This window comes from Somniosus microcephalus, chromosome 13 (assembly GCF_052327205.1).
Source record: "Somniosus microcephalus isolate GS21.2 chromosome 13, FLI_Smic_1.0, whole genome shotgun sequence".
NCBI lineage: Eukaryota > Metazoa > Chordata > Chondrichthyes > Squaliformes > Somniosidae > Somniosus > Somniosus microcephalus.
Genome location: NC_140999.1, coordinates 3761881 through 3893836, shown reverse-complemented (window position 1 = coordinate 3893836; position 131956 = coordinate 3761881). Strand labels below are relative to the sequence as shown.

General features: G+C 52.1%; 3 protein-coding genes across 6 annotated transcripts in view; all 3 read left to right on the top strand.

Moving 5' to 3' along the window:
* The window catches only part of LOC147107984 (SURP and G-patch domain-containing protein 2-like), a 40577-nt gene extending 17680 nt beyond the window's left edge, over positions 1 to 22897 (top strand). Inside the window, exons 5-10 of the mRNA XM_086004359.1 lie at positions 11111 to 11234; positions 13421 to 13641; positions 15083 to 15141; positions 16545 to 16681; positions 18869 to 19004; positions 21155 to 22897. Coding sequence (XP_085860485.1) covers positions 11111 to 11234; positions 13421 to 13641; positions 15083 to 15141; positions 16545 to 16681; positions 18869 to 19004 — 677 coding nt within the window. The 3' untranslated portion in view covers positions 21155 to 22897. The remainder of the gene's footprint in view (positions 1 to 11110; positions 11235 to 13420; positions 13642 to 15082; positions 15142 to 16544; positions 16682 to 18868; positions 19005 to 21154) is intronic.
* A 5032-nt stretch (positions 22898 to 27929) lies between these two features.
* Positions 27930 to 51146, top strand: LOC147107983 (survival motor neuron protein-like). 2 transcript variants are annotated; one of them, XM_086006013.1, is made up of 6 exons: positions 27930 to 28016; positions 34060 to 34203; positions 34804 to 34911; positions 39559 to 39765; positions 43645 to 43743; positions 50912 to 51146. In XM_086006013.1, the coding sequence occupies exons 1-6, from the start codon at positions 27981 to 27983 to the stop codon at positions 50993 to 50995; spliced, it is 678 nt and encodes a 225-aa protein (XP_085862139.1). In that variant the 5' UTR covers positions 27930 to 27980; the 3' UTR covers positions 50996 to 51146. The 2 variants fall into 2 exon arrangements, with proteins under 2 accessions (XP_085862139.1, XP_085862140.1); XM_086006014.1 differs by lacking the exon at positions 34804 to 34911.
* A 13295-nt stretch (positions 51147 to 64441) lies between these two features.
* On the top strand, positions 64442 to 107676 carry map1sa (microtubule-associated protein 1Sa). Of its 3 annotated transcripts, XM_086004358.1 has the most exons (8): positions 64442 to 64589; positions 67279 to 67380; positions 92992 to 93074; positions 94232 to 94372; positions 97067 to 99134; positions 100653 to 100850; positions 102125 to 102333; positions 104037 to 107676. In XM_086004358.1, the coding sequence occupies exons 1-8, from the start codon at positions 64475 to 64477 to the stop codon at positions 104190 to 104192; spliced, it is 3072 nt and encodes a 1023-aa protein (XP_085860484.1). In that variant the 5' UTR covers positions 64442 to 64474; the 3' UTR covers positions 104193 to 107676. The 3 variants fall into 3 exon arrangements, with proteins under 3 accessions (XP_085860484.1, XP_085860482.1, XP_085860483.1); XM_086004356.1 differs by having other exon boundaries at positions 97067 to 100850; XM_086004357.1 differs by lacking the exons at positions 64442 to 64589; positions 67279 to 67380; positions 92992 to 93074 and having other exon boundaries at positions 94369 to 94453; positions 97067 to 100850.
* The last annotated feature ends 24280 nt before the right edge of the window (positions 107677 to 131956 follow it).

Genomic DNA, 131956 nt, shown 5'->3' with positions numbered 1-131956 from the left:
AGCGCTAACCTACGCAGCGCAGTCTACCTCCGAGGACAGACAGAAGGACAGACAGATAGACAGACAGACAGAAAGAACGATCCGTTTATATATATATATATATATAGAAGAAGATTATATATAGATAGATAGACTAGCTGGGGGTGCCCGGCGGTGCCGAGGCTTTTTTGAGGGCATGTTGTTGGAAGAGAGCGAGTGCGACTGGGGGGAAGAGAGAGTGCGACTGGGGGGAAGAGAGAGCGACTGGGGGGAAGAGAGAGCGCGACTTGGGGGAAGAGAGAGAGCGACTGGGGGGAAGAGAGAGAGCGACTGGGGGGAAGAGAGAGAGCGACTGGGGGAAGAGAGAGCGACTGGGGGAAGAGAGAGCGAGAGACTGGGGGGAAGAGAGAGAGCGAGAGACTGGGGGGAAGAGAGAGAGCGAGAGACTGGGGGGAAGAGAGAGAGCGAGAGACTGGGGGGGAAGAGAGAGAGCGAGAGACTGGGGGGGAAGAGAGAGAGCGAGAGACTGGGGGGGAAGAGAGAGAGCGAGAGACTGGGGGGGAAGAGAGAGAGCGAGAGACGGGGGGGAAGAGAGAGAGCGAGAGACTGGGGGGGAAGAGAGAGAGCGAGAGACTGGGGGGGAAGAGAGAGAGCGAGAGACTGGGGGGGATGAGAGAGAGCGAGAGACTGGGGGGGAAGAGAGAGAGCGAGAGACTGGGGGGGAAGAGAGAGCGAGAGACTGGGGGGGAAGAGAGAGAGCGAGAGACTGGGGGGAAGAGAGAGAGCGAGAGACTGGGGGGGAAGAGAGAGAGCGAGAGACTGGGGGGGAAGAGAGAGAGCGAGAGACTGGGGGGGAAGAGAGAGAGCGAGAGACTGGGGGGGAAGAGAGAGAGCGAGAGACTGGGGGGGAAGAGAGAGAGCGAGAGACTGGGGGAAGAGAGAGAGCGAGAGACTGGGGGGGAAGAGAGAGAGCGAGAGACTGGGGGGGAAGAGAGAGCGAGAGACTGGGGGGGAAGAGAGAGAGCGAGAGACTGGGGGGGAAGAGAGAGAGCGAGAGACTGGGGGGGAAGAGAGAGAGCGAGAGACTGGGGGGGAAGAGAGAGAGCGAGAGACTGGGGGGGGAAGAGAGAGAGCGAGAGACTGGGGGGGAAGAGAGAGAGCGAGAGACTGGGGGGGAAGAGAGAGAGCGAGAGACTGGGGGGAAGAGAGAGAGCGAGAGACTGGGGGGGAAGAGAGAGAGCGAGAGACTGGGGGGGAAGAGAGAGAGCGAGAGACTGGGGGGGAAGAGAGAGAGCGAGAGACTGGGGGGGAAGAGAGAGAGCGAGAGACTGGGGGGGAAGAGAGAGAGCGAGAGACTGGGGGGGAAGAGAGAGAGCGAGAGACTGGGGGGGAAGAGAGAGAGCGAGAGACTGGGGGGGAAGAGAGAGAGCGAGAGACTGGGGGGGAAGAGAGAGAGCGAGAGACTGGGGGGGAAGAGAGAGAGCGAGAGACTGGGGGGGAAGAGAGAGAGCGAGAGACTGGGGGGGAAGAGAGAGAGCGAGAGACTGGGGGGGAAGAGAGAGAGCGAGAGACTGGGGGGGAAGAGAGAGAGCGAGAGACTGGGGGGGTAGAGAGAGAGCGAGAGACTGGGGGGGAAGAGAGAGAGCGAGAGACTGGGGGGGAAGAGAGAGAGCGAGAGACTGGGGGGGAAGAGAGAGAGCGAGAGACTGGGGGGGAAGAGAGAGAGCGAGAGACTGGGGGGGAAGAGAGAGAGCGAGAGACTGGGGGGGAAGAGAGAGAGCGAGAGACTGGGGGGGAAGAGAGAGAGCGAGAGACTGGGGGGGAAGAGAGAGAGCGAGAGACTGGGGGGGAAGAGAGAGAGCGAGAGACTGGGGGGGAAGAGAGAGAGCGAGAGACTGGGGGGGGAAGAGAGAGAGCGAGAGACTGGGGGGGAAGAGAGAGAGCGAGAGACTGGGGGGGAAGAGAGAGAGCGAGAGACTGGGGGGGAAGAGAGAGAGCGAGAGACTGGGGGGGAAGAGAGAGAGCGAGAGACTGGGGGGGAAGAGAGAGAGCGAGAGACTGGGGGGGAAGAGAGAGCGAGAGACTGGGGGGGAAGAGAGAGAGCGAGAGACTGGGGGGGAAGAGAGAGAGCGAGAGACTGGGGGGGAAGAGAGAGAGCAACTGAAGGGGAAGGGGGAGGAGGGGGGGAAGGGGGAGGGCGGGGGGGTAGGGGAGGGGGGAGGGAGGGGGAAGGAGAGAGAGGGGGAAGGAGAGAGAGGGACTGAGGGGGGAGAGAGAGAGACGGGGGAGAGAGAGAGCGTAGAGAGACTGGGGGGAGAGAGAGAGAATGGGGAGAGAGAGAGAGCGACTGAGGGGGAGAGAGAGAGAGAGACACGGGGGGAGAGAGACACTGGGGGGGGAGAGAGAGAGAGAGAGACCGGGGGGGTGGGGGAGAGAGAGAGAGAGATGGGGAGAGAGAGAGCGACTTGGGGGGAGAGGGAGAGAGGAGAGGGAGAGAGTGGGGGTGAGAGAGACTGGGGGGGAGAGAGAGAGACGGGGGGGAGAGACTGGGGGGAGAGAGAGAGAGAGAGACTGGGGGGAGAGAGAGACTGGGGGAGAGAGAGAGACTAGAGACTGGAGAGAGAGAGACTGGGGGAGAGAGACAGAGAGACTGGGGGAGAGAGACGGGGAAGGGGAGAGAGACGGAGAAAGGGAGAGAGAGACTGGGGAGAGAGAGATAGAGAGACTGGGAGACAGGGAGAGAGAGATAGAGAGACGGGGAGCGAGAGAGAGATTGGGGGGAGAGAGAGACTGGGAGAGAGAGACTGGAGGAGGGAGAGTCTGGACTGGGGGAGAGAAAGAGACTCCTCTCCCTCTTCTCTCCCTCCCTCCCTCCTTTCCGGTACCAGAACGGAGTCAGTCTGACATCGGGAGGCCGGGTGCCTATCGCTCAGAAGCGAGCCTGGGGTTGCTCATCCTGAACGCGGCGGGCCTTTGGAACCAGTTGGCCGGGCGGCAGACGAACGCCTTTCGCTGCGGTGGGGGGGAGAGAGACGCCGCCACTCACCTGCTCTCTTCCCCCGGATTTTTGGGCTGCGCGGGGGAGAGAGAGACACTGGGGGCGGGGGGGAGTGAGACGCCGAGGGCCTTCAGCAGGTTCGACAGGTTCCGGGAGAGAGAGACGCCGCCCGCCGCTCAGCTGCTCGCTTCCCTCTTCCCCCGGGCTTTCGGGCTGCGCGGGGAAGAGAGAGAGAGAGACTGGGGGGGGGGGCGGAGAGTGAGACGCCGAGGGCCTTCAGCAGGCTCGACAGGTTCCGGGCGCGCTGGGAATCTGCTGAACTCGAGGCCCAGGCTTCCCGCGCTGCTAGGCCGCGGCTCCGCGCATCCACTACAATAAAGAGAGATTCCTAAATATCAAAGTTCAGGTTTTTAAGCACCCCATAGCTAAGAAGACAACTGCACAAAAGAACTTCTAACGGGGTACACACAGAAAGTGGGAAAAATAAACACACAGAAAGTGGGGGGGGAAAATCGTTAGGAATCAAGATGGCGGACACTCACCTCAGTTGAGAATGATTAGGCCCGCCCACACACGCGCCAATTGGTCAACCGTCAGGTCACTGAACTGTAGGATTGGTCAATCATCACGTCACTCAACTGTAGGATGGCCCGCCCGCGCACACAATGAACCCGCCCCCACTCGATGCAAATGAGCGGATAATGAGAGGAATTTTGAACGTTTTTTGGATACCGTCGGCACAATTTCTGTCCGACAGTCGGCACAATTTTTGTCCAAGCAAAAAGTAAATACGCCTACAAGAGTCCCCTAATGATCTTTCTTTTGATATAACATATGTGTAGGTACGCTCTATAACTTTTGATTGTATAGCCGGACAGAGAGACAGACAGACATATATAGATAATAATAATGGACTCTAGCATTTTCCCCACTACCGATGTCAGACTTACCGGTCTATAATTCCCCGTTTTCTCTCTACCACCTTTTTTAAATAGTGGGGTTACATTAGCTACCCTCCAATCCATGGGAACTGTTCCAGAGTCTATAGAATTTTGGAAGATGACCAGCAATGCATCTACTATTTCTAGGGCCACTTCCTTAAGTACCCTGGGATGTAGATTATCAGGCCCTGGGGATTTATCGGCCTTCAATTTCCCTACAAATACTGATTTCATTCAATTCCTCCCTCTCATTAGACCCTATGTTCCCCGACATCTCTGGGAGGTTATTTGTGTCCTCCTTTGTGAAGACAGAACCAAAGTGTGTATTTAATTTGTCTTTCCTTTTCGCTAGTTTACTTCTATTTTCCCTTTCTTTATCAATTTCTTGGTCCTCCTTTACTGAATTCTAAAATTCTCCCAATCCTCAGGCTTACTCTTTTTGCCAGCATTATAAGCCTCTTCCTTTGATCTAATACTATCTTTAACTTCTCTTGTTACCCACGGTTGGACCACTTTTCCTGTGGGGTTTTGTGCCTTAAAGGAATGTAAATTTGTTGTAAATTATGTATTGTGCCTCAAGTTAACCAGCAAGGTTCAGTTGCAAGCACTGTCTTTTAAGTGTATGTTTAAGGGCAATAGCATGTGCTATATGCTTAATAAATCTATGATATCTATATTTAAGAATCTTGTTGTTTTGAGGAGTAAATTATAAATAAGAACTCCCTCCTCTAAACTGTCATGACAAAATTCCAGGCTGTAAGATTTTATTTTCCCAGTTGTCTGCAGGCTGTTGGCTCATCCTGGGGTATGGTTCCTCAAAAACTAGATGACCTCCGTGACCTTGCCATGTGGCCAGTCTTTGTGTGTGTGTGTGTGTGTGTGTAAAATTCGGATGGCCAGGTGGTGAAGGATAGAGTACTGGAGCCTAGTCTTTAGTTGCTTACAAACTTTTATTTACAGAGAGACACATTACATACTGTGCACCCCAAGATAAGCTTGCACCCACTTCCTGTGCCTGCTCCGATATGCTGGGACCAGTGTCCTGGCGAATTGAATAACTAGGGCTGGAGATAGGGCTTTAAACTAAATAGTGGGGGGGAGGGTTCAGGTGAGGGGAAACTTAAAAAGTTAGAGAAAGGACAAGGCAATAGTGCAGGGTAGCGATAGGGGTAATGATCACCAGAGTGTGACGGGAAGGGACAGAGCGTACAAGCATAAGAGTGCACCAGCAAATAGGGTCAGAGTAAGGGAAAATGGTAAAAAGACAAAATTAAAGGCTCTTTATCTGAATGCACGCAGCATTCGTAACAAGATAGATGAATTGACGGCACAAATAGAAATAAAGGGTTTGATCTGATAACCATTACAGAGACGTGGCTGCAAGGTGACCAAGGCTGGGAACTGAATATTCAGGGGTATTTGACATTTCGGAAGGATAGACAGAAAGGAAAAGGAGGTGGGGTAGCTCTGTTAATAAAGGATGAGATCAGTACAGTAGTGAGAAATGATCTTGGCTCGGAAGATCAAGATGTCGAATCAGTTTGGGTGGAGATAGGAAATAATAAGGGAAAGAAGTCACTGGTGGGAGTAGTCTATAGGCCTAACCGTAGCTACCCTATGGGACAGAGTATAAATCAAGAAATAATGGGGGCTTGTAAGAAAGGTACTGCAATAATTGTGGGTGGTTTTAATCTTCATATAGATTGGACAGATCAATTAGTAAAAATAGCCTTGAGGATGAGTTCATAGAGTATTCAGGACAGTTTTGTGGAACCAACCAGGGAACAGGCTATTTTAGTTCTGGTAATGTTTAATGAGACAGGATTAATTAATGATCTCATAGTAAATGATCCTCTAGGGCAGAGTGATCATAACTTGATAGAATTTCACATTCCATTTGAGGGTGAGAAACTTGGGTCTGAAACTAGTGTCTTAAACTTAAATAAAGGCAATTACAAGGGTATGAAGACAGAGTTAGCTAAAGTGGACTGGGAAAATAGATTAAAAGGTAAGATGGTAGATAAGCAGTGGCAGATTTTTAAGGAGATATTTCATAACTCTCAACAAAGATATATTCCAGTGAGAAAGAAAGACTCTACGAGAAGGATGAACCATCCGTGGCTAACTAAGGAAGTTAGGATGATATCAAATTGAAAGAAAAGGCATACAATGTTGCGAAGATTAGTGGTAGGCCAGAAGATTGGGAAATTTTTAGAAACTTGCAAAGGATGACTAAAAAATAATAAAGAGGGAGAAGATAGATTGAGAGTAAACTAGCAAGAAATATAAAAACAGACAGTAAGAGCTTCTACAAGTATATAAAAAGGAAGAGAGTAGCTAAATTAAATGTTGGTCCCTTAGAGGATGAGACTGAGGAATTAAATAATGGGAAACAAGGAAATGGCAGTGACTTTGAACAAATATTTTGTATCTGTCTTCATGGTAGAAGACACTAAAAACATCCCAATAATAGTGGAAAATCAAGGGGCAAAAGGGAGGGAGGAACTTAAAACAATCACTAAACTAGAGAAAAAGTACTAGGCAAACTAATGGAACTAAAGACTGACAAGTCCCCTGGACCTGATGGCCTGCATCCTAGCGTCTTAAAATAAGTGGCTGCAGAGATATTGAATACATTGGTTGTAATCTTCCAAAATTCCCTAGACTCTGAAAAGATCCCAGCGGATTGGAAAACCGCAAATATAACACCCATATTCAAGAAAGGAGACAGACAGAAAGCAGGAAACTAAAGGCCAGTTAGCCTAACATCTGTCATTGGGAAATCATTATTAAGGAAGTAGTAGCAGGACATTTAGAAAATCGTAATACAATCAAGCAGAGTCAACAGGGTTTTATGAAAGGGAAATCGTGTTTGACAAATTTATTAGTGTTCTTTGAGGATGTAACGAGCAGAGTGGATAAGGGAAACCAGTACATGTTGTGTATTTGGATTTCCAAAAGGCATTCGATAAGATGCCACATAAAAGGTTGCTGCACAAGATAAGAGCTCATGGTGTTGGGGGTAATATATTAGCATGGTCGGAGGATTGGCTAACTAACAGAAAACAGAGAGTCGGGATAAATGGGTCATTTTCAGGTTGGCAAACTGTAACGAGTGGGGTGCCGCAGGGATCAGTGCTGGGGCCTCAACTATTTACAATCTATATTAATGACTTGGATGAAGGGACCGAGTGCACTGGAGCCAAATTTGCTGCTGATACAAAGATAGGTGGGAAAGCAAGTTGTGAGGAGGACACAAAGGGCTGGATTTTGTCAATGGGGACGTGATGGAGGCGGGACTCCCACTTTTTGGGTTGTAGTCCCACCTCCATCGATTTGTGGCCAACCCACGTGATTTTCCCTTGATTGACCTTGTTGGGCTCAGCAGGCCAATTAGGGGACACCCGGTTACAGGTGACGTCAGGGATTGACATTTCATCTGTCAAGAGCTTTGACAGATGAAACATCAGCGTTTGACAGCTCTGTGAAGCTGTCAAACACTGACAATCTGACTTCTAACTTGAGTCCTGCTCCACAGACTCAGTTAGAAATCTCTCCAGAACAGAAAGCAGAGGCTGCAACTTTTGACAGCTCGAGGCCATTCTGCTTTCTGTGCCGGTGAGATGAGGGACTCCCGAGACCTGAAGGAAGGAAGCCTGCATTAGTAAGTAAAGGTAAGTAAAACTTATTTAAACACTTTACACACACCAAACACACTTACCTCTGCACTCATGCACCCATCGCTCACCTGAACACCGGACATTTCGAACCCTCCAAGCCCTTCAGCCCGACGGTCCGCCTCGCTAACTTGGCGTGGTTTGGAGCCGATGGGAAGCCCACACTTCAGGGCTAAAAATAGGGATTAGGCCAAAAACTGCCTGTTAACTACCTGTTAACGGGCAGTTAATTGGCACTAATCCCCTACCCGCCTCGGGGAGGCGGCTCCCAGCACAGGTCGGGTACCCGTCTCCTGGGAAACGGGCATGGAGGCAGGTTGGGGGTGGGAAGGGTTTATACCCCCCGATTCTGCAATTTTAACACCCCACACGCCTCCATTCCTGCCTCCATGGCCCTGGGAAATTCGTGCCCAAAGAGTCGGCAAAGGGATATAGAGAGGCTCAGTGAGTGGGCAAGAATTTGGCAGATGGAGTATAATGTGGGAAATTGTGAGGTTATCCACTTTGGTAGGAAGAATAGAAAAGCAAAATATTATTTAAATAGAGAGAGACAACAGAATGCTGCGGTACAGAGGGACCTGGGGGTCCTCGTACATGAAACACAAAAAGTTAGCATGCAGGTACAGCAAGTAATTAGGAAGGCAAATTGAATGTTGGCCTTTATTGCAAGGGGGATGGAGTATAAAAGTAGGGAAATATTGCTACAGCTGTACAGGGCGTTGGTGAGACCACACCTGGAGCACTGGGTACAGTTTTGGTCTCCTTATTTACGGAGGGATCCCTTCTTAGGCAGTCCCTCGGAACCGAGGATGACTTGCTTCCACATTAAAAATTAGTTCGCAAGTGACTGATGAGTCCAGTGCGGGACCTACAGTCTCTGTCACAGGTGGGGTAGACGGTGGTTGAAGGGGCGGGTGGGGTGCTTGGGTTGACGTGCGCTCCTTGCGCTGCCTGCGCTTGGTTTCCGCTTGCTTCTGGCGAAGAGATTCAAGGTGTTTGGCGCCTTCCCGGATGCTTCTCCTCCACTTTGTGCGGTCTTGGGCCAGGGATTCCCAGGTGTCGGTGGGGGTGTTACACTTTTTCAAGGAGGCTTTGAGGGTGTCCTTGAAGCGATTGCTCTGCCCACCTGGGCTCTCTTGCCGTGTCGGAGCTCCGAGTAGAGTGCTTGTTTTGGGAGTCTCGTATCGGGCATGCGGACAATGTGACTCGTCCATCGGAGCTGATCGAGCGTGATCAAAGCTTCAATGCTGGGAATGTTGGCCTGAGCAAGAACACTGACGTTAGTGCGCCTATCCTGCCAATGGATTTGCAGGATCTTGCGGTGGCAGCATTGGTGGTACCTCTCCAGTGCTTTGAGGTGCCTGCTGTACATGGTTCATGTCTCTGAGGCATACAGCAGGGCAGGTATCACTGCTGCTCTGTAGACCATGAGCTTAGTGCCGGGTTTGAGGTCCTGGTCTTCAAACACTCTCTTCCTCAGGCGACCGAAGGCTTCACTGGCACAATGAAGGCGGTGTTGGACTTTGTCGTCGACGTCTGCCCTTGTTGACAATAGGCTCCTGAGGTATGGAAAGTGGTCCACGTTGTCCAAGGCCTTGTCGTGGATTTTGATAATCAGGGGGCAGTACTGTGTGGCGGGGTCAGGTTGGTAGAGGACCTTTGTCTTAAGGATGTTTAGTGTAAGGCCCATGCTCTCGTACGCTTCGGTGAAGGTGTTGACGATAGTTTGGAGTTTGACCTCCGAGTGAGCGCAGACGCAAGCGTCGTCTGCATACTGTAATTCGACGACAGAGGATGGGACGATCTGGACTGGAGGCGACGGAGGTTGAACAGTTTCTCGTTTGTTCTGTAAATTAGCTTGCATTGCATATACTTGCATTGGAGGCAGTTCAGACAATGTTCACGAGGTTGATTCCTAGGATGAAGGAGTTGTCTTATGAGGAAAGGTTGAGCAGGTTGGGCCTATACTCATTGGAGTTTAGAAGAATGAGAGGTGATCTTATTGAAACATACATGAACGAATAAAAAAATATAAGATTCTGAGGGGGCTTGACAGGGTAGATGCTGAGAGGATGTTTCCCCTCGTGGGGGGACCTACAACTAGGGGCACAGTTTCAGAATAAGGGTTTGCCCATTTAAAACTCAGATGAGGAGGAATTTCTTCTCTCGGAGGGTCGTGAATCTTTGGAATTCTCTACCCCAGAGAGCTGTGGAGGCTGAGCCATTGAATATATTCAAGGCGGAGATAGACAGATATTTGAACTACAGGGGAGTCGAGGGTTATGGGGAGCGGGCAGGAAAGTGGAGTTGAGGCCAAGATCAGATCAGCCATGAGGGGCCTACTCCTGCTCCTATTTCTTATGTTCTTGTGTTCATATATATAATACCCACCAACTGAATACAATTAACACCCAATTGGTATCCACCACTTGAATACAATTAACAGAGTCTACTCTTTTTGATTGGATGGTTAAACAAATAGACTTTAACTAAAATAACTTAATTTAATTTAAGTTTTATTTAAAGATTTCGTTGGCTGGGGTGATGATGCACTCCAGTCCCCGCGGCGCCCACCGGTCGCGGAAGGGCTCAAGCGTGCCGGCGGACACCGCGTGCTCCATCTCCAGGGCCACCCGGGCGCGAACGTGGCCGCGGAAGAGAGGCAGGCAATCAGGTTGAACGACCCCCTCGACCGCCCGCTGCCTGGACCAGTTAATGGATTAACAGAGTGTAAGCCCAGGCAGTGAGTGCCAGCAGAGTGCTCAGTGGAATGGGGTTTCACAGCCAGGACTGATGCTCTTTCGCTGCCCGCTGTCCTCATGTGCACAGTTTCCAGTAAGGGTCACTGGATAATGATCAGGAGGTGGGAACCCAGGCTTCAGTCAGTGCTTTCAAAGGGAATCATAGACTTTGCAACACAGGAGGAGACAATTTGGCCCACAGTAAACTGAATTTATGGGGAGAAGGAACTACAATTCGAGGCTACCCATCCCCCCAAAATACACCAAAAAAAGGCAATTAGTGTGGATAAATACCAATAAAATGTTTGTACCCTTGATGGGGATTCCCATCAGATGCTAAACTAAATTATTGTCAATTCATTGATTTGTAGTAATTTTCCCTGACGTTGGAGGGTGGGGTAACACTGCCTGATAACACCCTGCGCTCTGTCACGGGGTGCAGCATGATTTTAAGAGAGTGTTGGAGCCTGAATGTTCAGTGTTATAGCACTGATGAGAGGCAGGCCCAGCCTCACTCCCAGTCCCCGCAGGCCAGCAGCGCAGAGAGAGCACAAGAAGGGGGGGGTGCAGGTCGTTCCCAAATCACTATTGTGTGCTTGCATGTTTCTGACTCGGGGTAAAGTCAGCCAAGGCCTGGCAGCCGCTTGGCCCTCCGTGGTGCGAGGGGACCATGGGGATTTGAGTGAAGACGTGTCGTGAAAATCAACATGTCAGTTGCTGCTGTCCCCGGGCAATTTGTGTTTACTGGAACTTACTAACTTGCCTTTCTTGCAGATGAATCTGGCAGTGACGCCAAAACGAGAACCACTGCAGAGAAACTGGCCAAGTTTGTGGCTGAATGTGGCCCAGAGCTGGAAGAGATCGCTATTGAAAACAATCGGGATAATCCAACCTTCTGGTAAGAGTACAGAGACTGGCTGCTTGCTGACACATTAGGGATGTAAGAATGTGGGGCAGGGTCCATTCCTGCCGGTAAGGGGTACCCTTATGCTGTCTAAACCAAGGGAGTGTTAGGTCAGTTGATCCCAAAGAAAATGAACCCGCCCTCTCCAATGTTCCCCCTAATTTTTATTTTAGATGCGCGGCCCCTTTAACTGGGTGCACAACCCGTTCAAAGTTTTGTACATGCGCAGTTTCTTTGCTGTAGAAGCCGGTGAGTGACCTGCACGGGACTTCCAGACCACGGCCATGCAACTTAGCAGGAACGTTGCCCTTCTCCCATGGCTCAGTTGAAATATCCAAACCCTGGTGTGGTACTGAACAAAACAGACCAGAAAGGCCCAGGTTTGATTGCCCTGTTTCCGCTCGAGTTAGCTGATCTCGGCTGGGTACGACAATTGCACTCCAGGCCCCAGGCTAAGGGGGGGGGGGGGAGGAGAGTATCAGCCAGCATTCCCACACCTGATTACCTATCCCTGTTGGAAAGTGCGTGTATGTGGACATCAGATGAGAACAGGAGCAGGCTCCACTGCAATGTTCCCTCTAATTATTTTTTGGGTGTGTGACCCCTTTAAGGGGATGCGCGGCCCATTCAAACTTCGGTGCGTGCGTGGTTTTTCCATTGAGAATCCGGCAAGCGGCCTGCGTGGGAGCTCCAGGCAGCCGTGTGGCTAAACGGGAACATTGCTCCACTGTGATGCCTGCCAGTACTCACGCGTGCCAATTGGACAAGGAGGGTTCCTGGTTCCTGTGGAAATATAACCCAGCAAATGTCGGGAGAGGAAATGTTTGCTGGGTTGGATTACAGGTTCTAGTTCCCCTCTAGCACATGAGGTGTGTCGGTATACTGGCTGAAGGGGGGTTGATCATGGTAGTGCAGTCTGTTTTTATGGCCCTGGCTCCTCTGTTTTGTGCATCTTCCTTCTCCCTGTCTTGTTTTCTTGCAGATATTGGTGAGTCTATCCCAAATCACCAGCTTCTCTGTCTCAGCATCTGTACCACTTCTTGCATCCACTTGTTCATGTGCCTTGGAATAAACATCGGTCTGCTGATTTCCAACCGGTAACAGGAGGGTCACTGACCCACTGACCCACTCCCCACCCACGATCTGTAGCTTAGAGAGCGTGACTATGACATTAGATCCTGATCTATAATGTTGCAGCTTGTGAATGCGGCACTCGATCGCTGGCTCGGGTTCAGTGTTTTGCCGGCACATGTAGATCTTCATTGTGGGGGGGAGCGGGGCAGTGCATTTTGTGTGCTGTTGCCATTCAGCAGTTGCAACTATGGGCCAATTAACTCTTCACCAATGTTCCCTTTAAGCTGCGCAGCCCCGTCGCACTCCGCTCCCGCGCAGCTGGCTCATCGGCTCTTAAATAGGAAAAACCGCACATGCGCGATATATTGCGGTTTTAATGTAACTCCCCGGAACGGGTTGGGAGAGGCAGCCTGTCCCTCTGTAAAAAAGAAAGACTTGCATTTATATAGCACCTTTCACAACCTCGGGACTTTCCAACGCGCTTTACAGCCAACAAAGTACTCTTGAAGTGTAGTCATTGGTGTAATGTAGGAAACCCGGCAGCCAATTTACATACAGCAAGCTCCCACACTCAGCAATGAGATACATGACCAGATAATCTGGTTTTCGGTGTTGGTCAAGGGAGTGCTACGCTGTCGGAGGAACCGTCTTTCAGAGATGAGATGTTAAACCGTGGGATCCTCTGCCCGCTCGTGGATGGTAAAGATCCCACAGCCACTATTTTGAAGAAGAGCAGGGGAGTTCTCCCCGGTGTCCAGGGGCCAATATTTATCCCTCAACCAACATCACTAAAACAAATGATCTGGTCATTATCACATTGCTGTTTGTGGGAGCTTGCTGTGCATAAATTGGCTGCCATGTTTCTGGCATTACAACAGTGACTATACTCCAAAATACTCCATTGGCTGTAAAGCACTTTGGGACATCCTAAGGTCATGATAAGCACTGTATAAATTGCTTTTCATGTTGCTGTCCTCCAGTAATAGGCATGTGAGTGCACAATGGCTACGGCTTTTCGCCATACTCCTGCTCGGAAGCAGTCATGCTGATTTGTTTTTGGGAGGAGAGGTGATCACAGTGGTTCCCTTTTTTTTGCGTCTCTGCAGGTTTCTCTACGACGAGAACAGTTCCTACTACAAATACTACAAGGAGAAGGTGAAGGAGTACAGCGGGGTGCTGGCGAAACCCAATCCTCCCACAGATCCCGCACCGGCGGCAGCACCCTTGAGGCGTTCCATTCTGCGCCCCAGAAAGCGGAAGGGACTGACATTGAAAGTGGGCATGCTGCCACCCAAGAAAATCCGCCCAAAGTCAGCTCCATCACCAGGTAAGCAGTAACGAAGGGAGGTCAAATTGTTCACATTTCACCAGAGGTGTATGGATCAGAGGGGTTGCTCAATGCAGTGGTAAACCCCCCCCCCCCTCCATTATCTTCCCTAATAGAGGGACCCCATCCTCAGATATTAGAAAATTACAGAAATCAAGACTTAGCGTGACACGGTGTTTCTTAATTTCTGATTGGTCTATTTAAATTTTTCATCAGTTCTCAGCTAAGACCCACAGCTTTTCATTTTTAAAATGAAATATTCGGGGAAAATTGCTGACAGAATGTCCCCTGCTGGCGTCCCGCACTCAAAAAGTCTTGAGTGCCGCACTAAAATGTCAGCCTAAGTTATGCACACAAGTCCTGGAGTGAGGTTTGAACCCACAACCTTCTGGCCCAGAAGTAATAATGCTACGCAAACCAAGTTTGACGCACCTAAAGTTAATCCAAATGTGGCCAGGGATTGATTGAAGACCCCTCACACGCTTATTTACCGAGTAAGGGTGGCACTTCAATGTGGTTGTTACCCATTCGGGTCTGTCATAGATACCTTTACGAGTTCAGCGGCAGCAGGCGCTCCTGTAGTCTGAGCATCTTTCTTTCACGGGAGTTGACTCACGCTGCCCTATATCTGCTGGTACGATAGCGGGACTCCGAGCTTTGACAACAAAACCTGTGTGTGACCTGGACCACATCTCATGTCCTTCGCACATCTGTTTCTTCAATCTCTCCAAAGACAACCAAGTTCACACTAGATGAGACGAGGCTTGATTTGAATCATTAAGCGGCTTCATTGCACAGTTTGGTGAATGTATAGAGCAACAGATATGATCAGATTTGCTTAAGATTCACAGAATGGTATAAAAGTAATGAATGTGTGACGCTGCCCCACTTCAGGTTGCAACTTAGAGTTTAGCCTCTCTGCATTCACTCCTACATTCAAGGGCCGAACCTATTCTCTCTGCAGCCTTTTGCTGTCTCGCCCCCTGTGCAGTGTCTTGTTTCGAATGTGTCTCTCTGTGCCCCAAAAGCCTGTCCTCCTCTTACTCCCTCTCATAGACAAACAGAGGTTAAAGGATTTTCCAACACATGGGTGAGAGATGTTTTCTAACAACCCAGATAAGCTTATAAATTGTGATTGTGGAGTCTCCATGAAAAACAATTTCTGATTAGTATATTAATCGCCTTTCATCTCCCGTCTAATCTGCATCCCTTTCACGGGAGCTGCCCTGAGAAAATAATACCTTTTAAAGCGAGCCTTAACTTAAAAGCACTTTTTAAAATAACTCATATCTACATCCTTTCAGTGGAAAAATGATCCAAAAAATAAAATAATAATCCAGAAAGGTGACTTGTCATTCAGGCGGTGTTGCTGACGTTGTCCTGTTGGTTGTTGCTAAAGTCACAAGCGTAAGTCATTAATAAGTCTGTGCTGTCATTTCAGTCCGAGAGCTGAAGAGAATCGGCTACGACAAGCCAGTGTATAAACCAAAGAAAAAAACGGTAAGGTTACGAGCCATCGTGTACGGCCCAGCACTCGGGCCATCTCTACCAGTACTTCTCCTTCTAATCCTCAGTCCTGTTGCCAACCAGATATTCATCCTGCTATTTTTTAAGATGTCAATTGATGTATTAATAATTGCTTTCGCTGGGAGCCTATTCCATGCATCCACAACTCCATGCTGCAGCGGATATTTAAGTGCTGGCTTGTTAAGTGCAGTCAAATAGTTAAAAAAAAAATGTTTATACATTTTCTCCGGTCCTCTTCCAAAGACCCAAACGTGTCAGCCACGGCTCAGTGGGCAGCACTCTCTCACCTCCAAGTCAGAAGGCCGTGGGTTCCAGCCCCACTCCAGAGACTTGAGCCCCAGAATCCAGGCCGACACTCAATGCGGTACTGATAGAGGTGCCATCTATCGTATGAAACATTGAACCGAGGCCCCATCTGCTCTCTCAGGTGAACGTAAAAGATCCCACGGCCACTATTCGAAGAAAAGAGCGGGGGGGGGGGCGTTCTCCCCGGTGCCCTGGCCAATATTTATCCCTCAACCAACATCATTTAAACTGGTCATTGATCCGATTGCTATTTGTGGGAGCTGCCTCGGAGTCAGAAGGTCGTGGGTTCCAGCCCCACTCCAGAGACTTGAGCACATGATCCAAGCACTGAGGGAGTGCTACACTGTCGGAGGTACCGTCTTTCGGATGGACGTAAAAGACCTGATGGCACTAATCAAACAAGAGCAGGGGAGTTCTCCCCGGTGTCCTGGGGCCAATATTTATCCCTCAATCAACATCACTAAAAACAGATGATCTGGTCATTATCACATTGCTGTTTGTGGGAGCTTGCTGTGCGCAAATTGGCTGCCGCGTTTCCCACATTACAACAGTGACTACACTTCAAAAGTACTTCATTGGCTGTAAAGCGCTTTGAGCTGTCCTGAGGATGTGAAAAGTGTTATATAAATGCAAGCCTTTCGTGCTTTCAAAAGTACTGGGTCTTGCGGGTGCAATTCCCCAGGCATCAGGCACCCTCCAATAGTTCACCCGAGTGACCATTCTTCACACCTGATCCTTGGCTGCAGATCGTTCGACTCCAAAGGGGACGGAATCCGAGCCGGGCCTGATCCTGTCCTCGCCCGTGAACCTCCATTGGATGGTGGTCAGGGACACCTAGGCCGGTTTGACTCTAGGCCAGGGTCGCTGAGAGAACTTGTCCCACTCTACTCTACAAAGACCAGCTAACTCAGCACCGAGACCGAACCAGGAACCTTGTGGCCTGCAAGGCTCAGATCCACGCCAGATGGTGCCTTTAAACCACTGCGTCATTGAGGGACTCTGACACTGATTAAATTGATCCGCCATTGGGGATGTAAAAAGTTTATTCTGAGCAAATGCTTTTCTTTCAGAAAAATGAGGATATAAATTACACTAAAAACAAGCTGGCAGTGGACAACCTTGGCTACCAGATGCTGCAGAAGATGGGCTGGAAGGATGGAGAGGGGCTGGGCTCGGGAAAACAGGGCATCACAAACCCCATCAACAGGTATGAAACAGGACAGAGAGGGGCTCGGCTGGATTTTTAAAAATTCATTCGCGGGATGTGGGCATCGCTGGCAAAGCCAGCATTTATTGCCTATTCCTAATTGCCCTTGAGAAGGTGGTGGTGAGGCGCCGCCTTGAACCGCTGCAGTCCGTGTGGTGAAGGTTTTCCTAGCAATTTTGATACAACCGAGTGGCTTGCTAGGCCATTTCAGAGGGCAGTTAAGAGTCAACCACATTGCTGTGGGTCTGGAGTCACATATAGGCCAGACCGGGTAAAGGCGGCAGATTTCCTTCCCTAAAGGACATTAGTGAACCAGTTGGGTTTATATGACAATCCGATAGTTTCATGGTCACCATTACTGATACCAGCTTTTTAGTCCAGATTTCTTTACTTAACTGAATGTAAATTCCACATTGGATTTGAATTCAGGTCTCCGGATCATTAGTCCAGGACTCTGGATTACATAACCACTATGCTACCATTCCCGGTAAATTGAACACTACCATTTCACATTTGGGTCCTGATTTCAAACCCAGCCGAAACTCCTGGGGTGAAAGTTTGTCTCTCGGCTGGCCACAGGGGTTCCAGCACAAACGTCACTCCCATGAATGAGAGCAGAGAGCTTGTTGTCAATCAGTTGCCTGCACTCGTATCCCTCACTGTGAAATCGGAAACTAGTACCTTCCACTTCAGTGAGATTTCAGTAATGCACAACGGTGGACATATTTCATCCACTGGAGCTGTGAAACCACCCACAGTTTGAACTGTATAACACTGGGGTACAGTACTGGTGGGTACAGGTCTGTCGCTGTATAACACTGGGGTACAGTACTGGTGGGTACAGGTCTGTCGCTGTATAACACTGGGGTACAGTACTGGTGGGTACAGGTCTGTCGCTGTATAACACTGGGGTACAGTACTGGTGGGTACAGGTCTGTCGCTGTAGAACACTGGGGTACAGTCCTGGTGGGTACAGGTCTGTCACTGTAGAACACTGGGGTACAGTACTGGTGGGTACAGGTCTGTCGCTGTAGAACACTGGGGTACAGTCCTGGTGGGTACAGGTCTGTCACTGTAGAACACTGGGGTACAGTACTGGTGGGTACAGGTCTGTCGCTGTATAACACTGGGGTACAGTACTGGTGGGTACAGGTCTGTCGCTGCATAACACGGGTACAGTACTGGTGGGTACAGGTCTGTCACTAACACTGGGGTACAGTACTGGTGGGTACAGGTCTGTCACTGTAGAACATGGGTACAGTACTGGTGGGTACAGGTCTGCTGCTGTATAACACTGGGGTACAGCACTGGTGGGTACAGGTCTGCCACTAGAACACGGGTACAGTACTGGTGGGTACAGGTCTGTCACTGTATAACACAGGTACAGTACTGGTGGGTGCAGGTCTGTCGCTGCATAACACGGGTACTGTACTGGTGGGTACAGGTCTGCCACTAACGGGTACAGTACTGGTGGGTACAGGTCTGTCACTAACACTGGGGCACAGTACTGGTGGGTACAGGTCTGTCACTGTATAACACTGGGGTACAGTACTGGTGGGTACAGGTCTGTCGCTGTATAACACTGGGGTACAGTACTGGTGGGTACAGGTCTGTCCCTGTATAACATTGGGGTACAGTACTGGTGGGTACAGGTCTGTCGCTGTATAACACTGGGGTACAGTACTGGTGGGTACAGGTCTGTCACTGTATAACATTGGGGTACAGTACTGGTGGGTACAGGTCTGTCGCTGTATAACACTGGGGTACAGTACTGGTGGGTACAAGTCTGTCGCTGTATAACACTGGGGTACAGTACTGGTGGGTACAGGTCTGTCGCTGTATAACACTGGGGTACAGTACTGGTGGGTACAGGTCTGTCGCTGTATAACACTGGGGTACAGTACTGGTGGGTACAAGTCTGTCGCTGTATAACACTGGGGTACAGTACTGGTGGGTACAGGTCTGTCACTGTATAACACTGGGGTACAGTACTGGTGGGTACAAGTCTGTCGCTGTATAACACTGGGGTACAGTACTGGTGGGTACAGGTCTGTCGCTGTATAACACTGGGGTACAGTACTGGTGGGTACAAGTCTGTCGCTGTATAACACTGGGGTACAGTACGAATATACTAATAAGCCATGTAACAGCACTGTAAATCTTAGAGTAACCCTCTCTCCTCCATAGGGGTGTGACATCGTTGGACAGGTCTGGGCTAGGAGTCGGCTCTGCTGCCGAGACGGACGAGGGGGATAATGAGTTTGCAACTTTCCGTAAGCGGATGATGGTGGCGTTCCGGAGCAAGCTGCTCGCTAAGTCCTAGGTACGTACGCCACACACCCGTGGAGCTGCCCTGCTGCAAACTGTTTTAAAGATGCGAAACAACCGAAGATTGTTAGCAGGAGCTGAGATGTTAAGAGTGACTTGTATAGCTCATCACAGTCCTCGGAAAAGTCCCAAATGTGTTTCCCGTGCATTCATTTACATAAAACTTACAGCACAGAGTCAGGCCATTTGGCCCAACTGGTCCGTGCCGGTGTTTATGCTCCACACGAGCCTCCTCCCACCCCTCTTCATCTCACCCCATCAGCATATCCTTCTATTCCTTTCTCCCTCGTGTGTTTATCTAACGTCAACTTAAATGCATCTCTGCTATTCGCCTCAACCAGTCCCTGTGGTAGCGAATTCCACATTCTCACCACTCTCTGGGTAAAGAAGTTTCACCTGAATTCCCGATTGGATTTATTAGTGACGATCTTATATTATTGGTGGAGTAGAGTGAAGAAGTTGGCCTAACCTTAGTGTCTGTCCCTTGGACTGAGGAGGGAGCAGGTGGTTGTTCCCAGTGGAACTGTACCCCAGTGAGAGTCAGCACCTTCAGGAGAGGAGGGGACCCGTACCCCAGTGAGAGTCAGCACCTTCAGGAGAGGAGGGGACCCGTACCCCAGTGAGGGTCAGCACCTTCAGGAGAGGAGGGGACTCGTACCCCAGTGAGAATCGGCACCTTCAGGGGAGGAGGGGACCCGTACCCCAGTGAGAGTCAGCACCTTCAGGAGAGGAGGGGACCCATACCCCAGCGAGAGTCAGCACCTTCAGGAGAGGAGGGGACCCGTACCCCAGTGAGAGTCAGCACCTTCAGGAGAGGAGGGGACCCGTACCCCAGTGAGAGTCAGCACCTTCAGGAGAGGAGGGGACCCGTACCCCAGTGAGGGTCAGCACCTTCAGGAGAGGAGGGGACTCGTACCCCAGTGAGAATCGGCACCTTCAGGGGAGGAGGGGACCCGTACCCCAGTGAGAGTCAGCACCTTCAGGAGAGGAGGGGACCCATACCCCAGCGAGAGTCAGCACCTTCAGGAGAGGAGGGGACCCGTACCCCAGTGAGAGTCAGCACCTTCAGGAGAGGAGGGGACCCGTACCCCAGTGAGGGTCAGCACCTTCAGGAGAGGAGGGGACTCGTACCCCAGTGAGAATCGGCCCCTTCAGGGGAGGAGGGGACCCGTACCCCAGTGAGAGTCAGCACCTTCAGGAGAGGAGGGGACCCATACCCCAGCGAGAGTCAGCACCTTCAGGAGAGGAGGGGACCCGTACCCCAGTGAGAGTCAGCACCTTCAGGAGAGGAGGGGACCCGTACCCCAGTGAGAGTCAGCACCTTCAGGAGAGGAGGGGACCTGTACCCCAGTGAGAGTCAGCACCTTCAGGAGAGATGGGGACCCGTACCCCAGTGAGAGTCAGCACCTTCAGGAGAGGAGGGGACCTGTACCCCAGTGAGAGTCCGCACCTTCAGGAGAGGAGGGGACCCGTACCCCAGTGAGAGTCAGCACCTTCAGGAGAGATGGGGACCCGTACCCCAGTGAGAGTCAGCACCTTCAGGAGAGGAGGGCACTCGTACCCCAGTGAGAATCGGCACCTTCAGGGGAGGAGGGGACCCGTACCCCAGTGAGAGTCCGCACCTTCAGGAGAGGAGGGGGCCCGTACCCCAGTGAGAGTCAGCACCTTCAGGAGAGGAGGGGGCCCGTACCCTAGTGAGAGTCAGCACCTTCAGGAGAGGAGGGGACCCGTACCCCAGTGAGAGTCAGCACCTTCAGGAGAGGAGGGGACCCGTACCCCAGTGAGAGTCAGCACCTTCAGGAGAGATGGGGACCCGTACCCCAGTGAGAGTCAGCACCTTCAGGAGAGGAGGGCACTCGTACCCCAGTGAGAGTCAGCACCTTCAGGAGAGGAGGGCACTCGTACCCCAGTGAGAATCGGCACCTTCAGGGGAGGAGGGGACCCGTACCCCAGTGAGAGTCCGCACCTTCAGGAGAGGAGGGGGCCCGTACCCCAGTGAGAGTCAGCACCTTCAGGAGAGGAGGGGGCCCGTACCCCAGTGAGAGTCAGCACCTTCAGGAGAAATGGGGAACAAACTGAGCGGTGGGGGTGGGGGTTTATAAGTTCCCAGGAAGTAATCCCATCTGATTATTCTTTTTGTTTCAGGTTAATGTTGGGCTAGTGATGCTGGGAGTTGCCGGAAAGTGGAGGATGGTCTTCATGACGCAGGCTGAGAAAGTTTGAGGCCACAGGAAGTGAAGTGACCTGAGAATGCAGAATATTTATCATAGAAACTATCCAGAAAAGGAATGTGCTGGAGCCCATTACACCTGGTGACTAGCTGTTCCTAGTAACCTGGTAACTCATTGTACCTGGTAACCTGGTAACTCGCTGTACCTAGTAACCTGGTAACTCGCTGTACCTGGTAACCCAACCATATAACAACAAAATCCAGTGCTCCAGTTGGATAATTTGGAAAATCCAATCATTCGACTGGAGCCAAATGTTGGTGTATCCGGTTGGATAGCCCAGGTGTATACACTTGGTCCCTTTGATGTCAGAGGATGAACTGTTATAGGAAATCTATAATGCACTTGCTTCATTTTCTTATATTTTTTTTAAACGTGTCTTAACATATTCTCCAATTTAGATGTCATTGTTTCCCATAGTGGACTGATTAGACTGTCCCTGTTCCCATTACCCAGTGTTAGTTTTCTCTCTTTCTTTCTCTCTCTCTACTACCCATTTTGAGGTAATATCTTGATGTTCACTGGTCTTAGGTAAGTATCTGACTCGGCCGCCAGAAAGTTCACCGTTACGTCTTCGGCAAGTTGCAGGTGGAGAGCTGGTGTCTGCCCAAACGTACGGTTGGTAGCGCAACAGGCTTTCAGACTGCCAGTGGACACTCTCTCTGCACAGTGACGTTCAGTATAGTAACAGCCAACCATCGCCACACCAAGTATTCATCTCGGGACAGTCGTGATCACTCATTTTGTTTGTGGGAAGTCTCACACCATCACAAGCAAAAAAAAAAAACAAAACGAAGCATGTGGAAGAGACAATTATTCAGTTACTCCATCAGCCAGGGCGAGCTGTGTAAGGTGGAGGGTCTGACCAGAGGATGGCACTGCTTGTCGGTATTGACACTGCTGGGGGAAGTTGTGTAGTGAAATCATAAACACATTTATAAAACGTGCGTTTACAGCCTCACCGCCAATGGCAGTCATTCCCTTCACCATTCCAACTCAAAGGAGTCTGGCTTCCCCAAGAGTGCGCTGACCTTCAAATCGCACTGGCCCTGTCGCCATAACACGTGCCCCAATCTCTCAGCCACCAAAATGGGCATTGGCACAGGAGGGTGCATTCAAGCACAAGTGTGTGGGGGGCGGGGGGTGGGTGAGGAGGAGGGGGTTCTCGTAAGCCACGGATGGGGCCGTCCTGTCTGGTCTCGGTCCAGGTGCGAGCGGACAAGGGATGGCAGCATTAGACTGAATATGCATTAAGAGCCTGGTAGGGAGGCGCATGTCCGTAATGAAAACCTCTTTTCGAGCTGCGAGTTGTAAAGAGTATTGTAGTGAAAGTGCTTGTTCTGATTCCTGTGTTCTGTGCCGTTCTCTTTACTTACCTATCGTGTTTGCCATGTTATTTATATCAGTAGTCAAGCATTGTGAGACTTTGCTGAATTATTTAGTGTTGCTTCACTTAACTCGGTTACCGTGCGTGCAGCGCGTGCAGCACACGCAGTGGTGATGTCGCTCGCCACTGGCCTCACCTACCCTGCAGTTGTACCTGAAAGTTGTCAGCTTTAGTAGTGAGCAAGTTAAAGAGAGTGACAGTTTCTTACAGATGTGAAATTTATAATCTGGATATACTGTACTGAAAATAAAAATAAAGCAAATGTGTGCAAAACTTGTCTCGCTCATTGTCGTACTCACACATCCCTCGATTCATTGTGCAGCCATTACGTGCACAGCACGATCCCACAAACAGCAATGAGATGAGTGAGTGGTTAGTCTATTTTTAGTGTTTTTGGGGAGAATGTTGAGCTGGTCAGCGTCTGGGAGTACTCCCTGCTCCTCTTCCAATAGTGAGGTTTGTAGTCTATCTGAACCGCTGTAACATGCAGATGGCCTCAGTTTAACATTCCATGTGAGGGACAGCCCCTCTGACAGTGCAGCATTCCCTCAGTACTGCTCCTCCGACAGTGCGGCGCTCCCTCAGTACTGCCCCTCCGACAGTGCGGCGCTCCCTCAGTACTGCCCCTCCGACAGTGCGGTGCTCCCTCAGTACTGCCCCTCTGACAGTGCAGCGCTCCCTCAGTACTGCCCCTCCGAGAGCGCGGCGCTCCCTCAGTACTGCCCCTCCAACAGTGCGGCGATCCCTCAGTACTGCCCCTCCGACAGTGCGGCGATCCCTCAGTACTGCCCCTCCAACAGTGCAGCGCTCCCTCAGTACTGCCCCTCCGACCCGCAGCACTTCAGTAAAGTATTGGGAGTGTCAGCCTGGATTATGTTGCTCGTGTCTCTGGAGTGGGACTTGAAACCACAACCAGGGAGGGAGCTATAGTTGAAGAATTGGGGCCGGGAAACGTGTTTAAGTCCACATTTGGCCTCTGGAAGAAAACATTTCAGCGACGAATCTAATGGCTGCTAGAGGCCCACAGTGAGGCTCAGGGGCGGAGCCTCAGCTGCTCGTGGATTTTCAGCCTTTTGCAGCCATTCCAGGCACTCTCCCAGCACCATTTTCTCTTTTTCTTTCTTGTCTTTCAGTGCTTGTCTTTTTCTTTTCCCTCTACCTCCATACCTATACCTCCCCTCCTCTCTCCTGCTCTCCCTCTCTCTTTCCCTCTCCCTTCCTCCCTCTCCTTACCTCTCTTACTCTCCCTCCTTCCCTCTCTCTCCCTCCTTCCCTCCCTCTCCTCCCCAGTGGTCTCCCCCCCATGCTTTCTGGGGCTTTTTCTTTCCTGGTTTTATGCTTTAATTTTTTTAGAAACATTTTATTGTTTTGAACACGACAGCCTCGCGGCAAGCTTTTATGAAGAGGAGAGCACTGACGTCAAGCAGCTTATCGAAGTGTCGGCTTCACCCTTCCGCCGCCTCCTCCCGACAGAGCAGAGAGCTAATGCTTCCCAGCTGCAGAAAGTTGGCCGCCCTCAAGGTGACTGGAGAAGTCATGAACCCCCTAACCCCACTGCCTGTGACTCTGCCCACCACTTTCTGATTCAGAGGCAAGAGTGCTTCCACCAAGCTGCGCCTTAATAACAGCACTTGTATTTATATAGCGCCTTTGACTTATAAAACGTCCCAAGGCGCTTCACAGAAGCGTTATCAGACAAAAATTGACACTGAGCCAGAGAAGGAGCTATTAGGACAGTTGACCAAAAGTTTGAAGAGAGGCAGAGAGGTTTAGGGAGAGAATTCCAGAGCTTAGGGTCTGGACGGCTGAAGGCCCAGCCGCCAATGGTGGAGTGGGGATAAGTCAGCTTGCCAACCCTCCAGGATTGCCCTGGAGTCTCCAGGAATTAAAGATTCATCTCCAGGACATTGGCTGCAAGCAAAACCCAGGAGAAAAATCATAGGGGCGTTAATAAAAAAAAGGGAGTGTTTATTTTTTAATTTTCTTTGAACACTTTTGTTTCTTGGTTATAAATACAGAGTGAATATTAACCGGGATTGACAACCTAAGATACTAGAGCTGGGTAACAAGACTGTTTGACTGGCCGGGGAGTGGGGGGGGGGATCACGCGATGAAACCTCCAAGATTACGTCCAACAGAGTTAGCAACTCCAGGAATACACAAGACGGCAGAATTGGAACGCACGAATATTGGGTGAGGGAACAGACGATTGGCAGTGAAACGCCCCCCAGCAAAAGTTGGCACCTTCAGGGGAGGGGGTTAATAACTGGCAAGAAATTACAAATGCAATGCAACCCAGTCAGGAATAATGCTGGAAATACTCAGCAGGTCAGGCAGCATCTGTGGAGAGAAACAGAGTTAACGTTTCAGGTTGGTGACCTGACGTCAGAACTGCAAAGAGTTAGAGATGTTGATAATTCTGCTATTCCCATTTACACCTCTAGACCCATTTTTTGTTTCTTTACTGGTCCCATTACCACCCTCTTTTGCCTCGCACCACCATCCCTTTTGTCATTTAATCTCTCCTGCCTTCCACCCTATCCCAGGTGATGACACATGGGAACACCACCACCTCCAAGTTCCTCTCCCAAGTTACACACCATCCCGACTTGGAAGTATATCGCCGATCCTTCATCGTCGCTGGGCCAAAATCCTGGAACTCCCTCCCTAACAGCACTGTGGGAGCACCTTCACCACACGAACTGCAGCGGTTCAAGGCGGTGGCTCACCAACACCTTCTCAAGGGCAACTAGGGATGGGCAATAAATTCTGGCCTTGCCAGCGACGCCCACATCCCATGAATGAATAAAAACATCCTATGAATGAATTTAAAAAAATAACAGGTTTTACACAAATAGAGAGGCAGGGAAAGGGGGGAGGTGGGGACAGAACAAAAGGGAAGGTCTGTGATTGGGTGGAAGGCAGGGGCGATTAAATGACAAAAGGGATGATGGTGCGAGGCAAAAGGAGATGGTAATGGGGTGAGTAAAGAGGTGTAAATGGGAATGGCAGAACCATCAATCTGTGTGTAGAGCCAGATGATGTAGGCGGGGTTTTAAATGAATTTTTTGCATTTGTGTTCACTATGGAGAAAGATGATGTAGACATAGAAATCGGGCAAGGGGACTGTGACATACTTGAACATATTAGCATCGGGAGGGAGGAGGTACTAGCGGTTTTAGCAGGCCAAAAAGTGGATAAATCCCCAGGCCCGGACGAGATGTATCCCAGGCTGCTGTGTGAGGCAAAGGAGGAGATTGCAGGGGCTCTGACACAAATTTTCAGAACCTCTCTGGCCACAGGGGATGTACCAGAGGACTGGAGAACAGCTAACGTAGTACCATTATTCAAGAAGGGTAGCAGGGATAAACCAGGGAATTACAGGCCAGTGAGCCTAACATCTGTGGTAGGGAAATTATTGGAAAAAATTCTGAGGGACAAAATTAGTCTCCACTTGGAGAGGCAAGGATTAATCGGGGATAGTCAGCATAGCTTTGTCAAGGGTAAATCATGTCTGACAAATCTGATTGAATTTTTCGAGGGGGTGACTAGGTGTGTGGATGAGGGAAATGCTGTGGATGTGGTTTACATGGACTTCAGTAAAGCTTTTGACAAAGTCCCGCATAGGAGACTGGTCAAGAAGGTAAGAGCCCATGGGATCCAGGGTGCCGTGGCGCGTTGGATCCTAAACTGGCTGAGTGGCAGGAGGCAGAGGGTGATGGTCGAAGGTTGCTTTTGTGACTGGAAGCCTGTGTCTAGTGGGGTACCTCAGGGATCGGTGCTGGGTCCCTTGCTGTTTGTGATCTACATAAATGATTTGGATGAGAATGTAAAAGGTATGATCAGTAAGTTCGCAGATGACACTAAAATTGGTGGGGTGGTCAATTGTGAGGAGGAAAGCCTCAGGCTACAGGAAGATATAAACGAGTTGGTCAGATGGGCGGAAAAGTGGCAAATGGAATTTAACCCTGAAAAGTGCGAGGTGATGCATTTTGGACGGACAAATAAGGCAAGGGAGTACACAATGAATGGTAGGACCCTAGGAAGTACAGAGGGTCAGAGGGACCTTGGTGTGCATGTACATAGATATCTGAAGGCAGCGGAACAGGTAGATAAGGTGGTTAAAAAGGCATATGGGATACTTGCCTTCATTAGCCGAGGCATAGAATATAAGAGCAGGGAGGTTATGATGGAGCTGTACAAAACGCTGGTGAGGCCACAGCTGGAGTACTGTGTGCAGTTCTGGTCGCCTCACTATAGGAAGGGTGTGATTGCTTTAGAGAGGGTGCAGAGAAGATTCACCAGGATGTTACCTGGGATGGAGTGCCTCAGCTATGAAGAAAGACTAAACAGGCTGGGGTTGTTTTCATTGGAGCAAAGAAGGCTGAGGGGGGACCTGATTGAGGTGTACAAAATGATGAGGGGCATAGATAGGGTAGATAAAGAGGAACTTTTCCCCTTAGTAGGGGGGTCAATAACAAGGGGGCATAGATTCAAGGTAAGGGGCAGGAGATTTGGAGGGGATTTGAGGAGGAACTTTTTCACCCAGAGGGTGGTTGGAATCTGGAACTCTCTGGCTGAAAAGGTGGTAGAGGCAGGAACCCTCACAACATTCAAGAAGCATTTGGATGAGCACTTGAAATGCCATTGCATACAAGGCTATGGACCAAATGCTGGAAAATGGGATTAGACTGGACAGGGATTGATGGATGGCGCAGACACGATGGGCCGAAGGGCCTCTTTCTGTGCTGTAAAACTCTATGACTCTATAACAGCTGCCATCCGAAAAATAGGGGCAGAGGTTATGGTCTGAAATTGTTGAACGCGATGTTGAGTCCGGAAGGCTGCAAAGTGCCTAATCGAAAGATGAGGTGCTGTTCCTCGAACTTAGGTTGAGCTTCATTGGAACAGTGTAAGAGGCCGAGGTCAGGGAGGGAGTGGAGCGGGGAATTAAAGTGACAGGCGAGGTCATTTGCAGTAAGCAGCCACTCAGCATTAACTTTTTTTTCCCCCACATTGGAAATAAATATTTTTAGAACTGAAATTGCAAGCCAGAAAAAAAAAATAGGGGTTAATATAAAAATTGCAATGGGGGCGAAGTTGTAACGTACTCCAATCAACCGCTGGGAGGACTCCTGGATTCTCCCCCTCACTCCTCATCTTGTATCCGCCAGCTGGTTGTCAGCGCCGCGGGGCGTTCTGGGAGTTGTAGTCGGCGCGCCGGGTTTGCGCGCAAAGAGCGCGGGACCCGGAACTACATGTCCCAGCAGGCAGCGCGGCGGCGGACCACGTGATCGCCCCCAGGCTCAGCGCGGCGCGCGGTCCAAGAGGCAGCGTGTTGGAGCCGCGCTGGGCAATGGCAGAGTGCTGGGCGCAGATAGTTTTGCAGCAGGTACCCAGGCAGTAGGCAGCAGCGAGGGACTGCAATCCCTGGGAGGTGCAATAAGAGCGAGCTTGCATTTCTGTAGCACCTTTCACATCCTCAGGACGTCCCACAGCGCCTTGCAGCCTGATGTCCTATTTCAAGGGAGTTTCACTGTTGGAACATAGGCAGCAGCCACACTCTGCACACAGCAAGATCCCACAAACAGCAATGGGATCAGTGACCAGTTTTAGTGAGGGATAAATATTGGCCAGGACACTGGGGAGAACATCCATGCTCTTACCAGTAGTGGCCGTGGGATCTTTTACGTCCAACTGAGAGGACAGACGTGGCCTCGGTTTAACGTCTCATCCGAAAGACGGTACCTCCAACACTGCAGCACTCCCTCAGTACTGCCCCTCCGATAGTGCAATGCCCCCTCAGTACTGCCCCTCCAACAGTGCAGTGCTCCCTCAGTACTGCCCCTCCGACAGTGCGGCGCTCCCTCAGTACTGACGCTCCGACAGTGCGGCGCTCCCTCAGTACTGCCCCTCTGACAGTGCGGCGCTCCCTCAGTACTGCCCCTCTGACAGTGCAGCGCTCCCTCAGTACTGACGCTCCGACAGTGCAGCGCTCCCTCAGTACTGCCCCTCTGACAGTGCAGCGCTCCCTCAGTACTGCCCCTCCGACAGTGCGGCACTCCCTCAGTACTGCCCCTCCGACAGTGCAGCGCTCCCTCAGTACTGCCCCTCCGACAGTGCGGCGTTCCCTCAGTACTGCCCCTCCGACAGTGCAGCGCTCCCTCAGTACTGCCCCTCCGACAGTGCAGTGCTCCCTCAGTACTGCCCCTCTGACGGTGCGGCGCTCCCTCAGTACTGCCCCTCTGACGGTGCAGCGCTCCCTCAGTACTGCCCCTCCGACAGTGCGGCGCTCCCTCAGTACTGCCCCTCCGACAGTGCGGCGCTCCCTCAGTACTGCCCCTCCGACAGTGCGGCGTTCCCTCAGTACTGCCTCTCCAACAGTGCAGCGCTCCCTCAGTACTGACGCTCCGACAGTGCAGCGCTCCCTCAGTACTGCCCCTCTGACGGTGCGGCGCTCCCTCAGTACTGCCCCTCTGACGGTGCAGCGCTCCCTCAGTACTGCCCCTCTGACGGTGCGGCGCTCCCTCAGTACTGCCCCTCTGACGGTGCAGCGCTCCCTCAGTACTGCCCCTCCGACAGTGCGGCGCTCCCTCAGTACTGCCCCTCCGACAGTGCGGCGCTCCCTCAGTACTGCCCCTCCGACAGTGCAACACTCCCTCAGTACTGCACTGGGAGTGTCGGCCTGGATTTTTGCGCTCAAGTCTCTGGAGTGGGACTTGAACCCATGACTTTCTGACTCAGAGGCAAGAGTGCTGCCCACTGAGCCCCGGCTGACACAAACTGAGAATCATGGAATGATTGCAGAGGTTTTTTTTAATTATTCTCGAGATGTGGGCACTGCTGGCATTTATTGCCCATCCCTAGTTGCCCTGAGAATTCTGCAGTGGGCCACTGCAGTCCATGTGGTGAAGATGCTCCCACAGTGCTGTCAGGTAGAGAGTTTCAGCGCATTCAAACTGGCTGGAGACTGGCATCTGTGATGGTGGGGACCTCGGGAGGAGGAGGAAGGATCATCCGCTTGGCACTTCTGGCTGGAGATGGTTGCGAACACTTCAGCCTTGTCTTTTGCAATCACATGCTGCGCTCAGCTGTCATTGAGGGTGGGGATGTTCATGGAGCCTCCTCCTCCCGTTAGTTGTTTAATTGTCCACCACCATTCACGACTGGATGTGGCAGGACTGCAGAGCTTTGATCTGATCCATTGGTTATGGGATGGCTTAGCTATGTCTATAGCATGCATGTAGTCCTGTGTTGCAGCTTCACCAAAGTATTCTGGGCAAACTATATTTTTTGAAGGTCAAGTAAAGAGAATTCTGTGCTATTAAGATTGTAAGTAAGAACGTCAACGAATCATAGAATCATAGAAATTTATGGCACAGAAGGAGGTCATTCTGTGCCGGCTGAAAAAGGGCTCTCCAGCCTAATCCCACTGTCCAGCTCTTGGTCCGCAGCCCTGTAGGTTACGGCACTTCAAGTGCATATAGAATCATAGAATAGTTACAGCACAGAAGGAGGCCATTTGACCCGTCGAGCCCGTGCTGGCTCTCTGCACGAGCACTTCAGCCAGTCCCACTCCCCCGCCCTTTCCCCGCAGCCCTGCAAATCTTTTTCCTTCAGGTATTTATCCAACTCCCTTTTGAAAGCAGTGATTGAATCTGCCTCCACCACCCTTTCAGGCAGTGCATTCCAGATCCTAACCACTCGCTGTGTAAAAAAGTTTTTCCTCATGTCGCCTTTGGTTCTTTTGCCAATCACCTTAAATCGGTGGCCTCTGGTTCTCGACCCTTCCGCCAATGGGAACAGTTTCTCTCTATTCTGGCCGGACCCTCATGATTTTGAACACCTCTATCAAATCTCCTCTCAACCTTCTCTGCTCCAAGGAGAACAACCCCAGCTTCTCCAGTCTATCCACGTAACTGAATTCCCTCATCCCTGGAACCATTCTCATCAATCTGCTCTGCACCCTCTCTGAGGCCTCCAAGTATGTCCAAATACTTTTTTAAAGTGATGAGGGTTTCTGCCTCTACCACCCTCTGGGTGAAAAAAATTCTCCTCAACTCCCCTCTAATCCTTCTCCCAATTACTTTAAATCTATGGCCCCTGGTTATTGACCTCTCTGCTAAGGGAAATAGGTCCTTCCTACCCACGCTATCTAGGCCCCTCATAATTTTATACACCTCAATGCTGAAATCTGAAATTAAAAATATACTAAAAATTCGGTACCGCACCAATACAATGAAACTGTCAGCTTGGCTCAGTTAGTAGCACTCTCAGAAGGTTGTCGGTTCAAGCCTCACTCCAGGGCAAGAGCATTTAATTCAGGCTGACACTCCAGTGCAGTACTGTAGGAAACAACGTACTTCAGATGAGATGTTAAACTGATGCCATCTGTCTGTTCCTGTGGTTTAGATGAATGTTAGTGATCCCACAGCACTTTTGGGAAAACTGGTAATCTGTCTGATTAGTCTCGAAAAGAGAAGGCGGAGGGGCGACCTGATAGAGGTCTTTATAATTATGAAAGGGTTCGATAGGGTAGACGTAGAGAAGATGTTTCCACTTATGGGGGAGACCAGAACTAGGGGCCATCAATATAAGATAGTCACTAATAAATCCAATGGGGAATTCAGGAGAAACTTCTTTACCCAGAGAGTGGTGAGAATGTGGAACTCGCTCCCACAGGGAGTGGTTGAGGCGAATAGTATAGATACATTTAAGGGGAAACTAGATAAACACATGAGGGAGAGAGGAATAGAAGGATCTGCTGATGGGGTGAGATGAAGCGGGGCGGGAGGAGGCTCGTGTGGAGCATAACACCGGCAGTTGGGCCGAATGGCCTGTTTCTGTGCTGTGGTTTCTATGTCATTCTATGTGTTAATGGGACTGTGTGTCGTGGACAGTGACTGATACATTTTCCCAGATAAAGCAGTCACTGGACTGTGACTAGATATGAATCACAGAGAAGTTTCTGAGAGGTATGATAAGGTGCTTCAGAATTCTTTGGCCATTTTTCCATTTAAAAAAAAATGAAATTTTAAAATGTATTTTGAGATACACTTGCTTTGTCGAGACAGCCCCAATGCTGGCAAGTGAATCCAAAGTCAGACGAAAGGTGCTTAATATGCTAAATGGCAGGTTGTTTCCCCAGAGACCAAGTGACAGATGATTCACTCATGTGTCTGGGTATTCGGACAGGTACAACGCACCGTGGGTTTGGAAAACTCTTTGACCTCTGTTGGCCTGTGAGAGAGAACACAGACACCCAAAAGGTCCATCAGGCAACAAAGTAATGGGATAAAGCTGAAAAACAAAAACCCAAAGCAAACTCAATTGCTACTTGGCCCTAAACAGACAATACAACATGGCTGATTACCTGACCATGGTAAAGGATAGCAAACTGAGAAAAACCTTGACAATGTACAGACTTAGTGAACATAACCTGGCGATCGAAAAAGGTAGACACAGACAGACCCGGCTACCAAGAGAGGACAGGATACGCTCTCACTGCAGTCAGGGAGTGGTGGAGACAGAGATGCACTTCCTCACAGCTTGTAGAAAATATCAGGGCATAAGGGAGAATTTCTACCCAAAATTCACAAAAATATGCCCGGAATTCAGAAATTTGAATGACGACCAAAAACTCCCATACCTACTAGGGGAAGAGAGAAATTGCATAACACTAACGGCACACTATGTTACAGCTTGCCATAAACAGAGGGACAACCAGTAAATATAAGAAAAGAGTATATATAAATTATATGAAAGTATATATTTATACACTCAGGGATATATCTGTTTATACACTGTATGGATAGATCTGTATTTTTGTGAACAAACATGAATGTTTTCCGATGCTTTGGCAACATAAGATGTAACTTGTCATGCCAATAAAGCGATTTGAATTGAATTGAATTGAATTGAGTGCAGAGAGAGAGGCTCTGCACTGTGTTACAGGAGGAGGCACAGAGAGATTATTCTGTTAAGTAGGATGACCCACAGCGGGGGGAGTAGCGTGCCGCGTTCTTTACTTTGTATCATTATGTTTATATTTCCACCTGTTCGCAGACGATACCCAGCTCTACCTCACCACCACCTCTCAACCCCTCCACTGACTCTAAATTGTCAGACTGCTTGTCCGATGAGCAGATTTAGTTCCTCCAACTAAATATTGGGAAGGTGTTCGACAAAGTGCCACATAATAGGCTTGCCAGCAAAGTTGAAGCCCATGGAATAAAAGGGACAGTGGCAGCCTGGATACGGAATTGGCTAAGTGACAGGAAACAGAGAGTAGTGGTGAACGGTTGTTTTTCGGACTGGAGGAAGATATACAGTGGTGTTCCCCAGGGGTCGGTTCTCGGACCACTGCTTTTCTTGATATATATTAATGACTTGGATGTGGATGTACAGGACACAATTTCAAAATTTGGAAGTACAGTGAACAGTGAGGAGGAGAGTGATAGACTTCAAGAGGACATAGACAGGCTGGTGAAATGGGCGGACACATGGCAGATGAAATTTAACGCAGAAAAGTGATACATTTTGGTAGAAAGATTGAGGAGAGGAAATATAAACTAAAGGGTACAATCCTAAAGGGGGTGCATGAACAGAGACCTGGGGGTATATGTGCATAAATCGTTGAAGGAGGCAGGGCAGGTTGAGAAAGCGGTTAAAAAAGCTTACGGGATCCTGGGCTTCATGCATAGAGACAGAGAGTACAAAAGCAAGGAAGTTATGATGGACCTTTATAAATCACTGGTTCGGTCTCAACTGGAGTATTGTGTCGAATTCTGGGCACCGCACTTTAGGAAGGATGTGAAGGCCTTAGAGAGGGTGCAGAGAAGATTTACGAGAATGGTTCCAGGGATGAGGGACTTCAGTTACGTGGATAGACTGGAGAAGCTGTGATTCTTCTCCTTGGAGCAGAGAAGGCTGAGAGGAGATTTGATGGAGGTGCTCAAAATCATGAGGGGTCTGGACAGAATAGATAGAGAGAAACTGTTCCCATTGGCGGAAAGGTCGAGAACCAGAGGACACAGATTTAAGGTGATTGGCAAAAGAGCCAAAGGTGACATGAGGAAAAAGTTTTTACGCAGCGAGTGATTAGGATCTGGAATGCACTGCCTGAAAGGGTGGTGGAGGCAGACTCAATCGCGGCTTTCAAAGGGAATTGGATAAGTACCTGACCTAGATTTGTACGAGTGCTACAGAAATGCAAGTTCTTCATGTTTTTCAAGGGGAAAAATGTATCTGTAAACTCGCACAGACTGATTTGCACAATGGTTGTGTAAAATGGTTGCCAAGACTGGAACAATACTTGTGCATGTGTGACTTGTGAGTGAGCCCAGTTATGGTCGCACCATCTGTGTTTTTGTGAGCATGTGGCACGTCTGGGTAGAAAACTGGCTGAATGTACTTGGGTGCATTTCAACTTTCAGAGCGGAGAGCTAGATGTCTTGGATGATGCCGCCCTCCTTAAGGCTTACGACAGAGCAGTGAATTCATTCAAGGCACAGTCGGAGCTCCCTGATGACACAGGCCTAGAGAAAGCAACTGCCGTCAAACTGAGGACCGGTCTGGAAGTAAGTCCCAGAACTGAGGCATATGGGCCAGGAAGATCCCAATTCCGATCCTTGCTCTATGCTGAATGAGCTGGTGGCATTTGGGGCGTTCGTTTCAGCAACAATGGGAAAAGGAGGGGGAAAGGTAGACAGGTTTCCCATGTCTGATCACTGTCCAGTGACCCTGCTGGATTGTGTGCATGTATATGCGTGTGTGTATGTCTCTGTGTCAGTGCGTGTGTGTGTGCTGTATATCTGTGTGTGTGCACTGGCTAAGGACGGTATCTGGCCAGTCTGTGCTGCCCTCCATGGTCGAGCATCTTGCTGACACACACAGCCTGGGCTGCCTCATGAACACTGGCCACATGGGAGAGGTAGCTTCAGGAGAGGAGGAGAGATAATTTGGGAAGGGGGAAATTAACTGTTATGATTTGGAAATGGCCCGGAGATAGGATGGGAGTGAGACTGACCCACGGGTGTAGTCGGGTTGGAACTCCACAGAAAGGCCCACTGGGGTAATATTGCCGCCAGCACCTGTCTATCCTCAGTTGAGATGGGAGTGGGGTCCTGTTGGTCTCGCCAAGATCAGTTTCATTCTGCTCTATTTTTCGATCTTTTCAGGATGAGTTGGAAAATGGCGGTGAAAGCGAAGGAGAAGCGGAATCTGTAGTTAGGCGGCCGAAGGCTGAGGGGACGGTGCACGGATACCAAGCAGTGGGAAAGCGGCAGGTACAGAGAGCGGCGCGAAACAAAACGTGCGGCTTGGAAAACTCCGAGTCAAGGGAAAGGTGGCACTGCGCTGCGGGTTTGGGGACTGAACCCCTCGATTCACAGCCCCAGTGGCCCCAATCCTCCTGCAAAAGTAACGGCGAGTTCACGGCACACATTAATGTGCGAATCGTCCAGTGAGTTCAGGGGATGACGAGTTACGCTGCGAGTTGAGAATCTCCGCAACGAGCTGCTCGATTTACGTCACTCCGCAGTTTGTCTCACACAAACAGCGTCTCACCCTCAGCCTCCCCGTTATTTTTAAGAAATTGCTGGGTTTGCTCATTAAATTCAAATTGAACTTACCGAAGAAAGTTAGAACTGGAACTTAACAGCTTAAGTACCCTTTTAACAATGTGATAATTATCAATGCCACTCAACCTCTCTGGCCCAGAAAGGGAACAAACCACCTGGAGTATTGTGCACAGTTTTGGTCTCCTTATCTAAGGAAGGATATCCTTACCTTGGAGGCGGTGCAACGAAGGTTCACTAGATTGATTCCTGGGATGAGAGGGCTGTCCTATGAGGAGAGATTGTGTAGATTGGGCCGATACTCTCTGGGGTTTAGAAGAATGAGAGGTGATCTCATTGAAACATACAAGATTCTGAGGGGGATTGACAGGGTAGATGCTGAGAGGTTGTTTCCCCTGGCTGGAGAGTCTAGAACCAGGGGTCACAGTCTCAGGATAAGGGGTCGGCCATTTAAGACTGAGATGAGGAGGAATTTCTTCACTCAGAGGGTGGTGAATCTTTGGAATTCTCTGCCCCAGAGGGCTGTGGAGGCTCAGACGTTGAGTATATTCAAGGCTGAGATCGATAGATTTTTGGACTCTAGGGGAATCGAGGGTTATGGGGCTCGGGCGGGAAAGTGGAGTTGAGGTCGATGATCAGCTGTGATCTTATTGAATGGCGGAGCAGGCTCGAGGGGCCGAATGGCCTCCTCCTCCTCCTAATTCTTATGTTCTTAATTTAAAGTGTTGAGTCTCATTCCTGTATGTAGTAAATTCTTCTTAGAGATTTTAAAAATTTTGAAGCAAGATTTGGCGTCAGGTGTTGGGTTGGTATCTCGGCAGTGCCCCCAGGAATGGTTACTTGACCTGCGGTTGCAACAGGTTGTGCACCAGTCGATGGCCCTTGGAGCATGTGTGGTTTCAGAGTGCACGTTGCCTTATCTCCCTGTACCTGAAATGTCATCCCATCACTGGGGAGTTCCTGGATGCACTATTCTCCTCAGTTTGTTTTTAATTCCTTCTCGGGATGTGGGCGTCGCTGGCAAGGCCGGCATTTATTGCCCATCCCTAGTTGCCCTTGAGAAGATGGTGTTGCGCCCTCTTCTTGAACTGCTGGTAACGGTTTCGATACATCGTCGTGTCTCGCTCGGCCATTTCAGAAAGTAGCTAAAAGTCAACCACGTTGGTGTGGGACTGGAGTCACATAGAAAAGAAGAAAGACTTGCATTTCTATAGCGCCTTTCACGACCTCAGGACGTCCCAAAGCACTTTACAGCCAATTAAATACTTTTTTGAAGTGTAGTCACTGTTGTAATGTGGGAAACGAGGCAGCCAATTTGCGCACGGCAAGATCCCACAAACAGCAATGTGATAATGACCAGATAATCTATAGATGCTAGATCGGGTAAGGACGGCAGGATCCCTTCCTTAGTGAATGAGTTGAATTTTTTACAACAATCCGACAGCTTCACGGTCATTCGTACCGAGACCAGTTTTTAAATTTATTTCCAGCTTTTTATTTTTAACTGAATTCAAATTCTCAAACTGCCATGGTAGGATTTGAACTTACGTCCTCTGGATTAGTCGCCCAGTAGCATAAACCACTGCACTACACGCACCCCTACCTAAAGGGAGAACAGTGCCCAGCATGGAGCCATCTTCATGGCTACTGTCGGTGGGGCTCATCCGAACACCAATCTCCAGGAGATGCTGAGCAGCAAATAATGGGACCTCCTCCCACCAAGAATACAAGACCCAACCAGCACGGCTAAACTCACAGCCAGTCGAGTACCTCGGATTTGCCCTTGTGATGGCCAGACTCTTGAGCTCATCCTAAACTCTGCTGCCCCCGTGTCCTAACTCGCACCAAGTCCCGTTCACCCATCACCCCCTGTGCTCACTGCCCCGTGTCCTAACTCGCACCAAGTCCCGTTCACCCATCACCCCCTGTGCTGACTGCCCCGTGTCCTAACTCGCACCAAGTCCCGTTCACCCATCACCCCCTGTGCTCACTGCCCCGTGTCCTAACTCACACCCAGTCCCGTTCACCCATCACCCCCTGTGCTCGCTGCCCCGTGTCCTAACTCACACCCAGTCCCGTTCACCCATCACCCCCTGTGCTCACTGCCCCGTGTCCTAACTCACACCAAGTCCCGTTCACCCATCACCCCCTGTGCTCGCTGCCCCGTGTCCTAACTCACACCCAGTCCCGTTCACCCATCACCCCCTGTGCTCACTGCCCCGTGTCCTAACTCACACCAAGTCCCGTTCACCCATCACCCCCTGTGCTCGCAAACCTACATTGGCTCCCGGTCCGGCAACGCCTCGAATTATGTACCGCATTTATATAGCGCCTTTAATGTAGTAAAAACATCCCGAGGTGCTTCACAAGAGCACTATCAGAAAAAACTTGACACCGAGCCACATACGGAGATATTAGGGCAGGTGACCAAAAGCCTGGTCAAAGAGGTCGGTTTTAAGGAGCGTCTTAAAGGAGGAGAGAGAGGCGGAGAGGTTTAGGGAGGGAATTCCAGAGCTTAGGGCCCAGGCAGCTGAAGGCACGGCCGCCAATGGTGGAGCGATGGGAATCGAGGATGCGCAAGAGGCCAGAATTGGAGGAGCGCAGAGATCTCGGGGGGTTGTGGGGCTGGAGGAGGTTACAGAGATAGGGAGGGCGAGGCCATGGAGGGATTTGAAAACAATGATGTGAATTTTAAAATCGCGGCGTTGCCGGACCGGGAGCCAATGTAGGTCAGCGAGCACAGGGGGTGATGGGTGAACGGGACTGGGTGTGAGTTAGGACACGGGGCAGTGAGCACAGGGGGTGATGGGTGAACGGGACTGGGTGTGAGTTAGGACACGGGGCAGCGAGCACAGGGGGTGATGGGTGAACGGGACTGGGTGTGAGTTAGGACACGGGGCAGTGAGCACAGGGGGTGATGGGTGAACGGGACTGTGTGCGAGTTAGGACACGGGGCAGTGAGCACAGGGGGTGATGGGTGAACGGGACTGTGTGCGAGTTAGGACATGGGGCAGCAGAGTTTTGGAGGAGCTGAAGTTTACGGAGGGTGGAATGTGGGAGGCTGGCCCGGAGAGAGTTGGAATAGTCGAGTCTGGAGGTAACAAAGGCATGGACGAGGGTTTCAGCAGCAGATGAGCTGAGGCAGGGGCGGAGACGGGCGATGTTACGGAGGTGGGAGTAGGCGGTCTTGGTGACGGAGAGGTGACGGGGTTGGAAGCTCAGCTTGGGGTCAAATACGATGCTGACCAGCCCCAGTTTTGGATGAGCTGAAGTTTACGGAGGGTGGGAGGTTGGAGGTGAGCCAGGAGAGAGTTGGACTAGCAGAACAAGAGAGCCCGAACCAGCTGTAATTACACAGTACAGGAATGAAAGGAATGGTTGTGATTCTAGGATTGGACCCTCCCATTGAAGGAGCGGAGGGGGTGAGGGGGGGGCGTTGGGGGATGGGGTGAGGGGGGGCGTGGGGTGGGGTATGGGGGGGCGTGGGGTGGGGTGAGGGGGTGATAGGGAGTGTGGGGGGTGAGGGGGTCGTTGGGGGATGGGGTGAGGGGGGGCGTGGGGTGGGGTATGGGGGGGCGTGGGGTGGGGTGAGGGGGTGATAGGGAGTGTGGGGGGGTGAGGGGGTCGTTGGGGGATGGGGTGAGGGGGGCGTGGGGTGGGGTGAGGGGGTGATGGGGAGTGTGGGGGGGTGAGGGGGTCGTTGGAGGATGGGGTGAGGGGGGGCGTGGGGTGGGGTGAGGGGGTGATGGGGAGTGTGGGGGGGTGAGGGGTCATTGGGGGATGGGGTGAGGGGGGGCGTGGGGTGGGCTGAGGGGGTGATGGGGAGTGTGGGGAGGTGAGGGGGGGCGTTGAGGGAGGGAGAGGGTGAGGGGGGACGTGGGGTGGGGTGAGGGGGGGCGTTAGGGGATGGGGTGAGGGGGGAGTGGGGGGGTGAGGGGGGCGTTGGGGGTGGGGTGAGGGGGGAGTGGGGGGGTGAGGGGGGCGTTGGGGGTGGGGTGAGGGGGGGCGTTGGGGGGTGAGGGGGTGATGGCGAGTGTGTGGGGGTGAGGGGGTCGTTGGGGGATGGGGTGAGGGGGGCGTGGGGTGGGGTATGGGGGGCGTGGGGTGGGGTGAGGGGGTGATGGGGAGTGTGGGGGGGTGAGGGGGTCCTTGGGGGATGGGGTGAGGGGGGGTGGGGTGAGGGGGTGATGGGGAGTGTGGGGGGTTGAGGAGGGCGTTGAGGGAGGGAGAGGGTGAGGGGGGGCGTTGGGGTTTTTTGGGAGGGGCTTGGGGGGGTGGGGTGAGGGGGTAAGAGGGGGGGCGGGTTTATCTTGGATCCCACTGATGCTGAGCATCGTTTATCTTTCTGCTGCACAGTGGGAGTTGTGGAGAGTGGGGTCTCGGTGCTGGGCCGTGTGGTCAGCAGACGGGGCCGTCTACCCGGCTGTTCTCCGGTCAGTAGACGAGGTCAGCGGGACGTGCGTTGTCCACTACATGGGTTATGGGAACGAGGAGGAGCAGAACCTCTCGGAACTCCTCCCCGAGGATCAGGCATCGAGCGAGAGCGGGAGTCTAGAAGAGCAGGTAAGGAATTCCAGGTTGGGGTCAGTGCATGAAAACAAGACCTGAACTCGGGGCCGTCAATATAAGAGAGTCACTAATAAATCCAATGGGGAATTCAGGAGAAACGTCTTTACCCAGCGAGTGGTGAGAATGTGGAACTCGCTGCTACATGGAGTGGTTGAGGTGAATAGCAGAGACACATTGAAGGGGAAACTAGATAAACACATGAGGGAGAAAGGAATAGAAGGATATGCTGATGGGGTGAGATGAAGATGGGTGGGAGGAGGCTGGTGTGGAGCAGAAACACCGGCACGGAGCAGTTGGGCCGAATGGCCTGTTTCTGTGCTGTAAATAATTTGTAACTTTGTAATTCGGAAATAATTAAACTGAGTATGGGACAGATCAGAATCTCTGGCTTCAATCCCCCCATCCCCCTCCCCCCCTACAGTGTAGAGGGAGCTTTACTCTGTATCTAACCCGTGCTGTACCTGCCCTGGGAGTGTTTGATGGGGCAGTGTAGAGGGAGCTTTACTCTGTATCTAACCCGTGCTGTACCTGCCCTGGGAGTGTTTGATGGGACAGTGTAGAGGGAGCTTTACTCTGTATCTAACCCGTGCTGTACCTGCCCTGGGAGTGTTTGATGGGACAGTGTAGAGGGAGCTTTACTCTGTATCTAACCCGTGCTGTACCTGCCCTGGGAGTGTTTGATGGGACAGTGTAGAGGGAGCTTTACTCTGTATCTAACCCGTGCTGTACCTGCCCTGGGAGTGTTTGATGGGACAGTGTAGAGGGAGCTTTACTCTGTATCTAACCCGTGCTGTACCTGCCCTGGGAGTGTTTGATGGGACAGTGTAGAGGGAGCTTTACTCTGTATCTAACCCGTGCTGTACCTGCCCTGGGAGTGTTTGATGGGACAGTATGGGGGACACGTGACTTGTACAGGCACTGGTTGACTTTGCCTGCATAAAACTAGTGGGGTACCGCAAGGATCGGTGCTTGGGCCTCAGCGATTCACAATCTATAGCAATGATTTGGATGAGGGGACCAAATGTAATATATCTGTGTTTCACAGAATCACAGAAACCCCACAGTGCAGATAGAGGCCATTTTGGCCCATCGAGCCTGCACCGACACATATCCCACCCGATCCCCGTAACCCCTACACCAACACCAACACATATCCCACCCTATCCCCGTAACCCCACGTATTTAATCCCCCTAACACTAAGGGTCAATTTACCATAGCCAATCAACCTAACCCGCACATCTTTGGATGATACAAAGCTGGGTGGGAATGTAAGTTGTGAGGAGAGTGCAAGGAGGCTTCAAGGGGATATAGACAGGCTAAGTGAATGGACAACAACATGGCCAATGGAATATAATGTGGAGAAATGTGAAGTTATTCACTTTGGTAGGAAAAATAGAAAAACAGAGTATTTTTTAAATACTGGAGATTAGCGTGTAAAATTAAGGCACATGGGATTGGGGGCAAGGTATTGACTTGGATAGAGAACTGGTTGGCAGACAGAAAGCAAAGAGTTGGAATAAACGGCTCTTTTTCCGAGTGGCAGGCAGTGACTAGTGGGGTACCGCAGGGATCGGTCCTTGGACCCCAGCTATTCACAATATATATTAATGATCTAGACAAGGGAACTAGATGTAATATCTCCAAATTTGCAGACGACACAAAGCTGGGTGGGCGTGTGTGCTGTGAGGAGGATGCCGAGAAACTTCAGTATGATTTGGACAAGTTAGGTGATTGGGCAGAAGCATGGCAGATGCAATATAACATGGATAAATGTGAGGTTAACCACTTTGGTGTCAAAAACAGGAAGGCAGATTATTATCTGAACGGCAATAGATTGGGAGAAGGGGAAGTGCAATGAGACCTGGGCGTCCTTGTGCACCAGTCGCTGAAAGTAAGCATGCAGGTGCAGCAGGCGGTTAAGAAGGCAAATGGTATGTTGGCCTTTGTAGCAAGAGGGTTCGAGTACAGGAACAAGGATGTCTTGCTGCAGTTGTACAGGGCCTTGGTGAGACCAAATCTTGAGTATTGTGTGCAGTTTTGGTCGCCTTATCTGAGGAAGGATGTTCTTGCCATGGAAGGAGTTCAGCGAAGATTCACCAGGCTGATACCTGGGATGGCAGGAATGACGTATGAGGAGAGATTGGGTCGATTGGACTTGTACTCGCTGGAGTTTAGAAGAATGAGAGGGGATCTCATCGAAACTTATAAAATTCTAACAGGACTAGACAGACTAGATGCTGGAAGGATGTTCCCGATGGTCGGGGAGTCCAGAACCAGGGGTCACAGTCTAAGGATAAGGGGTAAGCCATTTAGGACAGAAATTAGGAGGAATTTCTTCACCCAGAGAGTGGTGAACCTGTGGAATTCACTACCACAGAAGGCAGTTGAGGCCAATTCATTAAATATATTCAAGAAGGAGTTGGATATATTTCTTAAGGCTAAAGGGATCAAGGGATATGGGGAGAAGGCAGGGACAGGGTACTGAATTTGGATGATCAGCCATGATCTCATTGAATGGCGGAGCAGGCTCGAGGGGCCGAATGGCCTACTCCTGCTCCTATCTTCTATGTTTCTATGAGAGATTGGGAAATGTTGGTGTTCAGAGGGACCTGGGTGTCCTTGTACACGAATCACTGAAAGTTAACATACAGGTACAGCAAGCAATTAGGAAAGCAAATGGTATGTTGGCCTTTATTACAAGAGGATTTGAGTATAAGAGTAAAGACATCTTACTGCAATTATATAGGGCCCTGGTGAGACCACACCTGGAGTATTGTGTACAGTTTTGGTCTCCTTACCTAAGGAAGGATATACTTGCCATAGAGGGAGTGCAACGAAGGTTCACCAGACTGGTTCCTGGGATGGGGGGATTGTCCTATGAGGAGAGATTGAGTAGACTGGGCCTATATTCACAGAATCACAGAATCACAGAAACCCCACAGTGCAGATAGAGGCCATTTCGGCCCATCGAGCCTGCACCGACACATATCCCACCCGATCCCCGTAACCCCTACACCAACACATATCCCACCCTATCCCCACGTATTTAATCCCCCTAACACTAAGGGTCAATTTATCATAGCCAATCAACCTAACCCGCACATCTTTGGACTGTGGGAGGAAACCGGAGCACCCGGAGAAAACCCACGCAAACACGGGGAGAATGTGCAAACTCCACACAGACAGTCACCTGAGGCCGGATTCGAACCCGGGTCCCTGGCGCTGTGAGGCAACAGTGCTAACCACTATGCCACCGTGCTTCTCTAGAGTTTAGAAGAATGAGAGGTGATCTCATTGAAACATATAAAATTCTTACAGCGCTTGACAGGGTAGATGCAGGGAGGATGTTTCCCCTGGCTGGGGAGTCTAGAACCAGGAGTCACAGTCTCAGAATAAGGGGTCGGCCATTTAGGGCTGAGATGAGGAGGAATTTCTTCACTCAGAGGGTGGTGAATCTTTGGAATTCTCTACCCCAGAGGGCTGTGGAGGCTCAGTCATTGAGTATATTCAAGGCTGAGATCGATAGATTTTTGGATATTAAGGGAATCGAGGGATATGGAGATCGGGCGGGAAAGTGGAGTTGAGGTCAAAGATCAGCCATGATCTTATTGAATGGCGGAGCAGGCTCGAGGGGCCGAATGGCCGACTCCTGCTCCTAATTCTTATGTTCTTAAAACATGGCCGCTGATTTAAAACCTGATACAAAATGCCTGAAAGAATTCACCTCATTGACCCATCGAGAATTACTTGCTTGCAATACAAATAAACGAGTGTGTTATAATGTGCGTGACTGCAGTTACAGAATCTAAACCCAAATGAGAACCATGGCAGTGAGACTCTGAACTAATGAACTAATTCCCTCCCCTCCACAGGCTCCGCCTCCTTTTGGTCCTGAGTTCAGTGATGATGCTGCGCTGATGAATATGCTAATGTCCTGGTATATAAGCGGGTATCACACAGGCTACTATGTGGTATGTGAGTTTTATTTGGTATTTAAAGGTCTTGATGTCACTGGATTAATCTGGGCTCCCCTCCCACAGGGGGCAGTCGCTGTGATTGGGGAGAGCTGGGACCCATTGATGGGGGGGGGCGGGCGCTGTGATTGGGGAGAGCTGGGACACATTGACGGGGGGCGGGCGCTGTGATTGGGGAGAGCTGGGACCCATTGACGGGGGGCGGGCGCTGTGATTGGGGAGAGCTGGGACACATTGACGGGGGGGGTGGGCACTGTGATTGGGGAGAGCTGGGACCCATTGACGGGGGGGGGTGGGCGCTGTGATTGGGGAGAGCTGGGACACATTGACAGAGGGCGGGCGCTGTGATTGGGGAGAGCTGGGACACATTGACGGGGGGTGGGCGCTGTGATTGGGGAGAGCTGGGACACATTGACGGGGGGCGGGCGCTGTGATTGGGGAGAGCTGGGACACATTGACGGGGGGCGGGCGCTGTGATTGGGGAGAGCTGGGACACATTGACGGGGGGCGGGCGCTGTGATTGGGGAGAGCTGGGACACATTGACAGAAGGCGGGCGCTGTGATTGGGGAGAGCTGGGACACATTGACGGGGGGTGGGCGCTGTGATTGGGGAGAGCTGGGACCCATTGACGGGGGGCGGGCGCTGTGATTGGGGAGAGCTGGGACACATTGACGGGGGGGGTGGGCACTGTGATTGGGGAGAGCTGGGACCCATTGACGGGGGGGGGTGGGCGCTGTGATTGGGGAGAGCTGGGACACATTGACAGAGGGCGGGCGCTGTGATTGGGGAGAGCTGGGACACATTGACGGGGGGTGGGCGCTGTGATTGGGGAGAGCTGGGACACATTGACGGGGGGCAGGCGCTGTGATTGGGGAGAGCTGGGACACATTGACGGGGGGGCAGTCGCTGTGATTGGGGAGAGCTGGGACACATTGACGGGGGGTGGGCGCTGTGATTGGGGAGAGCTGGGACACATTGACGGGGGGGCAGTCGCTGTGATTGGGGAGAGCTGGGACACATTGACGGGGGGCGGGCGCTGTGATTGGGGAGAGCTGGGTCCCATTGACGGGGGGCAGTCGCTGTGATTGGGGAGAGCTGGGACACATTGACGGGGGGCGGGCACTGTGATTGGGGAGAGCTGGGACCCATTGACGGGGGGCGGGCGCTGTGATTGGGGAGAGCTGGGACACATTGACGGGGGGCGGGCGCTGTGATTGGGGAGAGCTGGGACACATTGACAGAGGGCGGGCGCTGTGATTGGGGAGAGCTGGGACACATTGACGGGGGGTGGGCACTGTGATTGGGGAGAGCTGGGACACATTGACGGGGGGGGGGCGGGCACTGTGATTGGGGAGAGCTGGGACACATTGACGGGGGGCAGGCGCTGTGATTGGGGAGAGCTGGGACACATTGACGGGGGGCGGGCACTGTGATTGGGGAGAGCTGGGACACATTGACGGGGGGCGGGCACTGTGATTGGGGAGAGCTGGGACACATTGACGGGGGGCGGGCGCTGTGATTGGGGAGAGCTGGGACACATTGACGGGGGGCAGGCACTGTGATTGGGGAGAGCTGGGTCCCATTGACGGGGGGCAGTCGCTGTGATTGGGGAGAGCTGGGACACATTGACGGGGGGCGGGCGCTGTGATTGGGGAGAGCTGGGACACATTGACAGAGGGCGGGCGCTGTGATTGGGGAGAGCTGGGACACATTGACAGAGGGCGGGCGCTGTGATTGGGGAGAGCTGGGACACATTGACGGGGGGCGGGCACTGTGATTGGGGAGAGCTGGGACACATTGACGGGGGGCGGGCGCTGTGATTGGGGAGAGCTGGGACACATTGACGGGGGGCGGGCGCTGTGATTGGGGAGAGCTGGGACACATTGACAGAGGGCGGGCGCTGTGATTGGGGAGAGCTGGGACACATTGACGGGGGGCAGTCGCTGTGATTGGGGAGAGCTGGGACACATTGACGGGGGGCAGGCACTGTGATTGGGGAGAGCTGGGACACATTGACGGGGGGCGGGCGCTGTGATTGGGGAGAGCTGGGACACATTGACGGGGGGGGGGCGCTGTGATTGGGGAGAGCTGGGACCCATTGACGGGGGGCGGGCACTGTGATTGGGGAGAGCTGGGACACATTGACGGGGGGCGGGCACTGTGATTGGGGAGAGCTGGGACACATTGACGGGGGGCGGGCACTGTGATTGGGGAGAGCTGGGACACATTGACGGGGGGCGGGCGCTGTGATTGGGGAGAGCTGGGACACATTGACGGGGGGGGCGCTGTGATTGGGGAGAGCTGGGACACATTGACGGGGGGCGGGCGCTGTGATTGGGGAGAGCTGGGACACATTGACGGGGGGCGGGCGCTGTGATTGGGGAGAGCTGGGACACATTGACGGGGGGCGGGCGCTGTGATTGGGGAGAGCTGGGACACATTGACGGGGGGCAGGCACTGTGATTGGGGAGAGCTGGGACACATTGACGGGGGGCAGGCACTGTGATTGGGGAGAGCTGGGACACATTGACGGGGGGGGGTGGGCGCTGTGATTGGGGAGAGCTGGGACACATTGACGGGGGGGGGTTGGCGCTGTGATTGGGGAGAGCTGGGACACATTGACGGGGGGCGGGCGCTGTGATTGGGGAGAGCTGGGACACATTGACGGGGGGCGGGCACTGTGATTGGGGAGAGCTGGGACACATTGACGGGGGGTGGGCACTGTGATTGGGGAGAGCTGGGACCCATTGACGGGGGGCGGGCGCTGTGATTGGGGAGAGCTGGGACACATTGACGGGGGGCAGGCGCTGTGATTGGGGAGAGCTGGGACACATTGACGGGGGGCGGGCGCTGTGATTGGGGAGAGCTGGGACCCATTGACGGGGGGCAGGCGCTGTGATTGGGGAGAGCTGGGACACATTGACGGGGGGCGGGCGCTGTGATTGGGGAGAGCTGGGACACATTGACGGGGGGCGGGCACTGTGATTGGGGAGAGCTGGGACACATTGACGGGGGGCGGGCACTGTGATTGGGGAGAGCTGGGACACATTGACGGGGGGCAGGCGCTGTGATTGGGGAGAGCTGGGACACATTGACGGGGGGCAGGCGCTGTGATTGGGGAGAGCTGGGACACATTGACGGGGGGCAGGCGCTGTGATTGGGGAGAGCTGGGACACATTGACGGGGGGGGGCGCTGTGATTGGGGAGAGCTGGGACACATTGACGGGGGGCAGGCGCTGTGATTGGGGAGAGCTGGGACACATTGACGGGGGGCGGGCACTGTGATTGGGGAGAGCTGGGACACATTGACGGGGGGCAGTCGCTGTGATTGGGGAGAGCTGGGACACATTGACGGGGGGCAGGCGCTGTGATTGGGGAGAGCTGGGACACATTGACGGGGGGCAGGCGCTGTGATTGGGGAGAGCTGGGACACATTGACGGGGGGCAGTCGCTGTGATTGGGGAGAGCTGGGACACATTGACGGGGGGCAGGCGCTGTGATTGGGGAGAGCTGGGACACATTGACGGGGGGCAGTCGCTGTGATTGGGGAGAGCTGGGACACATTGACGGGGGGCAGGCGCTGTGATTGGGGAGAGCTGGGACACATTGACGGGGGGCGGGCGCTGTGATTGGGGAGAGCTGGGACACATTGACGGGGGGCGGGCGCTGTGATTGGGGAGAGCTGGGACACATTGACGGGGGGCGGGCGCTGTGATTGGGGAGAGCTGGGACACATTGACGGGGGGCAGTCGCTGTGATTGGGGAGAGCTGGGACACATTGACGGGGGGCAGTCGCTGTGATTGGGGAGAGCTGGGACACATTGACGGGGGGCGGGCGCTGTGATTGGGGAGAGCTGGGACACATTGACGGGGGGCAGTCGCTGTGATTGGGGAGAGCTGGGACACATTGACGGGGGGCGGGCGCTGTGATTGGGGAGAGCTGGGACACATTGACGGGGGGGGGTGGGCACTGTGATTGGGGAGAGCTGGGACACATTGACGGGGGGGGCGGGCGCTGTGATTGGGGAGAGCTGGGACCCATTGACGGGGGGGGGTGGGCACTGTGATTGGGGAGAGCTGGGACACATTGACGGGGGGGGGTGGGCACTGTGATTGGGGAGAGCTGGGACACATTGACGGGGGGGGCGGGCGCTGTGATTGGGGAGAGCTGGGACCCATTGACGGGGGGGGGTGGGCGCTGTGATTGGGGAGAGCTGGGACACATTGACGGGGGGGGGTGGGCACTGTGATTGGGGAGAGCTGGGACACATTGACGGGGGGGGGGTGGGCACTGTGATTGGGGAGAGCTGGGACACATTGACGGGGGGCAGGCGCTGTGATTGGGGAGAGCTGGGTCCCATTGACGGGGGGCGGGCACTGTGATTGGGGAGAGCTGGGACACATTGACGGGGGGGGCGGGCGCTGTGATTGGGGAGAGCTGGGTCCCATTGACGGGGGGCGGGCACTGTGATTGGGGAGAGCTGGGACACATTGACGGGGGGCGGGCACTGTGATTGGGGAGAGCTGGGACACATTGACGGGGGGCAGTCGCTGTGATTGGGGAGAGCTGGGTCCCATTGACGGGGGGCGGGCGCTGTGATTGGGGAGAGCTGGGTCCCATTGACGGGGGGCAGTCGCTGTGATTGGGGAGAGCTGGGACACATTGACGGGGGGCGGGCGCTGTGATTGGGGAGAGCTGGGTCCCATTGACGGGGGGCGGGCGCTGTGATTGGGGAGAGCTGGGACACATTGACGGGGGGCGGGCGCTGTGATTGGGGAGAGCTGGGACACATTGACGGGGGGCGGGCGCTGTGATTGGGGAGAGCTGGGTCCCATTGACGGGGGGCGGGCGCTGTGATTGGGGAGAGCTGGGACACATTGACGGGGGGCGGGCGCTGTGATTGGGGAGAGCTGGGACACATTGACGGGGGGTGGGCACTGTGATTGGGGAGAGCTGGGACACATTGACGGGGGGCAGGCGCTGTGATTGGGGAGAGCTGGGACACATTGACGGGGGGCAGGCGCTGTGATTGGGGAGAGCTGGGACACATTGACAGAGGGCGGGCACTGTGATTGGGGAGAGCTGGGACACATTGACGGGGGGGGGGCGGGCACTGTGATTGGGGAGAGCTGGGACACATTGACGGGGGGCAGGCGCTGTGATTGGGGAGAGCTGGGTCCCATTGACGGGGGGCAGTCGCTGTGATTGGGGAGAGCTGGGACACATTGACGGGGGGCAGGCGCTGTGATTGGGGAGAGCTGGGTCCCATTGACGGGGGGCAGTCGCTGTGATTGGGGAGAGCTGGGACACATTGACGGGGGGCAGGCGCTGTGATTGGGGAGAGCTGGGACACATTGACGGGGGGCGGGCGCTGTGATTGGGGAGAGCTGGGTCCCATTGACGGGGGGCAGTCGCTGTGATTGGGGAGAGCTGGGACACATTGACGGGGGGCAGTCGCTGTGATTGGGGAGAGCTGGGACACATTGACGGGGGGCAGGCGCTGTGATTGGGGAGAGCTGGGTCCCATTGACGGGGGGCAGTCGCTGTGATTGGGGAGAGCTGGGTCCCATTGACGGGGGGCGGGCGCTGTGATTGGGGAGAGCTGGGACACATTGACGGGGGGCGGGCGCTGTGATTGGGGAGAGCTGGGACACATTGACGGGGGGCGGGCGCTGTGATTGGGGAGAGCTGGGACACATTGACGGGGGGCAGGCGCTGTGATTGGGGAGAGCTGGGACACATTGACGGGGGGCGGGCGCTGTGATTGGGGAGAGCTGGGACACATTGACGGGGGGCAGTCGCTGTGATTGGGGAGAGCTGGGACACATTGACGGGGGGCGGGCGCTGTGATTGGGGAGAGCTGGGACACATTGACGGGGGGCGGGCGCTGTGATTGGGGAGAGCTGGGACACATTGATGGGGGGCAGGCGCTGTGATTGGGGAGAGCTGGGACACATTGACGGGGGGCGGGCACTGTGATTGGGGAGAGCTGGGACACATTGACGGGGGGCGGGCGCTGTGATTGGGGAGAGCTGGGACACATTGACGGGGGGCGGGCGCTGTGATTGGGGAGAGCTGGGACACATTGACGGGGGGCAGGCACTGTGATTGGGGAGAGCTGGGACACATTGACGGGGGGCGGGCGCTGTGATTGGGGAGAGCTGGGACACATTGACGGGGGGCAGTCGCTGTGATTGGGGAGAGCTGGGACACATTGACAGAGGGCGGGCACTGTGATTGGGGAGAGCTGGGACACATTGACGGGGGGTGGGCACTGTGATTGGGGAGAGCTGGGACACATTGACGGGGGGCGGGCGCTGTGATTGGGGAGAGCTGGGACACATTGACAGAGGGCGGGCGCTGTGATTGGGGAGAGCTGGGACACATTGACGGGGGGCAGGCGCTGTGCTATAACTGGTGCAGTTTCAACTTATCTACGAGTATAAAATTCTCCCCTTCCCCACTCACCAAATCACTGTTGTATCTGGAACTTCTGATTACTCCCTTTCTCCTCTCGCCCCGAGTCTGTGCAGCTCTCTATCAGTTGTTGAGATGTAAGAATTTTGGCCTCCTTTATTCCCAGATGTGGCCAGTAGGAGGCAGGAGTCTGGTGCATATTTGCTGAAAATTTGAGAATATTCAAGGCCTGGGAGAGGAATTGCCCCAGTGACACGGTTGAAAAGACCCCCCTCCCCCTTTCAGTTCCACGTCCTGTCTGTGCTGAGCTAGTGGGTCTTGGCTAGGGTGTGTTAGGGGCTGCAATACTTGCCCCGGCGTTAGAGAGGAAAAAATCAGTTGGATATATGAGTGAGTGTGAGTGAGAGAGTGTGTGAGTGTGAGTGAGTGTGCGTGAGTGAGTGTGCGTGTGAGAGAGTGCGTGAGTGTGCATGAGTGTGTGAGTGTGAGTGAGTGTGAGTGTGAGAGTGTGTGTGAGTGCGCATGTCCGATGATGAGACAATCTGGCTCCGGAGTCCCCCTTGGTCGAATAGCCTGCCAACATCCGCACGTGAGGAATGGCCACTTGGATGAGATGTGGGATGGCACTGAGTGTCTGTGGAGGCCAGTCCCCAGCAGTCAGCACCTTGTGAAGAGGACGAGAGATTGTGATTTTTACATCTGAGTTTTACTGGAATTTATGTTGTTTCCTCGCTTTTCATTTTAAGGGTTTGAAGCAGAGCCAGAGCGAGGCAGCTTCACGCACCAAGAAACCGCGACCCAGACACAGACACAGGCCGAGCACGGAGTAACAACCCTCCGTCTGCTGCATTCCTCTCCAGCCTCGCTGTGCTCTTCCACAATGTATCTCCAGGAAAACGCCTCCATGGGCTTTAAAGCAAGTGTTTAACAAAGAAAAACCGAACAAGTTTACAAATTGTAATTAAAAAGTTTCAGATACTGTGCTGGCTGTCTGTGGGTTAGGTTCGATGATCAGATGGTGAAGGTATCGGAGGTGTTTAGTCGCAGAATGCAGCGCTGGTACAGAAGTCGTTTCACTGGAGACTGCGGCCCAGGCGTTCTGCCTCTGTGCTGAGTGAACAGGGGAGGGTACCTGGGTGTTTGATTAACGACCGGGACAGACATCTTACTGACTCCGTGCATTGAAGCTGGGCTTGTTCTGTGCGATATTACAACAGGACTGAGAGACCTTAGGTGTAACAATAACAACTTGCATTTATACAGCGCCTTTAACATAGTAAAACATCCCAAGGCGCTTCACAGGAGCGATTATCAAACAAACATTGAACTCCGAGCCACATAAGGAGATATTAGGACAGGTGACCAAAAGCTTGGTCAAAGAGGTCGGTTTAAAGGAGCGTCTTAAAGGAGGAGAGAGAGGCGGAGAGGTTTAGGGAGGGAATTCCAGAGCTCGGGGCCCAGGCAGCTGAAGGCACGGCCGCCAATGGTGGAGCAATGGAAATCGGGGGATGTGCAAGAGGCCGGAATTGGAGGAGCGCAGAGATCGCGGGGGAGTTGTGGGGCTGGAGGGGTTTACAGAGATAGGGAGGGGGTCGAGGCCATGGAGGGATTTGAAAACAAGGATGAGAATTTTAAAATCGAGGCGTTGCCGGACCGGGAGCCAGTGTAGGTCAGTGAGCACAGGGGGGGTGATGGGTGAACGGGACTGGGTGTGAGTTAGGACACGGGGCAGTGAGCACAGGGGGTGATGGGTGAACGGGACTGGGTGCGAGTTAGGACACGGGGCAGTGAGCACAGGGGGTGATGGGTGAACGGGACTGGGTGGAGTTAGGACACGGGGCAGTGAGCACAGGGGGTGATGGGTGAACGGGACTGGGTGTGAGTTAGGACACGGGGCAGTGAGCACAGGGGGTGATGGGTGAACGGGACTGGGTGTGAGTTAGGACACGGGGCAGTGAGCACAGGGGGTGAGGGGTGAACAGGACTGGGTGTGAGTTAGGACACGGGGCAGTGAGCACAGGGGGTGATGGGTGAACGGGACTGGGTGTGAGTTAGGACATGGGGCAGTGAGCACAGGGGGTGATGGGCGAACGGGACTGGGTGTGAGTTAGGACACGGGGCAGTGGTCACAGGGGGTGATGGGTGAACGGGACTGGGTGTGAGTTAGGACACGGGGCAGTGAGCACAGTGGGTGATGGGTGAACGGGACTGGGTGTGAGTTAGGACACGGGGCAGTGAGCACAGGGGGTGATGGGTGAACGGGACTGGGTGTGAGTTAGGACACGGGGCAGTGAGCACAGGGGGTGATGGGTGAACGGGACTGGGTGTGAGTTAGGACACGGGGCAGTGAGCACAGGGGGTGATGGGTGAACGGGACTGGGTGTGAGTTAGGACACGGGGCAGTGAGCACAGGGGGTGATGGGTGAACAGGACTGGGTGTGAGTTAGGACACGGGGCAGTGAGCACAGGGGGTGATGGGTGAACGGGACTGGGTGTGAGTTAGGACACGGGGCAGTGAGCACAGGGGATGATGGGTGAACGGGACTGGGTGTGAGTTAGGACACGGGGCAGTGAGCACAGGGGGTGATGGATGAACGGTACTGGGTGTGAGTTAGGACACGGGGCAGTGAGCACGGGGTGATGGGTGAACGGGACTGGGTGTGAGTTAGGACACGGGGCAGTGAGCACAGGGGGTGATGGGTGAACGGGACTGGGTGTGAGTTAGGACACGGGGCAGTGAGCACAGGGGGTGATGGGTGAACAGGACTGGGTGTGAGTTAGGACACGGGGCAGTGAGCACAGGGGGTGATGGGTGAACGGGACTTGGTGTGAGTTAGGACACGGGGCAGTGAGCACAGGGGGTGATGGGTGAACGGGACTGGGTGTGAGTTAGGACACGGGGCAGTGAGCACAGGGGGTGATGGGTGAACGGGACTGGGTGTGAGGACACGGGGCAGTGAGCACAGGGGGTGATGGGTGAACGGGACTGGGTGCGAGTTAGGACACGGGGCAGTGAGCACAGTGGGTGATGGGCGAACGGGACTGGGTGTGAGTTAGGACACGGGGCAGTGAGCACAGGGGGTGATGGGCGAACGGGACTGGGTGTGTGTCAGGACATGGGGCAGTGAGCACAGGGGGTGATGGGTGAACGGGACTGGGTGTGAGTTAGGACACGGGGCAGCGAGCACAGGGGGTGATGGGTGAACGGGACTGGGTGTGAGTTAGGACACGGGGCAGTGAGCACAGGGGGTGATGGGTGAACAGGACTGGGTGTGAGTTAGGACACGGGGCAGTGAGCACAGGGGGTGATGGGTGAACGGGACTGGGTGTGAGTTAGGACACGGGGCAGTGAGCACAGGGGGTGATGGGTGAACGGGACTGGGTGCGAGTTAGGACACGGGGCAGTGAACACAGGGGGTGATGGGTGAACGGGACTGGGTGTGAGTTTGGACACGGGGCAGTGAGCACAGGGGGTGATGGGTGAACGGGACTGGGTGTGAGTTTGGACACGGGGCAGTGAGCACAGGGGGTGATGGGTGAATGGGACTGGGTGCGAGTTAGGACACGGGGCAGTGAGCACAGGGGGTGATGGGTGAACAGGACTGGGTGTGAGTTTGGACACGGGGCAGTGAGCACAGGGGGTGATGGGTGAACGGGACTGGGTGTGAGTTAGGACACGGGGCAGTGAGCACAGGGGGTGATGGGTGAACAGGACTGGGTGTGAGTTAGGACACGGGGCAGTGAGCACAGGGTGATGGGTGAACGGGACTGGGTGTGAGTTAGGACACGGGGCAGTGAGCACAGGGGGTGATGGGTGAACGGGACTGGGTGTGAGTTAGGACACGGGGCAGTGAGCACAGGGTGATGGGTGAATGGGACTGGGTGTGAGTTAGGACACGGGGCAGTGAGCACAGGGGGTGATGGGTGAACGGGACTGGGTGTGAGTTAGGACACGGGGCAGCAGAATTTTGGATGAGCTGAAGTTTATGGAGGGTGGAGGCTGGGAGTCTGGGAGGTTTTATATAATCAGGGCGCCGGCCATATATGGTTAACTGTTCCCGAGATACAGATTACTCATTTCAGTCCCTGTGTCGCTGGCTGTTTAATTTCTGGTTATTCTCACTTCTGGAGGAGCTAAGCTGTAACTGCAGTACTGCTAACTGCCAGACAGTGGCGCTGTTGTACAACGCCTTTCACAACATCAGATCGACCCAAAGCACTTTACAGCCAATGAAGTACTTTTGAGGTGTGGTCACTGTTGTAGGAAACACGGCAGCCAATTTGTGCACAGCAAGATCCCAGAAACAGCAATGAGATAAATGACCAGATAATCTGTTTTAGGGATGTTGGTTGAGGGATAACTATTGGCCCCAGGACACCGGGGAGAACTCCCCTGCTCTTCTTCAAAATAGTGGCTGTGGGACCTTTTACATCCACCTGAGAGAGCAGGCGGGGCCTCGGTTTAATGTATCATCTGAAAGACGGCACCTCCAACAGTGCGGCACTCCCTCAGCACTGCACTGGGAGTGTCAGCCTGGATTTTTGTGCTCAAGTCTCTGGAGTGGGGACTTGAACCCACAACCTTCTGACTCAGGCGAGAGAGAGAGAGAGTGCTGCCCACTGAGCCATGGCTGACACCTCTGAGATGTTTAGGATTATGTTTTGTGTGTGGGGTCACGGTGAGTTAACCAGTGGTCATGTATATAATCTTCTTCTTTGGTATGGCAGTAGCAAAGCAAATCAGATGTCAATATTTAAGTCAGATATCCAGAGCAAAGCTTCCGGTGTAACAGCGTGAATATCTTGTAGGCTGCCTGCGAATTTCCTCTGAGAGCAGTGCTCAATGATGAGCTCCAGGGTCTGACCAGGAGCTCCACAGTCACATGATGGGGATGCTTTAATCTTCCATCTATGGAGAAGGTGGCAGCATCTACCATGGCCGGTTCTGAGGCGGTTGATGATTGTCCACTGTTTGCGAGGAAGGTTTGATCCTTCAGGTTGTCCTGTGGGGTCCTCTATAAGGAATCCATTCCGTATGTCGCAGTTCTTCCAAGCATTTTACCATTGGTCATCAAGGCTGAGGGGAGATCGCTGAAGGGCTTTGGTGACAGTCCAAAATGGCCTTCTATATTTGAGACGGGTTGGTGGTTGGTTGTTCAAGTCAGCCTGGATCGTGTCTTTGCTGGTGTAGCAGTTGTATTCTCTGGAGACTGCATATTTGTGGCGTAGGTGTGGTGGTGCGATGTTTGCAAGCACGGGCAGCCAAGGTGTTGGTGTCGATAAAAGTGTATGATAATTCTCATAGTAGAATTCCAGCTGGACATTAATGGGCTTGACATGCGGACTCGATGGCCTTGCCGGAGAGCAGTACTCCACTGTAGAGTACACCAGGGCGAGTGCTGCCGTACGGAGGGTTTGAGCGTCTGATCCCCATGTGGATCCGGTCAGTTTCTGGATTGAGTTGACCCTACTCTTTAGTTTCTTCCCAAGGTTCTGGAGATCCTGTCTATACGACAGGGTGCGATCGAGCGTGACTCCTAAATAGGAGGGTTTTTTGGCCTGGTTTGCCTCTGCGCCGCAAAAGGAGACTTCCAAAGCTTGGTTTGCTTGCTGGGTGTTGAGGTGGAATGTCGAGCTGACGGTCTTTTGCAGGTTTAGCCAAAGTTGCCACCAGTAGGCCTCCATCCTCTGTAAATCACTGGTCAAGGTCTCCTCGGTGATGGACAAATTCATGTTTTGCGTGGCCAAGGCAATGTCATCAGTGTATATAATGAATTGTTGATCTATACAAATCTGCATCCATACAAACACTGGGTCTGAGTCCCAGCCAGTGCTGAGTTTGCTGATTTCACTCCGGGGGGCAACACTTGGGCCCCTTGGCTAGCGACTGAAAATGCCAACCAGACCCCTGATCACTATCCGCTGGTCCCTGTTGGAAAGTGGCTGTGTGTCACATGAGACAGGACCAGGTGTGGCTGGGCTGCCCTATGCAGTCAAATATCCTGCTGACTCTGTCTAGGCTGACCTGGGCCAGGTACCAGACAGCTCCCTGGCTTTCTGCTTTCCCTACGCTTTACAAAGTTTAACTAGAGTGTGTGCACTGTGCAGTAGGCGTCAGGCATTGGCACAGGGAACGCAATTAATCCCTCAGTAAATTCAAAAACAGCAAGAACCAAGAAAATAGGAGTCGGGGCTGCAGTACCACTAAGTGGCGATTGGTGCCGCTGCTGTATAACGGTAGCTGCAATACCAGTGAGCCCCCAGCTGGTGGCGCTGTTGCAACAATAAGGTTTGATGCTCAGTAGCGCTGTCTATAGGAGGCGGCTGGTACTGCAGCTACTGGTCAAATTGAGGCGCTGTCTCTCCTATGGAGGCAATGAGAACATACTTTTCATAATCTTCCTTGTGTGTCAGCTGTGGCTCAGTGGGTAGCACTCTTACCTCTGAGTCAGAAGGTTGTGGGTTCAAGTCCCACTGCAAGGACTTGAGCACAAAAATCTCGGCCGACACTCCCAGTGCAGTACTGAGGGAGTGCTGCACTGTCGGAGGTCCCATCTTTCGGATGAGACATTAAACCGAGGCCCCATCTGCTCTCTCAGGTGGATGTAAAAGATCCCACGGCCACTATTTCAAAGAAGAGCAGGGGAGCTCTGTCCTAGGGGCAATATTTATCCCTCAATCAACATCACTAAAAACACATTATCTCATTGCTGTTTGTGGGAGCTTGCTGTGCACAAATTGGCTGCCATGTTTCCTAGATTACAACAGTGACTACACTTCAAAAGTACTTCATTGGCTGGAAAGCATTTAGGGACTTCCGGTGGTCGTGAAAGGCGCTATAGAAATGCAAGTCTTTCTTTCTTTCGTTCTCTGATAAAGAATGTACATTGCTGGGTGTTTTTTTAAAATTTGCATTTATTTATTTTTTATTCATTCCTGGGATGTGGGCGCCGCTGGATAGGCCTGCATTTATTGCCCACCCCTAATTATCCTTGAGAAGGTGGTGGTGAGCCGCCTTCTTGAACCGCTGCAGTCCGTGTGGTGAAGGTGCTCCCACAGTGCTGTTAGGGAGGGAGTTCCAGGATTTTGACCCAGTGACGATGAAGGAACGGCGATATATTTCCAAGTCAGGATGGTGTGTGACTTGGAGGGGAACTTGGAGGTGGTGGTGTTCCCATGTGCCTGCTGCCCTTGTCCTTCTAGGTGGAAGAGGTCGCGGGTTTGGGAGGTGCTGCCGAAGAAGCCTTGGCGAATTACTTTTGAAATGCAATCTCTCTAGTGATGATGGGAAAGGGGGCTCCCTAACTATACACCGGGAGATCCCACAAACAGCAATTGGATTGACAGCCCAGTTAATCCGTGTTTGGTGGTGTTGATTAAGGGAGGAATGGGAGAAATTCAGATCAAGCCCTGGGAATCTTTTACATCCATAACATGCAGATGGGATCTCAGTTTAATTACTCAACTGAAAGGCGGCACCTCTGACCATGCAGCACTCCCTCAGTACCGCACCAAAGTACCCACTTTGATTATGGGCTCAATTTAGAAAAAAAGAAAGACTTGCATTTCTATAGCGCCTTTCACAACCACCGGACGTCCCAAAGTGCTTTACAGCCAATGAAGTACTTTTGAAGTGTAGTCACTGTTGTAATGTGGGAAACGCGGCAGCCAATTTGCGCACAGCAAGATCCCACAAACAGCAATGTGATAATGACCAGATAATCTGTTTTTTTTTAGTGATGTTGGTTGAGGGATAAATATTGGCCCCAGGACACCGGGGAGAACTCCCCTGCTCTTCTTCAAAATAGTGGCCATGGGATCTTTTACATCCACCTGAGAGAGCAGACGGGGCCTCGGTTTAACGTCTCATCCGAAAGATGGCACCTCCGACAGGGTGGCACTCCCTCGGCACTGCACTGGGAACGTCAGCCGAGCTTCATGTGCTCAAGTCTCTGGAGTGGGGCTTCAACTTGTGGTAATCGTGGGGGGAGAGGTCGAGTGTAGCCAGCAATGACCGGTTGATTTAATGTGGAGTCTGAAGGAGCACTCGTTCTCCACCCGGCTCCACAATAAAGTAAGTAAAAAAGTTCAAACTTACCATTCTGGGGGCAAATTCCAGTGGTCCCTTTAAGGTCCCGCTGGTTTGGTCACTGAGCACCTGAAGAGACTGACCACAGCTGCTCACAGCGCACACTACGGCCAATCACAACCGGGTTTACAAAAGGGCCTGAAACAGGAGTGCGGCCGACATTTCTTCAGCCCCTGACCCCAGCGATTGGTTTCCCCGGATTTGGATGGTCTGTCAGCGGGGGAAGGGGGGGCAACTGGTCTGAGTCTGTCCGAGGAGGGGGGCGGAATCTTAAAATTAGAGCCAGGCTGTTCAGGGGTGATGTCAGGAAGCACTTCTTCACACAAAGGGTCGTGGAAATCTGGAACTCTCTCCCCCAAAAGCTGTTGAGGCTGGGGGTCAATGGAGAGTGATAGATTTCTGTTGGGTGAGGGTATTAATGGTTACGGAACCAAGGCGGAGTTAAGATACAGATCAGCCATGATCTAATTGAATGGCAGAGCAGGCCCGAGGGGCTGAATGGCCGCCTCCTGTTCCTATGTTCCTAATACCAGTAACTGCTCAGGCTGAGTAAGTAGTGAATAGTTTAATCTCCACTGGGATGGAGTAGTGAACAGGTTAATCTATATTGGGATGGGGCAGTGAATGAGTTAAACTTGGCTGGCATGGGCAATTAATGAGTTAATGTTTGTTGGGACGGGGCAGCAAATGGGTTAATATCTGCTGGGATTGGGCAGTGAATGTGTTAATATCTGCTGGGATTGGGCAGTGAATGGGTTAATGTCTGCTGGGATTGGGCAGTGAATGGGTTAATCTCTGCTGGGATTGGGCAGTGAATGGGTTAATCTCTGCTGGGATTGGGCAGTGAATGGGTTAATCTCTGCTGGGATTGGGCAGTGAATGGGTTAATCTCTGCTGGGATTGGGCAGTGAATGGGTCAATCTCTGCTGGGATTGGGCAGTGAATTGGGTTAATCTCTGCTGGGTTTGAGGCAGACCCACTCACTGCCTGTCCATTGTCTCAGACTAGCACCTCCCCCCATTCATGGTCCACTGGCCCCCCACCACTTTCTCAGGGCAACTTGGGAAGGGCAATAAATAGCGGCCATGTTAGCGATGCCCACACCCCGAGAATAATTTGTTTTAAAACTCTGCCTACCTCCACAGTGAGTTAACCCTTACTCTGCTGAATGAATGGCAAGTTTGCCCAGTTACGCTGCCATTAACCCCTACCTTGCTGAATAAATTCAGGATAGAAAGCGCCACAAATGAATAACAAGGTCACCCGACCCTTTTAATCTCTGCTTTTTTCTGAATTTGTCAAAATTATAACCCGCTGTCACCCCAGTAAAAGGGTTCATCTGTGCCTTTTGTGCCTGGAAAATAATAACACTGGAGCAATTTTCCTGAGAATCACGAGAGACTTTCTTTACTAAAAACACGTTTCATTTTCTTGCAGCAGTGACCTGTCAGTGGCTCCAGACACTGTTCTCGGAGTTCGGTTTGGGATAATATTTGCTTTGGGCTCAGAGATGAAACCTCTCATTTTGGAATGTTTGTGTTGTGCAGGATTGCTCAGTGCTAACCTGTTCGAGCCAGGACACATCTGTATGTACAGCTGTGCGAGTGTTTTCTGACAGGCTCAAAATTCCAAAATTAGGGAATAATGTTGGACCCAATTTTCTGGTTACCAAGAATATTACCGCTGTACATTTTATACTCAGTGTTCTGGATCCAACAACAACAACTTGTATTTATATAGCACCTTTAACATAGTAAAATGTCCCAAAGCGCTTCACAGGAGCGATTATCAAACAAAATTTGACACCGAGCCACAGAAGGAGATGTTAGGACAGGTGACCAAAGGCTTGGTCAAAGAGGTCAGTTTTAAGGAACGTCTTAAAGGAGGAGAGAGGCAGAGAGGTTTAGGGAGGGAATTCCAGAGCTTGGGGCCCAGGAAGCTGAAGGCACGGCCGCCAATGGTGGAGCGATGGAAATCGGGGATGTGCAAGAGGCCAGAATTGGAGGAGCGCAGAGATCTCGGGGGTTGTGGGCCTGGAGGAGGTTACAGAGATAGGGAGGGAGGCGAGGGCCATGGAGGGATTTGAAAACAAAGAGGGGAATTTTAAAATCACGGCGTTGCCAGACCGGGAGCCAGTGTAGGTCAGCGAGCACAGGGGGTGATGGGTGAACGGGACAAGGACTGAAATTCTCAGCCCTTTTGTTTCTGTCTCTCAGCCTTGGCAACAGTCCTTGACCCAAAAGATCCTCATGGTAATTCTAGCTCGCTGGGTGGGGCGGGGCGGGGTCTTACAATTCATGTGGACCGTGACCTCTTGTCTGACCTACTGGAACAGGTTTGAGAGACCCTCCTTTCAGTAAAGCACTGACTCTTGCTGGGGTACAGATTCCAAGGGCATCGATCATCTCCGGTATTTTGCCCAAGGAGCCATTCTACACATGTGGACATAAACAGCGTAGGCTATTTGACTGTAGGTAGCGTCACAGTAGATCCCAGACCTGTCATCACCTAGGCTCCATATCAGCCCAGGATAAGTACTGAGGGAGCGCCGCACTGTCGGAAAGGCAGTACTGAGGAAGCCCTGCACTGTTGGAGGGGCAGGATTGAGGGAGCGCTGCACTGTCGGAGGGGCAGTATTGAGGGAGCGCTGCACTGTCAGGGGCAGTACTGAGGGAGCACTGCACTGTCGGAGGGGCAGCACTGAGGGAGTGCTGCACTGTCGAAGGGGCAGTACTGAGGGAGAACTGCACTGTCGGAGAAATGTAAGAAGTCACACAACACCAGGTTATAGTCCAACAGTTTTATTTGAAATCACAAGCTTTCGGAGCGCTGCTCCTTCGTCAGGTGAAGTGGAGAGATGCATAAAGACACAGCTTATATAGTCAGAGAATAATGCCAGATGATTACAGGTAATCTTTCTAACTGCCATTTATCACACCTCGGCAGAAAGATAATCACAGCAATCAAAGGTGTGAATGGTGTCCAAACAGGTTAGTCAGGAAAACATTACATCAAAGAACAATGAGGTGGGGTCACAAGGGGTCGGAGAGGCAGTACTGAGGGAGCGCTGCACTGTCGGAGGGGCAGTACTGAGGGAGTGCTGCACTGTCGGAGGTGCCGTCTTTCGATGAAACCTTAAACCGAGGCCCCGTCTGCTCTCTCAGGTGGGCGTAAAAAATCCCACGGCCACTATTGGAAGAAGAGTAGGGGAGTTCTCCCCTGTGTCCTGGGGCCAATATTTATCCACTCAATCAACATCACTGAAAAAATTATCTGATCATTTAACAGATTTGTGGGAGCTGGCTGTGCGCAGATTGGCTGCATTTCCTACATTACAACAGTCACTACACTTCAAAAAAGTATTTCATTGGCTGTAAAGCGCTTTGGGATGTCCTGAGGTTGTGAAAGGTGCTGGAGAAATGAAGAACAACAAGGCCTCAGGAGCAGACGGAATCCCCACCGAGGCACTAAAGCATGGCGGAGAAGCACTACTGGTGTGAATTCATGAACTGATTTCTCTTATCTGGAAGGAGGAGAGCATGCCAGGGGATCTCAGAGATGCCGTAATTGTGACCATCTTCAAGAAAGGTGACAAGTCCGATTGCGGTAATTACAGAGGAGTTTCCCTGCTGTCTGCCACAGGGAAAGTCATCGCAAGAATCCTCCTCAATCGCCTTCTCCCAGTGGCCGAAGAGCTCCTCCCAGAGTCGCAATGCGGATTCCGCCCACTAAGGGGCACAATGGACATGATCTTCACTGCACGTCAATTACAAGAGAAATGCAGGGAACAGCACCAACCGCTGTACATGGCCTTCTTTGATCTCACAAAGGCCTTCGACACTGTCAACCGTGAGGGATTATGGAGTGTCCTCCTCAAATTTGGCTGCCCTCAAAAATTTGTCACCATCCTCCGCCTGCTTCACAACGACATACAAGCCGTGATCCTGACCAACGGTTCCACCACAGACCCAATTCACGTATGAACCGGGGTCAAGCAAGGCTGTGTCATCGCACCAACGCTCTTCTCGATCTTCCTTGCTGCAATGCTCCATCTCACCCTCAGTAAGCTCCCCACTGGAGTGGAGCTAATTTACAGAACAAACGGGAAACTGTTCAACCTCCGTCGCCTCCAGTCCAGATCCAAGGTCGTCCCATCCTCTGTCGTCGAATTACAGTATGCAGACGATGCTTGCATCTGCGCACACTCGGAGGTCGAACTCCAAACCATCGTCAACACATTCACCGAAGCGTACGAGAGCACGGGCCTTACACTAAACATCCGTAAGACCAAGGTCCTCTACCAACCTGCCCCCACCACACAGTGCTGCCCCCTGATTATCAAAATCCACGACGAGGCCTTGGACAACGTGGACCACTTTCCATACCTCGGGAGCCTACTGTCAACAAGGGCAGGCATAGAAACATAGAAGATAGGAGCAGGAGTAGGCCATTCGGCCCCTCAAGCCTGCTCCGCCATTCAATGAGATCATGGCTGATCATCCAAATTCAGTACCCTGTCCCTGCCTTCTCCCCATATCCCTTGATCCCTTTGGCCTTAAGAAATATATCCAACTCCTTCTTGAATATATTTAATGAACTGGCCTCCACTGCCCTCTGTGGCAGAGAGTTCCACAGGTTCACCACTCTCTGGGTGAAGAAATTCCTCCTCATTTCAGTCCTAAATGGCTTACCCCTTATCCTTAGACTATGACCCCTGGTTCTAGACTCCCCGGCCATCAGAAACATCATTCCTGCATCTAGTCTGTCCAGGCCTGACAGAATTTTATAGGTTTTGATGAGATCCCCTCTCAATCTTCTAAACTCCAGTGAGTATAAGCCCAATCGACACAATCTCTCCTCATACGTCATACCTGCCATCCCAGGTATCAGCCTGGTGAATCTTCGCTGCACTCCTTCCATGGCAAGAACGTCCTTCCTCAGATAAGGCGACCAAAACTGCACACAATGCTCAAGGTGCGGTCTCACCAAGGCCCTGTACAACTGCAGCAAGACAGCCTTGTTCCTTGTTGGACGTCGATGACGAAGCCCAACACCGCCTTCAGTGTGCCAGTGCAGTTTTTGAAGACCAGGACCTCAAACCCAGCACTAAGCTCATGGTCTACAGAGCAGCAGTGATACCCGCCCTGCTGTATGCCTCAGAGACATGGACCATGTACAGTAGGCACCGCAAAGCACTGGAGAGGTACCACCAACGCTGCCTCTGCAAGATCCTGTAAATTCATTGGCAGGATAGGTGCACCAACGTCAGTGTTCTTGCTCAGGCCAACATCCCCAGCATCGAAGCTTTGACCACGCTCGATCAGCTCCGATGGACGGGTCACATCGTCCGCAAGCCCAATACGAGACTCCCAAAACAAGCGCTCTACTTGGAGCTCCGGCGCGGCAAGAGCCCCAGGTGGGCAGAGGAAACGCTTCAAGGACACCCTCAAAGCCTCCTTGAAAAAGTGCAACATCCCCACTGACACCTGGGAATCCCTGGCCCAAGACCGCACAAAGTGGAGGAGAAGCATCCGGGAAGGCGCCGAACACCTCAAGTCTCTTCGCCGGGAGCAAGCGGAAGTCAAGCGCAAACAGCACAAGGAGCGCACGTCAACCCAAGCACCCCACCCACCCGCCCCTTCAACCATCGTCTGCCCCACCTGTGACAGAGACTGTAGGTCCCGTGTAGCCTGGGGCCGTGTAGCCTGATCCTGCTCCTATTTCGTGTGTCTAATTCTGTTAGATTCAGGAGATGGTTCTGTGATAGTGGATTGGCGGTTAGGATCAGATCAGCCATGATCTTATTGAATGGCGGAGCAGGCTCGAGGGGCCGATTGGCCTACTCCTGCTCCTATTTCTTATGTCCCGCATTGGACTCATCAGTCACCTGCGAGCTCATTTTTAATGTGGAAGCAAGTCATCCTCGGTTCTGAGGGACTGCCTAAGAAGAAGAGAAATGCAAGTTCTTTCTTGATAAGTGTATTTTGCAGCAGTAACTGATTTTTGCCCCTCCCTGACTCTGATCGCCGAAACACTGGATTTGAAATTGACACGAAATTCCAGGAAATGGAGAAAGCGCGCCAGTCACTGTTCCAACACGGCTTCCTGCTCGCCGCTGATTGGCTGTCGGTGCGGTCATCCCGCCTATTAATAGGCCGTGACGTCACGGGCAGGGGCGGGAGGGAATTCTGGCGGAGGAGCCGGAGAAGGAGCGGCGTAAATGGCGGCTCCGCAGCAAGGCACCGGCCCCGAGCGCAAAGCCTCGGCTCTGGTGGTGGTCGGAGAGGCCGGGAGCCCCGAGCTGCTGCGGGATGTGATTGCACAGATCGAGCGAGGTGGGGCTTTAGTGCGGGAGAGGGTCAGACAGGCGCTGGGATTAAAACAGGCGAAATCCCGGGCAGAGGAGGCGAGCAGATTGTAGCGGGGGCGGAAGAAAGGGAACTGAGGCTTTGCAAATGTTTATCATACCCTGCCCGGGGTATCGGGGCTTTGCAAATGTTTATAATACCCTGCCCCTGGTATCTGGGCTTTGCAAATGTTTATCATACCCTGCCCGGGGTATCTGGGCTTTGCAAATGTTTATAATACCCTGCCCGGGGTATCTGGGCTTTGCAAATGTTTATAATACCCTGCCCGGGGTATCGGGGTTTTGCAAATGTTTATAATACCCTGCCCGGGGTATCGGGGCTTTGCAACCCTTGAAACTCGCTCCTGGGGCATTGCGACTGTGCGGCCTCTCCTGGGGTATTTGGGAGTTCGTAAAAACCCCTGGTAGACCACTCGGGGCGGGGGGAGTCTCCGCTCCATTGCCGCCGGGAATGTCTTTTGTTTTCTGCCTCCGATGTGGTGAATTTTGCCTCTGGATGCGGGTAGAATCCTTCCCATTGTTTCCCTTGTAACAACACACTCGGTCCCTGCAGGAGCCAGGAGCTTGCCGTGGCTAATGCCGGGGTGATGTTGAGTGGCTGCCGGAGGTTCTGGCTTTGGGTCGAAGCGGTGAGACGCCCTGCCTTGAAGCTTTCAGGGGCGGTCTGTGTGTGTTGGAGTGATGGCGCTTTCATCGCAGTTTGGAGGAATCGGTTTAATATTTTTGTCCACCCAAAAAAAAAACCCCACCCACAGTCTAAGAGGTTGCTTGTGATGTTTTGGAAAATTATTTTATCTACATATATCCCCGGGGCAGATGTAACCCGAGCTGGACTCGCGCCTGTCTCTACAACAGAGTTTGAATTTTTCAATGCATTCCCGCAGAAACGCCTCCTTGCGTCTGGTTTGCGGGACATTCTCTTCCGTAGGATGTGTTGGGGCGGGGCGGGGGTGGGGGGTGAAGAGAGGAGATTAAAATCTCCGTCCCGCTGTCCTGTGATGTGCGGGGATTCACTGCGGATCCCAGGAATACTGACAGACAGCGGATCCATAATTCAACCCCAGGAACCTAGTCAGTTTCACCCGCCCCTCCACCCCCCGATACAATGTGCCAGTTTCACCCCCTATGATACAATGTGTCATTTCAACACCCTGATACAATGTGTCAGTTTTACCCCCGCGGATACAATGTGTCAGTTTCACGCTGTTCCCGGGGTGCGGCGGATACTTTGTGTCAGCTTCCTTTTATGGACACAGTGTATCTGATGTCAGTTTCCTGTTCCTACTCTAACTTCCCTTGGGACATTTTACTAGCTCAAGGCGCTATATCATTGTAAGGTGTTGTTGTGGTCTGCCCCCTCCTTCCTTCCTCCGTATATTCCCAATGCTCCCGAGATGCTTTTACACTTAAACTGTTGTTTTTTTTTAAATTCCCATTTTTATTTGGTCTCCCTGGGCAGATTAGGATCCCCTGTGTAACACGAAGCCGGCCCTTCGAGTTTACTCTATAGTGGGCAGGCCAGCTGAATCCACTGCAGATCGGTAATCTGTTATTACCCTCTGTAGATGGGAGCCTGAAGTGACAGGGACAGACTGAGTGAGTGGGCAAAACTGGCCGAGGGAGTTCAATGTGGGGAAGTGTGTGGTCATCCACTAGATCCGAGAAAGACAAATTGGAATAATTAATGGTGAGAGTCTAGGAGCTGTATGTACAAATCACTAAAAGCCAGTACAAAACACACTCTGAAAGGCTAATGGAATGTTGGGCTTTAACTCGAGGGGGGATCTGGAATATAAAGCAGAGAAATTGATGCCTGAAATAAGTTCAGTTCTGGGCCCCGCCCGTCAGGAAGGATATCTTGGCCTAGGAGGGGGAGCAGCGCAGATTCACCAGAATGATACCGGAGCTAAAATGGTTAAACTATAAGGACAGGTTGCACATGGTTCTACTCCAGGTGGAGTCTGACCAAGGCTCTATAAAACTGTAGCATAAATTCCTCCTCTGTATTCCAGCCCAATTGAGATACAGCCAACATTCCATGAACCTTTTAAATTGCTTTTTCTGTCTTTCTACTGGCTTTTAGATCTGTGAATGTGGACACCCAAAACCCTTTGCCCTCGCTGCCTCCTCCTCACTGCTCGTGTTTCCTCTCTGACAGCTGTGGCTCAGTGGGCTGGGCAGCTCTCTCTCTCTCTCTCTTTTTCTTTCCCCCGCCCCCCCCCCCCCCCCGAGTCAGAAGGTTGTGGGTTCAAAGTCCCACTCCAGAGACTTGAGCACATAAATCCAGGCTGACACTCCAGTGCAGTGCTGCACTGTCAGAGGTGCCGTCTTTTGGATGAGACGTTAAACCGAGGTCCCGTATGGCGCCCCAGGTGGACGTAAAAGATCCCGTGGCACTATTTCGAAGTAGAGTGGGAGTGTTCTCCCCAGTGTCCCAGGGCCAATATTTATCCCTCAATCAGCATCACTAAAACAGATTATCTGGTCATTATCACATTGCTGTTAGTGGGATCTTGCTGTATGCAAATAGGCTGCTGCATTTCCTACATTACAACAGTGACTACACTTCAAAAAAATACTTAATTGGCTGTGAAGCACTTTGGAACGTCTGTTGGTTGTGAAAGGTGCTATATAAATGCAAGTCTTTCTATTTCCAGGGATCCTGTCCTGGGACATTGATGCTGCTACCTATAGCCTGGATGAACAGCTCAAGCTCTTTGTGTCCAGACACTCAGCTACATTTCCCGAGGAATCGAAGGGTAAGATTGTGGCTTCATTCAATTTGTTGCTGTGGTTACCCGACCTTACGCAAACACGTCGACTGTGAACCTCTTTCCCAATTCCACCTAATGGTTCTTCCTGAGTCCTGGTTGCAGAGTTTGTGAATTTCAAATGTGGAAAGCTGGGGGGTTTTGTATTTTCTGTAGTCGGTGATGTTGCAGTCCTCAGATTGAGCTGGTCTCAGTCTGCAGTGCTTGTTGAATACTTTGGAGTGAAATTTGAGGCTGGTCTGGTTTTGATTGCAGGGTTAGAGAGGGGCACAGGGACCACGCTCCCCAATGGCCCATCTTTCTCCTATTGAAGTTAAGGGATCTTCATTTGAAAGAAGAAAGGCCAAACCTGCATTTCTACAGCGCCTTTCACTAACTCGTGACATCCCAAAGCGCTTTACAGCCAATGAAGTACTTTTGAAGTGTAGTCACTGTTGTAATGTAGGAAACGCAGCAGCCAATTTGCACACAGCAAGCTCCCACAAACCAATGTGATCGGGTAATCCTGATGTTGGTTGAGGCAAGGACACCAGGAGGCATTCCCCTGCTCTTCGAACAGTGCTGTGGGGTCCCCTGATACAGGCGCTCAAACATGTTGCCCCTTTTGGGGGTGGCGGGGGCAGTTGAGGTTCAAATCCCACAAGTTTCTCTGTGGTAGCGCACAGTGTGAACCATCTCAAACACCCACACCAGAAGGTTTCCACCTTAAGCTGTGCTGAGTGAGCTGATCTCAGCCCCACAATTGGCCTCAGTACCCCAGCGCTAGGAAGGGGGAAGTTGTGGCCAGGGTTCTTGCTCCGGTTGTATCTGGATAACTATGCTGGAAAGTGGGGTTGGGTCGAGGTTGAGTGCATGTCGGGCGGAGGGGGGAGGATTTGGATCGGCTGTTATACCCCCCTCCAGTTGAATATCCTATTGGGACTGGCTACCCTTGTACATGAAGGATGGTTGTTGGTACTGGATGGCAGCAGGCAGCTGTATCTCGCCAAGATGGCATCTCCAGATGAGCAAGAAATTGCTAGACACCTGACTAGCTTTGTCCTTTGACCCAGGAAGAGCTTGTTCCAGCACGGACTCCTAAAATAGCACAGCACAGAAGGAGGCCATTCGGCCCATCGAGTCTGCACCAGCTCTTTCGCAGAGCAATCCAGTTAGTCCCACTCCCCCGCTCTTTCCCCATGTCCTTGCAATTTTTTTCCCCTTCAATTATTTCTCCAATTCCCATTTGAAAGTTACTATTGAATCTGCTTCCACCGCCCTTTCAGGCAGCGCATTCCAGATCACCACCACTCGCTGTGTAAACATTTTTTCCTCCTGTTGTCTCTGGTTCTTTTGCCAATCGCTTTCAATCTGTGTCCTCTGGTTAGCGACCCTCCTGCCACTGGAAACAGTTTCTCCTTATTTACTCTAATCTAAACCCTTCCTGATTTTGAACACCTCTATCAAATTCCAAGGAGAACAATCCCAGCTTCTCCAGTCTATCCACGTAACTGAGGTCCCTCATCCCTGGAACCATTTTAGTAAATCTCCTCCGCACCCTCGCCAAGGCCTCGACATCCTTCCAAAAGTGCGGTGCCCAGAATTGGACACAATACTCCAGCTGGGGCCGAACTAGTGTTTTATGCAGGTTCAGCATAACTTCCTGGCTTTTGTCCTCTCGGCCTGTTTATAAAGCCCAGGATCCCGTCTGCTTTGTTAACCTGCCCTCCCACCGTCGGAGATTTGTGCGCAAACACCCCCAGGTGTCTCTGTTCTTGCACCCACTTTAAAATGGTACCATTTAGTGTGTCTGGTTTCTCCTCGTTCTTCCTACCCAAACTTCTCACTTCTCTGCACTGAATTTCATCTGCCACGTGATCACCCATTCCACCAGCCTGTCTGTGTCTTCTTGAAGTCTATCGCTATCTTCTTGCTGTTTACTACATTTCCTGTCGTGATTCACCCCCTCCTCACGCTGCCCTTTGTGACTCGCTGGGGGAAGTGAGCTGTGGGCCTGCCAATGAAGGGAGTCTCTCTGGGACTGACTGAGCGTTTCTGCACAGGGCGCTGAGTCATCGGCCCCTGTGGGAAGCACCTGTTCATCTGCCAGTGTCCATCCCTCTGTACCAGGAGGGTCCTTGGACTGGCTGGACATTGCAGAGGTGGTGAAACCTGTAGCCTCCCCAGGCTGCACTGAAACCAGTGATGATATCGGCATGGCACGGTTCTGTATGTAGAACGAGCTCTGGTCAATTCCACACCGCTAACAATCTAACTACCAAACTTTTATTTTAATAACTTTATCTCTCATCTGGTTTGAAACATCCGAGGGAACGAATTCAACTCCTAATGATCGGTTTATAGAACACGTAGAGTCCCCCCCCCACCACCCACCGCTAGCTGCTGACGAGAGGAAGTGTCCATGGGGTCTGTCTTGCAATTTTCTCCCTTCTTCCCGCCCCCACCCCACATTCAAATCTGTGCAGGTGGCACATGACCCACTGTGGGCAAAGAAAGACTCGCATTTCTCCAGCGCCGTTCACGACCTCGGGACTTCCCAAAGTGCTTTGCAGCCAATGAAGTATTTTTGAAGAATAGTCACTGTTGTAATGTGGGAAACCAGGCAGCCAATTTGCACACAGCAAGATCCCACCAACAGCAATGTGATCAGATAATCTGTTTTACTGATGTTGGAGGGATCAATATTGGACCAGGACACCGGGGAGAACTCCCCAGCTCTTCTTTGAAATGGTGCCATGGGATCTTTTGTGTCCACATGAGCAGCAACAACTTCTTGTATTTATATAGCACCTTTAACGTAGTAAAACATCCCAAGGCGCTTCACAGGAGCGATTATCACAGTAATTGGACACCGGGCCACATCAGGAGATATTGGGGCAGGTGACCAAAAGCTGGGTCAGAGGTCAGTTTTAAGGAGCGTCTTAAAGGAGGAGAGAGAGGCGGAGAGCTTTAGGGAGGGAATTCCAGAGCTTAGGACCCAGGCAGCTGAAGGCACGGCCGCCAATGGTGAAGCGATTATAATCAAGGATGCTCAAGAGGGCAGCATTCGAGGAACGCAGATATGAGTGGGGGTGGTTAGAACGTGGGAGGCCGGCCAGGAGTGTATTGGAATAGTGAAGTCTCGAGGGAGCAAAGGCAGGGGTGAGTGTTTCAGCAGCGGAGGAGCTGAGGCGGAGACGGGCGATGTTACGGAGCAGATGGGACCGGTGGGGTGGTGGGAAAGTAATGCCATTTGATGGGGAGGTGTAATTATGTCCGTATTGGTTTCCCGACTGAATGATGGGTGCCCTGTCTGTGCTTTGATTTTTGGATGTGTGGAGTACTGCCTGGTTTGAATGCAGTGTGTCTCAATTATCCTCCTTTGCCAGGATTCTTCCTCGTCCTCTTTTACAAAGCTGGGGGGGGGGGGGGGGAAATGCTAGATTTTTTTTTTTTTTCTGACGGAGGCAGGTGTTCAGGCTGTGGGGAGGGCAGGAATGTTGGGAATCTCGCCCGTCTGAATCCGTGTGTGTCTTGACGGTGTCTAGTTGTCTCTGTTGCTGCTGCTTCTCTCTCTGGCCCTAGGAGCAGGGTTTAGCACTGGAGCACAGAGTTGTGTGGTTTGGACACTGCCTCAGGGAGGGGCGCACATACTTTTAATAACTACACGTCTCCTCTACATTTATAGACACCAGGAATTCTTGGAAAAGCTCAAATGTCTTGCAAGCAGTAAAAGACACTGCCAAATATAGTTATCATCCTGCACCAAAGATGGCGGCCAATCAAACCTGCACTTGACCAAATGTTAACTTCCTTCCTGTATCAAAGATGTCTGCCAATCAACTTGACCAAAAACAGGAAGGGAATAAATATTGGCATTTTTCTAACAAAATCTATTTATTTTGGTAGGATTCGGTTGCTAATTGTACAAAATATGCAAGAGTGTGATCATACTTTAGTCCAAATGTACTGCAGGCAGGAGGAGCATCACTCTCTTGTATTTTTCACTGACCCAACACCTGGGCCACAGCAAGGTGGTCAAAAGCGCTGAGCGGGAGGGGGGGAAGCAGGAGAAGGGTCCTTGTTCCTGGTAGCTGCAAATTCCAGAGCGCTTGGGGGCCGACTGCTGCTTGTGGCAAAGGCCGAGTGCAGGGTAGGAGAGCGAGGTGGAGAAACTGCCGGACAGTATGGAGGACATGGTGGCAGTTCGAGCGCAGAGTCTTTGGCATAATTGAAGTGGACAGATTTGGGTCTCTGCTTGTCAATGGCGTGGAGAGCTGCCCAGGAGGGAGGTGAATACACGCTGCAGATGACAGATGGTTTATAACCCAGAACTGTTAAATAGAACTGGTTTGAAAATCTCACGAGACTGTGGAATTTGCTCATGAGAAACTGATTCCAGTGGCAGAAGGGTCGGTAACCAGAGGACACAGATTGAAGGTGATTGGTTCTTGCCAGAGGGGAGATGAGTGGACAAACTCTCCACTGGCAGGAGTCATACCTGGTGTAAAGGAAGATGGTTGTGGTTGTTGGAGACCAATCATCTCAGCCCCAGGACATCGCTGCAGGAGTTCCTCAGGGCAGTGTCCTAGGCCCAACCATCTTCAGCTGTTTCATCAATGACCTTCCCTCCATCAGAAGGTCAGAAGTGGTGATGTTTGCTGATTGCAGTGTTCAGTTCCATTCACAATTCCTCAGATAATGAAGCAGTCTGTGCCCGTATGCAGCATCCAGGCTTGGGCTGATGAGTGACAAGTAACATTCGCACCAGGCAATGACCATCTCCAATAAGAGAGAGTCTAGCCGCCTCCCGTTGGTATTCAATGGCATTACCATCGCCAAATTCCCCCACCAACAGCGGCCTGGGGGGTCACCATTGACCAGAAGCTCAACTGGACCAGCAACATAATTGCCGTGGCAACAAGAGCAGGTCAGAGGCTGGGTATTCTGTGCCGAGTGTCTCACCTCCTGACTCCCCAAAGCCTTTCTACCATTTACAAGATCAGGAGTGTGATGGAAGACTCTCCACTTGCCTGGGTGAGTGCAGCTCCAACAACACTCGAAGCTCGACGCCATCCAGGACAAAGCAGCCCGCTTGATTGGCACCCCATCCACCACCTTAAACATTCACTCTCTCCACCACCGGCGCACTGTGGCTGCAGTGTGTACCATCTACAAGATGCACTGCAGCAACTCGCCAAGGCTTCTTATGCAGCACCTCCCAAACCCGCGACCTCTTCCACGACAAGGACAAGGGCAGCAGGCGCATGGGAACACCACCACCTCCAAGTTCCCCTCCAAGTCACACACCATCCTGACTTGGAAATATATCGGCCGTTCTTCTATCGTTGCTGGGTCAAAATCCTGGAACTCCCTCCCTAACAGCACTGTGGGAGCACCTTCACCACACGGACTGCAGCAGTTCAAGAAGGCGGCTCACCACCACCTTCTCAAGGGGCAACTAGGGATGGGCAATAACTGCTGGCCTTGCCAGCGATGCCCACATCCCGAGAATAAATTAAGAAAAAAAATTTGCCGGTGTGGACTCTTGTCAAAGATGGTGGACAGTAAAACCAGTGGCGCCAGTTATAATTGCTGCCGCTCTGCAGACATTACTGGAAGAGCAGCAGGGGAGTTCCCCCTGGTGTCCTGGCCAATATTTATCCCTCAACCAACATCACTTAAATGACCAGATTTTTTAAAAATCATAATACTGTTTGTGGGAGCTTGCTGTGCACAAATTGGCTGCCGCGTTTCCATTACAACAGTGACTACACTTCAAAAAGTACTTCATTGGCTGTGAAGCGCTTTGAGACAGCCTGAGGTCGTGGAAGGTGCTATATAAATGCAAGTCTTTCTATTCTGATGGTTCCAAATTCAGGTTTTGTAAACTTTGCTCTGAAGTCTAGTCAAGGCAGAGGATGAAATATCGAGGCCCGTCTCAAATCTAACATGAATAGACCTTTGACCGTGCACGTGTTCCAGATGATGTGAATTTCACATGATGGTGCTGTTCTGAGAGCTTCTAGCTTCTGTTAATCGTCAGTTTTGAAGGCCACCGCAGTGGCCCCAGAGAGAGAACATTTGATCCGCTTGAGTATTTTAGATCGAGGGTCACAGATTCTTCTGTTCACAAAACGCCTGTGGTTTAAGCAAACCCTTTCGTGCAGTGGCTGCAAAGCCCCAGCCAATCAAACCATGTGACTCGAGCGGCGAGTGAGGTTCCAATGCACAAGCCAAATACTGCGGATGCTGGAAATCTGAAATCCAAACCGAAAATGCAGGAAATACTCAGCAGGTCCGGCAGCATCTGTGGGGTGAGGTTCTAATCCCAGAGCCCAGCCTGTGAACTTGGTGAACAGTTTGCATCAATATCTCAGCACTTGCGGTCCTGGTTTACCCCCTCTGGTCTGTCGCTGTGTAAGTGAGCTCCTTGCTGGATGGGGCAGGATTCTGCCCGTCGCCCACTACCCACCAGAAAATCGATTCAATCTGATAAATATTTTGGAGATTTACTGTGATGTTTGAGGCAGATTTTCTGGGGATTTGGGGAAACCTGGTCATAGTCATAATGCCACAGAAGGAGGCCATTCAGCCCATTGAGTCCATGCCGGCTCTCTAGAGTGTGGGTGTGAGGTCAGGTTGTGGGCAATGTTCCCATTTTGTTGTTTTTTTTTGGTGAGCAGCCCCTCATTCAAAATACTGCGCATGCACGGTTTCTCCCAAAGACCGGCTGCGCAGGAGGTCCAGAGCGCTGCGTGACTGCGCAGCTTAAGAGGAACATTGGTTGGGGGCGACGGGGTGAGGGGGGGCGCGGGGTGGCACTGGGTGGGTGAGAGGTTGGGGAACAGCTTGTACTTGCCTCGTGCTGCTTGGCGCACTCTGTGGGGCCAGTTTACCCAGTCAGTCAGGACACAGGATGGTGGAAGCGGCAAAGATATTAGATTTACATCCAAACTAGGAAGGGATAATGTGATCGTATGCGTGACTTTTCCCAATAGTGTGAGGGGATCTTTAACATCCTATTAAATTGCTCCCAGCCCTACAGTGACAGACCTGTACCCACCAGTACTGTACCCCAGTGTTATACAGTGACAGACCTGTACCCCAGTGTTATACAGCGACAGACCTGTATCTGATTATTACACTGCTCAAACCGCTCTCTTTGGATACGACCTAGGTTTGAAAGGGCAGAATCTGTAGTTTTGTTGTTTGTGTTGAAAGGGCACAGTGTGAACACCGGTCACCGAGGGTTACACTCGCTGCATTGCCAATTCCAGCACCGCAGTCTAACAGTTCATGCCGAGATACTGAGTCTTATCCCACCGTGTGACTTTGTCCTGACCTGCTTGGGAGATTAAACAGCGCTGAAACACAATTCCTTTTATTTTCTGTCGCATTGATTTTTGGATTCTAAAATATCTTCCAGCCTCCTCTGCAATCTGGCCCCGAGCCTGCACGTTGCATCATGGGCCAGTATTTGCAGTTGGTGGCGCGCCTCAGAAATGCACCTCCAACACTGGGGGGGTGGGGGGGAGAAATCCGAACCGACCTGGCTCCCGGGCTTCGGGTTCTGGGCCTCCAGGCCTATGCCTGCATAAAGTCCCAGGGACGCAGGCGCTTCGGAAGCATACCTAGGATCACGCGGGCCCGGTCCTCCTATCGGAAAGGGGGATTCCATTGCTGTCCTTTCCAAACGGGATACCCTAATGACGAGCAATGGAATCTCCAAATAATTAAAGAATTTACACGATACGACTAAAAAAAAAAAAAAAAAAAAGTTTCTATTTTCACATTTGTCCCTTTAATGAAGCAATAAAAATTAAATTTTTTGAAAAATAATTTTAAATATTTTAATCCAGGCCAAAATTTACACAAACCAATTTGATTTTTTGATTTTTAAACTTTTAATTTAACATTTATATTAATTCTTACCCTGGTGAAAGCGAGCCCTGTGCCTGCTTTTACCAGGTGTAAGGGTTTCCTGGGCAGTAGTTGGACGAACAGCCTGACTCTGCGCCAGCGGAAGTGACTCTTTCGGTTTGGAGGATCTGTCGAGGTGAACTTTGCCGGTCGAACTTGTGGGGCCTTTTACAAGGCTTACGGCGTCTTAACGTGTGTCATGGGCCCTGCAAAATCCAGGCCCATATTTTTTCAGTTTGTTTCTCCCCGTTAATTGGCCTGGCTGGATCCTCCAAGTTCATTGGTGCTGCTGTGACAGGGAGGACCCTGTGGTACTTCCTGAGGTTTTTTTTTTACCCTCTTCCCATGCTGGACAATATGGCCGACCCTGAGATCTCGCTGGGGGGGGAGGGAGGGAGAGAGGAGAGGAGGGGTGGGATGAGAATCTGGACTAGTAAAAACTGGGCCAGGTTGACGCTCGTCTCCACACTGAAGCCTCCCTTTGACCAGGAAGGGGCCACAATTGGTGCCTTGTCTACGAAGTTGGCCGATCTCGGTCTGACAGTAAGATGCGCTACCGTTGGATGCAGAAGCCTGTGGCTATCCAACAGACACGTGTACTTGGCAGCAGAAGATGGCAATCAGCAGCGGGATTTATTCCTATTTCCGCCCCACCCCCCCCCCCCCCCCCAAAAATCCTAGATCAAAATCACGGCGGGCGATGCCCCCTACAGTGGAACAGCCGACACATCAATGATGACCATTTCAGTGAGGTGCCCGTGTGTAGCCAGTGCCCATGGAACTGTATCCCAGCAAGTGTTGGGGCCCTTGGGAAGAAGGATGGGAATGTTGAAGTTGCTGTTTCCTGCCCTGTTAACTGGCAGCCAGCGAGGGGCAGGTTTCTGTGTGATTTGTATAATGGCGCCGTTGGATCGATTAGGGATCGAGGGCCTACTTTCCGTCCTTGTACATGTCTATTGCCTTCATCTTGTGCTACAGTGAGCCTCCAGGAATAGTTAGACCCTGTGGTGGTATCCATGGTAACCAGGCTTCCTAGTGGGGCCGAGGCCTCTACAGGAAGGAAGTCGTGTAGTGTTTGCAGTGAGCTGAAGGCTTCATTGTTTTGAGATGGGTTGAGTGCTGCTTTCCTTCAGCTGGAGTCGGTGTTGGGGCTTCATAAACTTGTTTGCTGAGGAGTCCCCAGTCTGGATGAGGAGTGGGGGCAGGGTGGGGTGCATAGTGAGGCAGTGTGTGAATCTGGCTTGTCTTGAATCTTCCAGGGAGGAGGATTAACTTGGAGGGAGCAGCACCGAGGTGTCGCCTGCAACTGTTAGATTCTCTCTCCGCCTCGGTCTGTGGGTCTCCTTCAGCTGTTGGCTCTCCCTCCAGTCAGCAACCACTCTCGTGTGTTCCTTCGTGTTATCCAGGTGTGTCTGTCCTATTGGCCGTATGAGTTGGCTGTTGCTCTTCGCAATCCCTCCATGGCCTCGGCCCTCCCTATCTCTGTAACCTCCTCCAGCCCCCTACATCCCTCCCTATCTCTCTAACCCCCTCCAGCCCCCTACACAATTTTTACAATTTTTTTTTTACAATTTAAATCGCTTTATTGGCATGATAAGTCACATCTTATGTTGCCAAAGCATCAAAATACATTTATGGTTTAGCACATAAACGCAGTTCTATTCATACAGTGTATAAACAGGTATATCCCTGAGTGTATAAACATACATTCGCATTGTCTATATATATTTTTTTCTTAGTTTACTGGTTGTCCCTCTGTTCATGGCAAGCTGTAACATAGTGCGCCGCCAGTGTTATACAGCTTCTCTCCTCTCCCAGTAGGAATGGGAGTTTTTGGTTGTCATTCAGATTTCTGAAATCAGGGCATATTTGTGAGAATTTTTGGTAGAAATTCTCCCTGATGCCCTGATATTTTCCACAAGCTGTGAGGAAGTGCATCTCTGTCTCCACCACTCCCTGACTGCAGTGAGAGCATATCCTGTCCTCTCTTGGCAGCCTGGTCTGCCTGTGTCTGCCTTTTTCGATCGCTAGGCTATGTTCGCTAAGTCTGTACCTTGTCAAGGTTCTTCTCAGTTTGTTATCCTTTACCATGGTCAGGTAATCAGCTATGTTGTATTGTCTGTTTAGGGCCAAGTAGCAATTGAGTTTGCTTTGGGTTTTTGTTGTTTCTGCCCAATATGTCAGATATTTTTCCTTTTGCTTAGCGACGATTGTGTTGGGTCGAATTCTTTGTGTTACCCTGTCACTGTCCTGGGGCTGGTTATTGTTAGTATTGTTAGTAGTTACTTCACTGAGTCCCAGGACTAATTGACTGAGGGTATTCTTCTTTATGGTCAGCTCTTGGCATTTCAGGGCGTCGTAGTGATAGCATTGGGGATTGCTCATTTGTAGGTGATTCCAAAATTTGGTGGCTCTTTTTTGGATAGTGATTATTAATGGATATTGGCCTAGTTCCGCCCTGCATGCATTGTTTACTGTTTTCCTTTGAGTCCGGAGGATACTTTTACAGAATTCTGCATGTAGGATCTCAATTGGGTGTTTGTCCCATTTTGCAAATTCTTGTTGAGTTAGTGGTCCCCATACCTCACTGCCATAGAGTGCAATTGGTTCAATTACTGATTTGAAAATTTTGAGCCAAATGCTAATTGGGATTTCTATTTGGATTGATTTTTTGATGGCATAGAAAGCCCTTCTTGCTTTCTCTTTCAGTTCATTCACAGCCAGTTTGAAGTTTCCCGTAGAACTGATTTTTAAGCCCAAGTATGTGTAGTTAGTGGTTTGTTCAATTTTGGTTGTTCCTACTGTGAAATTTATTTTGGGTCCCTGATGTTTGGATCTTTGCTGGAACACAAGGACTTTGGGGATTTATTGTCAGGGCCCAAGTCTGGCAGTACGACTCCAGCAGGTCCAGGTTTTGCTGTAGCCCCTCTTTAGTAGGTGACAGCAGAACCAGGTCGTCTGCATAGAGGAGGAATTTAACCTTGGATTCATATAGGGTGAGGCCGGGTGCTGTAGATTGTTCAAGTAGTTTTGCCAATCCATTTATGTAAATATTAAAGAGTGTTGGTGAGATTGGCGAGCCCTGCGTCACCCCCCGCCCCTGTGGGAAGTATTTTGTTTGTTTGTCTCCAATTTTAACTGCACATTTGTTGTTTGTATACATTGATTTAATTACATCATATGTTTTCCCTCCTACCCCACTTTCGATAAGTTTCAGGAATAAACCGTCATGCCAGATGGAGTCGAAAGCCTTCTGGAAATCTACAAAGCATGCGTAGATTTTGCTTTTGTTATTGTGAACGTGTTTGTCAATTAGGGTCTGTAGGGTGAAGATATGATCGGATGTTCTATAGTTTGGCAGGAATCCAATTTGGCTTTTACTCAAGACATTGTGCTCCTCAAGGAAGTTTATAAGTCTTTTGTTTATGATGCTACAGAATACCTTCCCCAGGTTACTGTTTACACAGATGCCTCGATAGTTGTTTGGGTCGATTTTGTCCCCACTTTTGTATATGGGCGTTATGAGTCCTTTGTTCCAGATATCAGGGAAATAACCGACACTCAGAACCAAGTTGAAGAGTTTTAGGATAGCCAGTTTCATTTTGTTGTCTGTGTGTTTAATCATCTCGTTTAGTATGCCATCTGTCCCGCAGGCTTTTCCTGGTCGCAGGTCCTTGAGTTTTTCAAGAAGTTCTTTTTCTGTTATTATGGCGTCCAGCGGGTTTTGGTTATCTTTTATGGCCATTTCTAGCTTTTCCAGTTTTTTGCATATTTGGTGTTGCTCTGGTCTTAGTGTTTTTTTCTGGTATAATTTTTCAAAGTGGTTTACCCATGTGTCCCCATTTTGAATGGCCAAATCGTCGTGTTGTTTTTTGTGTAGTGTTTTCAAGTTTTCCCAGAAACAATTGGAATCAATGGATTCCTCCATGGAGCTGAGTGTATTCTTAATATATTGCTCTTTTTTGGTTCTGAGTGTGTTTCTGTATTGTGTTAGTGTCTGACAATAAGTAAGGCATAGTTCCTCGTTTTCTGGATGTCTGTGTTTTTGGTTTGATATTTTTCTAAGTTTTTTCCTCATGTTATGGCAATCTCGGTCAAACCATTTTTCATAGTTTTTTGTTTTGGGTTTGTTCTTGCGAGCTTTCAAGTTTGCATTTGTTGCCAAATTATCAAAAATATTGTTTAGTTTACTAACTGCCCGGTTTACGCCTTCTTTATTGTGAGTGTATATGTTATCCAGAAAGGTGTCTAAGAGAGCTTGAGTTGATGCATTGCTAATTGTTTTCTGGTATTTTTCCGTGTCGTTTTTGGCCCATCTGTACGATTTTTTGGTGTTGTACAGTTTACTGGGTTGTGTTTCTATGTTGTTTGTTTCTGTCTTTTTGAGGAACATAGTAATTTGACTGTGATCTGACAGTGTTGTTTGTGGTTTGACTGTGAATGCTCTGAAAGAGGATGGGTCTAAGTCTGTAATCATATAGTCTACTGTGCTGCAGCCAAGAGGTGAGCAATAGGTCGATCTTCCTAGGAGGTCTCCTATGAACCTACCATTGACAATGTACAGACCCAGGTTTCGACAGAGCTGTAGTAGCTGTTTTCCGTTGGTATTTGACTGCTTGTCGCAGTTATGCCTGTATGGAAGGGAAGGGATGTCAGTGGTTATTCCCAAAAACATAATTGTTTCCCTGATTATTGGTGAAGTCTGGTTCTTCGCCCGTTCTTGAATTGAGGTCCCCACAGATCAACACGTTCCCCTGGGCCTGGTATTGGATAATTTCCCCCTCCATGTTGGAGAAGGTGTCCTCTTTAAAGTACGGGGAATCGATTGGAGGGATATAAAGTGCGCAAATGTAAACATCTTGGGTGTTTGAGATAATCTCCCTCTCAAGTTTGAGCCACATATGGTTTTCGCCCTTTTTTATAAATTTGATGTAATTCTTAAGTTCTGTTTTAAACCAGATCAGTATGCCTCCGGAGTCTCTGCCTTGGGTTACACTTGGTAATTTATTGGAGGGCACCACCAGCTCAGTGTACCCTTGGGGACAGCCAGTGTGTCCTTTTCCTTTATACCAAGTTTCCTGTAAAATGATAATATCTAGGTCTTTAGTTTCATCTATGAACTCTGGGGTCCTACTTTTCACTTCTCGCAGTGAAGAGCGTAGACCTTGGATATTCCAGGTCGAAATATATAAGGATTTCATGTTAAGTTTGATCTTTTACTATGATAGGTTAAAGAGTGGTACGTGTTTGTCGTGTCTAAGTGTGGGAAAAAAAAGATCACATCAGTTGTCTACAAAAGTTAATACAATTTGGTTACAGTTCTTTCTATTAATTAGTCCTTGATCCATAAGGCGGAAGTAGATGCTGCTGCACATCTGCTTATTGTCTCTTAATGGATTGTTTCTGTCTGAGGTATTGCGTACGTCCTGTGCATCTCTCCCTCTGTCTGGCTGGGAGCAGTCCTATTCCCCTGTGGGACAGGAGTGGTGCAGGTCTGACATTGTTGTTTTGCATGGGGATCCTCTCTGGTCTCGGTTGGTGTGTTGGTGGTCCTTGTAGTGTTCCTGATATGTACCCCGCTGATCTCTGGTGGTCGGGGGGGGGTCCTCTTGGAGTCTGGGTATGGACCCGGTTAAAAGCGACGTCCTTCAGGGCTTTAGCAAGGATCGATATTCTTTGCCTTTGGATGTGGACGTGGTCGTAAAGACATTCCTCATCGAGGGTGGGGTGTTGGGCCAGGTGTACGTTGTGGTTTGATTCGCAGTCTCTTGCTATGCTGGCATTTATCTCATGAATTGTGTTGTTGTTGAAGTCTGTTCTCGGCAATATTGTGGAAACAGTGATTCTAGTGTTTGGAAATGTACTGCTTGCTTTCCTAATCATTGCTCTGAGCGATGTTGCTACTTCTTTCTGTTGGGTCTTTAGGTCATTTGTGCCCGTGTGTATTATTATGTGTTGGGGGGAGCCTAATCTGGCTTTGGTCAGCCATCCCATGGCTCTGTTTGTTGTTGGGCACCAGATCTTTTCTACTTTACTTCTAGGGAATAGCTTTTTCTCCCATAGAAATTTCCCATTTGAGTCTATGAGTATTACGACGTCAGCCTTGTTTGTGTTTACTGTCTGGTGGCTTTCGCTTGGACTCATAGTGTGTGTGCTGGGCTGGGGTGTCTGGTGTGTGCGTACCTCTTGTGAGCGGCCCGCTTGTGGTTCCACGGTGGTGGGGGAAGATTGCGAATCAGTATGCTGGTCGGTCTGTGTGGCACCCCTTGTATTGTGTGTCTGTTGCTTTTGTTCCGTGTGGGAGTGCAGCCGTTCCGTCCGGCTCTGTCTTGTCTTATCTCTAGCCTCTGGTTGCTGGTCTAATGGTGTTTTCTCTCCTCTATGGCTCTCTTTTTCCTGCAGCTCTTTCACCTGATTCCTAAGTAGATTCACCTGGTTCTCAAGTAGCTTCAGCTCTCTCTTGTGTCTCTCCCTCTCCTGATTTTGATTGTCATTCATTTTGAGGAAGTCCTCTCTAAGTTTAACCATCTCTATCTCTAATTGATTAAATTTATCTTTTGGTTGTATCTGGCTGTGTGATCCCGGGGTATGTGTCTGGTCGGCCCTGGTAGGCTCACTCACTTCCTGGCTAGGCTGGTCGGCCCTGGAGGGCTCACTCACTTCCTGGCTATGCTGCTCTTCTCTTGGTGAGCTGGGAATGGTAGGGGGACTATGTGTGGCTTCCTCCCTGGTAGTTATGCTGGGGTTTGTCAGTTGTATCGTGTGGCTGTGGTTCCCCGGGGTTAGTGTCTGGTTTGAACTGTGTGGCTCGTTCACCTCCTGACCAGGCAGATTTTCTCCTGGTAAGTTGTCAATGTTGGGGGGAGTGCGGGCCACTCTGGGGCTGTTCCTTCCCCCCTTAGTTAATTTTTTCAGTGTCCTGAAGGCCGTTGCAAATTTGTCGAGGTTGCCTTGCACTAATATTGTCCCGGTATTGTACGCGTTGACCGTCGTAGTTGAACTGTCTCCTGGTGTGTTAATTTTCATTATGGACCCATTTGCGGTATTTTCTAGCTTAACATTGGTATAGTGTGATTTTATTGCTGTGATCCAAGCCACTGGCTGATCTGAGTAGAAAATGAGGTTACTTTTTGTCCCATTGTTGTAACAGTCAGCAAAAAGTGTTTCTGGTTTTTCTCTCATCTGCTCATGCTTGATCGCTTTTATAGCTTTTTTTGCAGTGTTGGGGGGAATCTGGAAGCGGGGCTGTTGTGGATCTTCTGATTCGCTCATTTTTGGTAAAGTATTGTTGATCTTAGAATAAGCATTTCTGGGGCCCCGGGTTTGGTGTTTCCCTCTCCCTGTTCGCGAGCTTTCCCGGTCCCCCTCTCCGACCCCGTGGTCCCTGGGCCTCGGCTTCTGGGTTCACCCTTCTCAGGTCTGGGTCTGTGAGCCGCTGTTTCCCGGTGCCTTCGGGCTGTTCCCCTCCCCCTCAGAGGCCTCTGTGCCTCTGTCTCGGCCTGGCTCCTCGGGCCTTTCCCTGGCTTCAGTCTCCCTCCCTGGGCCCTGTACTCAGTCTTGGTTTGCTTCTGGAAGCCTTCTGGTTGCTCCCCTTCTCCTCAGAGGTCTCTGGGCCTGGCTCCTCGGGCCTTTCCCGGGCTTTCTAGCCCAGCCGCCGCTCGGGTTGTGCCTCGTTCGCCGTTCGGGTGCTGGACTGCGGTCGTCGCTCGGGTGCTGGACTGCGGCCGTCGCTCGGGTGCTGGACTGCGGCCGTCGCTCGGGTGCTGGACTGCGGTCGTCGCTCGGGTGCTGGACTGCGGCCGCCGATCGGGCCATGTCTCGTTCGCCGCTCGGGCTCCCCGAGTCACCTCGTTCCGGCTGCCGCTGCGTCTCCGTGCGGCCTCCCCGATTCGCCTCGTTTCCCGAAGCGGCCTCCCCGAGTCTCCTCGCTCCGGCTGCCGCTGCGTCTCCGTGCGGCCTTCGCGCCTCGGTTCCCGATGCGGCCGAGTCACCTTGCTTCTGCTGCTGCTGTGGCCCCGTTTGTTTTTTTTTTTCCCTTATTTCTTTTTTTTTTCTTTGGCTTTTTTTTTTCTAGTTTCCTCTGGTTTTTTTTCCTTTGGTGGTCTTTTCCTTCCTTACTTAATCTAGACTAAACTAAACTTAAACTTAACTAAACAAACTAAACTAACTTAACTAGAACTAAATTTAACTTTAAAACCTTTTTAAACTTGAAATGAACCTTTTTTTTCCCCACTTTAAACACTAAAAACACTAAAAATTCAGCAGCCCATCTTCAGCGTGTGTATTCACCCTACCCCCCCTTTCACTCCCTCCCTATCTCTCTAACCCCCTCCCTATCTCTGTAACCTCCTCCAGTCCCTACAACCCTCCCTATCTCTAACCTCCTCCAGCATCCTACACCCCCCCCCCCCCCTATCTCTGTAACCCCCTACACCCCTCCCTATCTCTGTAACCTCCTCCAGCCACCTACACCCCTCCCTATCTCTGTAACCTCCTCCAGCCCCCTACACCCCTCCAAGATCTCTGCGTCCTCCAATTCTGGCCTCTTGCGCATCCCCCGATTTATCTGGTCATGATCGCATTGCTGTTTGTGGGAGCTTGCTGTGCGCAAATTGGCTGCCGCGTTTCCTACATTACAACAGTGACCACACTTCAAAGTATTTCATTGGCTGTGAAACGCTTTAGGACATCCTGAAGTGGTGAAAGGTGCGATAGAAATGCAAGTCTTTGTTTCTGCTGCAGTAAACTGTAATACAGTAAAGTGATTAACTGCACAGCAAACCTCCCCTTCCTTCCGTGCAGATGGGCGCCTCTCTGTTTGGATGAGAAGTTTGCCTGAGGCATTATCCAAACAGGTCCCTCAGGAATGCACTAATTGGATGGAGGAGGTTTGATGAAGTGCAGGGCTGGGATTCCTGTCATTGTTCTGCAGCCTGTTGATGTCCCTGGAGGGCATGTGTTATGACTTGCTGTGTCCTGGCCTGTGGGGTGGGGCCTGTCACATCGGGTGACAGCGCAGGTTGGAGACTAGCTTATGAGGGAGAAACCAGAACTGGGGGCCATAAATATAAGACCGTCACTAATAAATCAAATAGGGAATTCACCCAGAGAGTGGTGAGAATGTGGAACTCGCTACCACAGGGAGTGGTTGAGGTGAATAGCAGAGATGCATTGAAGGGGAAACTAGATAAACACAAGAGGGAGAAAGGAATAGAAGGATCTGCGGGCGGGGTGAGGCTCGTGTGGCGCATAAACACCGGCACGGACCAGCTGTGCTGAATGGCCTGTGTAAGCTGTGAAATTCTGAGCGTGGACTGGGTCTACCTGACGTGGGAGCAATGTGACGGGGTTTTCTGTTCCTGATGTGTCTGCCTCCCTGGCTCGGCTCTGCACCCAATATATTATTGTTGACACAAGGGACTCGCCCTTGAGTTGGAGGTATTCCATTATAAGAGGAGGGGATATCTCCACTGTCCCACACAGATTCATTGTTTTTAATTCACATTTTCTATCCTGTCAAGTTAGGGGTGTAGCTGCTGGAGATTGATTTACTTCCTGCTTTTGGGCACCATTGTCCCATCAAACACTCCCAGGGCAGGTACAGCACGGGTTAGATACAGAGTAAAGCTCCCTCTACACTGTCTCCCTCAAACAATCCCAGTTGTACTGTGCCGGTGACGTTTTCTCCAATACTAACATCAGTGGTCCGGTGAGGTTGGTCATTTTTAAGGACCATTTTGTGCCGTGGGAACTGGTTTGAGATGACCCAAACCCTATTCATGTCAGATCCTGCCTGCCGGCAGCTAGACAGATGGTCAGACTCTGATCCATCAATCTGGGCAAGGTGAGAACCCAGGACACACAGGTGAAAGGACGGTGCCTAGCACACTACATCTCTGGCAGAAGATGCTGTTCTATCGAGCTGGATTCATACTAATGTGACACGTCCCTATCCCTGTAACCTCCTCCAGTCCTACAATCTCTGCGATCCATCAATTCTGGCCTCTTGACCATCTCTCCGAACTCCATCGCTCCACCATTGGCGGTCGTGCCTTCTGTTGCCGATGCCCTAAGCTCTGGAATTCATAGAAAGTTACAGCACGGAGGGAGGCCATTTCGGCCCATCGTGTCCGCGCCGGCCAACAAAGAGCTATCCAGCCTAATCCCACTTCCCAGCTCTCGGTCCGTAGCCCTGCAGGTTCGAGCATCCCAAGTGCACATCCAAGTACTTTTTAAATGTGGTTCGGGTTCCTGCCTCTACCACCCTTTCAGGCAGTGAGTTCCAGACCCCCACAACCCTCTGGGTGAAGACATTTCCCCTCAAATCTCTTCAAACCTTCCCCCAATTACTTTAGACCTGTGCCCTATTCCCTCCCTAAACCTCTCCGCTTCTCTCTCCTCCTTTTAAGACGCTCCTTAAAACGAACCTCTTTGATCCAGGTTTCGGTCACCTGTCCTAATATCTCATGATGTGGCTCATATGTCCGATTTTTGTTTGATAACCGTGCCGTGAAGCACCTTGGGGCGTTTTTGTACATGGAAGGTGCTATATAAATGCAAGTTGTTGTATTTCAGGCTGATGTTTGCCCAGTACTTTGATTAATGATCTGCTTGGCTTGTCTTTGCTGTTTGATGTACGGGGCCCCCTCGGGCCGGAGGTTTTAGCTGACTGGGAGCAGTTGGATGAGATTGGGGGAATGTCCGACACTGACTCTGCCAAGTTGTGGGTGGAGGAAGGAAGTACTCCTTGTCTCGCTCCATAATCTCTCTTCCTCATTCAGGCAGAGAGAGCTGCCTGTGGCGTGTGTGCGCGCTGACACACTGACTTTCCGGCTGGATGGAGGCCTCGCGGCTACTGTCCTGCGAGCAGTTAGACTGAGCGGATCAGGAAACCGAGGGGGGTTGGGTGGGGGGTGGATTTGTGCAAGGACTTGACGGATTTGAGGGTTGGGTTTGACGAGCTCACCTTAATTATCTGTCACTTAACCTCCTGCGATGAGCGGCCACTAACTGCTGAAAGAGCCAGGCCGGGGGAAGTGGTTCGGTCACTGGAGGTGGAAGGCTTGTTTATCTGGTTCACTGGTTAACAGCTTCCCACTTCACTCGGTGCACTTAGTGTTGCATTCTTAATCCATCTCAAATTGCTCCCAGCCCCCAGCGACAGACCTGAACCCACCAGTACTGTACCCCAGTGTTATACAGTGACAGACCTGTACCCCAGTGTTATACAGTGACAGACCTCTACCCACCAGTACTGTACCCCAGTGTTATACAGTGACAGACCTCTACCCACCAGTACTGTACCCCAGTGTTATACAGTGACGGGCCTGTCCCCACCAGTACTGTACCCCAGTGTTATACAGTGACAGACCTGTACCCACCAGTACTGTACCCCAGTGTTATACAGTGACAGACCTGTACCCACCAGTACTGTATCCCAGTGTTATAGTGACAGACCTGAACCTACCAGTACTGTACCCCAGTGTTATTCAGTGACAGACCTCTACCCACCAGTACTGTACCCCAGTGTTAGTGACAGACCTGTACCCACCAGTACTGTACCCCAGTGTTATACAGTGACAGACCTGTACCCCAGTGTTATACAGTGACAGACCTCTACCCACCAGTACTGTACCCCAGTGTTATACAGTGACGGGCCTGTCCCCACCAGTACTGTACCCCAGTGTTATACAGTGACAGACCTGTCCCCACCAGTACTGTACCCTAGTGTTATACAGTGACAGACCTGTACCCACCAGTACTGTACCCTAGTGTTATACAGTGACAGACCTGTACCCACCAGTACTGTACCCTAGTGTTATACAGTGACAGACCTGTACCCACCAGTACTGTACCCCAGTGTTATACAGTGACAGACCTGTCCCCACCAGTACTGTACCCCAGTGTTATACAGTGACAGACCTGTCCCCACCAGTACTGTACCCCAGTGTTATACAGTGACAGGCCTGTCCCCACCAGTACTGTACCCAAGTGTTAAACAGCTGAACTCCAGACACCAGTTTGAAAGGGGCGAATCTAGAATTTTTCCCCCGTTCAAGTGAACTTGCTGTGGGATAGACCGGCGACACCCATTGAATCCTGGTGAAAGTCCTGAGTCACATGGGCACCGAGTCCGCACCGTGCTTGTGTGGTTATTGGTATGGCGTGCTGACTGTGTTGGAGTGGAGTGCTGTACCTGATCCTCGGTGTCTTGAGGGTCTTGCCTTGCGGTGTTTGAACCTCCCGCCAGGACCTTCATGAGATGGAGTAATTCCACCAGCTGTCACTTGGCTGGTGTGACCATTTAACCTCATGCTCTGCTCAGGCCGATACTGCTTTCACGTTGCTGTTTGTGGGATCTTGCTGTGTGCAAATTGGCTGCCGCGTTCCCTACATTACATCAGTGACTACACTTCAAAAGTACTCCATTGGCTGTAAAGCTCTTTGGGTCATCCTGAGGTTGTGAAAGGTGCTATAGAAATGCAAGTTCTTTTTTTTTTTGTCTCTGTCATGCTTGCTCTTTTCCCTCTTTCCTCTTTCTCGCTCTCCCCAGTGAATTATTGATCACAGACAGATTGCTGTGGGTGTAAGGAGCAGTCATCTAGAACTTTCTTGCGGGGGTGGGAAAGAAAATCTGAGCCAGAGTCGCTATGCTGGAGTACTCGCAGTAGGCCTTGGGCCTGTGCTGTAGGCCCAGAATAGTCTGGGGGAAAAGCCGAGACACAACCATAAGCATATCTTGGAGAGGGTGCCGAGGACATTTACGGGAATGGTGCCAGTGATGAAGGATTTTAGTTATGTGGAGAAGCTGGGATTGTTCTCTTAAAGCAGAGAAGGTTAAAGGGCGATTTAATCGCGGAGTTCAAAATTATATGGGTTTTGATAGAATAAACAAGGGAGGGTCGGTCACCATAGGACATAAATTTAAGGTAATTGACAAAAGAACCAGAAGGAAGAAGAAGAAATTTTTTTTTTTTACACCGAGTTATGGTCTGGAATGCGCTGCCTGAAAGGGCGGTGGAAGCAGATTCAATAATATCTTTCAAAAGGGAATTGGAGAAATACTTGAAGGGGATAAATTTGTAGGTCTGTGGGGAAAGAGAGGCGGGTGGGGAAAGAGTGGGACTAATTGCAGAGCTCTTTCGAAGAGCTGGCACGATGGGCTGAATGGCCTCCTGTGCACTGTGATTCTATATTTGAGTCAGACCTCCGACTCTCGATCGCTGTCCTCTGGACCCCCCCCCCCCCCCCTTTGCAGAAGAGTGCCCATGGAACGTCCACTAAGGCAGCTAACCAGTGCTTGGTAAGAGCTGGCACCTTCAGGAGAGCTTTATACAAAATTCTGCCGTGGGAGGGCCCCAGATGACGAGAGGTTCTGGTAAATATTCTTTGGTTTCCTCTTTCAGTTGAGCTCCGTTCTGAACCTTCCATTAATGAAATATACCCCACGAGGGAGATGAATAATATTTCACATTATCCAATTACTTGACTCGAATACTGCAAGTTCCTGTAAATGGATTGTATATCTCTGGAGATTAGCGACTCTCGCATCTCAACGTACAGTCCATATGCCACGGATTTAGCAGTGAGTGAGTCATTGTTTTTCTACCCATCTCCCAAATATCCACAGGACCGGGTGGACAAGCAGCCTGTCTCCAGCGGCCCCTGAAACACTACCTTTTGAACTGGCCTGGGATGGAGATCCTTGCAAATTCTCTCTGCCCTCTTGCACTGGCTGCATGTACTGTGGTACTGCACTGCATGGCTGAGTTAGTGATGGAGTGAGTTAGAGATCTGTTACATTATGATGATATGCTGATGTCTGTGAGGAACCACCTAACGTGCTGTCAGACAGGCCCAGGAGGTCTCATCGAATCTCAGCGCACAGAAGGAGGCCGTTTGGCCCATCGTACCTGTGCCGGCACTTTGAAAGAGCTCTCCAATTAGTCCCACTCCCCCCTGCTCTTTCCCCAGAGCCCTGCAAATTATTCCCCTTCAACTATTTATCCAATTCCTTTTTGAAAGTTACTATTGAATCTGCTTCCACCGCCCTTTCAGGCAGCGCATTCCAGATCACAACAACTCGCTGCGTAAAAAATTTCTCCTCATCTCCCCTCTGGTTCTTTTGCCAATTTGTGTCCTCTGGTTATTGACTCTCTTGCCAGTGGAAACAGTTTCTCAATTATTCTATCAAAACCCTTCATGATTTTGAAAACCTCTATTAAATCCCCTCTTAACCTTCTCTGCTGTAAGGAGAACAACTCCAGTCTCTCCACAGTTGATTTGGCTGATCTCGTGGCTTGAGTGCCCCAGGAATATTAAACGTAGAAAGATCAGCCAGGATTCCCATTCCCAATCCCCATCCTGCAGGGCCGTGTGAAGACAATGGGTAAGGACAGGGGCCGGCTCATCTGTGATGCTTCTGCAGTTGAATACCCTGGTGACATTTGTTATCTTGGGCTCTCCTGGGATTGTATGAGGGGGGCAGGAACGGTGTAGTGGGATCTTAGGGCGTAGATGATTGAAGGCTTCCCAGCATCTCCCGACAAGCTGGGGAACAGCCTGGCTTCTCGGCGGGGGGGGTTTGGCGGGCACGGTACAGCAGATTAATGAGGCTTCCTGGATCAGCCCAGACAATGAGTTGTTAGTGACAATCTGTGTGCTTCTTTCCCCTCGTATGTTCGTATATAGAGCCTTGGTCAGACCCCATCTGGAGCACGGTGTTCAGTCCTGGGCCCCGCCCCTCGGGAGGATATATCGGCCTCGGAGGGGGAGCAGCGCAGATTCACCAGAATGATACCGGGGCTAAAAGGGTTAAATTCCGAGGCCAGTTTGCACAGACTGGGCTTGTATTCCCTCGAGTTTAGAAGATTAAGGGGTGATCTGATCGAGGTGTTTAAGATGTTTAAAGGAGTTGATGGGGTCGAGAGAGAGAAACTATTTCCTCTGGTGGGGGGAGTCCAGAACAAGGGGGCAGAACCTTAAAATTAGAGCCAGGCCGTTCAGGGGTGATGTCAGGAAGCACTTCTTCACACAAAAAGGGTGGTGGAAATCTGGAACTTTTTTTTCTTTCTCCCCCCCCCCCCCCCCCCCCCCCAAAAAAAAAGCTGTTGAGGCTGGGGGTCAATTGGTGCTTTGAAGATTGAGATCAGTAGAGTTTTGTTGGGCGAGGGATGTGGAGCAAAGACTGGTAAATGGAGTTAGGGTGTAGACCAGCCATGAACTGATTGAATGGCGGAACAGGCTCGAGGGGCTGAATGGCCTCCTCCTGTTTGTTTGTCTGATCTACAAGTTTTTAACCTGCACTGCAATCAGTCATGGGCCCTGACTAATTATTTCCCTCCAGACAAATGAAAAGTTGAACTTTTAACCTTGCAGCCTTTGATGACCTGCAGGCTGCAACTGATTAAAGAAGTCATCATAAAATTAAGCTACAGCTCGGTGTCTCTCCACAGTCTGACGCTGGCTGTGATCCAGCCTGAAACCGTGCTGCTTGTTGGCAACAGAAATCATTTAGGGTGAGTTTGTTTTTGAGGGGTGCGGGCACAAGGCCAGAGGTAGAGAAGCAGAGAAAGCATTTCTTCTTCTTGGGCAGTCCCTCGGAACCGAGGATGACTTGCTTCCACACTAAAAATGAGTTCTCAGGTGACTGATGAGTCCAATGCGGGACCTACAGTCTCTGTCACAGGTGGGGCAGATGGTGGTTGAAGGGGCAAGTGGGTGGGGTAGCAGTACGGCGTTCCGGTCTGTCACTGTTGGGGTTGTCCGTGAGGGTCCTGACGTTCCAGGTCCCGAACTTCATTTTAAAGGGTGGAAGATGCCTGTGCGTGAATTCTTTTAACGTGGGGTGGCCGTTGCACACCAGCTACCACACGGGCTTGACAGAGCAAGGTCTTGGTCCAATGGCAAGGGGATCCAAGATGATTGGAGACCAGGCTCTGCTACATCGGCCTAGCGCGCGCACACAAACATACTGCTACTGTCCTCCTCCCTCCTTCCCGCAGGTCCTCTCTGCCTGGGTTTCATGGGCTGCAGTGTGGTCCTCCCGACCCCGCTGCTGGTTCATGCTGCGCCACTCCTGGGCCTCGACCTCGCTCCTGGGCCTCGTCTGTACTTAGTAAACTGATCACTGACTAAGCTCACACATTAAGTCCAAAGATGTGCGGGTTAGGTTGATTGGCTATGATAAATTGACCCTTAGTGTTAGGGGGATTAAATACGTGGGGTTACGGGGATAGGGTGGGATATGTGTTGGTGTAGGGATTACGGGGATCGGGTGGGATATGCGTCGGTGCAGGCTCGATGGGCCGAAATGGCCTCTATCTGCACTGTGGGGTTTCTGTGTCTGTGTGATTAAGAAAGGCCACTCGGGCGAGTGTTATATTTTTGAGTCTTTCCTACCCTCCTAGAGTATTTTGGCACTCTTGTTTTGGGTCAGGTTTACAGGCAGGTCTAACATACCTACACCTTCAGTAGTTTCTATCTTAGTCTTGCGATCTCGGTAATGTGCCTAGGATAATGAAGCATAAAACCCTGTCTAGCAATTTCTTTGAACTACTGAACCTGCCCAGTGCCCTCATGGAATCTCATCTTCAATGAGCAAACAAAGGGTCACATCTTGGCGCTCATTAGACCCTCAGGGGCAACAGTTCCACTTTTATATCAGAGCTTCGACTGAAGTGGCGGCTGCCATCAGCAACAGTGCTGGACAATTAACATGATGCCGATTTTTCATTTTAATTTCAGTTCATGTCAGAATTTGGTTTCTAGGCAACTGGTTTCCAAGAGGAAAGCACGCCTGACCGCTGCTTTAAAAAAAGTGAAACCTATTCTCATGGAGTTAATCATATCAACATTTTTGAAAGGAGGTTTAAACACTTCATTGCAAAATGTTATCATTCACACCCAGCAAATATTCCTGTGAACTTCTTTATCACAATGCAACTTCCTGACCAAACTCATCCCACTATTTTTCTGTCAACAAACTTTGGGCAGGAAGACATTAGATAGATGCATTACTTCACGATAAGATATGACACTTAAAACATTCAAATAAAACTTATAGAAAGTTGTAGTAAGGTACTGTAGAGTTGCCAGTCCCTTTTAATGTAGTCCAAGAATATTCAGGGAAAATAGCAATAAATGCTGGCCTCGCCAGCGACGCCCACATCCCATAAACGAATTTAAAAAAAAATACAAAGTACTCCTTGAGGATGCCTCACCTTTTGGACTGTTCCCATGGTCCGTTGCTCTGAATCCTCCCAGGTTCAGGGTAACCGACTTCAGGAATCAGCCCCACTCTCGGGCAAGGGGAGGTGTAAACCGTATCTTGATCTTGAAAGTGCAAGTGGTCCATGCCAACCTAATGCAAGGATAGTGAAGTGAGGGTCTGTTGGGGTCTATTCATTGTGAAACAGTCTCCAGTCCACTGGTCCACCGTGGAGGGCTTCACAAGTACCGCCTTCTTTTCATTAAAGTTTCTCTAATGGGTTTTATGGTGTCGTGCGCACCTGTCTGTTCGAAGCTTCCAGATCTGCCAGGAGTGTTGTGTCCAGTGCTGGGCACCTGAGGCAGATACAGCCAGGTGTGAATGTGTGGTCCTGAGACAGGCCAACGTTTCATTGCACGTCATGTCTGGCCTGGTAAGTTTGGGTCTGCATTTCTTTATTCAGTTTGTCCGTGTGCTCTGTTTCTTAGGCCAGAAGATTCTCCATCACCGTGGCGAGGCATTGGAAACACTGGTGCTGATAAACCCCTGCAATGAGTCGCTGTGCGCTGAGGTGAGACATCAACTGCTCCTCCCTCTCTCTGTCTGTGTGCACCACAGTCATTTGTGGCAGTGTTTGTTTTAAAGGGGGTGGGTGGGAGAGGAAGTGTTGACTAATTTATAAATCTCATGGAACAAATGGACGGGGCTTGTGGTGGGGTGTCATCCCAGCCGGCTGCCTGCCTCTCTTCCCCGGTCTTGTCTGTGCCAGGATGGCCTTGGAGAGGGAGCATGTGATGCCCACCAGATGCCTTCCGCCACCTGTGGACACCGCAGGGTACAGTGTCTGGTAGACGCTAGTAATGATCTTCGAGTGTAGTTATTGAAGTTCCTCATGGTTCTGTTTTATTTTAAGAATCTTCAGTTTAATCAGCAATGTCAGCCGTGCCTCAGTGGGTAGCACTCACCTCTGTCAGAATGTTGTGGGTTCACAGCATCAGTGAGAGTGGTGTTTTTAAAAAAAAAAAAAAAAAAACTACCTACCCATAGTGCGAATTAACTCCAACTCCCACTCCATAATCCAGGCCGACACTCCCGGTGCAGTACTGAGGGAGCGCAGTACTGAGGGAGCCCCGTACTGTCGGAGGGGCAGGACTGAGGGAGTGCCGCACTGTCAGAGGGGCGGTACTGTCAGAGGGGCGGTACTGTCAGATGCCGTCTTTCGGATGCGAAGTTAAACCGAGGCCCTGTCTGGTGGATGTAAAAGATCCCGTGGACGCACTTTTCGAAGAAGAGTAGGGGGAGTTCTCCCCGGTGTCCTGGGGCCAGTATTTATCCCTCAACCAACATCACACAACAGATAATCTGGTCATTTTCACAGTGCTGCTTATGGGATCTTGCTCTGCACAAACTGGCTGCTGCGTTTCCTACATTACAGCAGTGACTACCCTTCAAAAACAGATGGGGTGTCCCAAAGAGCTTTACAGCCAAAGGTCGTGAAAGGCGCTATATAAATGCAAGTCCTTTCTTTAATTGGACCAGTTGTTTGGTAGTGAGTGCCCTTAAAGGGGCACTTGTGGTGGCGACTGTGATTGGGTGGCACCAAGTTGCCCCACCAGCAGTCCATTAAGCTAGGCCTAGTGCTGCAGCTGGGAGCAGGGGGCTGCAGTAACTCATTGCCCTTGCTGCCTTTTAACTGGACATGCAGCTGATTTCTGTGTTTGGTTCCAGGTGCAGACTCTGATATCCGCCGCCTCGCGACACAAGTTGCTGGTGTTGGCCGGGCCGTGTCTGGAGGAATCGGGCGATCTACTCTTGCAGAAAGGATCCTTCACACTCCAGGATTTCATCCAGATCTTCTCGGACAAGGAGGTTGTCTCCAGCAATGCTCCATCTCTTTAACCGTGTTTCTTGCTTCACCGCCTCTTCTTTCAATGATCTCGAGAAATTGAAGTGCAGTTTGTTCATTTAACTCTTGGCCTACCAGTGCCTCCAACTGTAATCTCTTTACTCTGTGTCTAACCCCGTGCTGTACCTGCCCTGGGAGTGTTTGATGGGACAGTGTAGAGAGAGCTTTACTCTGTATCTAACCCGTGCTGTACCTGCCCTGGGAGTGTTTGATGGGACAGTGTAGAGAGAGCTTTACTCTGTATCTAACCCGTGCTGTACCTGCCCTGGGAGTGTTTGATGGGGACAGTGTAGAGAGAGCTTTACTCTGTATCTACCCCGTGCTGTACCTGCCCTGGGAGTGTTTGATGGGGCAGTGTAGAGGGAGCTTTACTCTGTATCTAACCTGTGCTGTACCTGCCCTGGGAGTGTTTGATGGGGCAGTGTAGAGGGAGCTTTACTCTGTATCTAACCCATGCTGTACCTGCCCTGGAAGCCATTTCCCAGTGCTGACATCCACCATCCTGGTGAGCGCAAAATTCACACACAAGGGAAAATAATGCCCTTGGCATCATTCTGTAACTAGCTCAACACATGGAATGGGTACTTTGGCCACAAGGGAATGAAATGCTGAACCAGGAATAAAACCAAAGCACTAACTGGTTATGTTTGTGCAGCGATTACAAGTGAAGTTGAGAAGTAAAGTCTTGTTGGGCAAATATTTAATCAATAGCAGTTCATAGCGGAACATTGACGAACCGCTTCTAGTAAAAGTGACCATGACGCTATTGGATTATCATTAAAAACCCAACTGGTTCACTAATGTCCTTTCGGGAAGGAAACCTGCCGTCCTTACCCGGTCTGGGCCTATAGGTGACTCCAGTCCTGCACCAACGTGGTTGACTCTTAACTGACCTCTGAAGTAGCTGAACAAGACACCCAGTTTGTATCAAACCTGCTACTGCTTCCTCCTCGACAGCACTGTGGGAGCACCTTCACCACACGGACTGCAGCGGTTCAAGAAGGCAGCTCACCACCACCTTCTCGAGGGCAACTAGGGATGGGCAATAAATGCTGGCCTTGCCAGCGACGCCCACATCCCACATTTTTTTAATGTCAGCTGTTGGACATGATCAGAAATTATAATAAATAGTTGATGCTGTTTTTTTTTTTTTATTACAGTCAGAGGATACTTCCTCCAGAGGGGCCAGTGTTAAAGTTTAACCGGACTGATGAACATTGTTTTTAAAATGAGGAACCTAAATGAATGACCAATTCCCTTGGTACAAAGCGTCACCTAACCCAATGAGAGCAGAACCAAGGGGTGGGAAAATTGAGAAGTAGAATCATAGAATGTTACAGCACAGGAGGAGGCCATTCGGCCCATCGTGCCTGTGCCGGCTCTTTGAAAGAGCTCTCCAATTAGTCCCACTCCCCCCTGCTCTTTCCCCAGAGCCCTGCAAATTTTTCCCTTCAAGTATTTCTCCAATTCCCTTTTGAAAGTTACTATTGAATCTGCTTCCACCGCCCTTTCAGGCAGCGCATTCCAGATCACAACAACTCGCTGCGTAAAAACATTCTCCTCATCTCCCCTCTGGTTATTTTGCCAATTACCTTCAATCTGTGTCCTCTGGTTACCGACCCTCCTGCCACTGGAAACAGTTTCTCCTTATTTACTCCCATCAAAATCCTTCATGGTTTTGAACACCTCTATTAAATCTCCCCTTAACCTTCTCTGCTCTAAGGAGAACAACCCCAGCTCCTCCAGTCTCTCCACATCACTGAAGTCCCTCATCCCTGGAACCATGCTAGTAAATCTCCTCTGCACCCTCTCCAAGGTCTTGACATCCTTCCTTTTAGTGTGGTGCCCAAGTAGCAATGAGCTGATGTCAAACCTGTATGTTGTGGGGGGGGAAGGGAGGACTGCGGAACTTGAGTTCCCCAGTGTTGAGGCCCTAGGGAAGAATGGGTTCAAGTTGGAGATGGGGCAATAGGTCGAGATTTCAACATAGTGAGATTCAAGGAAGAGGAAAACAACAACAACTTGTATCTCTGCAGTGCCCTTAATGTAGTAGAACGTCCCGAGGCGCGTCACATTAACGATTATCAAACAAAATTTAACCGAGCCACATAAGGAGATACTAGGACAAGTGACCAAAAGCTTAGTCAAAGAGGGAGGTTTTAAGGAGTGACTTAAAGGAGGGTACTGAATTTGGATGATCAGCCATGATCTCATTGAATGGCGGAGCAGGCTCGAGGGGCCGAATGGCCGACTCCTGCTCCTATCTTCTATGTTTCTGAGAGAGAGAGTTAAAGTGGAGAGGTTTAGGGAGGGAATTCCAGAGCTTCGGGCCGAGGCAGCTGAAAGCACGGCCGCCAATGGTGGAGCGATGGAAATCGGGGATGGTCAAGAGGCCAGAATTTGAGGAGCAAAGAGCTCGTAGGGTTGGAGGAGGTTAGAGATTAGGAGAGGCTAGACCATGGAGGGATTTGAACACCAGGGATGACTTTTAAATTTTGGGCATTGCTGGACTGGGATCCAATGTAGATCAGCGATCACGGGGTTGAACGGGGCTTGCTGTGAGTTAGGAAACGGGTAGCAGAGTTCTGGGCGAGCTTGGGTTTACAGAAATGTGTAGGATGGTGAATTACTGAGTTAACGATTTGCTTTCCTCTTAGATCGGAGAGCTGTTGAGCTTCACCCCTCCCGCCAACAAGGCCAGCCTTACCCTCGCCTGCCCTGACCTGGGAGAGTGGAAGAAATCGAGCTTGGAGAGGCACAGCCTCCAGGAGTTCATTGAGATAAAGCTGAACCCTCCAGTCACGCTGCCAGAGATGGAGGGGCTGCAGGAGTTCCTGGAGTATCTCTCCGAATCCGTGGAGTCATCGTCTCCCTTTGACCTGCTGGAGCCCCCGGCTACTGTGGGCTTCCTGAAGCTCTCCAAACCGTGCTGCTACATCTTCCCAGGAGGACGGGGGGACTCTGCATTCTTCGCTGTCAATGGCTTCAATATTCTGGTGGACGGAGGGTCGGACCAGAAATCCTCGTTCTGGAAGCTAGTTCGCCACTTGGACAGGATTGACTCCGTCCTGTTGACTCACATTGGGACTGACAACTTGCCCGGGGTCAACAGTTTGTTGCAGAGAAAGCTGGCGGAGCTGGACGAGGATCAATCGCAAGGCTCTGAAATGAACGGTGACTGGATGAAGAACCTAATTTCCCCTGAGATTGGGGTCATGTTTCTCAATGCACCGGAAAGACTCCAACATATTGAGAGAAATAACGTCCGGCGAAGCATTGATGAGGTTAGTGTGATGCTTCAATATCTGGATCATTTGGGTATTAACCCACTGCCACTCTACAGAAATGTGGGCAACTCTTTAGAACCGATAATTCTCTTTCAAAAAATGGGTGTTGGCCGCCTGGAGATGTATGTCCTTAACCCAAGTAAAGGCAGTAAGGACTTGGACTTCTTGATGCAACAGTGGACAGGCAACGGTTGGCCAAAAGGAGGAGATATTCCAATTCAGTGCCTGGTGTCCATTTGTGCTCTTGTTGTTTGGCACCCAGCGAGTAGGGTGGAGAAGATAATCCGCGTGCTGTTTCCTGGTTGCGCTCCTCAAAACAAGATATTGGAGGGACTGGAGAGGCTGAAGCACCTGGACTTCTTGAAGCAGCCCGCAGCTACACAGAGTGAACTGGAAGCTCTACAGAAAGGCAAGAGCACCAAGCCGAAACGGGCAGAAAGTCGGGAGAGTCTCAAGAGCCTCACCAAGGGGTCGTCCGGTAAGGCGGGGCGCGATCTGGAGTCTGGCCTGGTCGGGGCGAGGCCGGGCTCCACCAAGGACAAGCCGGAGAGGAAGGACAAGCCTGGGAAAACGAAAGTTGACACGGCAGCATCAAGCGAGGGAGCGAAAGAGTCCCATTCGAACACGTCGGCGGAGCCAAAGGAGGCCAAGGCGAGAGAGGAGGTTGGCTACAAACCGAAAGCAGACACAAAGCCAAAACTGTCCAAGGAGAAACCTCTGAAGAAAGAGGTCAGACCGACTAAACTGGAAGAGAACAAGGATGTGAAAGTCTCTAAAAGGGAAGAACGAAAAGACGCTGAGGAAAAGAAGCTGGCGAGGAAAGATTTGGCGAAGCAAGTTAAGAAGGTGGAGCCTAAAAAGGATGAAAGGACTGCAGCGAAACCCCCTGTTAAAAAATTGCCCACAGTTTCTGCTGACAGCAGAAAGACTTCAGTGAGAGCCCATGTGCCAAGCAAAGAGGCACCTGGGTCTAAAGAGGCCAAACCGGATCGGGCTCCTTCCGCAAAAGGATCTGCCAAAGCTAAGTCTGGGGTTCAGAAGAAGAACGCAGAGCGCAAGCAAGCTCCTGCCAGTGTGTCTCTCGCTGAGAAGGGAGTTGAAGTGGGGGCTTCCAAGATGTCCACGCCAGAGGACATGACTGCGGAATTCGAAAAACTCGAGCGAGCGGAACAGGAGATACGGGCAGGTGGCATGGCGTCGGAAAGGACCGAGAGGAAGGCGGTGGTGCCGGAGGAGTCATCGCCTGATGAGGGTTTCACCACGATGGAGAACGAAAGTGAGCTCGAGTCTTCTCCCCAAGACCACGGCCAAGTCGCTGGCGCTACAGAAGGTGATGACGCGGCACTCTTGGAAGAGTGGCCTGAGTCGCGCGAGGGAGGCAAGGACATGGGAGAGAAACGGGAAGCCAGAGGTGATGCCGAGGCTGAGTGCGGTCAAGGTATGATTAGAATTAATCATATTAATGGTCTGATCTGTGGTACTGAAAATGAAGATGATTTTGAGATGGAAAGTCCCGATAAGTTCAGGTATTTTGATGAAAATCTGAGCCCCAGTAGGAACATGGCAGCCCTCTCACCTCTTGCAAAAACCCCAAGGAGTGATCGTAGTGTTAATTTTGACCTAACACCAACTGAGCTCGGGCCACCAGATGAAATTAAAGGGCAGATGTCCGGCAACAACCAAGAGAATCTGGAGGACCATTGTGCGAGCTCTGAGGAGAAGACCCTAGAGATGGTCTCCCCTCCAGGATCTGGCCCTGCCAGTGCTGGCCACACCCCTTTCCATCAATCACCAATTGATGAGATCATTCCTAGAAGTGAAGATGGTTTAATTGAGAGAGTTTCCAGTCTTCTCAATGAGGAAAACCAGTTGAACAATTCTTTTAATAAGCCTTTAGATGGAGGACCCCAGTCAAACACACGACCACCATTTGAAAATACCAATGTGACACTGGACAGACATACTGGCTTTCTGGTCTTGAGTCCATTCAAGGAAGTTGTCCCCGATGTATCGCCAACTCTGACGACCCCTTCTCTGCCTGCAGAAGTTGGCTCTCCTCATTCCACTGAAGTTGACGAGTCTTTGTCCGTCTCTTTTGAACAGGTTCTGCCACCTCTGAGTGAAACTCTGTCCTCTCCGCGAGAGGACAATCAGAGGGGACCTCCCAACGGTCTTTCTCCTGAATACGAAGCATTCTCCGGGAAAGGCGACCCTCATGGCATGAGCCTGCCCTTAAAGTCGTTGCAAGATCCGTTTCGGCCGCCGCAAGTGCCGCTGATCCACGCCTCGGTGGATGGTGATTGCACATTCGCTCAGGGTGATGAAGTAGGCGGGCATTTGCCACGTGTGGTGGGGCTCCCCTCCGAATCCCCTCATGATGTTGACTTGTGCCTTGTGTCGCCTTGTGAATTTAAGCACCCAAAGACTGAACTGTCCCCCTCCTTCAATCCCAGCCCACGGGACCTGTCTGACGACAGTGACCTTTCCCAGGAGTTTGCCAAGCCAGTCGCCCAAAGGAAAGGCCACAAGTCGTCTTCCAACAGAAAGGCACCGTTGGACGAAACTACCCCGACCTCCGCAAGCGAGTCCCTCCCAACCCGCTCTGGTTCCGATGTCCCGCCCGGGACTGAGGACTGCCCGTCGATCACTGCGGACGGGGGCATCGACTCCGAGGATGATTCGGAGAGCCTTCCCGCGGACAGGTCGGCTTCTGGTGCTTCTCATCCTCCCGCGTCGTCCAGACCACCCGACCCTCTGCCCGCCCCAATGAAAGACCCTCACCCACCCCCACCCCAGCCTGGCATCTGCATGGTAGACCCCGAGGTTCTGACCCAGAACTCTAACAAAGACGTTACAGAGAGGACGAAGGGCAAAAAGTTGGGTTCGAAGCCGAGTTTGGGCTCCGCAGCACGAAAAGGTGAAAACACTAAACAACTGACTCTCTCCAAACCAAAAGGTCCCCCAGCGATGTCTAAAGAGGCGGACAAATCGGCCGCAGCCGGCAAGAGTGACCAACCTGGAAAGGTTTTCAGGGTGAATTCCAACCAGTCCATAAATTCAGAGGACAAGAAAGGAAGGAATTCTCAATCCACAAATTACAGACCGTCTCACAGCGCATCTCGTAGCACAGCCGCAGGTCCGTTGCAGAGCACAGGTGAGATCGGTGCAATCCTAGAATCTTACAGCACAGGGGGGAGGCCATACGGCCCATTGTGCCTATGTCAACTCTTTGGGGGTCCTTCAAAGAGCTCTTTCAAAAGAGATTGAGGGGTCCGTGTACACAGATCACTGAAAGGTAGTAGTCTGGTGCAAAAAAAATAATCTCAAAGACTAATGGAATGTTGGTCTTTATAACACGAGGGCTAGAATATGAAGGGGAGGAAGTTTTGCTACAGCTATACAAAGCCCTGGTTGGACCACACCTGGAGCACTGTGTACAGTTCTGGGCAGCGCACCTTGGAGAGGATACATTGGCCTTGGAAGGAGCGCAGCAGAGATTCACCAGAATGTTACCAGGGCTCAAAGGGTTGGATTAGGAGGATGATCACATAAACTAGGCTTTAATTCCCTGGAATATAGAAGGTTAAGGGGTGATTTAATTGAGGTTTTTAGGATTTTGAAGGAATTGAGAGGGTAGATAGAGAAACTTTTTCCACTAGTGGGGGGAGTCGAGGACAAGGGGACAGAACCTTAAAATCAGAGCCAGGTCATTCAGGAGAGAAGTTAAACATGTCTTCACACAAAGGGTGGTAGAAGTGTGGAACTCTTCCCACAAAAAAGCAATAGATGCCTGGGCTCAATTATGAGAGCGATAGATTTTTGCGAGACAAAGGATAGGGAGCCAAGGCAGGTGGTTGGAGTTGAGATACAGATCAGCCATGATCTCATTGGGTGGTGGAACAGGTGTGAGGGGCTGACTGGCTGCCTCCTGTTCCCATAGGGCACCGGAGCAGTCTCTGTATTGTTTCTGTTACTGATGCCTGCCTTTCCTGAAGGTGATGGTTTGGCGCTGGAGCTCCACATACCCAGTCATACTAGGCAGTGAGCATCAACGGGCTGGTCGGCTGTCTTGGGCATGACGGCTTCTAGCCTCTTCACCCAAGTGTCCGCTGTGGCTCCGTTGGTAGCCCACTCACCCCACTGCTCTGATGGCCGAGGTTGAGACCTGGGCACCTCCTTGGTGGCAGGTGTTCTCCTTTTTGGGGGTGGGAGGGGAAAAAAGAGAAGAGCCATTTCCCCAAAATAGGAGACAGCCAATCTCGGCCGGCCTATTGGATGGGGGGAAGGGCAATGAATTTCGTTCTGTCCTGCAACGTCAGAATTATTAGCCGCGGTTCTTCCGACATGTATAACGCGATCTTGTTGACTCCATCTCTCTCCTCCAGCACCCAGAGACTCTACTCATTCAATGCGTTTTTGCTGTTGCAGGTGCGGTGAGTAAGTGTCCCCCCGTGTACGTTGATCTTGCCTACATCCCCAACAGCTACGGTGCCAGGACGATCAATGCAGACTTCTTCAGACGGCTGCGATCTTCGGTCTACGTCATCAGTGGGGACGACCCCCAGAAAGAAGGGGCAATGAGGGGCATCCTGGACTCGCTCCTGGAAGGCAAAGCGGTGTGGGGGAATAATATCCAGGTGAGGAGGTTCCAAGTATTTGGGTAATGGCTACCAGTCCCCCAACACCTCCGATTTTAAAATTCACATCCTTGTTTCCAAAACCCTCCACTGCCTCGCCCTTCCCTATCTCTGTAATCTCCTCCAGCCCTAAAACCCCCCCCCCCCCCGAGATCTCTGCGCTCCTCCAATTATGACCTTGTGCACATCCCTGATTTTAATCGCTCCACCATTGGCGGCCGTGCCTTCAGCTGCCTGGGCCCCAAGCTCTGGAATTCCCTCCCTAAACCTCTCCGCCTCTCCTCTTTAAGGACACTCCTATATCCTTATGTGGCTCGGTGTCAAATTGTGTCCGATAATCGCTCCTCTAAAGCATCTTGTGACGTTTTACTGCATTAAAGGTGTTGTATAAATACAAGTGCAGTACTGAGTGCCAAATTATCGGAGGAGCCGTCTTTCAGATGAGACATTAAACCGAGCCCCTGTTTGCTCTAAGGTGGATGTGAAAGATCCCATGCCCACTATTTCGAAGAAGAGCGGGGGAGTTCTCCCCGGTGTCCTGGGGCCAATATTTATCCCTCAACCAACATCACTAAAACAGATTATCTGGTCATTATCGTATTGCTGTTTGTGGGAGCTTGTTGTGTGCAAATTGGCTGCAGCGTTTCCTACATTACAACAGTGACTCCACTTCAAAAGTACTTCATTGGCTGTAAAGTGCTTTGGGATGTCCTGAGATTGTGAAAGGTGCTGGAGAAAGGCAAGTCGTTCTTTACTCGAGGTGCTTAGGGGAGTTGCACTAAAGCTTACTAACCTCTCACCTTTGGCACTTACTGTAAGCTTGTTCTGCTTTTTCCACACGGTTTGAGGTTAAGTAACGGTAAGATTATTTTTATTAGCAACCAGAAGTGGCCACTAGGCCCAACAAACCTGTTCCCTTTTCATAGAACCAGCTCTCCAGAGACTTGAGCACAAAAATTCAGGCTGACACTCCCACTGTAGTACTGAGCGCCGCACTGTCAGAGGGGCAGTGCTGAGGGAGCGCCGCACTGTCGGAGGGGCAGTGCTGAGGGAGCGCCGCACTGTCGGAGGGGCAGTGCTGAGGGAGCGCCGCACTGTCGGAGGGGCAGTGCTGAGGGAGCGCCGCACTGTCGGAGGTGCCGTCTTTCGGATGAGACGTTAAACCGAGGCCCCGTCTGCTCTCTCAGGTGGACGTAAAAGATCCCACGGCACTATTTGAAGAAGAGCACGGGAAGTTCTCCCCGGTGTCCTGGCCAATATTTATCCCTCAATCAACATCACAAAAAAATTATCTGGTCATTATCACATTGCTGTTTGTGGGATCTTGCTGTGTGCAAATTGGCTGCTGCATTTCCTACATTACAACAGTGACTCCACTTCATAAATATTTAATTGGCTGTAAAGAGGTCATGAAGGAATCTGTAGAAATGCAAGTCTTTTTCTTATCCCTCAATGCCACCGCCCCACCATATCCCTCAAATCTGTCTCTCTCCAGACAGCATCTAATGGTCTTTTTTTTAATATTCTTTCCTGGGATGTGGGTGTTGCAGGCAAGGCCAGCATTTATTGCCCATCTCTTGAGCCCACTTTGTAACGTCCAATCCAATGTCCTTCCCCAGTAACACACCATGTGGTTTTCTGAAGTTCTGGAGATTGGCTGTCTTTAAAGTCATATGTGACCCCTGTCCCTTTTTTCTTTGCAGGTCACCATAATCCCGACCTTTGACTCGCCGATCATGCACACATGGTACCAGGAGACACACGAGAGGCAGCAGTCTCTGAACATCACTGTGTTGGGGAGCAATAGCACAGTCGTCATGCAAGAGGAGACCTTCCCAGCGTGCAAAGTTGAATTCTGATCGAGAGCGTGTGCGACGGACGGAACTCCTTCGAGCGCTCTCTGCTTTTGCTGTGGGCAGGGAGTTCTAACCCGTGTTTGTTTTTTTTTTATCCCCAGTCTGTCGTAGGCAATACGTAGCCCCTTTTTTCCTGGAGTGTGTTTCTAGTGATGCGTCAAGTAATGCACGTGAACCCCCAGAAACGTTTTTCCAGTTTGTGTGATGCTTTTTTTTAAGTTGCACAAATGTACCAGGCCCCGGGCTTGGGATTTGCTGGAATGCCAGTGAACTGGGTGGAAAGCTGAGACTGTGGCCATGGGCGGGCAAGGAGGCGAAGAGCCAATTGGGACCATGGGTTTAAAACGGTGCTGGTGGCCCCCAAATCCTTTGGAATGGTGGCCAATTGTTTGTTTTCTAAAACTTCAAGTTCTTTTTTGTCTTGTTGTCCTGTATGCAAATTATTTGGACACCAGAAGAGAGACCAAGGATTTAACCCATCATTGGTTGCTGTGAGTGGAACTGGGATGATTTTGCTACTGTCTTGGATGGGCTGACATTTTGGCTTGCAAGCTCTTTAATTACAGCCCATGCTGTTGGCTCTATTGTCCTCGGTCTATGGCCAGTGAAGTCGCTGATGGAGAAAGTGTTCAAGAGACTATGTTTCCATTTATTTTTCTTGGCGAGTCACAGTTGCAGTTTAGAATTGCAACAAAGTAGTAGTCTCTCCACCTCCAGGTACCCAGGTCATTCTAGTATCCTGGGAGTTGGTCTTCACCCCCCCCCCCCACCCCCTGCAGGAGTTGCGACTCGCTGGGGTACGGGTTCTGTGGGTGCTGGCTGCCCTCTGGTACTTGAGCCAAGTGACCAATTCTTCATGCAAGTCTAGTTGGCGAGTGTCCGCACCCAATTTGCCATGGTGGAGTGGGGGTAGGGTAGGGCTAAGTGGGTTTTGACTGAACCCTGTATCTATGCCCAGGAATAATCTCCTGGACTGGGCCCCATGAACGGCGCCAGCGATTAGATTGTCACTGCTCCACCAGGCATCTGTTTCAGACTAGCCCTGTGGCCAAATGAGCTCTTTGACTGGGGTCCTGCAACAGACTTGGCCCAAAGCTGGGTGAATTCAGACAGACACACACTTTGTGAAGCCAGTACCAATTCAACCGCTGGGCCATCCAAGGAGCAGAGTCTCTCCTTGTGGAGAATTCACAGTGAGCGTCACTGCCTGAAGGCCAGCTCTAAGGGGGAAGCTATGATTAACACAGCCGGTTACCGCGGGCGGATTTTGAGTGGATTTTTATAGGTGCCTGAATACTACACCTCTAGATGTGGAGAGAGAACAACGGGGGAAAAAAATCACTAACATGTTAAAACACTGCTTCGCGAAAGTTCCACCATATAAACAAGAGGAGCTCGGTTACTTCTCGATATTAAAAAAAAAATATATATATCTATATTGCATGCTAATCAGCTTAAGTAAGTTAAATATTGTAGGTGAGGGTAAGCGATGGCGGTTAGAAGGATGACTTATTCCATTTTCCCTCGGCAGAGGGACATGATGGGGGTTTTACAAGCCGTGATTGTGGGGCTACAGCTCTGAGTTTGAGCTGCAGGCTATAAATTAGATTTGGATTGATGAGGAGCTCCTGACTAAAACTCACAAAAGTGCATTTATGCCTCCCAACCACCTCCTTCATCTCCAATGCAAGGGGAAGATAGGGAGGAGAGAATTAAAACTAGTGCAGTCTGTGATCTATTGGTGGATTTTTTTTTTTTTTTAATACCCTATATCTCCATTCTATCCCTCGAACAGAGCGGTCCTTCCCCATATCGCAGGGATGTTCTGGGTTGCAAATGTCTCCATGACGACAGTTGACATTAACTCAATTATCTGCCAAAAGGAAAGTGCTTTGAGAGTCTGTGAAGCATTCCAGCTAACTGATGAGGGTTTTCTATCCCTTGAGCTGTTACTGGAGTAGGAAGGAGTATTGCACCGCATAGGTTGCTGGCTGGTGCAGCCTCGCAGTGAGGAGATCTTGGTGCTGAGATTGCACCGGTCTTTGTCTGAAAACTAGAGTAGGCCGTGCCGTGTTCCTGAAAACTGGGGTGTCTCCACATTGGCTTCTTAACACGTGGTGATCTAATTGCCCTGATCATGGGGCTGCCAGATTTGGTGGAACTGCCCAATACTCTTGAGCCCCAGTCTCCATCAACCCAAATCTGGTAACGGTGACTTCACCATATAGCCAGGCACTGACCTAGTCAACGCTTGAGGTCAAAGGGTGATTCTTTGACCTCTAGTGATTTGAGTGAATGATGGTTTAGGAAAGTAGTTGAAGGATCAGATGTATGTATTTTTGAAATGGGTTAAGTCTATTGGTAATGGCCAGGCTAGACTGCGGGCGTTGAAGGGGAAGAATGACTGGGGCGTGCATCATACTGAGTGCACAGTCACCTTATTTGGAAGGTTGGACTGGGGTGTGGCTCAGTGCCCCTTGGGTTGTCTCAGCTGCAGGTTTACTTTGTTCGGCCTCGGAAGCAAGTTTTAATACAAATAGCAGTGTCTCTAGCCCATGGGGCCTAGTGAGGTCAAAGCAAGATGGACTCAATCCTGCCAAGTCTGCGTCGTGGGGTTCAGGATTTCGCTGGTTCTGCCACAAGTCGGGAGCATTATTCTCCGCCGCCCCCCCCCCCCCCCCCCAAAAAAAACCCTGACGACTCTGGGACTGTTTGCCACTGTTCCAGCCCCTCCCCAGAGAGTCCCTCAACGCATTATAAGCCCTTCACCCGGGGCGTGTGGGGTAACCTGGGGCTCTCTCGCGCTGATTGTTTACACTGTGAAAGCTCAAGAACCGGGCTCGAGCTTTGACTATCGTGTGCCGTGCCCTGGCACCAGCTCATTCAATCCAAATACACTCCCTGGAGTCGCAGTACCGAAAGCTTGTGACACACAGGCACGTAACTGAAAACGCCGCGATTTCAATCCAGTTATTTATTCTCAAAATTAATATATAATAAGCTTTTGTTAATGGTTTATGTTTTTACACTATTTTGTAATCGCTGCTTCATGTCGGAGAGCAGGACTGTTCATGTTGATCTTGTGTCGAACCATTCATTTTTTTAATGTATTTTTAATGTGCGGTTAAATCAGTATTAAACACTAATTGGTTTTTTTAAGGTTAATTAAATGGATTTGCAAACTGTTTGTCCTGATTTATGCATTTCATTGGGAACTGTACTGTATTCCTGAACATGTATGTGAAACCTTCAACTAACTGCTGACTGACTGTGCCATACATTGACAGGATATTTATATTTGAAGGGTGGATGTGTGTTTACACATCAGTAAGTGGAGACTGTGCCCAGTTCAAAGAGTCGGTAGGTGGGGCAGCCAAACCAAGCTGGCCAATTCAACTTGGTTAACAACCATCTGTGGGTTTGATTGAACAACTGGTTGTATTTAGGCAAAGATTTGATGATGGAATGTGCAGAGCCCCCCCCCCCCCCCCCCAAAAAAAAAGCAGGGGGTTATTGATCTACTCAATCCTCCATTGCCCATGTAATTTAATGTCTCTTTGACCCCATTACATTGAAGGTTAGTAAGCGCCCATGTTTACGCTCTGTTTGTTAATCTTGGTTCATGGGTAGGGGCTAGAGTGCGTGGGGGGGGGGGGGGAAGAGTTCTCTCAATTCCACATTTCACTTTAATAGGGGAGATGTCTGCACGGACTTGCTCAAGTCACTTCCTGTTACTGTGCAGAAATCCAGGCTGCTAGTTATTCTCACTTGCTTTTAAAGATTGTTCTGTGTACATACACTGACTGATATATCTGTTGGCACTACTGTTACGTTACAATTTCTGGCTTTAAGATGGAGATGAACAATAAAATATTTCAATAAAGGGACTGATTTTCATTGTTTTTCTTGCACATTTTCTTCCTAGACACACTTTACCCGAACCACTGTTGCCCATCTCTGTCCCTCCGTCCTTTATCTGGAATGAATTATTTTGATTTGTGTATGCAAATACAACAGCTATTTTTCTAATTCATTCTCAGGAGGTGGGTGTCGCTGGTAAGGCCAGCATTTATTGCCCATCACTAGTTGCCCTTGCGAAGGTGGTGGTGAGCCGTCGCCTTGAACCACTGCAGTCCGTGTGGTGAAGGTACTCCCACAGTGCTGTTAGAGTTCCAGGATTTTGACCCAGCAACGGTGAAGGAACGGTGACATATTTCCAAGTCCGGATCGTGTGTGACTTGGAGGGGATCTTGGAGGTGGTGGTGTTGCGCCTTCTAGGCGGTAGGGATTGTGGGTTTGGGAGGTTCTGTCGAAGAAGCCTTGGCGAGTTGCTGCAGTGCATCTTGTAGATAGTACACACTGCAGCCACGGTGTGTTGGTGGTGGAGGGAGTGAATGTTTAAGGTGTTGGATGGGGTGCCAATCTAGCAGGCTGCTTTGTCCTGGATGGGGTCGAGCATCTTGAGTGTTGTGATGTTGGAGTTGAACTCATCCAGGCAAGTGGAGAGTATTCCATCACACTCCCGACTTGTGCCTTGTAGATGGTGGAAAGGCTTTGGGGAGTCAGGAGGTGAGACACTCTGCAGAATACCCAGCCTTTGACCTGCTGTAGTAGGCATAGTATGAGTTTCTAGTCAATAGCGACCACCCAGGATGTTGATGGTGGGTGAGTTAGCGATGGTAATGGCATAGGGAGGTGGTTAGGCTCTCATTGGAGAGGGGTGTTGCCTGAATGTTAGTTGCCACTTATTAGCCCAAGCCTGGATGTAGTCCAGGACTTGCTGCATGTGGGCATAGGCTGCTGAGTTATGAGGACTTAAAAATGGGTGCACAGTAAAATCCCAATGAAATGGATAACAAGTTTATCTTTTTTGGTGTTATTGGTTGAGGATGGGATACTGGTCAGGGCACCAGAAGAATTCCATGATCTTCCAGCAATGCCCTGGGATCCTAACACCCACCTGGAAAGATAGCTGGTGACTTTTAATGCTTCAGTTGAGGGGAGACTTATATTTATATCACACTTCACAATCTCTGGATGCCCCAAAGCACTTTACAACCAATGAAGCACTTTGTGAAGTGCTAGGAAATGCTGCAGCCAATTTGCACACAGCAAGATCCCATAAACAGCCATGTGATAATGACCAGATAATCTGTGATACTGAGGGATAAATAGTGGCCAGGACACTGCCCTTTGAAGTGGCCCAGCAAACCACCCCATTGAATCAAAACTGCTACCAGCGGTTCAAGAAAGCGGCCCACCACCGCTTTCTCAGGGAAACTAGGGATGGGCAATAAATGCCGGACTCGCCAGAGACTCCCACATCCGAATGGGCAATAAATGCCGGACTCGCCAGAGACTCCCACATCTGAAAAATGAGTTTAAAAAAAAAAATTGGCAGCAGAATTTGGTGAAGAGCCACATGAGCTCAGAGCGCTGGGAATGATCTGTGTTTGGTTCTGATTCTTCACCGTCACACTCCTTCCTCTGCCCAAGACCGGCTCTATCTCGTAACTGGAGGAGGCCATTCAGCCCCTTTGCAGCTGATCTGTACCTGAACTCCATCTACCCGCCTTGGTTCTGTAACCCTTAATACCCTCGCCTAACAAAAATCTATCAATCTCAGTTTTGAAATTTTCAATTGACCCCCAACCTCAGCAGCTTTTGGGGGCGAGAGTTCCAGATTTTCACCACCCTTTGTGTGAAGAAGTGCTTCCTGACATCACCCCTGAACGGCCTGGCTCTAATTTTAAGGTTCTGCCCCCCTTGTTCTGGACTCCCCCCACCAGAGGAAATAGTTTCTCTCGACCCCATTAACTCCTTTAATCATCTTAAACACCTCGATTAGATCACCCCTTAATCTTCTAAACTCGAGGGAATACAAGCCCAGTCTGTGCAACCTGGCCTAATAATTTAACCCTATTGACTCCGGGTGTACCACCCGCTTAGGGGCTGACCTGCACCGCGCGCACCCCTTTAAAATCTGTAGGGTTAGGCGTGGTGAGGTGAAAGTCGGAGCTGTGCTCAGATCGGTTTTTTTAGTTGGGAAATGCAGGATGGGTTGAGAGAAAAGTTTATTCCCGGAGGACGTCAGCTGACAAAACCTCTGATTTATGAGTGGTTCATGCCTTTGGTGAGTCAAGAATGGGGTGAGCTGTTGCCCTGGTAACGGGTAGATCCTGTCTCTCCCCCGTGTTGCTATGAGATTGCAGTGTGAAGTACCTGCTCTTAGACTCTTTGTTTAGCACAGATTTATATAAAACACACAACCTGTGTCACTGTGTTTAACTCCTTAGCGGCTGCTATGAAAAGATAAGTTTCAAATAGATTTCCTCTTTCGATGCCAAAAATTTATGGTCATGAGGCCAGACTGGGTCTCGACATCCCCAGGCACCTCGCTTACTGGCTCATGTGCAGCAATAACTGCACCCCCTTAAAAATCACTGTCACTGGGGTACAGATTTCACAGACACTGACTCTCACTGGGGTACGGGTTCCACACACACTGACTCTCACTGGGGTTTGGGTTCCACAGACACTGACTCTCACTGGGGTACGGGTTCCACACACACTGACTCTCACTGGGGTACAGGTTCCACAGACACTGACTCTCACTGGGGTACAGGTTCCACAGACACTGACTCTCACTGGGGTACGGGTTCCACAGACACTGACTCTCACTGGGGTACGGGTTCCACACACAATACAATACAAATCGCTTTATTGGCATGATAAGGTACATCTTATGTTGCCAAAGCATCAAAATACATTTATGGTTGAACACATAAACGCGGTTCCATTCATACAGTGTATAAACAGGTATATCCCTGAGTTTATAAATATACATTCGCCTTGTTTATATATACTCTTGTCTTAGTTTACTGGTTGTCCCTCTGTTCATGGCAAGCTGTAACATAGTGTGCCGCCAGTGTTACACAGCTTCTCTCCTCCCCCAGTAGGAATGGGAGTTTTTGGTTGTCAGTCAGATTTCTGAATTCAGGGCATATTTGTGAGAATTTTTGGTAGAAATTCTCTCTGATGCCCTGATATTTTCCACAGGCTGTGAGGAAGTGCATCTCTGTCTCAACTACTCCCTGACTGCAGTGAGAGCATATCCTGTCTTCTCTTGGCAGCCTGGTCTGCCTGTGTCTGCCTTTTTCGATCGCTAGGCTATGTTCGCTAAGTCTGTACCTTGTCAAGGTTCTTCTCAGTTTGTTATCCTTTACCATGGTCAGGTAATCAGCTATGTTGTATTGTCTGTTTAGGGCCAAGTAGCAATTGAGTTTGCTTTGGGTTTTTGTTGTTTCTGCCCAATATGACAGATATTTTTCTTTTTGCTTAGCGACGATTGTGTTGGGTCGAATTCTTTGTGTTACCCTGTCACTGTCCTGGGACTGGTTATTGTTAGTATTGTTATTAGTTACTTTATTGAGTCCCAGGACTAGTTGACTGAGGGTATTCTTCTTTATGGTCAGCTCTTGGCATTTCAGGGCGTCGTAGTGATAGCATTGGGGGTTGCTCATTTGTAGGTGATTCCAAAATTTGGTGGCTCTTTTTTGGATAGTGATTATTAATGGGTATTGGCCTAGTTCCGCCCTGCATGCGTTGTTTACTGTTTTCCTTTGAGTCCGGAGGATACTTTTACAGAATTCCGCATGTAGGATCTCAATTGGGTGTTTGTCCCATTTTGCAAAATCTTGTTGTGTTAGTGGTCCCCAGACCTCACTGCCATAGAGTGCAATTGGTTCAATTACTGATTTGAAAATTTTGAGCCAAATGCTAATTGGGATTTCTATTTGGATTGATTTTTTGATGGCATAGAAAGCCCTTCTTGCTTTCTCTTTCAGTTCATTCACAGCCAGTTTGAAGTTTCCCGTAGAACTGATTTTTAAGCCCAAGTATGTGTAGTGAGTGGTTTGTTCAATTTTGGTTGTTCCTACTGTGAAATTTATTGTGGGTCCCTGATGTTTGGATCTTTGCTGGAACACAAGGACTTTGGTTTTTTGGGGATTTATTGTCAGGGCCCAAGTCTACACACACTAACTCTCACTGGGGTACGGGTTCCACAGACACTGACTCTCACTTGGGTACGGGTTCCACAGACACTGACTCTCACTGGGGTACGGATTCCACACACACTGACTCTCACTGGGGTACGGATTCCACACACACTGACTCTCACTGGGGTACAGGTTCTACACACACTGACTCTCACTGGGGTACGGGTTCCACGGGTACTGACTCTCACTGGGGTACGTGTTCCACAGGCACTGACTCTCACTGGAGTATGGGTTCCACACACACTGACTCTCACTGGGGTACGGGTTCCACAGACACTGACTCTCACTGGGGTACAGGTTCCACACACACTGACTCTCACTGGGGTACGGGTTCCACACACACTGACTCTCACTGGAGTATGGGTTCCACACACACTGACTCTCACTGGGGTACGGGTTCCACACACACTGACTCTCACTGGGGTACGGGTTCCACACACACTGACTCTCACTGGGGTACGGGTTCCACACACACTGACTCTCACTGGGGTACGGGTTCCACACACACTGACTCTCACTGGGGTACAGGTTCCACACACACTGACTCTCACTGGGGTACGGGTTCCACACACACTGACTCTCACTGGGGTACGGGTTCCACAGACACTGACTCTCACTGGGGTACGGGTTCCACACACACTGACTCTCACTGGGGTACGGGTTCCACAGACACTGACTCTCACTGGGGTACGGGTTCCACACACACTGACTCTCACTGGGGTACGGGTTCCACACACACTGACTCTCACTGGGATACGGGTTCCACACACACTGACTCTCACTGGGGTACGGGTTCCACACACACTGACTCTCACTGGGGTACGGGTTCCACACACACTGACTCTCACTGGGGTACGGGTTCCACACACACTGACTCTCACTGGGGTACAGGTTCCACACACACTGACTCTCACTGGGGTACGGGTTCCACACACACTGACTCTCACTGGAGTATGGGTTCCACACACACTGACTCTCACTGGGGTACGGGTTCCACAGACACTGACTCTCACTGGGGTACGGGTTCCACAGACACTGACTCTCACTGGGGTACGGGTTCCACAGACACTGACTCTCACTGGGGTACGGGTTCCACAGACACTGACTCTCACTGGGGTACGGGTTCCGCACACACTGACTCTCACTGGGGTACGGGTTCCACAGACACTGACTCTCACTGGGGTATGGGTTCCACACACACTGACTCTCACTGGAGTATGGGTTCCACACACACTGACTCTCACTGGAGTATGGGTTCCACACACACTGACTCTCACTGGGGTACGGGTTCCACACACACTGACTCTCACTGGAGTATGGGTTCCACACACACTGACTCTCACTGGGGTACGGGTTCCACAGACACTGACTCTCACTGGGGTACGGGTTCCACAGACACTGACTCTCACTGGGGTACGGGTTCCACAGACACTGACTCTCACTGGGGTACGGGTTCCACAGACACTGACTCTCACTGGGGTACGGGTTCCGCACACACTGACTCTCACTGGGGTACGGGTTCCACAGACACTGACTCTCACTGGGGTATGGGTTCCACACACACTGACTCTCACTGGGGTACGGGTTCCACAGACACTGACTCTCACTGGGGTACGGGTTCCACACACACTGACTCTCACTGGGGTACAGGTTCCACACACACTGACTCTCACTGGGGTACAGGTTCCACAGACACTGACTCTCACTCGGGTACGAGTTCCACACACACTGACTCTCACTGGGGTACGGGTTCCACACACACTGACTCTCACTGGGGTACGGGTTCCACACACACTGACTCTCACTGGGGTACAGATTCCACAGACACTGACTCTCACTGGGGTACAGGTTCCACAGACACTGACTCTCACTGGGGTACGGGTTCCACACACACTGACTCTCACTGGGGTACGGGTTCCACACACACTGACTCTCACTGGGGTACGAGTTCCACAGACACTGACTCTCACTGGGGTACGAGTTCCACAGACACTGACTCTCACTGGGGTACGAGTTCCACACACACTGACTCAGAATCTTGTATGTTTCAATGAGATCACCTCTGATTCTTCTAAACTCCAGAGAGTATAGACCCAATCTACTTAATCGTTCATCATAGGACAACCCTCTCATCCCAGGAATCAATCTAGTGAACCTTCGTTGCACCGCCTCCAAGGCAAGTATATCCTGCCTTAGATAAGGAGACCAGAACTGTGCCCAGTACTCCAGGTTTGGTCTCACCACAGTCCTGTACAATTGTAGCAAGACTTCCTTACTCTTATACTCCAACCCCCTTACAATAAAGGCCAACATGCCATTTGCGTTCCTTATTGCTTGCTGTACCTGCAGGCTAGCTTTCTGTGTTTCTTGCCCGAGGACATCCAAATCTCTCTGAACACCAACATTTGAAAGTTTCTCACTATTTAAAAAATATTCTGTTTTTCTATTCGTCCGACCAAACTGAATAACCTCACATTTCCCTACATTATACTCCATCTGCCACCTTACTGCCCACTCACTCAGTCTATCGATATCCCTTTGCAGACTCTGTGTTCTCCTCACAGCTTACTGTCCCACCGAGCTTTGTATCATCAGCAAACTTGGGTACATTACTTTCACTGAAGGTAACATTTAATAGAGTTACATTGCCCGCTAACATCAGGGGTTGAATGATTGCATTTATATGGTGCCTTTCCCCAGAGAGTGCCCGTGGAACCGTACATAGAAACATAGAAGATAGGAGCAGGAGTAGGCCATTCGGCCCCTCGAGCCTGCTCCACCATTCAATCTGATCATGGCTGATCATCCAATTTCAGTACCCGGTCCCGGCTTTCTCCCCATACCCCTTGATCTCTTTAGCCGTAAGAAATATATCCAACTCCTTCTTGAATATATTTAATGAATTGGCCTCAACTGCCTTCTCTGGTAGAGAATTCCACAGGTTCACCGCTCTCTGATACCCCAGTGAGAGTCAGTGTGTGTGGAACCCGTACCCCAGTGAGAGTCAGTGTGTGTGGAACCCATACCCCAGTGAGAGTCAGTGTGTGTGGAACCCATACCCCAGTGAGAGTCAGTGTGTGTGGAACCCGTACCCCAGTGAGAGTCAGTGTGTGTGGAACCCATACCCCAGTGAGAGTCAGTGTGTGTGGAACCCATACCCCAGTGAGAGTCAGTGTCTGTGGAACCCGTACCCCAGTGAGAGTCAGTGTGTGTGGAACCCGTACCCCAGTGAGAGTCAGTGTGTGTGGAACCCATACCCCAGTGAGAGTCAGTGTCTGTGGAACCCGTACCCCAGTGAGAGTCAGTGTCTGTGAAACCCGTACCCCAGTGAGAGTCAGTGTGTGTGGAACCCGTACCCCAGTGAGAGTCAGTGTCTGTGGAACCTGTACCCCAGTGAGAGTCAGTGTCTGTGGAACCTGTACCCCAGTGAGAGTCAGTGTGTGTGGAACCCGTACCCCAGTGAGAGTCAGTGTCTGTGGAACCCGTACCCCAGTGAGAGTCAGTGTCTGTGGAACCCGTACCCCAGTGAGAGTCAGTGTGTGTGGAACCCGTACCCCAGTGAGAGTCAGTGTCTGTGGAACCCGTACCCCAGTGAGAGTCAGTGTGTGTGGAACCCGTACCCCAGTGAGAGTCAGTGTGTGTGGAACCCGTACCCCAGTGAGAGTCAGTGTCTGTGGAACCCGTACCCCAGTGAGAGTCAGTGTCTGTGGAACCCGTACCCCAGTGAGAGTCAGTGTGTGTGGAACCCGTACCCCAGTGAGAGTCAGTGTCTGTGGAACCCGTACCCCAGTGAGAGTCAGTGTGTGTGGAACCCGTACCCCAGTGAGAGTCGGTGTCTGTGGAACCCGTACCCCAGTGAGAGTCAGTGTGTGTGGAACCCGTACCCCAGTGAGAGTCAGTGTGTGTGGAACCCGTACCCGAGTGAGAGTCAGTGTCTGTGGAACCCGTACCCCAGTGAGAGTCAGTGTGTGTGTAAATCGTACCCCAGTGAGTGTCAGTGTGTGTGGAACCCGTACCCCAGTGAGAGTCAGTGTCTGTGGAACCCGTACCCCAGTGAGAGTCAGTGTGTGTGTAAATCGTACCCCAGTGAGCGACAGTGTGTGTGGAACCCGTACCCCAGTGAGAGTCAGTGTGTGTGGAACCCGTAGCCCAGTGAGAGTCAGTGTCTGTGGAACCCGTACCCCAGTGAGAGTCAGTGTCTGTGGAACCCGTACCCCAGTGAGAGTCAGTGTCTGTGGAACCCGTACCCCAGTGAGAGTCAGTGTCTGTGGAACCCGTACCCCAGTGAGAGTCAGTGTCTGTGGAACCCGTACCCCAGTGAGAGTCAGTGCCTGTGGAACCCGTACCCCAGTGAGAGACAGTGTGTGTGGAACCCGTACCCCAGTGAGAGTTAGTGCCTGTGGAACCCGTACCCCAGTGAGAGTCAGTGTCTGTGGAACCCGTACCCCAGTGAGAGTCAGTGCCTGTGGAACCCGTACCCCAGTGAGAGTCAGTGCCTGTGGAACCCGTACCCCAGTGAGAGTCAGTGTGTGTGGAACCCGTACCCCAGTGAGAGTCAGTGTGTGTGGAACCCGTACCCCAGTGAGAGTCAGTGCCTGTGGAACCCGTACCCCAGTGAGAGTCAGTGCCTGTGGAACCCGTACCCCAGTGAGAGTCAGTGTGTGTGGAACCCGTACCCCAGTGAGAGTCAGTGCCTGTGGAACCCGTACCCCAGTGAGAGTCAGTGTGTGTGGAACCCGTACCCCAGTGAGAGTCAGTATGTGTGGAACCCGTACCCCAGTGAGAGTCAGTGTGTGTGGGACCCGTACCCCAGTGAGAGTCAGTGTGTGTGGAACCCGTACCCCAGTGAGAGTCAGTGTGTGTGGAACCCGTACCCCAGTGAGAGTCAGTGTGTGTGGAACCCGTACCCCAGTGAGAGTCAGTGTCTGTGGAACGCGTACCCCAGTGAGAGTCAGTGTGTGTGGAACCCGTACCCCAGTGAGAGTCAGTGTCTGTGGAACCCGTACCCCAGTGAGAGTCAGTGTGTGTGGAACCCGTACCCCAGTGAGAGTCAGTGTCTGTGGAACCCGTACCCCAGTGAGAGTCAGTGTGTGTGTAAATCGTACCCCAGTGAGCATCAGTGTGTGTGGAACCCGTACCCCAGTGAGAGTCAGTGTGTGTGGAACCCGTACCCCAGTGAGAGTCAGTGTCTGTGGAACTCGTACCCCAGTGAGAGTCAGTGTGTGTGGAACCCGTACCCCAGTGAGAGTCAGTGTGTGTGGAACCCGTACCCCAGTGAGAGTCAGTGTGTGTGGAACCCGTACCCCAGTGAGAGTCAGTGTGTGTGGAACCCGTACCCCAGTGAGAGTCAGTGTGTGTGGAACCCGTACCCCAGTGAGAGTCAGTGTGTGTGGAACCCGTACCCCAGTGAGAGTCAGTGTCTGTGGAACCCGTACCCCAGTGAGAGTCAGTGTCTGTGGAACCCGTACCCCAGTGAGAGTCAGTGCCTGTGGAACCCGTACCCCAGTGAGAGACAGTGTGTGTGGAACCCGTACCCCAGTGAGAGTTAGTGCCTGTGGAACCCGTACCCCAGTGAGAGTCAGTGTCTGTGGAACCCGTACCCCAGTGAGAGTCAGTGTCTGTGGAACCCGTACCCCAGTGAGAGTCAGTGTCTGTGGAACCCGTACCCCAGTGAGAGTCAGTGTCTGTGGAACCCGTACCCCAGTGAGAGTCAGTGTCTGTGGAACCCGTACCCCAGTGAGAGTCAGTGTGTGTGGAACCCGTACCCCAGTGAGAGTCAGTGTCTGTGGAACCCGTACCCCAGTGAGAGTCAGTGCCTGTGGAACCCGTACCCCAGTGAGAGTCAGTGTCTGTGGAACCCGTACCCCAGTGAGAGTCAGTGTGTGTGGGACCCGTACCCCAGTGAGAGTCAGTGTGTGTGGAACCCGTACCCCAGTGAGAGTCAGTGTGTGTGGAACCCGTACCCCAGTGAGAGTCAGTGTGTGTGGAACCCGAACGCAGATCGAATTAATCACCACGGCCAGTTTCTGCTGATTGCCCTTGTTTGCAGGTCTTCAAGGAGGCTCTAAAAATTAAGCTGGACCTTTTGGGAGCAAGAACACTAATATGTACATTTTATAAGGTTCTAAATGTAATTTTTTTGTTCATTTTCTAGGAAACTGAGTAATTTACACCAATATAACTAGCAAATAGTTCTGTATATTTTTTTAAGTTATTTTCAATAATTTAAAATCAGGTTCCTCAACCTGGTGGATTGTGACTGTGATTAAAATGCTTATTTTTTGCGCTAAACCCATTTTCAGCCGTATTAATCAAACTGCGCCAAGTTACCACTTCTAAATATATCAAGGAAATTTTTTAAAGCACTTTTTTAATTACGTTTTAAAACGCTATCTGATAGCGCAGGTTCATGGCAGATTTTGCGTTCAGTGATATGAAAATGAGTTTGAGCGGAAAGTCGAGAACAAAAAATTTCTCAAAACCAGCGCATTTTCAGCGCAATTCGTGCTTGGATCGCCAATTGCGCCCAAAGCGGAAACGTGTCCCCCATTGATGTTTCACTTTCTGTGTTTGCTGAAAACCGTGCTGCAATACCGCCGCCTGCTGGCAGCTTGGGTTAGTGTCAGGCAGCTGCTCCAGATGTGAAGTGACATTGAGACCCCTCAGGTCCTGTCTGTGAGCAGCAGCTTCACCTTAGCGGGCAGTGAGAGAGGGAACGCAAAACTCCAGCTCCCCATAGAGCAACAAATTGTTAATGTCTCCGCCCCTGCCTCAGCTCAAATGCTGCTGAATCCCTTGTCCCATGCCTTTGTTACCTCCAGACTCGCCTATTCCAACGTTCTCCGGGCCAACCTCCCACCTTCCAACCTCAGTAAACTTCAGCTTATCCAAAACTCTGCAGCCCGTGTCCCAACTCGCACCAAATCCTGTTCACCCATCACCCCCTGTGCTCACTGCCCCGTGTCCTAACTCTCACCCAGTCCCGTTCACCCATCACCCCCTGTGCTCACTGCCCCGTGTCCTAACTCACACCCAGTCCCGTTCACCCATCACCCCCTGTGCTCACTGCCCCATGTCCTAACTCTCACCCAGTCCCGTTCACCCATCACCCCGTGCTCACTGCCCCGTGTCCTAACTCACACCCAGTCCCGTTCGCCCATCACCTCTGTGCTCACTGCCCCGTGTCCTAACTCACACCCAGTCCCGTTCGCCCATCACCCCCTGTGCTCACTGCCCCGTGTCCTAACTGACACCCAGTCCCGTTCACCCATCACCCCCTGTGCTCACTGCCCCGTGTCCTAACTCACACCCAGTCCCGTTCACCCATCACCCACTGTGCTCACTGCCCCGTGTCCTAACTCACACCCAGTCCCGTTCACCCATCACCCCCTGTGCTCACTGCCCCGTGTCCTAACTCGCACCCAGTCCCGTTCACCCATCACCCCCTGTGCTCACTGCCCCATGTCCTAACTCTCACCCAGTCCCGTTCACCCATCACCCCCTGTGCTCACTGCCCCATGTCCTAACTCACACCCAGTCCCGTTCACCCATCACCCCCTGTGCTCACTGCCCCGTGTCCTAACTCACACCCAGTCCCGTTCACCCATCAACCCCTGTGCTCACTGCCCCATGTCCTAACTCTCACCCAGTCCCGTTCACCCATCACCCACTGTGCTCACTGCCCCGTGTCCTAACTCTCACCCAGTCCCGTTCACCCATCAACCCGTGCTCACTGCCCCGTGTCCTAACTGACACCCAGTCCCGTTCACCCATCACCCCCTGTGCTCACTGCCCCGTGTCCTAACTCGCACCCAGTCCCGTTCACCCATCATCCCCTGTGTTCACTGCCCCCGTGTCCTAACTCACACCAAGTCCCGTTCACCCATCGCCCCATGTGCTCACTGCCCCGTGTCCTAACTCGCACCCAGTCCCGTTCACCCATCACCACCTGTGCTCACTGCCCCATGTCCTAACTCGCACCCAGTCCCGTTCACCCATCATCCCCTGTGTTCACTGCCCCCGTGTCCTAACTCACACCAAGTCCCGTTCACCCATCACCCCCTGTGCTCACTGCCCCGTGTCCTAACTCGCACCCAGTCCCATTCACCCATCACCCCCTGTGCTCATTGCCCCATGTCCTAACTCACACCAAGTCCCGTTCACCCATCACCCCCTGTGCTCACTGCCCCGTGTCCTAACTCACACCCAGTCCCGTTCACCCATCACCCCGTGCTCACTGCCCCGTGTCCTAACTCACACCCAGTCCCGTTCACCCATCACCCCCTGTGCTCACTGCCCCGTGTCCTAACTCGCACCCAGTCCCGTTCACCCATCACCCCCTGTGGTCACTGCCCCGTGTCCTAACTCACACCCAGTCCCGTTCACCCATCACACCCTGTGCTCACTGCCCCGTGTCCTAACTCACACCCAGTCCCGTTCACCCATCACCCCGTGCTCACTGCCCCGTGTCCTAACTGACACCCAGTCCCGTTCACCCATCACCCCGTGCTCACTGCCCCGTGTCCTAACTCACACCCAGTCCCGTTCACCCATCACCTCCTGTGCTCACTGCCCCGTGTCCTAACTCACACCCAGTCCCGTTCACCCATCACCCCCTGTGCTCACTGCCACATGTCCTAACTCGCACCAAGTCCCATTCACCCATCACCCCCTGTGTTCACTGCCCCCGTGTCCTAACTCACACCAAGTCCCGTTCACCCATCACCCCCTGTGCTCACTGCCCCGTGTCCTAACTCGCACCGAGTCCCGTTCACCCATCACCCCCTGTGCTCACTGCCCCATGTCCTAACTCACACCCAGTCCTGTTCACCCATCAGCCCCTGTGCTCACTGCCCCGTGTCCTAACTCGCACCAAATCCTGTTCACCCATCACCCCCTGTGCTCACTGCCCCGCCTCCTAACTCGCACCCAGTCCCGCTCACCCATCACCCCCTGTGCTCACTGCCCCGTGTCCTAACTCGCACCGAGTCCCGTTCACCCATCACCCCCTGTGCTCACTGCCCCATGTCCTAACTCACAACAAGTCCCGTTCACCCATCACCCCCTGTGCTCACTGCCCCGTGTCCTAACTCACACCCAGTCCCGTTCACCCATCACCCCCTGTGCTCACTGCCCCGTGTCCTAACTCGCACCAAATCCTGTTCACCCATCACCCCCTGTGCTCACTGCCCCATGTCCTAACTCGCACCCAGTCCCGTTCACCCATCACCCCCTGTGGTCACTGCCCCGTGTCCTAACTCACACCAAGTCCCGTTCACCCATCACCCCCTGTGCTCACTGTCCCGTGTCCTAACTCGCACCAAGTCCCGTTCACCCATCACCCGCTGTGCTCACTGCCCCGTGTCCTAACTCGCACCGAGTCCCGTTCACCCATCACGCCCTGTGCTCACTGCCCCATGTCCTAACTCACACCCAGTCCTGTTCACCCATCACCCCCTGTGCTCACTGCCCCGTGTCCTAACTCGCACCAAATCCTGTTCACCCATCACCCCCTGTGCTTACTGCCCCGTGTCCTAACTCGTACGCAGTCCCACTCACCCATCACCCCCTGTGCTCACTGCCCCGTGTCCTAACTCGCACCGAGTCCCGTTCACCCATCACCCCCTGTGCTCACTGCCCCGTGTCCTAACTCGCACCGAGCCCCGTTCACCCATCACCCCCTGTGCTCACTGCCCCGTGTCCTAACTCACACCGAGTCCCGTTCAACCATCACCCCCTGTGCTCACTGCCCCGTGTCCTAACTCGCACTGAGCCCCGTTCACCAATCACCCCCTGTGCTCACTGCCCGTGTCCTAACTCACACCCAGTCCCACTCACCCATCACCCCCTGTGCCCACTGCCCCGTGTCCTAACTCGCACCAAATCCTGTTCACCCATCACCCCCTGTGCTCACTGCCCCGTGTCCTAACTCGCACCCAGTCCCGTTCACCCATCACCCCCTGTGGTCACTGCCCCGTGTCCTAACTCACACCCAGTCCCGTTCACCCATCACCCCCTGTGCTCACTGCCCCGTGTCCTAACTCACACCCAGTCCCGTTCACCCATCACCCCGTGCTCACTGCCCCGTGTCCTAACTGACACCCAGTCCCGTTCACCCATCACCCCGTGCTCACTGCCCCGTGTCCTAACTCACACCCAGTCCCGTTCACCCATCACCTCCTGTGCTCACTGCCCCGTGTCCTAACTCACACCCAGTCCCGTTCACCCATCACCCCCTGTGCTCACTGCCCCGTGTCCTAACTCGCACCAAGTTCCGTTCACCCATCACCCCCTGTGTTCACTGCCCCCGTGTCCTAACTCACACCAAGTCCCGTTCACCCATCACCCCCTGTGCTCACTGCCCCGTGTCCTAACTCGCACCGAGTCCCGTTCACCCATCACCCCCTGTGCTCACTGCCCCATGTCCTAACTCACACCCAGTCCTGTTCACCCATCACCCCCTGTGCTCACTGCCCCGTGTCCTAACTCGCACCAAATCCTGTTCACCCATCACCCCCTGTGCTCACTGCCCCGTCTCCTAACTCGCACCCAGTCCCGCTCACCCATCACCCCCTGTGCTCACTGCCCCGTGTCCTAACTCGCACCGAGTCCCGTTCACCCATCACCCCCTGTGCTCACTGCCCCATGTCCTAACTCACACCAAGTCCCGTTCACCCATCACCCCCTGTGCTCACTGCCCCGTGTCCTAACTCACACCCAGTCCCGTTCACCCATCACCCCCTGTGCTCACTGCCCCGTGTCCTAACTCGCACCAAATCCTGTTCACCCATCACCCCCTGTGCTCACTGCCCCGTGTCCTAACTCGCACCCAGTCCCGTTCACCCATCACCCCCTGTGGTCACTGCCCCGTGTCCTAACTCACACCAAGTCCCGTTCACCCATCACCCCCTGTGCTCACTGTCCCGTGTCCTAACTCGCACCAAGTCCCGTTCACCCATCACCCCCTGTGCTCACTGCCCCGTGTCCTAACTCGCACCGAGTCCCGTTCACCCATCACCCCCTGTGCTCACTGCCACATGTCCTAACTCACACCCAGTCCTGTTCACCCATCACCCCCTGTGCTCACTGCCCCGTGTCCTAACTCGCACCAAATCCTGTTCACCCATCACCCCCTGTGCTCACTGCCCCGTGTCCTAACTCGCACGCAGTCCCGCTCACCCATCACCCCCTGTGCTCACTGCCCCGTGTCCTAACTCGCACCGAGTCCCGTTCACCCATCACCCCCTGTGCTCACTGCCCCGTGTCCCAACTCGCACTGAGCCCCGTTCACCCATCACCCCCTGTGCTCACTGCCCCGTGTCCTAACTCACACCGAGTCCCGTTCAACCATCACCCCCTGTGCTCACTGCCCCGTGTCCTAACTCGCACCGAGCCCCGTTCACCAATCACCCCCTGTGCTCACTGCCCGTGTCCTAACTCACACCCAGTCCCACTCACCCATCACCCCCTGTGCCCACTGCCCCGTGTCCTAACTCGCACCGAGTCCCGTTCACCCATCACCCCCTGTGCTCACTGCCCCGTGTCCTAACTTGCACCGAGTCCCGTTCACCCATCACCTCCTGTGCTCACTGCCCCGTTTCCTAACTCACACCCAGTCCTGTTCACCCATCACCCCCTGTTCTCACTGCCCCGTGTCCTAACTCGCACCAAATCCTGTTCACCCATCACCCCCTCTGCTCACTGCCCCGTGTCCTAACTCGCACCCAGTCCCACTCACCCATCACCCCCTGTGCTCACTGCCCCGTGTACTAACTCGCACCCAGTCCCGTTCACCCATCACCCCCTGTGCTCACTGCCCCATGTCCTAACTCTCACCCAGTCCCGTTCACCCATCACCCCCTGTGCTCACTGCCCCATGTCCTAACTCACACCCAGTCCCGTTCACCCATCACCCCCTGTGCTCACTGCCCCGTGTCCTAACTCACACCCAGTCCCGTTCACCCATCACCCCCTGTGCTCACTGCCCCATGTCCTAACTCTCACCCAGTCCCGTTCACCCATCACCCACTGTGCTCACTGCCCCGTGTCCTAACTCTCACCCAGTCCCGTTCACCCATCACCCCGTGCTCACTGCCCCGTGTCCTAACTCACACCCAGTCCCGTTCACCCATCAACCCGTGCTCACTGCCCCGTGTCCTAACTGACACCCAGTCCCGTTCACCCATCACCCCGTGCTCACTGCCCCGTGTCCTAACTCGCACCCAGTCCCGTTCACCCATCACCCCCTGTGCTCACTGCCCCGTGTCCTAACTCGCACCCAGTCCCGTTCACCCATCATCCCCTGTGTTCACTGCCCCCGTGTCCTAACTCACACCAAGTCCCGTTCACCCATCACCCCCTGTGCTCACTGCCCCGTGTCCTAACTCGCACCGAGTCCCGTTCACCCATCACCCCCTGTGCTCACTGCCCCATGTCCTAACTCACACCAAGTCCCGTTCACCCATCACCCCCTGTGCTCACTGCCCCGTGTCCTAACTCACACCCAGTCCCGTTCACCCATCACCCCCTGTGCTCACTGCCCCGTGTCCTAACTCGCACCAAATCCTGTTCACCCATCACCCCCTGTGCTCACTGCCCCGTGTCCTAACTCACACCCAGTCCCGTTCACCCATCACCCCGTGCTCACTGCCCCGTGTCCTAACTCACACCCAGTCCCGTTCACCCATCACCCCCTGTGCTCACTGCCCCGTGTCCTAACTCGCACCCAGTCCCGTTCACCCATCACCCCCTGTGGTCACTGCCCCGTGTCCTAACTCACACCCAGTCCCGTTCACCCATCACACCCTGTGCTCACTGCCCCGTGTCCTAACTCACACCCAGTCCCGTTCACCCATCACCCCGTGCTCACTGCCCGGTGTCCTAACTGAGACCCAGTCCCGTTCACCCATCACCCCGTGCTCACTGCCCCGTGTCCTAACTCACACCCAGTCCCGTTCACCCATCACCTCCTGTGCTCACTGCCCCGTGTCCTAACTCACACCCAGTCCCGTTCACCCATCACCCCCTGTGCTCACTGCCCCATGTCCTAACTCGCACCAAGTCCCGTTCACCCATCACCCCCTGTGTTCACTGCCCCCGTGTCCTAACTCACACCAAGTCCCGTTCACCCATCACCCCCTGTGCTCACTGCCCCGTGTCCTAACTCGCACCGAGTCCCGTTCACCCATCACCCCCTGTGCTCACTGCCCCATGTCCTAACTCACACCCAGTCCTGTTCACCCATCACCCCCTGTGCTCACTGCCCCGTGTCCTAACTCGCACCAAATCCTGTTCACCCATCACCCCCTGTGCTCACTGCCCCGCCTCCTAACTCGCACCCAGTCCCGCTCACCCATCACCCCCTGTGCTCACTGCCCCGTGTCCTAACTCACACCAAGTCCCGTTCAACCATCACCCCCTGTGCTCACTGCCCCGTGTCCTAACTCGCACCGAGCCCCGTTCACCAATCACCCCCTGTGCTCACTGCCCGTGTCCTAACTCACACCCAGTCCCACTCACCCATCACCCCCTGTGCCCACTGCCCCGTGTCCTAACTCGCACCGAGTCCCGTTCACCCATCACCCCCTGTGCTCACTGCCCCGTGTCCTAACTCGCACCCAGTCCTGTTCACCCATCACCCCCTGTTCTCACTGCCCCGTGTCCTAACTCGCACCAAATCCTGTTCACCCATCACCCCCTCTGCTCACTGCCCCGTGTCCTAACTCGCACCCAGTCCCACTCACCCATCACCCCCTGTGCTCACTGCCCCGTGTACTAACTCGCACCCAGTCCCGTTCACCCATCACCCCCTGTGCTCACTGCCCCGTCTCCTAACTCGCACCCAGTCCCGCTCACCCATCACCCCCTGTGCTCACTGCCCCGTGTCCTAACTCGCACCGAGTCCCGTTCACCCATCACCCCCTGTGCTCACTGCCCCATGTCCTAACTCACACCAAGTCCCGTTCACCCATCACCCCCTGTGCTCACTGCCCCGTGTCCTAACTCACACCCAGTCCCGTTCACCCATCACCCCCTGTGCTCACTGCCCCGTGTCCTAACTCGCACCAAATCCTGTTCACCCATCACCCCCTGTGCTCACTGCCCCGTGTCCTAACTCGCACCCAGTCCCGTTCACCCATCACCCCCTGTGGTCACTGCCCCGTGTCCTAACTCACACCAAGTCCCGTTCACCCATCACCCCCTGTGCTCACTGTCCCGTGTCCTAACTCGCACCAAGTCCCGTTCACCCATCACCCCCTGTGCTCACTGCCCCGTGTCCTAACTCGCACCGAGTCCCGTTCACCCATCACCCCCTGTGCTCACTGCCACATGTCCTAACTCACACCCAGTCCTGTTCACCCATCACCCCCTGTGCTCACTGCCCCGTGTCCTAACTCGCACCAAATCCTGTTCACCCATCACCCCCTGTGCTCACTGCCCCGTGTCCTAACTCGCACGCAGTCCCGCTCACCCATCACCCCCTGTGCTCACTGCCCCGTGTCCTAACTCGCACCGAGTCCCGTTCACCCATCACCCCCTGTGCTCACTGCCCCGTGTCCTAACTCGCACTGAGCCCCGTTCACCCATCACCCCCTGTGCTCACTGCCCCGTGTCCTAACTCACACCGAGTCCCGTTCAACCATCACCCCCTGTGCTCACTGCCCCGTCTCCTAACTCGCACCGAGCCCCGTTCACCAATCACCCCCTGTGCTCACTGCCCGTGTCCTAACTCACACCCAGTCCCACTCACCCATCACCCCCTGTGCCCACTGCCCCGTGTCCTAACTCGCACCGAGTCCCGTTCACCCATCACCCCCTGTGCTCACTGCCCCGTGTCCTAACTCGCACCGAGTCCCGTTCACCCATCACCTCCTGTGCTCACTGCCCCGTTTCCTAACTCACACCCAGTCCTGTTCACCCATCACCCCCTGTTCTCACTGCCCCGTGTCCTAACTCGCACCAAATCCTGTTCACCCATCACCCCCTCTGCTCACTGCCCCGTGTCCTAACTCGCACCCAGTCCCACTCACCCATCACCCCCTGTGCTCACTGCCCCGTGTACTAACTCGCACCCAGTCCCGTTCACCCATCACCCCCTGTGCTCACTGCCCCATGTCCTAACTCTCACCCAGTCCCGTTCACCCATCACCCCCTGTGCTCACTGCCCCATGTCCTAACTCACACCCAGTCCCGTTCACCCATCACCCCCTGTGCTCACTGCCCCGTGTCCTAACTCACACCCAGTCCCGTTCACCCATCACCCCCTGTGCTCACTGCCCCATGTCCTAACTCTCACCCAGTCCCGTTCACCCATCACCCACTGTGCTCACTGCCCCGTGTCCTAACTCTCACCCAGTCCCGTTCACCCATCACCCCGTGCTCACTGCCCCGTGTCCTAACTCACACCCAGTCCCGTTCACCCATCAACCCGTGCTCACTGCCCCGTGTCCTAACTGACACCCAGTCCCGTTCACCCATCACCCCGTGCTCACTGCCCCGTGTCCTAACTCGCACCCAGTCCCGTTCACCCATCACCCCCTGTGCTCACTGCCCCGTGTCCTAACTCGCACCCAGTCCCGTTCACCCATCATCCCCTGTGTTCACTGCCCCCGTGTCCTAACTCACACCAAGTCCCGTTCACCCATCACCCCCTGTGCTCACTGCCCCGTGTCCTAACTCGCACCGAGTCCCGTTCACCCATCACCCCCTGTGCTCACTGCCCCATGTCCTAACTCACACCAAGTCCCGTTCACCCATCACCCACTGTGCTCACTGCCCCGTGTCCTAACTCACACCCAGTCCCGTTCACCCATCACCCCCTGTGCTCACTGCCCCGTGTCCTAACTCGCACCAAATCCTGTTCACCCATCACCCCCTGTGCTCACTGCCCCGTGTCCTAACTCGCACCCAGTCCCGTTCACCCATCACCCCCTGTGGTCACTGCCCCGTGTCCTAACTCACACCCAGTCCCGTTCACCCATCACCCCCTGTGCTCACTGCCCCGTGTCCTAACTCACACCCAGTCCCGTTCACCCATCACCCCGTGCTCACTGCCCGGTGTCCTAACTGAGACCCAGTCCCGTTCACCCATCACCCCGTGCTCACTGCCCCGTGTCCTAACTCACACCCAGTCCCGTTCACCCATCACCTCCTGTGCTCACTGCCCCGTGTCCTAACTCACACCCAGTCCCGTTCACCCATCACCCCCTGTGCTCACTGCCCCATGTCCTAACTCGCACCAAGTCCCGTTCACCCATCACCCCCTGTGTTCACTGCCCCCGTGTCCTAACTCACACCAAGTCCCGTTCACCCATCACCCCCTGTGCTCACTGCCCCGTGTCCTAACTCGCACCGAGTCCCGTTCACCCATCACCCCCTGTGCTCACTGCCCCATGTCCTAACTCACACCCAGTCCTGTTCACCCATCACCCCCTGTGCTCACTGCCCCGTGTCCTAACTCGCACCAAATCCTGTTCACCCATCACCCCCTGTGCTCACTGCCCCGCCTCCTAACTCGCACCCAGTCCCGCTCACCCATCACCCCCTGTGCTCACTGCCCCGTGTCCTAACTCACACCAAGTCCCGTTCAACCATCACCCCCTGTGCTCACTGCCCCGTGTCCTAACTCGCACCGAGCCCCGTTCACCAATCACCCCCTGTGCTCACTGCCCGTGTCCTAACTCACACCCAGTCCCACTCACCCATCACCCCCTGTGCCCACTGCCCCGTGTCCTAACTCGCACCGAGTCCCGTTCACCCATCACCCCCTGTGCTCACTGCCCCGTGTCCTAACTCGCACCGAGTCCCGTTCACCCATCACCCGCTGTGCTCACTGCCCCGTTTCCTAACTCACACCCAGTCCTGTTCACCCATCACCCCCTGTTCTCACTGCCCCGTGTCCTAACTCGCACCAAATCCTGTTCACCCATCACCCCCTCTGCTCACTGCCCCGTGTCCTAACTCGCACCCAGTCCCACTCACCCATCACCCCCTGTGCTCACTGCCCCGTGTACTAACTCGCACCCAGTCCCGTTCACCCATCACCCCCTGTGCTCACTGCCCCATGTCCTAACTCTCACCCAGTCCCGTTCACCCATCACCCCCTGTGCTCACTGCCCCATGTCCTAACTCACACCCAGTCCCGTTCACCCATCACCCCCTGTGCTCACTGCCCCGTGTCCTAACTCACACCCAGTCCCGTTCACCCATCACCCCCTGTGCTCACTGCCCCATGTCCTAACTCTCACCCAGTCCCGTTCACCCATCACCCACTGTGCTCACTGCCCCGTGTCCTAACTCTCACCCAGTCCCGTTCACCCATCACCCCGTGCTCACTGCCCCGTGTCCTAACTCACACCCAGTCCCGTTCACCCATCAACCCGTGCTCACTGCCCCGTGTCCTAACTGACACCCAGTCCCGTTCACCCATCACCCCGTGCTCACTGCCCCGTGTCCTAACTCGCACCCAGTCCCGTTCACTCATCACCCCCTGTGCTCACTGCCCCGTGTCCTAACTCGCACCCAGTCCCGTTCACCCATCATCCCCTGTGTTCACTGCCCCCGTGTCCTAACTCACACCAAGTCCCGTTCACCCATCACCCCCTGTGCTCACTGCCCCGTGTCCTAACTCGCACCGAGTCCCGTTCACCCATCACCCCCTGTGCTCACTGCCCCATGTCCTAACTCACACCAAGTCCCGTTCACCCATCACCCCCTGTGCTCACTGCCCCGTGTCCTAACTCACACCCAGTCCCGTTCACCCATCACCCCCTGTGCTCACTGCCCCGTGTCCTAACTCGCACCAAATCCTGTTCACCCATCACCCCCTGTGCTCACTGCCCCGTGTCCTAACTCACACCCAGTCCCGTTCACCCATCACCCCGTGCTCACTGCCCCGTGTCCTAACTCACACCCAGTCCCGTTCACCCATCACCCCCTGTGCTCACTGCCCCGTGTCCTAACTCGCACCCAGTCCCGTTCACCCATCACCCCCTGTGGTCACTGCCCCGTGTCCTAACTCACACCCAGTCCCGTTCACCCATCACCCCCTGTGCTCACTGCCCCGTGTCCTAACTCACACCCAGTCCCGTTCACCCATCACCCCGTGCTCACTGCCCCGTGTCCTAACTGACACCCAGTCCCGTTCACCCATCACCCCGTGCTCACTGCCCCGTGTCCTAACTCACACCCAGTCCCGTTCACCCATCACCTCCTGTGCTCACTGCCCCGTGTCCTAACTCACACCCAGTCCCGTTCACCCATCACCCCCTGTGCTCACTGCCCCATGTCCTAACTCGCACCAAGTCCCGTTCACCCATCACCCCCTGTGTTCACTGCCCCCGTGTCCTAACTCACACCAAGTCCCGTTCACCCATCACCCCCTGTGCTCACTGCCCCGTGTCCTAACTCGCACCGAGTCCCGTTCACCCATCACCCCCTGTGCTCACTGCCCCATGTCCTAACTCACACCCAGTCCTGTTCACCCATCACCCCCTGTGCTCACTGCCCCGTGTCCTAACTCGCACCAAATCCTGTTCACCCATCACCCCCTGTGCTCACTGCCCCGCCTCCTAACTCGCACCCAGTCCCGCTCACCCATCACCCCCTGTGCTCACTGCCCCGTGTCCTAACTCGCACCGAGTCCCGTTCACCCATCACCCCCTGTGCTCACTGCCCCATGTCCTAACTCACACCAAGTCCCATTCACCCATCACCCCCTGTGCTCACTGCCCCGTGTCCTAACTCACACCCAGTCCCGTTCACCCATCACCCCCTGTGCTCACTGCTACGTGTCCTAACTCGCACCAAATCCTGTTCACCCATCACCCCCTGTGCTCACTGCCCCATGTCCTAACTCGCACCCAGTCCCGTTCACCCATCACCCCCTGTGGTCACTGCCCCGTGTCCTAACTCACACCAAGTCCCGTTCACCCATCACCCCCTGTGCTCACTGTCCCGTGTCCTAACTCGCACCAAGTCCCGTTCACCCATCACCCGCTGTGCTCACTGCCCCGTGTCCTAACTCGCACCGAGTCCCGTTCACCCCATCACGCCCTGTGCTCACTGCCCCATGTCGTAACTCACACCCAGTCCTGTTCACCCATCACCCCCTGTGCTCACTGCCCCGTGTCCTAACTCGCACCAAATCCTGTTCACCCATCACCCCCTGTGCTTACTGCCCCGTGTCCTAACTCGTACGCAGTCCCACTCACCCATCACCCCCTGTGCTCACTGCCCCGTGTCCTAACTCGCACCGAGTCCCGTTCACCCATCACCCCCTGTGCTCACTGCCCCGTGTCCTAACTCGCACCGAGCCCCGTTCACCCATCACCCCCTGTGCTCACTGCCCCGTGTCCTAACTCACACCGAGTCCCGTTCAACCATCACCCCCTGTGCTCACTGCCCCGTGTCCTAACTCGCACCGAGCCCCGTTCACCAATCACCCCCTGTGCTCACTGCCCGTGTCCTAACTCACACCCAGTCCCACTCACCCATCACCCCCTGTGCCCACTGCCCCGTGTCCTAACTCGCACCAAATCCTGTTCACCCATCACCCCCTGTGCTCACTGCCCCGTGTCCTAACTCGCACCCAGTCCCGTTCACCCATCACCCCCTGTGGTCACTGCCCCGTGTCCTAACTCACACCCAGTCCCGTTCACCCATCACCCCCTGTGCTCACTGCCCCGTGTCCTAACTCACACCCAGTCC

Coding starts and splice junctions, on each gene's coding strand:
- map1sa (XM_086004356.1), top strand. CDS start 64,475: ATGGCGGCTCCGCAGCAAGGCACCGGCCCCGAGCGCAAAGCCTCGGCT. Junction 67,381..92,991: donor ATTTCCCGAGGAATCGAAGG/GTAAGATTGTGG, acceptor TCTGTTTCTTAG/GCCAGAAGATTCTCCATCAC. Junction 93,075..94,231: donor ATGAGTCGCTGTGCGCTGAG/GTGAGACATCAA, acceptor GTTTGGTTCCAG/GTGCAGACTCTGATATCCGC.
- LOC147107983 (XM_086006013.1), top strand. CDS start 27,981: ATGGCAGAGTGCTGGGCGCAGATAGTTTTGCAGCAG. Junction 28,017..34,059: donor CGCAGATAGTTTTGCAGCAG/GTACCCAGGCAG, acceptor TTCAACTTTCAG/AGCGGAGAGCTAGATGTCTT. Junction 39,766..43,644: donor GCGGGAGTCTAGAAGAGCAG/GTAAGGAATTCC, acceptor TCCCCTCCACAG/GCTCCGCCTCCTTTTGGTCC.